The sequence below is a fragment of the Ranitomeya variabilis genome, chromosome 3 (assembly GCF_051348905.1).
Source record: "Ranitomeya variabilis isolate aRanVar5 chromosome 3, aRanVar5.hap1, whole genome shotgun sequence".
In the NCBI taxonomy this organism is placed as follows: domain Eukaryota; kingdom Metazoa; phylum Chordata; class Amphibia; order Anura; family Dendrobatidae; genus Ranitomeya; species Ranitomeya variabilis.
Window position 1 is genome coordinate 250,669,540 of NC_135234.1, and position 144,179 is coordinate 250,813,718.

The window sequence follows — 144,179 nt, forward strand, 5'->3', positions numbered from 1 at the left end:
GTTTAAAACCTTTTTCCTTTTCGGTAATCAGAGTTTAATGCAGTTTGCCTGGTGGCCTGCTGGTGTATTGCATTGCATTGCTGCTGGGTCAGCTGATGTGGGTGGTGACCACTCCCACCATTCTTTAAGAGGTCACCTGGTGCATCAGCTGACTGTTGGTGTTAGTTCATTCTGCAGCGACCAAGCTGGGAGAAGGAGCTTGCTGGGTGCATTAGTTCTTCAGCTGAGTCCGGTGTATAATAATAATAATCTTTATTTTTATATAGCGCTAACATATTCCGCAGCGCTTTACAGTTTGCACACATTATCATCACTGTCCCCGATGGGGCTCATGATCTAAATTCCCTATCAGTATGTCTTTAGTGTATCTGGTGTTTCTTTCCTGCTGTGCTTTGCAGCAATAAGCTAAGTGTTGTTTTCCTTTTTTTCCAAACTGTTTTTATTAAACATTTTCAATTAAACATTTTCAACATTAGCATATCAATATGCAAACATAGGTACACGGGATTATTTCCCTCCGGTATTACAGAAGCCCATTATTAAAGACGGTAACTATTTTAGCGTTCCAGTTTGCAAATTAAAGGCAAAATACCTCTCAATCAAGATAAAGCATAGAATTCAACATGGAAATACAATACGAGTGGACTACCATTCTGTAACTAGATAACCCCAAATGGTGAAAGAGGGGAAGTTATAGCCAAAGAGAAAATGAAGAACAAAAAAAAAAAAAAAAAAAAGGGGGGAGGGGTCAACAGACAGACTAGGGAAAGTCGAAGGGAGGGGGGGGGGGGGGGGGGGGGAACACACGGCTCCGCACTTCGCCCAATGTGTTATTTAAGAGACAACTCCACTCACAAGGGTGCTCGGCCCGCTACCGTCTGTTCCAGGAACCATGTAGTTGTGCAGAAGCATTGTTTGAGCCTCTGTTGTATATGCGTCGGAAGAATGGGTATAAGTGGCTGCCATAGTTCAAAAAATGTTTGGGTTTTTAGTTCTTTCTGAAGGGATGCTTCCACCCAATCCATCCTAAATAGGAAGGAGAGTTTGTCCAGGAAGATCCTCAGGGTGGGCACATTAGGTGCCAGCCAGGTTTGTAAAATCGTTTTCCGGGCCGAGGCCGAAATCATGTACAAGAATTTTCTACCATAAGTGGGGATCACAGCCCCTTCATTAGTAATGTACCCGAAAAGAGCCCAGGCTGGAGTGAGAGCCACCCTATATGGTGTATGCGTATGAGTAAATACAAGTATGCGTTGCCAAAATTGTTGGATTTGTGGGCAAGCCCACAAGCAGTGGAACATGTCTGCCTCGACCTCTCCACACCTGGAACAGATCGGACTCGGTATATTACCCATAAGAAAGTTGCGCCTTGGCGAGATATAGGATTTATGCATAATCTTCAACGTCATTTCCCAATAAGATGTAAACGGTGTAAATTTAAGCGTATTCCTCAACATTTGTAGAATCAGAGTAGGTGTTAATGACGGGTCACTGAGCTGCCACTTCATTATTCCTGTGGAATGTTCTTCCCTCTCGGTCTCAGATCTTAGAAATGTATAGTAGTCTGACACAAGCCTTTTCGTCAGCTTGCATGTGGTAAGTTTGGTTATCAGCCTATCCTGCCAGTCATTATCACTGAAACCACAAGTAACACTCGTCACATAACTCTGTAATTGCATGAAGTGGAAAGGGTGTATACTAATGAAATCAAATAAGAGTGTCGCCTGGTTGAAGGTAAGGACCTTTTTGGAATGTACATCTACTATGTCTCCCACCCTGCCCAGGCCTAATGTTTGCCAACCATGAAAAATGTGGTGTGCCTTCCCTGCCTGAAACCTAGAATTAGTACAAAACGTCTGTGCCAGTGACACCCGTGGTGATAGCTTTAATCTACGACGTATGACCGCCCAAGACCGCCAGATTGTTATAAACAGAGGATTGGATCTCAGCTCCTGGGGCACCAATGTGTAAGGCTCATGTAGTACGTTTACCAGTGACCTGCCTCCCACTAATGATGTTTCAACTGCTAGAGCTGAGTATGTAGAGGTACCCTTCAACCAGTCTCGGAGAATTCGCATGTTTGCTGCAAGGTTATACAGCTTAATGTCTGGGAAATTCACTCCGCCACTGGTTCGGGTTTGTGTGAGGGTGTGGAATCCTATTCTGGGCCTCTTCCCCTGCCAAACAAATCTGCGAAACAGACGGTTAATATTATGTTCATCCACTGGTCTCAGATAAAATGGCAGGACATTGAATAGGTATAATAATCGGGTAAATGAGATCATTTTTATCAAATTTGCCCGGCCTATGAAGGACAAGGTAAACTTTTCCCATGCTGTCAACTCGTCCTGCAATGAGGTGATGTACGTTTGCAGGTTAGTTTTGTAAAGTTTTGCCGGGTCTCTCGTGATCTGAACCCCCAGGTAAGTCAAGGAGTGAGTCTTCCAACGTAAAGAGTGTTCCTGTGTCCAGCGTGGTTCGGGAGGCCCAGAGAGCATCATTGCCTCAGATTTACCAACATTTATGGTGAAACCCACCAACGCCCCCTTCTGTTCTATTATTCTAAGGAGCGGGCCCAGAGACTCCCGTGGATTTGACAGGAAGATCAATAAGTCATCGGCAAAGGCCACAGTCTTAATTTCTGTCGCCCCACATCGTATGCCCTCAAGACCTGCCCAGCCATGGAGATACTGTAAAAGAGGGTCCAAAGCCAGGTTGAACAATAAGGGCGATATCGGGCATCCCTGTCTCGCCCCTCTTTCCAAATTAATCTGAGGGGACATCAAGTTGTTCACCCAGAGTCTAGTAGCCGCGCCACGCTGAATATTCTGCAAGAATCCCAGGAAAGTCTCCCCAAAACCCCTGTAGCGCAGTACTGTATTTAAAAATTTCCATGAGATAGAATCAAACGCTTTCTCCGCGTCAAGGCTGAGAAGCATTGTCCGGGGATAGTTTTGTTGTTTGGCCATAACCGTAGCCGCCACCGCCAATCGGACCCCTAAGGTCGAGTGTCGCCCCCTCGTAAACCCCAACTGTGAGGGTGTCAATACCTGTGGCAGAAATACCTGCATTCTATTCGCCAATATCTTAGTTAAAAGTTTGTAGTCTACATTCATTAGTGAAATAGGGCGAAAGGAACCCACATCAAGGGGATCTTTATTTGGCTTGGGTATAAGAATTTTGTGGGCCTCATGAAAGCCCTCCAGCACCTCCCCCTTAAGATAAATATCATTAAGTATATCCACTAGAATAGGGGTATTATACGGTTGCAAAAGCTTATAATATTCTATGGTCAGTCCATCAGGTCCCGGAGACTTATTATTGTGGAAAGATTTAATCGTCGATTGCACCTCCTCAATGGTTATCGGGGCAGACAAAAAATCTCTCTGCTCTGCTGTCAGCTTTGTGGGCTCCACCGAGGAAATTAAGTCCCGTGCACCCTGGGCGTCATACGGTCTCTCTTTATAAAGTGTGGTATAATATGTTATAAACGCTTGCTGTATCTCAAGTGGCGAGGTGACCAGTCGGTTACTTTTGGGTTGTTGAATCTGCAGGATTGTGCGCTTGGAGGTATGCGGCTTAGTCAGGAGGCTCCATCCCCAGTTGCAGTCTAATTGGTGCGTGGTCCGATATCATGATAGACTCTATTGTGGTTTCTGATATCCTTTCGAATAGAGTTTCTGTTACTAGGAAGTAGTCTATCCTAGAATGGGTATCATGGACCCTCGAGTAGAATGTGTAGTCCCTTTCCGTGGTATGGAGCACCCGCCACGGATCACACAACCCAGTGTGCTGCATAATCTTTAAAATGACTGAAGTAGCACGTTTGTCATGGGAAGCCGCGGAAGACCTATCCAGGTGTGGATCAAGGACAGCATTAAAGTCGCCGCCCACAATTAAATTATCTGTGCGCTTTGTCAGAATAAATTGATATAACTCTGAAAAGAAAGTAGTATTGGGATAATTTGAAGCATAGATATTCAATAGTGTGTATACTGTGTTTCCAATTTGGATCGCAAGATATAAAAACCGTCCCTCAGTGTCTGAGTATTCATCAAGCAAGGTGTAAGGCAGAGAATTCCCCAGCAAAATCGCCACTCCGCGCGACTTGGAAACAAACGGCGCTGAAAAGCAATGCTGAATCCAAGGTGCTCTCAAAGTGTTATCATCCCCTTGCCTCCAGTGAGTCTCCTGCAAGAAGACCACATCAGGCTTCAGCCTCTTTAGGTGCGTAAGGACCCGTTTACGTTTAATCGGGGAATTCAGGCCCGCCACATTCCAAGATACAAAAGTGTATGGCTGTGTGTTAAGTGGTGTGTTACTCATCCTACCCCAGTCCTGGGCGTCTCAAAATGCTGAAAATCCTGCATCTGGATCCTGTGGTCCCTGTCCCAGCGAGCAGGACCCTCCAGGAAGTCGGTAAGGCGTACAGAGTCGTGTGTTGGTGGAGAGGGGAAGGGGAGTCCACACAAGGGTAAAAACAACATAAGAACAAACCTATGATAGAAAAACATCAGTTATAACATATTAAAACATTAATCTGAAGCCGTGAGCATACAGGGTAGAACATTGCAATAATCTCAAGCTAGGTGTTTAACACCCTATAACTTCTCCTAGCCAGTGTCCTCTTGAGGAATGAGCCTAACCCTAGCCTCATCAGGATCTGTGTACACCGTAAAACGTCCATTTTCCCGCACTCTGAGTTTAGCAGGATATTGCAACTGGAATCTAATGCTGTGTTCCGCCAGATAGGAGCACACAGGCGTAAATAATTTTCTCTTGTCTGAGACCTGTTTTGAAAAGTCCTGAAAAATTAAGATCTTGAGGCCACGGACTGAGACATTACGCTTTTGTCGATATGCTCTAAGGATTGCTTCCTTGGACACGTAGTGCAGGAATTTGGCTATTGCAGGTCTCGGTTTCTTGTTGTCTGCTGGCATGGTGTCCCCTATACGGTGAGCCCTTTCAAGCAGTGGGGGGTATTGTGGGAAGGAAAGTTCCAGAGCCGCAGGCAAGTCTTTGGTCAGGAAAAGAGTAAGGTCCTCTCCTCTGATGGTTTCTGGGATACCCACAAATCGTAGATTATTTCTTCGGCTGCGGTTTTCCAGATCATCATTGTGCTCCCTCAATTGCTTAATTTCCTCCTGTTGCTGTGCAAGCATCTGATGAAGCTCTGCGGTTGATGTTTCACATGTCTGGGTGCGAGCCTCCAGGTTCCCCCCTGTGTGCGATAGAGTCGTGACCTGCGCCAGCACTGCTGTAATTGAGTCCCGTAATTCATCGAATTTCTTGTCAAACATGGGCATTAAAATACGTGAAACATCCAGAGCCAGAGTGTCGGCTCTGGTCTGCTCTAAGTTGTTCTGGGGGCGTACTTTGGCAGATTGTCCACTTGAGGGCGAGCCTGTACCTGCATGCTTAGGAGGTGATGGAGCAGGCTCAGCCATTGCTTTTGTCTTGTCCTTGCTGGTAAGGTCTGTGGTCTTTTTTAGTGGTTTGGGTGCCATGTTATACACAGGTACTGTAAGAAACCTTTCCATTAGATTAGCAATATCAAAAAGATGAGGCTTATGTGGCGGCTTCGGAGAATTGTACGACCTTCTACCCCATGTCCCTACTCACGGTACTTCAAATCATTTAACAAAGGGTTACAAAACCTTCCATTACGTGGATTATTACTGAGCTCGGGAGCACTTTCAGCTCCTTCTGGTGAGTCACATGCAGCCCTATGACAGTCTCTGATCAATGCAAAAAAGGCTGTGCAGCAACCAATACCACAGGGGTGAACAGTTCCTCTGTCAAACAATGATCAAATAGCAGTCATGTAAGCAGCACGCTCCCAGCAAAAACTCCCGCAGGAATGAAGCTTATAATCGCTCCTCCACACACACAGCCCCCACCCCAGAAAACCCGTTCCACAGTGAGTCCCGTGTGCGTGATAATCTTGTCTCACCCCAGTCACAGACTGATAGCTGATGCATTAGGCGACTTTCAGGCTGAAGGGGTTAACACAGTCTTCACTGCCCTGCACCTAGTAGCTCTCCTGTGAGAGGAGGGGGGAAGGGCCCCCTCTGTCCGTACACACTGCCCCTGCACAAACCTCCAAGTGACTCTCTCCTTTGTGCCTCCTTTAGGGTTAAGTCTTTGCTGGGGGGAGGAGGTGTTGCTGTCTCTCCGTGTGAATCTGGGATCCCCACAGAACAGTCTCTCCCCCACTGCAGTGATGGACGATGAAGGAAGGGGAGGGGGACAATGTGCTCACAGTTGCTGCAGTTCGTACAGTCCTCGACAGGCACACAGCTCCAGGGAGAGGGCACTATCAGGCTCCACTCCTACCTGCTTCCAGCTACCAGGTAGTGCAGCAGATCACTTCGATGGTCAGGTCCTCCAGGCCCCTAAGATGGCGGCCGTCTGCACCCACGATGTCTGCAAGCTGCTCTCAGGCTCTTCCAGCCCTGTCTTCCGGGACAAGCACACTGCTCCTGTTGCCTGATGGTGTCCACAGCTCCTCAGCGTCTTCTCTCCCCTTTCTGTGGAGATCTGAAGCCAGATGGACATGGATTCTGGCACTGCATACAGGAGCTCTGTTAAGATGCGGCCATTCAGATGCCCCGCCTCCCGGAAGTCTAAGTGTTGTTTTCCTATACCTTGCAGGAGAAAATAGTAATAACGGTCCTAGGAGCACTGGAAATGAGACCAAAACAAGGATTTTAGTGTTAAACCACAACGCGTTTCAACGGTTAAACCGTCTTCATCAGGTGGAACTTCTTATTGGTGGAACGGTCTCATTTCCAGCGCTCCTAGGACCGTTATTACTATTTTCTACTGCATTTTGTATCCTAGAAGGTTAACGGCCGGAGCTGCCATGGACCTTTTACCTTCAATTTTAACTGTGACCCTCACAGCGCTCCCTAGTGACCGCATTCTTTTCCCTTGAGTTTTCCTATACCTTGTCTATCATACCTTCCCGTGGTGTTTTATTAGTGCAGCGGTGGGACAAGTGTTCTCACTTGCCAATTTCCTACCCAGGAATACGTGCAGGGCAAGCAAGGGCTTAGGTATCCTGCTCGGCGACAGGTTGAAAAAACCTGTATAGGGACGTCAGGGAGATCAGGGCACATCCTTAGGAGAGTGCAGGAGGTGTCCATCTCACTGTTCCCTATCGCAGGGCCCACCAATGTAATTGTGTCCCCGGTGTTCCCTTGTTTGTTGTACTGTTGGTGACTGACCTACGGTTAGGTCGTGTCATACCACTTCGGTCACATCGTGACAGCAAGTCTGGAAATTAGTGAAAAGCATCTACAGATGAAAGTATTTTAAAGATACTTTCTGCATACGAATATTACTTGTTTGAAGTTTGAAGTTTTGCAGATTTATAGACATGTAAAGTTACTTGTATGCACTATTCTAGAATTAAATTATTTTTTTAAATTATTTTAAGGGGGTCAGTAACAGTCAGGAGTGGATAAAACAAAAGACAGAAACAGGTCAGGATACAAGCCAAGTCAAAACCAGGGAGTCTGCACAATAAAGAAACACTGAGTCAAGACGGGAATTGGGGAAAACAGAGACACAGATTCAGACAGCAAACACAGCAGGACCAATCAGAGCCTGCAGGAAGCAGTGGTGATAAATAGCCAACCTGAACCCAGACAGAGGCTGAGAAAGGTTAACTCTTGACATGACCAGACCTGGAAAAATGGAAAACAGGACTCAAAACTCAATCTGAATCATGACAGTACCCTCCTCTCAAGGGGGGCCACCAAACCCCCAGGTTTCCCAGGATACCGTGCATGAAATGCCCGAATCAATGGATTGCTATAAACCGATCACGCCGGGACCCAGGATAGATCCTCAGGACCGTAACCCCTCCAATGGACCAAATACTGTAGCGAACTATGGACCATGCGTGAATCCACAATCCATTCCACCTCATAATCCATCTGCCCATCCACAGAAACCCTGCCCATCAGGGGTTGCCATGACAACCAGAGTCTCCAGCAGACCTCTATGATTGTCACAGCCGGGTTGTTGTGGTGCCACTCGGTGGTCGGCGCTCATGGCAAGCAAGTGAGCAGTTCTGCTACACACAGACGATCTGACCATTGCTTGTGCGTAGCAGAGGCAATCAGACAACTGCAGCTTGTAGTCTCCCATAATCAGATCGCCTGTATGTAGCAGACTACTGAAGCATGCAAAAAGTAAAAGAAAAATGTTTTTAAAAATATTTAAAAAAATATATATAACAGTTCAAATCACCCTCCGTTCGCTCCAGTCAAAATCAAACAAAAAAACCTCAAATATACACATATTTGGTATCGCCATTCAGAATCGCCCGATCTATAAAAATAAAAAAATAATTAACCCGATCGCTAAAGGACATAACAAGAAAAAAAATAAAAAACGTCAGAATTACTTTTTTTTGTTCACCGCTACATTGCAATAAAATGCTAGACATACTGATCCGCTCAGCAATTATTAAACTGCACGCTGAATCAAGAAGTGTTGTACTTTTTTTTAAAAAGTTATAACTTTATTAACACAAACAATACAAAAGATAAAACAATGCCTCAAAACCATACAAATCAATTATGTGATAGCAGGTAAGCGTAGCAAGAATTCTAATGGTAGCAGGAAAGCACCAGGTAATATAGACAATCTTTCATTTATTGAGCCTGACAATTAAGCATGCTGAGAAAATATCTCAATAAAATTAACTTTGACACATGTTGTTGTTATCCTAGAATGTTATGCGTATGTTCAAGAATACTGATCAAATCATGCAAGGCAGGGGCTGTAAGTCGTGCAATATTATTATATTAATTCAATAATCCCACCTGGGTAAGTAGAAATGCTATACAAAGCCCATAATCAGAAATACTGACCAATATAATTAACGGACCGCAGTCACATACGCTGCAAGCAATGAGCCCAATAGAATAAACAGATAAAAACGATTATTACACCTTTTTAATAAATGCTGAACTCAGCCATAAAGACTACTTAGCTTAGATTCCCTAATCTATAACGGGCGATCAAAATATCATATCTACACCAAAATAGTATCAATAAAAATGTCAGCTCGGTGTGCAAAAGATAAGCCATTACACAGCACCAGATCATGAAAAATGGAGACGCTACGGGTATTGGAAAATGGCGCCTTTTTTTTTAACAAAGTATGGATTTTTTTCACCACTTAAATAAAAAAGAACCTAGGCATGTTTAGATCCTATGAACTCGTAACGACCTGTAGAATCATAATGGCAGGTCAGTTTTAGCATTTATGAACAAACTAAAAAAAAAAACAAACTGTGGAATTGAACTTTGTTTTGCAATTTCGCCACACTTGGAATTTTTTCCCGGTCTCGCATGGCCGTTTTGATGGAAACATAAAAAGGTAATGGCTATGGGAAGAAGGTGACCAAAAAACGAAAATACCTCTGGTCATGAAGGGCTTAAAATACACAATTCCACTTTTTATTGCAGTATTATTATTAAATCTTATGCGGTATTAAATGCAAATATAGGTCTTGATTTCCTACAGGCAGGGTAATATTAGTAATTGAGACCCCAACCTGCAGAAGAGTACGCAGCTGGCATGGGCCTGTTTGTTTTCAAATGCCAGGGTTGATTTTCAGTTTCAGTTTATCTTTGTCTGCATATCAGATACTGTTTTCAACCAGATTTTGTTTAACAAATGAGTATTAAATTTTCAAAATATCACCAATTAAAAAAAGAGGTCCTAAGTGACTCTAATGTCCTCCTGAAAAAAAACAAACAGACTTTCTACAAAAAGTCAGGACCAAAGTTCTGGATTATGGGTGTCATGATTCTTCTGCTGAGTGTGTCTTGGACACTGTGAATGACAGCTCAGCATTCCAATCTGAGGTACCCAGCTACCTAGCTGAACTGTCAGTCCCAGATCTCTGCCAGTTGTTGCATTTGCTTGCTGTGCATGTTTGCCTTGTATTCCTGTGCTTTGTTTGTTGATCTATTGCTGCCTGACCTTGGACCTCATTTTGACCATTCATTTGCCTAGCCCCTTTGCCCTGATCCACTATCGTTCTGCTATTCTGACCTCAGATCGTGTCTCTTACCCCATAAAGTTTAACTACCCTGTCTCATGGCATGTGCGTCAGTAGTGACTAGCATCTGTGAAAGAGTGAAATTTCTTCTGCGCACTTTACTAAGTTGTTACTGAATGGCAACATCATTATAGTGGTTACTGCCCATTGCCATAATAGTAAAGTACGCAGCAGCACTGGGTTAGAGTGAAGAGCGAGATCTCACCCTTCCACAATGAGAGGGGCCCGTTCGGGGAACATTAGGGGCAGCCACAGATAGGTGACCACTACTCTTTAAATATTTAGAATTGAGTGTCATCAGTGGTTGATACCTTTTAATAGCTAACTGAAAAGATGGTAACAAATTGCAAGCTTTCGAGACTACTCAGGTCTCTTCATCAGGCATAGACTAATAGAAACTCTGAAGAATCACATATTTATGCACAACACAGCACAGAAAAATGCCATAGATAAGACAGGTGACGTGAAGCAGAACTACCATTATGTGAGTGATAAACAGTTATGTCCATAAATATTGGAGCACTTCAAAGATGAGGAGTGTGAATGTTTTATTGTCCTCTGATTGGGGTCTGGTTTTATGTTAAGGTGACCCTACATGGTCTGAGGAGCAAATTCCTTAGTTGATGTAAAAAGACATAAATCCATGCGACGCATTCATTCCTGCAATGAGAGTGTCAAAGGTCATCATCAGCTTATACTCACAGACCCTTCTGTCTCTCTGAGATTTGAAGTTACCTTTTAATACAAGTCATTTCATGTCCATAATACTATGATCAGGGAGACAAAAATGTATTGCCACAGGTAGAGGCACCTGATTACTTTATTCTTTAGCTTTGTAATGTAGCAGGTGATTCCTTGATATTCTAGTTACTCTTGGAATTTGGTTTTTAATTGTTCTTGGATGGTAGCCCTGATTCAAAAAGGTCTTTGTGAGGCGACCAAGGTGTCCATCTCTATCCATGGGGTTGGAACATATACAATTGTATCTGATGGCTTGGCTGTAGACAATAGAGTTTTTTATGTGTTTTGGATGGAAACTGTCCCATTTAAGGTATGTTGGCCGGTCGACTGGCTTCTGATACAGGGAAGTTTCTATTTGGGTAGAGGGTTTGGGTAGAGGGATTCTTAAACCCCTGGTAAAGGATACACCCAGCTTCATTCAGGACACAACTGACCTATTGAATAAACTATCAGCAATAGGTTCTCTACCAGAAGGAACCATCCTGGCCATCATGGATGTGGAATCTTTGTACTCCAATATCCCACACCAGGATGGATTAAATGCCTGCAAATTCTTCCTGGAAAACACAGGGACTGATGCAAATTCTGTGGTGAAACTTATAAAATTCATCCTCACCCGCAATTACTTTGAATTTGACAACAAGATATATCTACAGGAGACTGGCACAGCAATGGGAAGTAAAATGGCCCCACAGTATGCAAATCTTTTCATGGCCAAGCTTGAAAGCAACTTTCCAGTTCATCCACCTGACAGCACCATGGAGGTTGTCTTCTTATCCACAGTGGGACAGGAAACCACGAGTATAAAAGGACCCTCCCCTTACCAAACTTCAGTGTTTTTCCTGTCCCACTTTGGATAGGAACTACGAGACTCCGGTAGCTCCGTTCCGGGGAGTGTGGATCGGGGGGCTTAGGCCCTTTTTACCCTTCCCACTGCAAGACCCCGTGCACTGAAACCCGACACAGGGTCCCTCAGCTTACCCAGTGCAGCGCTGCTCCTGGGATCGCCGGTCACTCCTCTTGAGGGGCTCTTGACCGTGCACGCTGCCCCTGTGAACAGGCGGGCGGCCCTGCCGTTCACCGCCGCCCAGACTTTCTCCGGCGGGCGGGCAGCCCTGCATCTCACCGCAGCGTCACTGAAGCGCTGCACGCTGTAACCCCGCATACTACTTCCGGGTCGCGGTCAGCGGTGGGCAGGGTCGGTGTCTCTGTCTCTCTCTCTATGGGAGAACAGAGCACTTCCGGGGCATACCGGCGAGCGCGAACGCTCCAACGCCAGGAGGACAAGCTTATAAGGTAAAAAGAGCATTAGACACTATCATGCGTATGGTCCGAAATGGAGGATACCGCCAGGATAGAGGGAGAGAGCCAGGCACACGTAAGTCCCCTAGAGAGGGCAACCACTAAGGCTTACCTCCCAATAACATGCACATCCTTCTAAAACGGGGCTGTTTCTATTGTTGTAGGTAGCCCCCGCCACTGCGGCCAAGAAAGGAAAATATAAGAAATGCCCCATATGCTCCATTAAATTGAAAGAGACATGGCAAAAACCCCTGTGTGAGCCCTGCACTAATCGCATCCTGGGGGAAGAACAGGCCGCTCTCATGTCTAACATGCGGGCTATTATCAGGGAGGAGGTGCAGGCGTCAGTCTCTGGTTTAATGACCCCTCAAATCTCACAGCCGGATAATAGGAAGAGAATGAGGGATTCGGACTCTACGTCTGAAGGAGCATTGTCCAATTCAGATCTGGAGGAAGACGAGTTTAGAGACCCTCCTGAGAAGGGAAAAAAGTACTTGTTTTCTTCAGTTGACACGGATGAGTTGCTAGGTGCTGTGAGGCACACCATGCAAATTGAAGAACCACCAACCTCTCGTTCAATACAAGATGAGATGTTCGGCGGATTACGAGCCCACACCTCAAAAGTCTTTCCCGTTAATGCTCATATTCGCGGGATGATCCTGGAGGAGTGGGAAGAGGCGGAAAAACGCCTAATTGTCCCTAAAGACTTTAAACTACGCCTCCCATTTGATCCAGCGGAAGTCAAAGACTGGGAGGACGTTCCCAAAATAGACGTTCCTCTAGCTAGGGTCTCCAAGCGAACGGCAATACCCTTCGAGGACTCATCTAACTTGAAGGAGGCTATGGATAGAAAAGCAGACAGTCTCTTGAAAAGAGCCTGGGAGAGCTCAGCAGCTGTAATGCGTGCTAACATAGCGGCGACATCAGTAGCACGGTCTATGCACTTATGGGTAGATGACCTAGCGGATCAACTTTCCTCTAAAACCCCTAGAGAAGCTATATTAAAATCCCTTCCCCTTCTTAAAATGGGAACAGATTTCCTAGCAGACGCATCGGCAGAATCAGTAAGATTTACGGCTAGAAATCAGTCCTTAACAAATGCGACCAGAAGAGCAATCTGGCTTAAAAATTGGTCAGGGGACGTACATTCCAAAAATAAACTCTGCGCCATCCCATTTTCAGGCGGGAGGGTATTCGGTCCGGTACTAGACGACATCTTAGAGAAAGCGTCAGATGATAAAAAGGGGTTCCCTGAGGACAAACGCAAAAAGTATCAGCCCTTTCGGAGGTCACGTTTTAATCAGAGAACTGACTATAGGGGGAAAGGGAAACAAGGAAGGTGGAGTTACCCAAAGGGTGGAGAAACTAAAAATAAAAGTAAAGAATCCACCTTCTCAGGCACAACGTCAGGTTACCACAGAAAGTGACGCCATCAGTGTGGGGGGGCGTTTAACCGATTTTTTGGAGGGCTGGCAAAAAATCACTACAAGCCCATGGGTGCTACAACTAGTGGCTCAGGGTTACAGAATAGAATTCTCCTCCCCTCCCCCATGGAAATTCCTGATCTCCAGCTCCCATCTCGCCTCATCATCTCCCATGTGGGTAGATATTCAGGATCTTCTGAAAACAGCCGCGATTGTCCCAGTACCTCCCCAAAAAATAGGGCAAGGGTTTTACTCAAGCCTATTTTCCATTATAAAACCCTCGGGGGAGTCAAGGACCATTATAAACCTCAAACATCTAAATACTTGGGTGGTGTACAAACGGTTCAAGATGGAGTCACTAAAATCTACGGTTCCCCTCTTGGACAGGGGGGTGGTGATGTGCACCCTAGACTTAAAGAGTGCGTATTACCACGTTCCTATCTGCCTAAACCACCAAAAATATCTGAGGTTCGCAGTAGAAAAAGAAGGAAAAGTCCTTCATTACCAGTTTCGCTGTCTTCCGTTTGGTCTAGCTTCGGCCCCAAGGGTTTTTACGAAGATTATGATAGAGGTAGTAGCCTACCTAAGAAATCGAGATGTCATAGTCGTTCCGTATCTGGACGATTTTTTAGTGGTTGCAGACACAGTGAGTCAACTCAGGACCGACTGTCAGTTTGTAATCTCCACTCTGCAGAATTTGGGGTGGATCATAAATTGGGCAAAATCCGATCTGGTTCCCAAACGGAGAATAAAATTCCTCGGAGTCATACTAGACTCGAATGTGAGAATGTCTTTTCTGCCAGAAGAAAAACTGCGAGGCATAATAGACAAAATTCATCTTTTTACAGAGAGCAGGGTTTCCATCAGAGATGCCATGAAGATCCTGGGACTGATGACGGCTTGCATGCCTTGTGTAAATTGGAGTCAATTTAATTCCAGACGGCTTCAACAGGCGATTCTCTCATCCTGGGACAGAAGACAGGGATCCTTGGACAAAATTATACAGCTGCCAAACCAAGTGAAGACCTCGTTACGTTGGTGGACAAATCCCAAGAATCTCAGGCAAGGAGTGGTTTGGAATCATGTTCCCGAGGTGATAATTACCACGGACGCAAGTCAACAAAGCTGGGGCGGTCACATCCAGGGAAGATATTACCAGGGCCAGTGGACTCGGGAAGACAGTTCGCGGTCCTCAAATTTCAGAGAACTACTCGCAGTCTGGAAGGTTCTATCTTCAGCACAAGCTTTGGTGAAGAACAAACACGTGAAAGTACTCTCGGACAACACAACAGCAGTTGCCTTCCTTCGACATCAGGGTGGTCCGAGGCACAGGGCTCTACAACAGTTGGCGGAACGAATCTTCAGGTGGGCAGAGATGACGGTACTCTCGGTCTCGGCTGTTCACTTGGAAGGCTCCAGCAACCAAGTGGCGGACTTCCTGAGCAGAAGAGCGGTTCTATCAACAGAATGGGAGTTAAACAACGAGGTTTTCAAAAACTTGTGTCATCATTGGGGAAACCCGAAGATAGACCTCTTTGCGACCAGACAAAATGCAAAGGTCAACATCTTCTACTCGCTGAACCCCCAGGAAAACCCGGCGGGAGTCGATGCCTTCTCCCAATCATGGGAAAGAGGTCTGTTGTATGCGTTCCCTCCGCTTGCACTAATACCGAAAACTCTCAGGAAAATTGCAGAAGACAGAGCCACAGTCCTGCTCGTGGTACCATACTGGCCGAAGAGGAGCTGGTTTGCCTTACTGAAAAAAATGTCAAAGGAGAAACCAATTATTCTTCCACAAAGAGCAGACATCCTCTTTCAAGGTCCTGTTCTCCACCGGAATCCAGAAACCCTTCGTCTATCGGCCTGGATCCTGAGCGGCAAGTCCTGAGAGCAAAGGGTTTATCAGATGAAGTGATTTCTACATTGAAAGCAAGTAGAAAGCCAGTAACCTCTTCAATCTATTCCAAAATTTGGAAAAAATTCTGCAGCTACTGTGGAGAAACTACAGTCGATACTGACCAGCCTAACGTACCTAAAATCCTTGACTTTTTACAGGCAGGGTTTAAAGCAGGTCTTAGACCTAGCACTTTAAGGGTACAAGTAGCGGCCCTTAGCGTTTTTTATGATTGTTCTTTATCAGCTCACCCATGGATAAGTCGATTCTCCAGGGCAGTTTCAAGACTAAAACCATTAATAAGGAAAACTATTCCGCCTTGGGATTTAAATTTGGTCCTTAACGAATTGTGTAAAATTCAGCTTGATTCGGGGGATAATCCAGACATAGGTAAATTGTCCCTAAAAACGGCCTTTCTTGTAGCCATTACTTCGGCAAAGAGACTAGGAGAGCTTCAGGCCCTCTCTATTCAGGATCCATATTTACAGGTCTTTCATGATAGACTAGTTCTGAGACTGGACCCAGCTTTCCTCCCGAAAGTGGTCTCTGAATCAAATATTAACCAGGAGGTCATACTTCCTTCCTTTTTTCAGTCTCCCAGAAATCAAAAAGAGTCTCTTTACCATAGCCTGGACGTTAGAGAATCGGTTCTTAAATACCTAGAGGTTACAGCGCCCTGGAGGGTGGATAATAATCTTTTTGTTCAGTTTAAAGGCCCAAATAAGGGTAGGAAAGTGTCTAAATCCACAATCGCAAGATGGATTAGATCTACGATAATTTCGGCTTATAAAGCCCGGGGAAGGGATCCACCGGGGTATATCAGAGCACATTCGTCTAGGTCAATGGCAGCCTCATGGGCAGAAAAAGGGGGGGCTTCAGCAGATCAAATTTGTAACGCCGCTTCCTGGTCGAATCTTAGTACATTCTCCAAACATTACAAACTAGACGTCACGTCAACGCAATTAAGTTTTGGCAGGAGGGTACTCCAGGCAGTATTCCCACCCTAGGAAGTAGTCTGCTTTGGTACTTCTCCATGGTGCTGTCAGGTGGATGAACTGGAAAACGGTAATTAGTCTTACCGGTAATAGTATTTCCAGGAATCCATCCTGACAGCACTGTTAGTTTCCCTTCCCATGCTAATTCACTAAGTACTGATGTGATGTAAACATTTGTATCTTGTTTATGTTTAAATAAAACTTTCTTTTTGGCATCCATCCAGATGTGGTTCTTTGAAAATCACTGAAGTTTGGTAAGGGGAGGGTCCTTTTATACTCGTGGTTTCCTGTCCCACTGTGGATAAGAAGACAACCTCCATGGTGCTGTCAGGATGGATTCCTGGAAATACTATTACCGGTAAGACTAATTACCGTTTTTTGTCCTCATGTCCCATCAGGCCTCTTACCTACTACATTGATAATATTTTAATGATCTGTAAGGAGTCTGAGTCACAGCTAACGATGTTCCATAATAATAATAATACATTTTATTTATATAGCACCAACATATTCCACAGCACTTTACAATTAAGCAGGGACATGTACAGACAATAAATTAAATACAAGTTAAGACAATTTAAACAGTGACATTAGGAGTGAGGTCCCTGCTCGCAAGCTTACAATCTACAAGGAAATGGGGGGGACACAATAGGTGAAAAGTGTTTGTTATTTCAGGTCTGGCAATTATAAGAAACTAGGTGATGTCCTGATTCTAACGCATCGGGTATTCTAGAATATGTATGTACCGTAAATACTCGAGTTTAAGCCGAGATTTTCAGCCCATTTTTTTGAGCTGAAAGTCCCCCACTCGGCTTATACTCGAGTCATACCCAGGGGTCGGTGGGGGAGTGGGGGCTGTCTAATTATACTCACCTGCTCCTGGCGCGGTCCCTGCAGGTCCCTGGCTCCCCAGCATCGGCAGCTTCTTCCTGTACTGAGCGGTCACATGGTACCGCTCATTACAGTAATGAATATGCGGCTCCACCTCCCATAGGGGTCAAGCTGCATATTCATTACTGTAATGAACGGTAACGGTGACCGCTCAATACAGGAAGAAGCTGCAGCGCCAGGGAAGCAGGGACTGCACCGCGCCAGGAGCAGGTGAGTATAACGGGGAGGGGAGGGGAGCGCAGCGCTGTGCGATATTCACCTGCTCCCCGTTCTGGCACCACTCCGTCTTCAGCGTCTTCTGCAGTGACACTCAGGTCAGAAGGCGCAATGACGTGGTTAGTGCACGGCCTCTGCCTGAACTTCAGTGCAGAAGACGCTGAAGATGGAGCGGCGCCGGAACGAGGAGTAGGTGAATATTGAAAGTGCCGGGGGCCTGAGCAACGGAGGGGTGAGTATGTGATTTTTTTTTTTTATCGCAGCAACAGCAAATGGGGCAAATGTCTGTATGGAGCATCGTATGGGGCCATAATGTTTGTGCAGCACTATATGGGGCAAGTGTCTGTATGGGACCATAATCAACGTTTGTGCAGCACTATATGGGGCAAGTGTCTGTATGGGGCCATAATCAACGTTTGTGCAGCACTATATGGGGCAAGTGTCTGTATGGAGCCATAATCAACGTTTGTGCAGCACTATATGGGGCAAGTGTCTATATGGGGCCATAATCAACGTTTGTGCAGCACTATATGGGGCAAGTGTCTGTATGGAGCCATAATCAACGTTTGTGCAGCACTATATGGGGCAAGTGTCTATATGGGGCCATAATCAACGTTTGTCCAGCACTATATGGGTCAAGTGTCTGTATGGGGCCATAACCAACATTTGTGCAGCACTATATGGGGCAAGTGTCTGTATGGGTCCATAATCAACGTTTGTGCAGCACTATATGGGGCAAGTGTCTGTATGGGGCCATAATCAACATTTGTGCAGTACTATATGTGGCAAGTGTCTGTATGCAGCATCTTATGGGGCCATAATCAACGTTTGTGCAGCATTGTATGGGGCAAATGTCTGTATGGAGTATCTTATGGGGCCATAATCAACGTTTGTGCAGCATTATATGGGGCAAGTGTCTATATGGGGCCATAATCAACGTTTGTGCAGCACTATATGGGGCAAATATCTTTATGGAGCATCTTATGGGGCCATAATTAACGTTTGTGGAGCATTATATGGGGCAAGTGTCTGTATGGAGCATCTTATGGGGCCATAATTAAGGTTTGTGCAGCACTATATGGGGCAAATATCTTTATGGAGCATCTTATGGGGCCATTATTAACCTTTATGCAGGATTATATGGGGCATATTTTAATATGGAGCATCTTATGGGGCCCATTATGAACTGTATGGAGCATTATATGGGGCTCCTGATTCAATAGGGATATTAAAAAACACTTAACCTACTGATGTCTCAATTAATTTTACTTTTATAGGTATCTATTTTTACTTTTGACATTTACCGGTAGCTGCTGCATTTCCCACCCTAGGCTTATACTCGAGTCATTAAGTTTTCCCAATTTTTTGTGGCAAAATTAGGGGGGTTGGCTTATACTCGAGTATATACGGTAGTTTATTTATGAAGATTTAAGAATAATGCAATGAATACACAGGATTTTCCGGGTAAAATATATACATTATCATTAAATTTTATTGCTCATAGAACTTAATACAACTGAACGAAATTATTAAACAGGTCATCAAAATATATAAACCATTACATGAATATCTAACTGTATTTAAATAAATCATCGGCGAAAGAAGTACATCGACCCTATAATATATTTGTGCATGGCACTGTGACTGACAGAACTTGTTCAGTAAACGTGAGTGAACTATGTGGCACTGTGACTGACAGAACTTATTCAGTAAATGTGACTGAACTATGTGGCACTGTGACTGACAGAACTTGTTCAGTAAACGTGACTGAACTACGTGGCACTGTGTCTGACAGAACTTGTTCAGTAAACGTGAGTGAACTATGTGGCAATGTGGCTGACAGAACTTGTTCAGTTAATGTGACTGAACTACGTGGCACTGTGACTGACAGAACTTGTTCAGTAAACGTGAGTGAACTATGTGGCACTGTGACTGACAGAACTTGTTCAGTAAACGTGACTGAACTATGTGGCACTGTGACTGACAGAACTTATTCAGTAAACGTGACTGAACTACGTGGCACTGTGACTGACAGAACTTCTTCAGTAAACGTGACTGAACGACATGGCACTGTGATTGACAGAACTTATTCAGTAAACGTGACTGAACTACGTGGCACTGTGACTGACAGAAATGCGCCTGTCGCTGATTAGTCGCTGGTGGCTGGCGAGACCAATCAGCGATGCAGGATTTCCGTTACAGACAAACAGACAGAATTAGACGATTATAAAGTAGACTAGATGGTGGCTCGATTCTAACGCATTGGGTATTCTAGAATATGTATGTAGTTTATTTATGAAGATTTTTGAATAATACAATGAATACACAGAATTCGGCTGGCCGGGCGCCACCAATTAGCGAAGCGTTCAAATCCCGCACCAATTCGCGGCCGTAGCGTGCCTGTTGCTGGTTGTTGGCGGCCGGCCACGTAGTATATAGCACAGCCACGTAGTATATAGCACAGCCATGTAGTAATAGCAGCCCACATAGCATATAACACAGCCACGTAGTATATAACACAGCTCACGTAGTATATAGCAGCCCACGCAGTATATAACACAGCCCACGTAGTGTATAACAGCCCACGTATTGTATAACACAGCCCACATAGTGCATAACACAGCTACGTAGTATATAACACAGCCCACGTAGTATATTGCACAGCCCATGTAGTATATTGCACAGCCCATGTAGTATATTGCATAGCCGTGAAGTATATTGCACAGCCCACGTAGTATATAGCACAGCCATGTAGTATATTACACAGCCCACGTATGTAGCACAGCGACGTAGTATGTAACAGTACACGCAGTATATAACACAGCCCACGTAGTGTATAACACAGCCACGTAGTATATAACACAGTCCACGTAGTATATTGCACAGCCACATAGTATGTAGCACAGCCCACGTAGTATATTGAACAGCCCACATAGTATATTGCACAGCCACGTAGTATATTGCACAGCCTACGTAGTATATTGCACAGCCACATAGTATATTACACAGCCACATTGCACAGCCCACGTAGTATATTGCAGCCACGTAGTATATTGCACAGCCACGTAGTATATTGCACAGCCCACATAGTATATTGCACAGCCACGTAGTATATATTGCACAGCCCACATAGTATATTGCACAGCCACGTAGTATATTGCACAGCCACGTAGTATATAGCACAGCCACGTAGTATATTGCACAGTCCATGCAGTATATTACACAGCCCACGTAGTATATAGCACAGCGATGTAGTATATACGGCCATGTAGTCCCACGTAGTATATAGCACAGCCACGTAGTATATTGCACAGTCCATGCAGTATATTACACAGCCCACGTAGTATATTTCACAGTCCACATAGTATACAGCACAGCCACGAAATATATTGCACAGTCACATAGTATATTGCACAGCCATGTAGTATATTGCACACCCGACGCAGTGTATAACACAGCCCATGCAGTATACAGCACAGCCCACGCAGTGTATAACACAGCCCAGGCAGTATATAGCACAGCCCACGCAGTATATTACAGCCACATAATATATTACACAGCCCACGTAGTATATTGCACAGCCAACGTAGTATATTTCACAGTCCACGTAGTATATAGCACAGCCCACATAGTATATTTCACAGTCCACATAGTATATAGCACAGCCCACGTAGTATATAACACAGCCACGTAGTATATTACACAGCCCACGTAGTATATAGCACAGCCACGTAGTATATTGCACAGCCGACGCAGTATATTGCAGAGCCTATGCAGTATATAACACAGCCCACGCAGTATATAGCACAGGCCACGCAGAATATAGCACAGTCACGTAGTATATTACACAACCCATGTATATAGCACAGCCACGTATTACATTGCACAGCCGACGTACTATATAACAGCCAATGCAGTATATAACACTGCCCACATAGTATATAACACAGCCCACGCAGTATATAACACTGCCCACATAGTATATAACACAGCCCACGCAGTATATAACACAGCCCACGCAGTATATAACACTGCCCACATAGTATATAACACAGCCCACGCAGTATATAACACTGCCCACATAGTATATAACACTGCCCACATAGTATATAACACAGCCCACACAGTATATAGCAATGTGGGCACCATATCCCTGTTAAAAAAAAGAAATAAAACAAAAAATAGTTATATATTCACCCTCCGACGGCCCCCGGATCGATTCCAGGCCTTTCCCGCACCTCGCGCGCTGCTCCGGTCCCAAACGGCAATAACACGTGATGATGTAGCGGTTTCGCGAGACTGCTACATCATCTCCAGTCAATGCATTATTGCGACCGGAGCGGCGCGCGAGGAGCTGGAAAGGCCTGGGCTGGATCCGGGAGCCGTCGGGGGGTGAGTAGATAATGATTTTTTAATTTTTTGCTAGTTTTAACATTTTATGATTTTACTATTGATGCTGCATAGGCAGCATCAATAGTAAAATGTTGGTCACACAGGAGGTTAATGGCGGCGTTAACGGACTGCCTTACACCGCGATATGTCCTTTTAACGCTATGTGGGCGCTGACTGGGGGGAGTATGGAGGGGGCACTGACTGCAGGGGAGTAGGGAGCGGAAATTTTGCGGCCGGACTGTGCCCGTCGTCAGCTGGCCGCAACCAATCAGCAACGCGGGATTTCCATGACAGACAGAAAGACAGACAGAAAGAAGGAAGTAGATAAGGATTTTCATATAAAGCTGCATGATCTGGTCATCAGCCCGTATGTTTAGGTGCAATAGTCAAGTATCAAGTACAGTTATCGTGTGCATGGAGGGTGTGGAGACAGATGAATAGTAGGGTGCAGATTCAGAATAATATTTGGAAGGAGGGAACAGGGCAAAGTTAGTTTACTGAGTAGTTGATGTGGTAGTCTTGTTTGAAGAGATGGGTTTTCAAAGCGCGCTTGAATAGGTCAGGGCTAGGTATCAGTCTGATCGTCTAGGGAAGTGCATTCCAGAGAGCTGGCGCAGCACAGGAGATGTCTTGGAGACGGAGGTGTGAGGTTCGGATTACGGGGGATGTTAGTCTTAGGTCATTTGTAGAACGGATGGCACGTGTAGGGCAATAGACAGAGATGAGAGAGGAGATATAAGGCGGTGCAGAACTGTGGAGAGCTTTGTGGATGAGAGAGATAACTGTAATGACTGGCACAAGATGGAGGCATCGGTGAAGTGGCTGGAAAGATATATGACCCTGGCTGCCACATTCAAGATGGATTGGAGATGAGAAAGTTTGGTAAGAGGGAGACCGATCAGAAGAGAGTTGCAGTAGTCCAGACGAGAATAAATAAGGGCGACAGAGTCTTAGCAGTTTCAAAGGTGAGAAAAGGTCGGATTCTGGAGATGTTTTTAAGATGCAGGTGACAAGAGCGAGTGAGTGATCGGATATAGGGAGTAAAGGAAAGTTCGGTGTCGAATATGACCCCAAGACAGCGGGCATGCTGCTTGGGAGTTATGGTTGAACCCTCCAAGGTAATTTCGATGTTAGGTAGAGTGAGGTTAGTAGAGGGGAGAAACACAAGAAGTTCCGTTTTGGAGAGATTTAGTTTCAGATAGAGGGAGGACATGAGGTTAGAAACAGCAGGCAGACAATCCTTGGTATTTTTAATTAGGGTAGGGGTGATGTCAGGGGAAGAAGTGTATAGTTGGGTGTCGTCTGCATAGAGATGATACTGGAACCCAAATCTGCTGATTGTATGTCCAGTAGGGGCAGTGTATAGAGAGAAGAGGAGGGGGCCTAGGACTGAGCCCTGCAGAACCCCGATAGTAAGGGGACGAGGAGAGGAAGAGGAGCCGGCAAAAGATACAGTGAAAGAGCGGTCAGAGAGGTAGGAGGAGAACCAGGAGAAGGCTGTGCCCTTGAGGCCTATAGAGCGGAGCGTAGTGAGGAGGAGCTGGTGATCCACAATGTCAAATGCGGCAGAGAGATCCAGGAGAATCAGCAGGGAGCAATGACCTTTGGATTTAGCGGTTATTAGATCATTAGAAACTTTAGTGAGGGCAGTTTCAGTGGAGTGTAAAGAGCGGAAACCAGATTGTAAGTGGTTGAGAAGAGAGTTATCCGAGAGATAGCAGACTAGACAGGAGTGGACCAAGCGTTCCAGGAGTTTAGAGATGAAGGAAAGGTTAGAGACAGGTCTGTAGTTAGCAGTGCAGTTGTGGTCCAGGGATGGCTTTTTAAGTAAAGGGGTTATGATGGCATGTTTAAATGAGGAGGGAAAGATACCTGAAGAAAGAGAGAGGTTAAATATTTTAGTCAGGTGAGTGGTGGCCACTGGTGAGAGACTGCAGGAGATGTGAAGGAATGGGGTCACTGTTGCAGGTTGTAGGTTCAGCAGAAGCGAGGAGCTTGGAAACTTCTTCTTCTGAAACAGGCTCAAAGATGTCTAGTGAGCTTGAGGTGCGGTAGGGAAGGGGATCCAGGCACTGAGGAGATTGGGCTGAAATATCCTGATGGATGTGGTTGATTTTTTCTAGGAAATAAGTGGCCAGATCCTCACCGCTGAGGTTGGTGATGGAGACCTGTACTTTAGGTTTCAGGAGGGAATTTAAGGTTTCAAAAAGTTGTTTTGGGTTGTTGGATAGTGAGGTGATGAGGGTGGTGAAGTAGGATTGTTTGGCCAGATGAAGGGCAGAGTTATAAGTTTTGAGCATGAACTTATAGTGGATGAATTCTTCTGCTAAGAGAGATTTTCTCCACTGCTGCTCTGCACACCTTGAGCAGCGCTGAAGAAAGCGTATTTGCATTGTGTGCCAGGGCTGCCGTTGTTTGTGTCAGGTCTTTCTGCATGTAGAAGCTGCTACTTCATCTAGGGCATTCTTCAGTGTATTAATGTAGTGTGACAATGCTAAGTCTGGACAGGCGAGGGAGGAGATGGGGGCTAAAGTTGTGTGGAGATTGCCCATAAGCTGCTGGGTATTAATGGTACGTGTATTCCGATAAGTGTGGTAAGTGGGGGTGTCCCGGGTGAGGAGACAATTCTTGGCAGAAAAGGAAAGAAGGTTGTGGTCCGAGAGCAGGAGAGGGGAGTTAGTAAAGTCATCCAGCGAGCCGGGACGGGAGAAATCCAGGTCCAGAGTATTCCCGTCATCATGCGTAGGAGAATTAGTAAACTGTGAGAGGCCGAATGAAGAAGTTAGAGAAAGAAGATGAGAGGCACATTGGGAGAGGGGATCTTTGATGGGTATGTTAAAGTCTCCCATGATGAGGGTGGGGATGTCACATGATAGAAAGTGAGTAAGCCAGGTGGCAAAGTGGCCCCTGGCGCTCAGTCAATGAGCGGCGCGGGATTCAAATCCACCAGCTGCCGGCTGAGCCAATGAGCGTTGCCATGCGGGATTTAATTCCCCTGCCAAGCCGTGGCTTAGCACCCCTGGCCTCAGCCAATGAGTGGCGCAGGATTCAAATCCCCCGCCAAAGCCGCCCGCCGGCTGAGGCTTGGTGGGGTATTCAAATCCTGAGCGGCACCGCTCATTGGCACGGGATTCAAATTCCCCACCAAAACCGCGTGACACCGCTCAATGGCCGCGCGGCTTTGGTGGGGGATTCAAATCCACGCAGCACCGCTCATTGGCTCAGCCGGTGGGGGATTTGAATCCTGCGCCAGGGGCGCTCAGCCAATGAGCGGTGCAGCGTGGCTTTGGCAGGGGATTTGAATCCCCCACCGCTCAAAGCCGCACGGCACCGCTCATTGGCTGAGCTGCCACCGGCTGAGCCAATGAGCGGCACGGGATTCATATCCCCTGCCTAAGCCGTGCGGCACCACTCATTGGCTGAGCCGCCCCTCGCTGCACGGCTTTGGCGGGGGAATCAAATCCATTGGCTCAGCCGGTGGGGTGGGGGATTTGAATCCCACACCGCCCATTTACTGAGCGCCAGGGGCGCTCAGCCAATGAGCGGTGCAGCATGGCTTTGGCGTGGGATTTGAATCCCGCGAGGCTCAAAGGCGCGCAGCACCTCTCATTGTCTGAGCTGCCACCGGCTGAGCCAATAAGCGGTGCGGGATTCAGATTCCCCCCAAAGCCGCTCGATGCCGCTCATTGGCTCAGCCGGCGGGGCGCGGTATTTGAATCCCACGCCGCTCATTGGCTGATCGGGGATGTTAATTTCATCGCACTCCCGATGCAATAGCATCGGGCCTATTTCTAGTTCTAAATACACGGTACCAAGATATATATCTTTCCGCTATTCTTTAAGTCACATATAATAGGAATCCTAGTATCAGGATCAGAATGGCAAGTGCCAAGTGATGTAACTATAATAGATGCAGGGGCTGCAATCAAACCCGGTCCCTTGAGCCCAAGGCTACTTTCACACTAGCGTCGCTTGCTGTCCATCGCAATGCGTCGTTTTGGAGAAAAAACACATCCTGCAAAGTTTCCCGCAGGATGCGTTTTTTCTCCATTGGCTTGTAATAGCGATGCATTGCTACGTATGGTCACATGTCGCATCCGTCGTGCGACGGATGTGTCATGTTTTGGCGGACCGTTGGAACAAAAAAATGTTCCATGTAACTTTTTTTGTGCGTCGTGTCTGCCATTTCTGACCGCGCATGCGCGGCCGAAACTCCGCCCGTTCCTCCCCGGACATTACAATGGGGCAGCGGATGCGTTGAAAAACTGCATCCGCTGCCCCCGTTGTGCTTTTATTTCACGGCCCCGTACCGACGCTAGTGTGAAAGTAGCCTAAGGGGTACAAATGGTCCATTTGGCCCACATCAGAAGATCTGTACTATTACAGTCCCAAGATAGGTAGATGCCATGATGGAGATTTTGCATTGGGGCCCACAAGTTTCAAGGTACGCCACTGCTTGTGCTCAGAAAAATGAAGGTGAAGCCAATTGAGTTGCCAACTGTCCAGAATTCCTGAACAGTTTGTAAAATTGGGGGTCATTTTTTCCTGTCCGAACTAAAAATGTGATTTTTTTTTAAGCTGGAGAAACTTGTAGAGCTTTTTCTGACTGTGATTATCGTACTTTTATCATAGACAGTGAATGCAGCCGATGTCTTTCACTATACCGTTTAGTCAGTGCCGGCATTAGGGGCAGGCCGTCCAGGCAGCTGCCTCGGGCCCCTGCTCCCCCAGGTGCCCCAGTTAGCAGCACATCACGCCGCCGCTATGGGGCCCCTGTGAGGCCGGGGACCCGCCTGCCACCCCTCGCTGCATTGAACTATACCGGCATCATTGAGCACTCACTGTGTGCCAGGCAGTGCATGCGCTGAGACAGGAGCAGGGAGCAGTGCGGGCACGAGGAGAGGTGAGGAGTGTGTTTTTTTTTACTATAACAGTGAGTACTGGACTGTGGGGCCATTCTCGGATGGAGGGAGATGTGAGCTTTGCTATATACTATGCAGGCTGTGTTATATACTATGCGGGCTATATTATATACTATGCGGGCTGTGTTATATACTATGCGGGTTGTGCTATATACTATGTTGGCTATGCTATATACTATGCGGGCTGTGCTATATACTGTGAGGCTGTGCTATATACTATGCGGGCTGTGTTATATACTATGAGGGCTGTGCTATATACTATGCGGGCTGTGCTATATACTATGAGGGCTGTGCTATATACTATGCGGGCTGTGTTATATACTATGTGGGCTGTGTTATATACAATGCAGGCTGTGCTATATACTATGCGGGCTGTATTATATACTACGCGGGCTGTGTTATATACTATGCGGGCTGTGCTATATACTATGCGGGCTGTGCTATATACTATGCCGGCTGTGCTACATACTATGCGGGCTGTGCTATATACTGTGCGGGCTGTGCTATATAATATGAGGGCTGTGCTATATACTATGCGGGCTGTGTTATATACTATGTGGGCTGTGCTGTATACTATGCGGACTGTGCTATATACTATGCGGGCTGTGCTATATACTATGAGGGCTGTGCTATATACAACCCCTGGCAAAAATTATGGAATCAACGGCCTTGGAGGATGTTCATTCAGTTGTTTGTTGTAATTTTGTAGAAAAAAAGCAGATCACAGACATGGCACAAAACTAAAGTCATTTCAAATGGCAACTTTCTGGCTTTAAGAAACACTAAAAGAAATCAAGAACAAAAAATGTGGTAGTCAGTATTGGTTACTTTTTTTAACCGAGCATAGGGGAAAAATTATGGAATCACTCAATTATGAGGAAAAAAATATGAAATCATGAAAAGCAAACAAAAAATAATCCAAAACATCACTAGTATTTTGTGCACCACCTCTGGCTTTTATAACAGCTTGCAGGCTCTGAGGCATGGACTTAATGAGTGTCAAACAGTGCTCTTCATCAATCTGGCTCCAACTTTCTCTACTATGCGGGCTGTGTTATATACTATGGCGGTATATTATTATTATTTATTTATATAGCACCAATAATTCCATGGTGCTGTACATGAGAAAGTGGTTACGTACAGCATTATAGATATCGTTTACAGTAAACAAATTTACCATGACAGACTGGTACAGAGGGGAGAGGACCCTGTCCTTGTGGACTTACATTCTGCGGGATAATGGGGAAGACACAGAAGTGGTGGTGAGGCGGCAGCTCGGATTGTGGTGAGGCGGCAGCTCAGGTGGTTGGTGAGGCATCAGAATGGTTATTGAGGCTGTAGGCTTTCCTGAAGAGATGGGTTTTCAGGTTCCGTCTGAAGGATACGAGGGTGGTGCATAATCCGACGTGTTGAGGCGTGGAATTCCAGAGGATGGGGGATATTCGAGAGAAATCTTGGAAGCGGTTGAGTGAGGAACGAATAAGTGTGGATGAGAGTAGGAGGTCTTGGGAGGATCGAAGATTACGTGAGGGAAGATATTGGGAGATTAGTTCAGAGATATAGGGAGGGGACAGGTTGTGGATGGCTTTGTAGGTCACTGTTAGTAGTTTGAACTGGATTCGTTGGGGAATTGGGAGCTAGTGGAGGGATTTGCAGAGGGGAGAAACAGGGGAGTAGGAAGGTATATTATATTCTATGGGGGAGGCTGTGTTTTATACTATGTGGCTGTGTTATATACTATGGGGGTACATTATACATTATATTCTATGGGAGGCTGTGTTATATACTATAGGGGGCATATTATATACTATGGGGGCTGCATTATATTCTATGGGGAGCTACATTATATTCTATGGGGAGGTGGGCTGTATTCTATTCTATTCGGGGCTACATTATATTCTATGGGCAGCTGTATTATATTTATATTCTATGAGGTGTGATAGCATCATACTCTGTGAGGGAGGCTATATTATACTGTACATGTATGAGGGGAGCTGCATTATAGTCTATGGTGGGTTACATTATACTCTGTGGGGTGGCAGCATTATGCATTATACTATATGAAGAACTATGGGGTGCGTTATACTATGGGAAGTGAATTGTACTACATGGATGACTATGGAGGTGCATTATACTATATGGAGCACTATGAGGAGTGTATTATATTATGTGGAGGACTGAGCAGTGTATTTTAATATATGGAGGACTATGAGGAGTGTATTATACTATATGGAGGACTATGGGGCATATTATATTATATGGAGGACTATGGGGTGTGCATTTTACAATATGGAGGACTTTGGTGCATATTATACTATGTGGATACTATACTATGGGGTGTATTATACTAAACAAGCAAAATGCTGCATATTTATAGAGTGATTGGATTTTTTATGCCGGAACAAAAATCATTGTTCTCAGCAGCACCTCGCCGATGTAATCTGTAGCTATGCTGCTGATAACATGATACTGTATGGTGATCTGTTATTGATCTATTAGTGATCATTCTGTCCCCATCATTCTTTCTCAGACATTGGAAAGAGGCAGGGAAACCAGCTTTGAACGATTTCAATATTGTCGATCACACTCATTTAGCGGCCTGAACTCAGCGCATGTAAATACAACCGAAATGCTTCTGTGTGATGTGCAATATGTTAGCATTTGGGGCCCCATTTTAAACTTTGCTTATGGCCCCACTTTGCCTAAAACCGGCCCTGCGTTTAGTATAGTTTTCTAACATATCTATAAAAAAGTTCGCTCTCTGTGAATTTATGAAAAAGCTTTAGGGAAAAAATAAAAAGCCACACAGTGCCCCATAACCGTTCCAGCCTCACAGTGCCCCATAACCGTTCCAGCCACACAGTACCCCATAACCATGTCAGCCACACAGTACCCCATAACCATGTCAGCCAGACAGTGCCCCATAACCATGTCAGCCACACAGTGCCCCATAACCGTTCCAGCCACACAGTACCCCATAACCGTTCCAGCCACACAGTACCCCATAACCATGTCAGCCACACAGTGCCCCATAACCGTTCCAGCCTCAGAGTGTCCCATAACCGTTCCAGCCTCACAGTGCCCCATAACCGTTCCAGCCACACAGTACCCCATAACCATGTCAGCCACACAGTACCCCATAACCATGTCAGCCACACAGTGCCCCATAACTGTTCCAGCCACACAGTGCCCCATAACCATGTCAGCCACACAGTACCCCATAACCGTTCCAACCACACAATTTCCCATAACCATGCCAGTCATAAAGTGCCCCCATATCTGTGCCAGCCACACAGTGCCCCATAACCATGCCAACCTCACAGTACCCCATAACTGTTCCAGCCACACAATGTCCCATAACCGTTCCAACCACAGTGTCTCATAACCATGCCAGTTATGCAGTGCCCCGATATCTCTGCCAGCCACAGTTCCCTCATATCAGTGTCCCATAACCATGCCAGCCATAGTGCCCAATAACTGTTCCAGCCACAAAGTACCCCAAAACCATGCCATCCTCACAGTGGCCCATAACCGTTTCAGCCACCCAGTGTCCCATAACCATGCCAGTCATGCAGTGTTGCCATAATCGTTCCAGCCACACATTGACCCCATATCTATGCCACCCACACAGTGCCCCATAACCGTTCCAGCCACACATTACCCCATATCTATGCCACCCACAGTGCCCCATAACCGTTCCAGCCACACATTACCCCATATCTATGCCACCCACACAGTGCCCCATAACCGTTCCAGCCACACATTACCCCATATCTATGCCAGCCACACAGTGCCCCATAGCCGTGCCAGTCATGCAGTGCTGCCATAACCGTTCCAGCCACACAGTTCCCCATAACCGTGCCAGCCACACATTGACCCCATATCTATGCCAGCCAGAGTGCCCCTATAACCACTCCAGCCACACAGTGCCGCCATAACCATGCCAGACACGCAGTGCCCCTATACCTGTGCCAGACATTAAGTGACCCGTAACTGTTTCAGTCACACAGTGCCCCCATAACCGTGTCAGTCACACAGTGCCCCCATAACCGTGTCAGTCACACAGTGCCCCCATGACTGTGCCTTGTAACTTTACTAATGTTCTATATAATTTTTTTTCTGCGTTACTTTATTGGTGAGGTTGGTGGGTAGAGAAATGAAAAGTAAAATGAGACATTTTAAATTAAACAGCAGTCTATTATTCCAATCTTCCCAGGACACAGAGGGAATGAATGAAAGATCGGAGCTAGACCGTCACTTCGGGCTCCCGCATGTGCTGCCGCTGCGCAGGAATGCAGCAGGACCGTACTAGTCCCACAACAGAAAATAGTCCCGGGCCGGCTCCAGTCACAGCCAAGGGGCGTGGTCACCGCCTCCACCTCACCTGCGTGACGTCACCAGGGTGGTCCGCCAGGAAGTTGGGGAGATAGCATGGAACTCATTTCTTCATGGTCTCCGGACACCGTCAGTGGCTATTTGGAGGGTGAGTGCGGCAGGTGGCGGCGCTCCACACACCGTCCTGCATGCGCGGTGCACGGCGTCCTGGGTGGGGAGGGTATGGCTTGTGTTGGAGGCTGGTGAAGCCCTGGTGGGCGGGAGGTGACTGATCACTGCAGTATGTGTGTGTTGTCCGCAGGTCTGGACCCCTCAGTGCAGCATTACTGCTTCCAGGGCTGGAGTATCTCTGGGCAGGACCTGCTGGACCTGTCCCCTCAGCACCTGGATGCCCTCGGAGTCCGGAGCATTGGACACCAGGAGATATTTCTGGAAGCTGTGGAGCAGCTGTGCGCCCTGGTAAGGCAGTAATAATGCTCGAGGGTCCGCGGACACATCCGCCAGCAGATCGGGGGTCCAGCTGTGGGGGTGACCGGTCTGCTCCAGGAGACGCAGTATTGTGGGGGGAGGGCGCGGTTCTGTATGGAGGGGTGTAGTGTCATTAGTCTCCACCTAAAACTCGAAGCCCACCGTTCCCAAAGTCGTCTAGCCCTCCTTACACGGGACCCCCAGGATCACAGCGCACGGAGCCTCTGACGGTCACAGGCGGCTCTTTTTCCTTGCTCTATGGAAATAATTAAAAGGGATTGTCACTCTCTGCCCTTAAATAAAAAGTGGGTGTTCCCCCCATCCCCAGGTCCAGCGAATGCAGCCGGGAGATACTGAGCTCCGTTATTGGCTGCAGCGGTGATGTGGGCTATCGATGTGATGTCACCACTGCAGCCAATCACAGCACAGCAGTGGGAAGTGGGGGTGGAAACATTGTTATAGACACTACCGTTCAAAAGTTTAGGGTCACTTAGAAATGTTCTTATTTTTGAAAGAAAAGCACTTTTTTTTTTCCAATGAAGCTAACATTAAATGATTCAGAAATACACTCTATACATTGTTAATGTGCTAAATGACTATTCTAGCTGCAAACGTCTGGTTTGTAATGCAATATCTTCATAGGTGTATAGAGGCCCAATTCCAACAACCATCACTCCAGTGTTCTTATGGTACTCTGTGTTTGCTAACTGTGTAAGAAGGCTAATGGATGGTTAGAATACCCTTGAAAACCCTTGTGCAAGTATGTTAACACAGCTGAAAACAGTTTGGCTGATCAGAGAACCTATAAACCTGACCTTGCTTTGAGCTAGTTGAGAATCTGGAGCATTAAATTTGTTGGTTCCATTAAACTCTCAAGATGGCCAGAAAAAAAAGAACTTTCAGGTGAAACTCGACAGCCTATTCTTGTTCTTAGAAATGAAGGCTATTCCATGAGAGAAATTGCCAAGAAACTGAAGATTTCCTACGACGGTGTGTACTACTCCCTTCAGAGGAGAGCACAAACAGGCTCTAACCAGAGTAGAAAGAGAAGTGGGAGGCCCCGCTGCACAACTGAGCAACAAGACAAGTACATTAGAGTCTGTAGTTTGAGAAATCGATGCCTCACAGGTCCTTAACTGGCAGCTTCATTAAATAGTACAAGCAAAACGCCAGTGTCAACGTCTACAGTGAAGAGACGACTCCAGGATGCTGGCCTTCAGGGCAGAGTGGTAAAGAATAAGCCATATCGGAGACTGGCTAATAAATGGAAAAGATTAATATGGGCAAAAGAACACAGACATTGGACAGAGGAAGATTGGAAAAAAGTGTTATGGACAGACGAATCCAAGTTTGACGTGTTTGGATCACACAGAAGAACAGTTGTGAGATGCAGAACAACGGAAAAGATGCTGGAAGATTGCCTGATGCCATCTGTCAAGCATGGTGGAGGTAATGTGATGGTCTGGGTTTGCTTTGGTGCTGGTAAAGTGGGAGATTTGTACAAGGTAAAAGGGATTTTGAATAAGGAAGGCTATCACTCCATTTTGCAACGCCATGCCATACCCTGTGGACAGCGCCTGATTGGAGCCAATTTCATCCTACAACAGGACAATGACCCAACGCATGCCTCCAAATTATGCAAAAACTGTTTAGGAAAGAAGCAGGCAGCTGGTATTCTATCTGTAATGGAGTGGCCAGCGCAGTCACCAGATCTCAACCCCATTGAGCTGTTGTGGGAGCAGCTTGACCGTATGGTACGCAATAGTGCCCATCAAGCCAAACCAACTTGTGGGAGGGGCTTCTGGAAGCATGAGGTGACATTTCTCCAGATTACCTCAGCAAATTAACTGCTAGAATGCCAAAGGTCTGCAATGCTATAATTGCTGCAAAGGGAGCATTCTTTGACAAAAGCAAAAGAGAAAATTACTATTTCAAATAAAAATCTTTTTTCAAACCTTGTCAATGTGTGGACTAGATTTTCAATTCATTCGGCAACTCATTTGATTAATAAAAGTATGAGCTTTCATGGAAAACACAACATTGTCTGGGTGACCCTAAACTTTTGAATGGTAGTATACGGTGTATTCCTGTAAGTGGAAAATCCCTTTAGTGAAACCACATTTTCATTATTCTTTATTCTGTATCATTTTCAAGATCTGATTGTAAAAAAACAAAGCCGTTCTTGAAACTTCCATTTGTGAGATTAAGGCTACTTTCACACTAGTCCGTCGGTACGGGCCGTCGCAAACCGTTGGGCCGACGTACCGACGGACAGTGTGTTAATGTAACACAACGGGGGCAGCGGATGCAGTTTTACAACGCATCCGCTGCCCCATTGTGATGTCCGGGGAGGAGGGGGCGGAGTTCCGGCCGCGCATGCGCGGTCGAAAATTGTGGACACGACACACAAAAAAGTTACATGGAACTTTTTTTGTGCCGACGGTCCGCCAAAACACGACGCATCCGTCGCACGACGGATGCGATGTGTGGCCATACGTCGCAATGCGTCGCTAATGCAAGTCTATGGAGAAAAAATACATCCTGCGGACAACTTTGCAGGAAGCGTTTTTTCCCCAAAACGACGCATTGCGACGTGCGTCGAACGACGCTAGTGTGAAAGTAGCCTTACCCTTCAGGAGCTCCAAACTCACTCGGGTCAATAAATGCAGGTATCAGCCTGGAGAACCCTGTAACAAACCCTCTGCTCTGGGACACATCTGCAGGTTTTCAGCCCCCTGATAAGAGAATATTCCTGTACATGCCCCTATATAAGCCATTGTGTCGGCCGCAGATTCCCAATATTATCTCATTATTAGGGTGATCATCGTCCTGACAATAAATGCAGACTGTTTTCTTATCATTTTCATAATGGCCAACACTAGTGCAGGCAGGGATTGGTTTTTTGGTTCTTGCAATGGTTAAACCTGTTTCTTATTGCACTCGCATACACTTGCATTGGTTGTACATGTGCACCGAAATGCTGTTTATCAGAACTCAGAAAACCGAGGACTGCGGTTTTGCACTTTTATAAAACCCTTTTCCAAAGTCACAGTTCTTTTTCTAAACAAAGAGTTTTACTCATTGTCCTCAGGTCCGACGCTGAGTCTCCACTACGCCCAGTGTCTGTTATTGTCTGCAGCGCTGACATGTCAGCAGCCCTGCAGCCAATCAGTGTGTGCAGCAGCTTTGGTGTCTCATGCCATTAACTTGTGCAGAGCTGCTGAGCTCATGGATTGTCTGCAGTGCTATTTGGTGGAAATAGAAAAAAATCCAGCTCAACGAGGTGGTGAAAAAGCAAAGTCTTGGTACTTTATTCACTTCATATCAAAAAATAGAGGATAAAACAACAGCACAATATAATTAAAAACACTATCTACGCGTTTCTGGTGACATAGCACCCTTAGTCATGAGCACTCACGCCTTGACACAGTGTTTCCGTGCTCCGAGCCTCCAGGGACTACAACTATGGTGAGCTGGATTTTTTCTTTTGTCTTCAGTGCTATTTGGTACCAGACCCCAGGAGCAGTGGAGGATACTCTGTGCCCAAACCCAGGGTAATGCTGTTTGTTTTAAACAAACTGTTGCTTTGGAAAGGTTTTTTTGTGTTTTTCTTTAAAAGGAAAAAGGCCATTTTAACATTCGTGTGTGTGTGTGTGTGTGTATGTGTATATGTTTAAATATATATTATTCTACACTAGTGTATTTTATTTATTCCTGTTGCCTGTGATTTTTATATTTTTTTATTTGTAATTCCTCCCTTTAGTGTTCTGATTTTTTTTTCTTTCTTTTGTAGCACTATGAGTTGCACAGTGAAACTCTGAGGTCTCTCACTGATAAACTGTATCGTGTCTCGCAGTCGCTATGCTCGCACATCCTCAGCCTCAGGAAGGCCTCCCCAGTCTCCCAGTCCCTGGTGCTGTCTCCCACCCAGAAGCAGCTGGCCTGCATCATAGACATTGTATCTGCAGCACGCGGCCTCTTCTCCTGGCTTAACAGGTATTTGGGATCTAAGGAATCCTAGGAATGATCGGCTGCAACACTGCTTAGCCGGGAATCCAGTCTACCTCCTACTAGAAAGTGATGAGAGAGTGTACTCGTTGCTCGGATGACCTCCGAGTATTTGTTATTGCTCGGAGATATAGTTTTCATCTTCTCAGTTGCGTGATTTACGCCTTCCAGATACGCTGAATACATGTGGGAATTCCCTAACAAACAGGCATTCCTCACATGTATTCAGTGTATCTGGAAGCCGAAAATCATGCAACTGAGGCGATAAAAACTATATCTCCGAGAAATAACAAATACTCAGAGGTCACCCGAGCAACGAGTACACTGGCTCATCACTAGTGCTGACATAGAAATATATCATGTTTTGAGATTTACTTGCCATGTATCATAAATTGGGGTCACAATGATTGGTTCGTGCACATTCAGTAATATTTTGTAAAATAATTGTAAAGTGATGCGAAATATGTTGGCGCTATAGAAATAAAATCATTCATTAATAACATTATTGACCTTTGAAAAAAAAAAAAATACTTGACACCTTCAACGGTAGAAATGCCCATAAAATCCTAACCTGCTGAGCACGTACACTTTCTCATACTGAAATGTTAGTTTCTTGTGAAACTGACCTTTTAGTTCTGGGGAGGATTTATTAGACTGGCTTAAAGGGATTGTCTACTAGTCCGACATCTCCTTCTATATTCTCCATTGTAAAATAAAACCCCCATATACTTGCCTCCATCATCAGTGCCTGGTTTCCCAGTGCTCGCCTGACAGTCTGAGCACTGCAGCCCATTGGTAGCGGCTGATAGGTTGCAGCGCTCATGTGGCATAGCAATGTCACCCGACCACTGGGAGACGAGGCACGGGTGTGGGAGGTGAGTGTAATGTGTTCACTATCTATGGGGCACTATTGCATTTAAGAGGTAATGGAATAAGACACCTGATATTATTAAAGGGAACCTGTGACCCCCCAGGACCTATTAAAGTAAAATAGCCACCTTCAGCAGCACTAAGGCTGCATTCTGTGAAGGTGGCTCTTATGTTTATTATGCCTAGGAACACTGAAATAATCACTTATAAATTTCCCGCCATACCTCTATTGTGTCAGGGAGGTATGTTTTCTCCCCCTGACTCAACCGCCTCGCAGCTGTCCATAGTCCCCCTCTGGCCTCCGGGCGCCGCCTCCTCTCTCTCGTGACGTCACCTGTGCTCTGCAATCCGTTCTCGGGCATGCGCCGTTCGCTGCCTGGGAACTTACATCAGGTGATATAAGGATATCGCGCCTGTGTGTAGAGGAGGCCCCAGATCTCGCCCTGCAGTGTTATGATGTATTCATACTGCAGGGCTGGGAATCTGGCACCTGTGCCGTGGAGCGGGTCACTGTGCTCCATTGAAGATAGTGTTGATGTCTCGCTAGATTTGTGAAGTTTCGCAAGACATCAGCACTTCTATCGAGGAACACGGTGATCCGCTCCACTGCGCAGGCATCAGATTCCTAGCCCCGCGGTATGCATACATCATAACACACTGCAGGGCGAGATCTGGGGCCTTCGCGATATCCTTATATCACCTGATGTAATTTCCCAGGCAACGCGCACGGCGCATGCCCGAGAACTGATTGCAGAGCGCAGGTGACATCACGAGAAAGTGAGGAGGCGATGCCCGGAGGCCAGAAGGGAACTATGGACGGCTGCGAGGTGGTTGAGTCAAGGGGAGAAAACATACCTCCCTGACTCAATGGAGGTATGGCGGGAAATTTATGAAACTCATTATTTCAGCGTTCCTAGGGATAATAAACATAAGAGCCACCTTCACAGAATGCAGCCTTAGTGCCGCTGAAGGTGGCTCTTTTACCTTAATAGGCCCTGGGGGGTGACAGGTTCCCTTTAAGTGCACACTAATAGATTTGTCACGAGGCATTGGTTGACGTCGCTCCACCTTCTAGGAATCATTTATTTTTGGATTAACGGTGAGAGTGGCATAAAATGGGGGAAAAACAAGTTCAGAAATGGCATATATCAAAATCTGAAACTTTTTCTCACCACTGATAACCCCCCTTTATTGTGTAGTGTTCTGTCATACTGAAAGGTAGGTTACTTTTTTAGAGTAGCAAGAAATGTTACTTTTATTGTGGAAATTCTACAAATTGAAAATATTTTATTCTAACTCCAGCTACCGTACTTTACCAGACCGATGGAGCCCGGCAGGCTTGTGCCCTAGAGGTCACTGAAATGACCTGCCAGATTGTAATGCTCCGCTGCATTCTTTCCGGGATTTACTAGGCCTCTCCTCTAGAAATTTATAGCACAGCTTGATATTGACAACCTACTGGATCCTGAGCGAGTCTACTAACTCCTTATCGCTTTATTTACATTGGTTTCAGTTTCCATTGGTTGCACATATGGACCAAAACTCCATTCCTCTGAACATAGCCCTATATTGATACAAACTTTTTACATTTAATCTAAAAACCTAGTGCCTTGGTCAGTTAGTTTTTTTTTTTCGTGCACATCCAGGACAAGTATACAGTCTAGTGCTTTTTATTCTTTATTGTTCCTTATAAAGCTTCTTTTTTTTTTTTCCTTAATAATTTTTCCTTTTGCGGTGGTAGTGTTCGAGTAAACTGCTCCATTCTTACTACACACTAATTAGGCCGGTTTCACACGTCAGTGGCTCCGGTACGTGTGGTGACAGTTTTCTCACGTACCGGAGACACTGACTCACGTAGACACATTAAAATAAATGTGTCTTTGCACATGTCAGCGTGTTTTCACGGACTGTGTGTCCGTTTGCAAAACACGGAGACATGTCAGTGTTCGTGGGAGCGCACGGATCACACGGACCCATTAAAGTCAATGGGTCCGTGTAAACACGTACCGCACACGGATGCCGTCCATGTGCCATCCGTGTGCTGTCCGTGTGCGTTTTTTCCTGTCATAGGGTTAAAATAGAAAAAATTGTTTGCAATACACAGACACACGGACAGCACACGGACCCTAAAAACGTACTCGCGGACATCACACGAATCCCACACGGATGGCCTACGTGAACACACGGACACGGATAACTCCGGTACCGGAATTATCTGGACTTGTGAGACTGGCCTAATGCTGTGGGCACAGGAGCTACGCCCTTACCATTAATTGTTATGGCTGTATTATACAGCCAACAGCTAGGTCAGGGCCTAGTTAACTGCCGGAGTTGGCTTGGGCAGGAGTGGGTTAAAAATATTGCCCTTAAACAGATTTGGGAACATTTTTAACCCATTCTTGCCCAGGCCAATTTTTAGTTTTACAGTTTCATTTCCTCTGTTCCTTCTTCCAAGATCTGTAACTTTTGTTTTGTATCTGTTGACATAGACATTTTTGTACGCAAAAGAATCACTTTGATGTTGACCCTGAAAAGTAGGGCGAGTGTCTGCCTAGTTTTCTCAGCTCGCTTACGTATGTTACGTACAGGAATCTCTATGTAATTTAAAGCTAGTTTTCTAAGTAATAAAGCAATCTTGTTTACAAGTACAGATAGCTCAATAGATAACGTCAGATATTGTACTTCTGAACGCTCCAGGGAGGTTGCAGTTCTGGAATATGACAATACGGGAGGTTACTGGGTTCCTTGTTGCTTCAGATTTGAAGCTTCTCAAATCTTTGGCAGTTCATGTGCGTCTTTTTTTTTTTTTTTCTCATCACGTTTTTTCTGACACTGTTGACTATTTGCAACAAAACTTTTGATTGTACTGTAATCACACTCCAATATCTTTGCAATTTCAGGAGTGTTGCATCCCTCTATAAGACTTGTCATGATTTTTTTAAAAAAATTTTTCAATTACATTTCTTATTTGAGCCATTTTGCCTGAGGAAAAGAAGCTGCCCAATAATTCTGCACACCTTGATAAAGGGTGGTGATATCATTAGGTCTCATCCTCCCTTATTACACAACATATCAGCTGATCTGCTTCATCCAATAAGCATTCAGGTTTATACTACGTGGCTTTGGAAAATATGTATAAAAATGACATGGTCAATTGCCCAATAATTGTGCACACAGTGTATTGTATATTTTGTGTATAATTGTATTGTATAAATTCCATCTCCAGGTATCTGTTCACACGCCTGAATGATTACTCCGCTAGTCGGGATGTTATTGCTCTGTGTGTAGAGCTGGCAGAGCTGCTACATAAGGTACGTACAGCGCAGACTTTCTGTATATTTCACCTTTCAGTCAATGTTTGATCACCTATTAAGGAGACACAAATAAATAATTTCTATAGTCCCGTTATCAGCCTGAAGATGTGACCTTTGCAGGAGCCGATTCTTTCACCAGGGTCTTTCCAGAGTAAGAACAGATGTATCTGTAAATATAACACTGTTTAACAAGCAAAACCTAATATTTTGCTTTGTATAATGGGAAAGAATATTAAACTAGGTTTCATGTTCTAGTAATTGTTTAGTAGGAATTTTTTTTACACCTTTGTTGGTCAGCGTGCACCTGAGGCAGACATTGATTTATGCGGAGTCTGTTAGGCTGTGTTCACACGTAGCCAAATTCTGTTCTCTTGGCAGCAAAAATGCTGCATTCAAAATTCCCATTTTGTCCCTACTATTTGGGTGCCCGTTACATGCGTGCTTTGTTTACAGTAGATGTTTAAAAACAAAAAAAGTTGGATTTTATTTACCAAATTCTCTTGAAAAATGTTGTGAAATTGCCACAAAAATCTTGTTTTCTATGGGTGAAAATCCCTGCTATGTGTATAAGGGTATGTCACTTATGCCTCTGTGATATACCGTATATACTCGAGTATAAGCCGAGATTTTCAGCCCAAATTTTTGGGCTGAAAGTGCCCCTCTCGGCTTATACTCGAGTCACGGTCGGCGGCAGGGTCGGCGGGTGAGGGGGAGAGGGCGCTGAGGCATACTTACCTGCTTCCGGCGCTCCTGACGCTGTCCCTGCAGTCCCACGGTCTCTGGGTGCCGCAGCTCTTCCCCTGTTCAGCGGTCACGTGGGACCGCTCATTAGAGAAATGAATATGGACTCCACTCCCATAGGGGTGGAGCCGCATATTCATTCCTCTATTCAGCGGTAACGGTGACCGCTGACAGAGGAAGAGGCTGCGGCACCGAAGACCAGCTGTCCGGGGGAAGGAGCGGGACGCCGGGAGCAGGTAAGTATTACATATTCACCTGTCCGCGTTCCAAACGCCGGGCGCCGCTCCATCTTCCCGGCGTCTCTCCGCCCTGACTGTGCAGGTCAGAGGGAGCGATGACGCATATAGTGTGCGCGCCGCCCTCTGCCTGATCAGTCAGTGCAGAGAGACGCCGGGACGGGACGCTGAGGAGCTGCAAGCAAGAGAGGTGAGTATATCATTTTTTTTTTATTGCAGCAGCAGCAGCAATGGCACAGCTTTCTATGGTACATCTATGGGGCAATAATGAACGGTGCAGAGCACTATATGGCACAGCTATGGGGCAATAATGAACGGTGCAGAGCACTATATGGCACAGCTATGGGGCAATAATGAACGGTGCAGAGCACTATATGGCACAGCTTTCTATGGTACAGCTATGGGGCAGTAATGAACAGTGCAGAGCACTATATGGCACAGCTATGGGGCCATAATGAACGGTATGGAGCATCTATTTTTATTTTTGAAATTCACCGGTAGCTGCTGCATTTTCCACCCTAGGCTTATACTCGAGTCAATAATTTTTTGTGGCAAAATTAGGGGGGTCGGCTTATACTCGGGTCGGCTTATACTCGAGTCGGCTTATACTCGAGTATATACAGTAGTTTTTGTGAAAGTTAAACTTGAATAGCAATTTAAAGGCTTAATCCCTATTGGGGTAAATTCACCTTTTGTGTTTTTGGTAAAGAAAATTGGCGGATTTCAATGGAAAGAGTGAAATACGCATTGGCTGCAAAATTTGCACGTGTCCAACACAGATTTTGCTGCAGGTGCGGAAGAGTTCCATGCCAGCTAAATAAATGAGATTTCCATATACTTCTGCTTAGAAATGTAAAATTTACAACATCTCAATTATTTGTGCAGAATTCAGTGTGGACTAAGGGTATGCGCACACGTTGCGGATTCTCTGCGTATCCGCAGCGTTTTTTGAGGTGCAGAAACGCTGCAGATCCGCAATTGATTTACAGTACAATGTAAATCAATGAGAAAAAAAAAACCCTGTGCACACTTTGCGGAAAATTCCGCTGCGGAAACGCTGCGGTTTAAAAGAAGTAGCATGTCAGTTCTTTTTTGTGAATCTGCAGCGTTTTTGTACCTATTCCATTATAGAAAACCGCAGGGGTAAAAAACGCAGCAAATCCGCAAGAAAACCGCAGCAAAAATGCACAAAATACGCTGCGGAACTGCACAAAAAACGCAACAAATCCGCAGGTGCATTTTCTGCCAGGAGAGGCAGAATCCGCACCAGAAATTCCTAAGCCTAATCCGCAACGTGTGCACATAGCCTTACCCTTTGCAATTGAAAGGGTGAAATCAGAGACTATTCTTCAGCAAAATCTGCATGTAACAAGTTTTGATCATGCTGTGGAAAAATCTGCACTAAATATAGGTGTTCACTTACCCTCAGTCTTCATATTTGCAAATTCCTAGTACACATCTTTTCTTCAAATATTGTACCCAGAGGCGTAGCTAGGGTTTTGGTTCAGTGGGGCGAAACTTCTGTGTGGGCCCCTAAAAAGGTAACCTTGATTACAACTGGGTGACGCACCCTAAGGCTATGTGCACACGTTGCAGATTAGGCTTAGGAATTTCTGGTGCGGATTGTGTCTCTCCTGGCAGAAAACGCACCTGCGGTTTTTTGTGCGGTTCCACAGCGTTTTTTTGTGCGTTTTTGCTGCGGTTTTCTTGCGGATTTGCTGCGGTTTTTACCCCTGCGGTTTTCTAAAATGGAGTAGGTACAAAAACGCTGCAGATTCACAAAAAAGAAGTGGCATGCTACTTCTTTTAAACCGCAGCGTTTCCGCAGCGGATTTTCCGCAAAGTGTGCACAACATTTTTTTTTTCTCATTGATTTACATTGTACTGTAAATCAATTGCGGATCTGTAGCGTTTCTGCACCTCCGCGGATCCGCAGCAAATCCGCAACGTGTGCACATACCCTAATAGTGGAGGTGAACCTCAGCAGATGACCGCGCTGTTGTTGAAAATAATCTCTATATAAAGACCAACATTGATATTATCTCCATATGGTCAGTGGTAGATACCAGTCCTGCATAGCATATAAGAGATCACAGTATAGTTACAGATAATGACTCACCGCTGACGTTCTTTCTGATGGAATCGTTCACTTTTCTCGTCTTTTCCATCTGGCCCAGACCGACACGACAACTTCTTCCAGTCAGGACTCGTCTGCAGAGAATACAACAAAGACACATTTCACTTCTCATATTCCAGCCCCATCACCATCACACAAACTCCTCATCCTGCTAATATCCCAATACTGAGCCGCTGCTGCCATATGTGACCCTATTTACTGCACTATTTACTGCACCTGATACCCCAATACTGAGCCGCTGCTGCCGTCTGTGTCCCCATTACTGCACCTGATACCCAATACTGAGCCGCTGCTGCCGTATGTGTCCCTATTACTGCCCCTGATACCCCAATACTGAGCCGCTGCTGCCGTATGTGTCCCTATTACTGCACCTGATACCCCAATACTGAGCCGCTGCTGCCGTATGTGTCCCTATTACTGCCCCTGATACCCCAATACTGAGCCGCTGCTGCCGTATGTGTCCCTATTACTGCACCTGATACCCCAATACTGAGCCGCTGCTGCCGTATGTGTCCCTATTACTGCACCTGATACCCAATACTGAGCCGCTGCTGCCGTCTGTGTCCCTATTACTGCACCTGATACCCCAATACTGAGCCGCTGCTGCCGTCTGTGTCCCCATTACTGCACCTGATACCCAATACTGAGCCGCTGCTGCCGTCTGTGTCCCTATTACTGCACCTGTTGTGTTGTTCTCTGTGCTGTGCCCTCTAGATGGCGAAACAAACCTCTAGAAGATACAGGTGCTTCTCACAAAATTAGAATATCATCAAAAAGTTAATTTATTTCAGTTCTTTAATACAAAAAGTGAAACTCCTATATTATATAGAGTTGTAATGTCCCCATGATTGTGGAGCCTACTGAAATACTAAGGGACCTTTTTAAACACTTAGGAAGCCTTTGCAGGTGTTTTTTGTTAATTATTCTAATTTACTGAGATAATGACTTTTGAGTTTTCAATGGCTGTAAGCCATAACATCAAAATTAACAGAGATAAACAAGTGAAATAGATCACTGTTTGTAATGACTCTATATAATGAGTTTCACTTTTTGTATTGAAGAGCTGAAATAAAATAACTTTTTGATGATATTATAATTTTGTGAGATGCAACTGTAATAATGTTGTATGTAAGTGCCTTAGAAAACGGTGCCCACATTTTGCCCCCTAGAAACCTAGAAAGTAATAATGCCCTCTGGGTGCCCCTTTGACAGTCACAGTATCCTGAGTTCCCCTACAACAATAAGTGCCCACTTTACATTTAATAATGTCCCGAGTCTCCCCCCCGCACAGCTCGTTCTACACAGTATGACTCCTCACTGTATAGTACCACCACCCACACAGTATACTGACCACTTAGTAGCCTCCAAACTGTTTAATGTCTCCAACACTGTATGATGGCCTCCTAGATAGCCTCCATATAGTATAATACACCAGATAGTTCTCAATATAGTATAATGCACTCCCCATATGCATACATATAGTTTACTGAACTCCTCATAGGCCTCTATAGTATAATGCATTCTTCATGGACGCACTCTATATAGTAAAATGCACCCCCCCATAGGCAGACTCTATATTGTATAATCCACCCCCATAGGCAGACTTTATACTGTATAATGCACTCCCTATAGGCAGACTCTCTATTGTATTATGCACCCCCCATAGGCAGAATCTATATTGTATAATGCACCCCCCATAGCAGAGTCAGGCAGAGTCTATATTGTATAATGCACTCCCCATAGGCAGACTCTATTTAGTATAATGTACCCCCCATAGGCAGACTCTATATTGTATAATGCAGCCCCACACACGCACATGCACACACGCAGACTCTGTAGTATAATGTAGCCCCCCCACGTAGGCAGTCTATATTATAATGCACCCCCCCACGTAGGCAGAGTCTATATTATAACGCACCCCCTCCCATATGCAGACTCTAGAGTATAATGCACCCCATAAGAACAATAAATAAGTGCTCCCCTTTCCTCCTGGTTCCTCTGCTGTTCTGAGTGCCTGCACATCTCTGGACCGCGGGTGCCGGGTAGTGACTTCATCGTGCCCGCTGTCAGTGTCTGCGTCAGTGACGTCAGACGCTGACAGGGGGAATGATGGGAGAAGGAGCGTAACGCTCCCTCTCTCATCAATGCGGTCAGCTGTATCGGCATCTAGCCGACACACTTACACTTGCGATGACTGGGGAGGTGGGGGCCACTGCTGGCACCGATGGCATTGCAGGGAGGTCGTGTGTCCTTGCTCTGTCACAGAGCGTAACTGTATGGGCACGCTGTGCATGCCGATAGTTACAGTAGTGTAGCGCCGGGTGGGCCCCCCAGAGCGCAGGGCCCTGGGCAACCGCCCCCTCTGCCCCTCCCCATCCCCCCGGGAAGCTACGCTACTGATTATACCCCAGAAGTTTCCCCAGTGTGGCATTTTTTTCATGATTATGTGGGCATGTATCTGCCCGATGTGACATTTTTGTGTATACGGAGGTCATATCTCACAGCAGCTATTGCCTCCATAGTCATTTCACTTGATGTGAGTAAAAATGGCAAAAGAGCAAAGCAAAGTTTTCCCATAAGTGTTATCGAAAGGTGTTTATATCCAGAGACCTTTTATTTTCCAGTTTACAATTATCATTTTGCCTTCTGACACCAGATTTCCATACAAGACTACCAAATTATGAAGATGCATTTACACTGCAAGATTATTGGAAACAAATCTTCCTAGAAACGCTCATTTCACTATAATCTTTGTGTCATCAGGCTGCCGCTCACTGGATGAATGCTCATTCATCGGGTGAAATGATTTTTATATAGTCTTAAAAATCATTCTTCTTGGCAGCACATATTCTTGTGTAAACACGAAAACAATCTATTGGAAATTGTTCAGTGCACATTGTTTAGCGCGGTCTGCCTGTGTAAACCGACAAACGACTGCTGATCTTTACATATTTACCCATCGGTGGACATTTTCTGCCACTGTCCATTTAAATGGACCCTTAGGCCATGTTCACACTTTGCGGGTTTTACCGCGGATCCGCAGCGATTTTGATGCCGCGGGTCCGCAGCAGTTTCCATAGCGTTTACATTTACATGTAAACCCCATGGAAACAGCAATCCGCTGTGCACATGCTGCGGGAAAAACCGCGCAGAAACGCAGCGGTTTACATTCCGCAGCATGTCACTTCTTTGTGCAGAATCGCGGCGATTCTGCACCCATAGGAATGCATTGATCCGCTAACTTCCCGCATGGGGCTGTGCCCACGATGCGGGAAGTAAGCGGATAATGTGCAGATGGTACCCGGGGTGGAGGAGAGGAGACTCTCCTCCAGGCCCTGGGAACCATATTTGTGTAAAAAAAAAAAGAATTAAAATAAAAAATAATGATATACTCACCTCTCAGCGCTGCACGCGGCCGTCCGGTATCAGGGTTGGTGTGCGAGCAGGACCTGTGATGACGTCACGAAGGTCCTTCTCGCACAGCATCTTTGGAACCGGACCGCCGCGTGCAGCGCCGAGGAGATCGGGACGTCAGAGGGTGAGTATATAATCATGTTTTATTATTTTTAACATTACTATTGATGCTGCATATTGCTGCATATGCAGCATCAATAGTATAGGAGTAAACCCGCAGCGGAAACCGCAAAACAAACCGCGATAAATCTGCAGGGATAACCGCAGCGGTTTTGCCCTGCAGATTTATCAAATCCGCTGCGGGAGAACTCGCAGAGGACGCCGCAAAGTGTGCACATAGCCTTAGTGTAAGGTTGTATTATTTGAATGGGGAATAGCAATACTGAGCTGTCGCATTCGTGGAAATCTGATGACCTCTGCAGTGTGGAGGATTATTGGAGCAAGCTCACAGTGACCAATCAGATCCCAGCTCTCATCTTTTTGCAAGCGGCCTAATTGGCGGTTATAGTTCCTGCACTGGTCATCTATGACAAGACAAAAGGTCAGCGTAATGGTTAACCAGTTATCAATTACTGAACCTGGAACACTTTGGTTTTAACTATTGAATGTAGCCATGTTTGCACAATGAAAAGACAAACCTACCGTATTTTACAGTCACCGTAATTTATGAACCTATAACAATGACTACATACGCCATATATCAAGTCAAAAAAGTATAGCTTTATTAACTACAATATGCACAATATGACATAATTAAAAAGCGGAGCTGATCATATAAATACTAGTAAATATGGAAAGGCACCAGTCTAGACGTGACTTCCGAAATCATATGTGTACATATAAAATGTTCTAAAAATGCTTACGTGTACTTGGGTTTACAAAATTGCTAGCAACATCAAAAAAGGTGCAGGAGAAATCAATACCTAAAATGTGGGTGTAAAGTGCATAGATTACCTCTCAAAATGGATTAAATTTTAATATAAATATTAGAGAGACTTGCACCTCTACATAAATATGATGCAGATAAATGCTATAAGGTGTGCATCTCTCAAAAGTATAGAATGAAAGCTTATATAATCGAGGCAAAAAGGTGCTTAGTGTATGAATGGTGCTTAGTGCATGAATAAGTAGTTGAAAACCTTTATAATGCATATCTACAAGCATAGAAGGTGAAGAATAAATGAGACCCCTTCACACTAGTCAGGTGGTTGATTGTCTCAAGTATATGCAATAGGATTATATGTAAATAAACATACGGTACATAGGCAAGAGCAGGTTGTTTACCAAATGTTTCGCCGTCGCTTTGTCAAGTGCCTTGTACATTTTATATACATATACACTTTGAATTTCACATCCACACTATAATTCCACCCCTCTTTAATGGTATTTATATGATTTTGCTCCGCTTTTTAATAAAGCATACTTCCTGTACTTGATGTATGGAGATGTGATGTACGTAGTAATTATTGTGGGGTTAGTAGTTTTGATTTAGGACCACCTCCCTACACTCATTCCTCACAGGTCTCTTGGGCTTTGGCCAATATTGTAGGTATTTAGTCACCATAATTGACCAAGTACAACAATATCCATAGGCGAGTATGGTGGGTAGAGCACCTAATCTCATGGTTCATATATACTGTACATAGTGGATGGGATCTATAATATAACGCTGGGAGCGTCACTGTCCGAAGCCTTTATAGACTGCGCAGGCGCGACGCTCCTAGCATTACATTATAGTGTCCGGAAAAAAAAAATGGCGCCTGAAGGCGCGGACTGCCGGGAGCAGGGGGTCGGGAGCAGGGGTACATCGTCCACATATTTCCGCCCTGATTATGCTGTGGCACTTCATGCCACAGCAGTTTATTACGTACGCCATTCCTTTCCGGCGCCATTGTCTTGCTCCTCCTGGTGCCGGAATCGGCGCCTGCACAGTCCGCGCTTTCCGGCGCCATTTTATTGAAGACACATTGCAGTGTGTCTTCAAGAAAATGGCGCCGGAAAGCGCGGACTGCGCAGGCGCCGATTCCGGCACCAGGAGGACACAGAAAATGGCGGCGGAAATGAATCAGGTAGCGCAAGTAACAAATTGCTGTGCCATGACGCTGTGGCATGACACAGCCGCCCGCACTCAGCACAGCCACGCACAGCCGCCCGCACTCAGCACAGCCACGCACAGCCGCCCGCACTCAGCACAGCCACGCACAGCCGCCCGCACTCACCACAGCCACGCACAGCCGCCCGCACTCACCACAGCCACGCACAGCCGCCCGCACTCACCACAGCCACGCACAGCCGCCCGCACTCAGCACCGCCACGCACAGCCGCCCGCACTCAGCACCGCCACGCACAGCCGCCCGCACTCAGCACCGCCACGCACAGCCGCCCGCACTCAGCACCGCCACGCACAGCCGCCCGCACTCAGCACCGCCACGCACAGCCGCCCGCACTCAGCACCGCCACGCACAGCCGCCCGCACTCAGCACCGCCACGCACAGCCGCCCGCACTCAGCACAGCCACGCACAGCCGCCCGCACTCAGCACAGCCGCCCGCACTCAGCACAGCCAGCCGCCCGCACTCAGCACAGCCGCACTCGGGCAGTAGAGCCGGAGAGAGAAAGATGGGAGCAACATATGGCATAATGGAAACAGGAACAGGCAGAATGGGGGCGCGGGATGGGAGCAGCACATGACAGGATGGGGGTGCAGGATGGGAGCACATGACAGGATGGGAAGCAGGATGGGAGCAGCACATGACAGAATGGGGGCACACACATGACAGGATGGGGGTGTAGGATGGAGCAGCATATGACAGGATGGGGGCGCAGGATGGGAGCACATGACAGGATGGGGACGCATCATGGAGCAGCACATGACAGGATGGGAGAGCAAGATGGGAGCAGCACATACCAGGATGGTGACCATATACCAATATAAATGCTCGCCACCCGGGCGTAGAATGGGTTCAATAGCTAGTTACATATAGTCCTAAATGCCTCATTGAACATTGTAACCTGTCATTTGGGCTCTCTGTAAGAATTTCCTCCCACTCAATGCGTGCATGCTCTCTCCTGAGTGCCATGAGAGGGCAGTTTATTTTTATAACTGTGTCCAATTTCACAAAACAACATCAGCAAAAATAATCTTCGAGCTGAAGCAGCCCGCTGGAACCAGAGGCCATACTCCCCTTGCTTTACATTCAGGTGAGACAGGACACCTCTAGGTAAAGTGTGTTCTCCACTGGGTATTGAGGGTCTTAGAATGATTTAGTGGTCACATGAAGAGCTTACTGTGATGGTAATGTTTTGCTCATCATTGATTTAATGTAACATACAAATATTCACGGTTCATTTATACAATTGAAGCTAAACGCTTGGGTAGGGTTGGCCCCCTTTTATGGCTCGTGTTAAGAAATAGGGTTTTAAGATGCAGTACAGTTTGACGGTTTGTCCCATTTTATTTGTGAGGCTGCTTTTTTTCTTCTTTTAGCCTTTGGACCTGCCCTTATAGCGCTCCTGTCCATGAGAAGGCTGTAGATGGGGGAACATGGGACTATACAAGCCTGGTACCACTGCAGGTTAAAGGGCTGAATGAGGAGTCTGGTCACATACCCTTCCATCTGTGACCACCTTATAGACAGGAGTGCCAGTAGGAAAGGATGGCTGATTGACACCTTATGTGTGATAATAGGGGGAAGACGGGGGGAGAGCTGCTTTATAACCCAGTTTACTACTTTTATTTCAGGACTGGTCAGATTTGCCGGTGGAGAACAGAGTTCTAGCTATTGTAAGTGACTACCATGATCTCCTTGCTGTTGACTATTCAAGCGGACACATCTTGATGTCTGCTGATATCGGACATTGGGTATAGCTTACTTTCCTGTATGCCTAGATGAAAGATTTTCTGCATGAGGTGACTCTATTTTAGTATGTGAGATCTCTTACCATTGCATAATGTGCTGTCATCACAAGCTGTGCCTGTCCGTTTCAGAGTAATGTTTACCAGTGATCTCACTCTCCATTAATAGTCTGTTTTTTAAACTTTTCCTCTATGGTACTTATAATATACCCTTTGCCTACTGACCTTCTGCGTGTTATTCCTTATGGCCTCTTTCTGTCTGTAAACCTTTCACACTGTTTCTGCAAGACTCCTCATCCCATCTTCAAAGAGGAGAACACACCATTGGGCAACTGCATCTGAGCCCAAGAGGTAAGGGGCCTATTTTTACCTCCAAAGCAGCACTAAAAAGGGGGGCAATAAGATGAATTATTTGCCCACATAGTGTTCTTGCACAGCATGGGCCCTCTTCTGTCTGTCCTCCCCTGCATCTCCTGTCCTGATCCCTCTCCCACCACCTTTGTGTTTGGTTAGTTCTAATAGCGCTATTCTTTTTCAGTGTGGCAATATCTGTGGAATATGTAGGAGTATTCTGCACTGCAGCCCAGAGAGCCTCCTTGGTCAGACCGCAACACTAGAGCTGGTGCAGGTTTATCCCGAGTCTTCTAGCAGTCTGGTGAGAAGAGTGATTTATTACATGTGCTGAATCCAGATTTGTATTACTCTACTTTTTTCTCCACTCTATAGCTAAAGGTTACATGTATCTGTCCCTATCTTAGCTCACTCTGCGCTCATGATAGAGGCTTTGGTCGCTGGAGATCTCGGGCTGAGTTCACATGCCCAGTAATCATCCATTTGAAATGGATCCAGCAGCAATCCATTATCTTAGCAGGACCAACAAGTTGTGCCATACGTACTGGCATGCATACATATCACTGATAAAACAATGGTGGTGAAAACTGACACTGACCAAACAAACACTGATGAAAATTTTATCCAGGGACTTTTTTTTCTACTACTTTTTCTCTTGCGTGAACAAGCACCGATGCATGAGGCCGTAATAGTGTTTGAATGGCTAAAATTTTAGGCACAGCTAAAGGTACTTTGTTAAAGGGAACTTGTCAGCAGGATTGTGCACAGTAACCTACACACAGTGTCAGGTCGGCGCTGTTATACTGAACAAAATGATACCTTGGGTGATGAAATCCGTCTTGTAGTTGTTGTGTAATCTTTAGTTTCAGTTTTGTGTTAATGATATGCTCGTGCCCCGGGGTGGGGCTGGGGTATGTGGTGCTCTGATTATATATTCATAATGCAGCCTGCTGACAGGTCACTGATCCCTCACTGACCTGCCCCCTAGATTGCACAATGCATATCTGTACATAAGTAAGAAAGAAAAAAAACGCTTCTGCAGGCAGGTGTCAGCCGTGGCCCCTGCTCTGCAGCATAATCGCATATGTACTATGCACTTATTCCCTTTTGCTTATTTAATGGAGCAAGGTAAAGAGGAGAAAAAAAAAAATGGCGTTCTCCGCGCCTGCGCAGTAGAAGCCACCGGTGTGTATAGATCCAACAGCTGCTATTGTGCAGGTGCCGGTGTTGCCATCTTGCTAGAGAAGAAAAAAAGATTTCTTCCTCCAAGATGGCACTGCCTACGCAGTAGCAGCGCTTGGAGATCGCCGATGTCTGCTATTGCGCAGGCGACACCATCTTGCTGGAGAAGAAAAAAAAGATTTCTTCCTTCAAGATGATGGCGTCTGCGCAATAGTAGCTATCAGTGATCTCCAAGAGCTGCTACTGCGCAGGCGCTGGCGGTGCCATCTTGGAGGAGGACTTTTTTTTTTTCTTCTCTAGCAAGATGGCACCACCGGGGCCTGTTTAATAGCAGCTGTTGGATCTATACACACCGATAGCTGCTACTGCGCAGGCACGGAGGACGCCATTTTCAAATTGCCTTTTTTTGTTTTTCTCTTAGGCTAGTTTCACACTAGCATTAACTGCATTACGTCGCAAATCCGTTTTTTACCGAAAAAAACGGATGCGTCAAAAAAAGTGAAAAACGTATGCAACGCATACAGCATTTCGACGGATCCGTCGCAAATCCGCTAAACGTTTCCGTCGAAATACTGGATGCGTTGCATACGTTGCATCCGTTTTTGCCATCCGTTGCATCCGTTTTTACGACGGATCCGTTTTTAAAATGGGAGGCTCCCAAATTTGATTGGCTACTGGAAAATATGGAAAACTATATAGTTACTGTTTTTACAGCCCATCTTTGAGGGTTTTAGTTTTGTGGCAGCGATGGAAGGTGTTCTTGTGAGGATTGCTAGCTTGGTTACCGACGTTATCTTTGAGACGAATCGCCTGGATATCATAGTGCGGGAGAAGGAGGCGGCAGCGGAAAGACGTAGGATGCTTCTGCAGCAACGGAGACGGAGGCGACTCTGGATACATCAGATTAATGAACTACGGATGATGATAAAGGGATCCAAACCCTAACCCTACCCCTAACCTCACCCCTAACCGTTTAATGAACATTTTCTGACAGTCATAGTGCCACGTATTTCAGTGCCACGTATTTAAGTGCCACGTACTATAAATACTATAACTACGTGGTTATACGTGGCACTGAAATATCGTGGCACGTAAATACGTGGCACTTAAATGCGTGGCACTGAAATACATGGCACTGAAATATTGTGGCATTTACGTGAAATACGTGGCACTTATGTACGTGGCACTTATGTACGTGGCACCTATATACGTGGCACTTATATACGTGGCACTTATATACGTGGCACCTATATAGGTGGCACCTATATAGGTGGCACGTATATAGGTGCCACGTATATAGGTGCCACGTACAGAAGTGCCACGTACAGAAGTGCCACGTACAGAAGTGCCACGTACTTCATGTAAATGCCACGATATTTCAGTGCCACGCATTTAAGTGCCACGTATTTACGTGCCACGATATTTCAGTGCCACGTATAACCACGTGGTTATAGTATTTATAGTATGTGGCACTGAAATACGTGGCACCTATATACGTGGCACTTAAGTACGTGGCCATATATGTGGGGTTGAAGGCCCAGGCCAGGTTTATATAGATTTGGGGGTGTCTGGCCAATTGGCAACAAAATCCAGCTTCTGAGCATGCTCAGTGTAAAAAAACGTATTGCAGCGCTGCATTGCGTCGTACGACGTGTCCCGACGCATCCGTCGCTCATAGGCTTCCATTGTAGCCAACGACGCATGCCGCAGGATGCGTCGCGACACGTTTTTTAGGCGGAGACAAAAAACGCTACAAGCAACGTTTTTTGCCGACGACGTGTCGCCAAATTTCGACGCATCCGTCGTACGACGCACACGACGTATGCCAATCCGTCGCAATACGTCGCCAATACAAGTCTATGGGGAAAAAACGCATCCAGCAAAAACTTTTGCTGGATGCGTTTTTTCTGAAAAAAGACGTTTTGAGACGTAATGCAGTTAACGCTAGTGTGAAAGTAGCCTTAACCTCGCTCAATTAAATAAGCCAAAGGGAATAAGTGCACAATACACATGCAATTATGCTGCAGCGCAAGTGTCATGGCCAGCACCTGCCTGCAGAATCAGTTTTTTTTTTTTACTTCACTATGTACATATTTTCATTATGCAATCTAGGGGGCAGGTTAGTGAGGGATCAGTGACCTGTCAGCAGGCTGCATTATAAATACCTACTGTAAGCAGAGCACCACATGAAGACCCCCCACAGGCCACCTCTAGGCACGAGCATATCATTAACTCAAAACTGAAAATAAGGATTAGTAAACAGCCACAAGACGGAGGTCATCACCCAGGTATCATTGTAATCAGTATAACGGCGCCAGCCTGACACTGTGTGTAGGTTACTGAGCACTATCATGCTGACAGGTTCCCTTTAAAGTGATTCTCTTGTAATAGGTAAAAAAAATATGTAAAATAAATATTATTATAAATTCAAAAAATACTTTTAGTTTGAAAATGACAATAGTTTTGTCTTGGGAGGCAATAACTATAGAATTACAATGGTTGCCATCTTGTTAGTGTTGTGTTAGTACAGGTGCCTGTGAGCATGTGCAGTGGTAGGCATGTCCACTGCTATGACCTGGAGATAACTATACCTTGTATTGTGATTCAGGAGAGCAGGGTGTACAATTGTATAAGTGCCACTTCTTACCGAAGCACCGCTCCTATCTTTAGTATTACATCAGGGGAACAGCAGTGTGAGCGGCCTCTTTTATGTTTGTTTTGTTATGGGATGTTACATATTTTGCAACTTTCTCCTTTTTCAGTTGAATTATTAAATTACTGGCATGTAATGTTTATTTTTTAGGGTATTGAATTTAAGTCTACTTCTTCTGGACAGCATTTTGTCTGCCGGATTGCACCTGAGGTCAGTATGTGCCTCAATTATGCTTATTTTTTATACTGTGATTTAAGAGGTTCTCAAATTTTTAAAATGTCGTCTGCTGCCAACTTGTTTCAGTCTTTGCTTTTTCTGTATATTTTCCCGCCATATATTTTTTAGTAATTAGCATACAGTAATATGTAATGGTTTATAGCAAAATATCTTTAACGGCAAAAACTTCACTTGCTGAATACTATCTTTTATTCTTTTGCTTCTATAAAGGTACATGTAATACCCCATACAAGATACGTTTTTAATTGCAACAGGATGTGTAAAAAAAAAATAAAAAAATTAGAAGGATCAAAAGTATTTCTGCAGCAGTTAGATTGCATTGCACTCCGACTGCAATACACTGTGTGTGTGTGTGTGTGTGTATATACCGTATATACTCGAGTATAAGCCGAGATTTTCAGCCTATTTTTTTAGGCTGAAATTGCCCCTCTAAGCTTATACTCGAGTCATTGTCCCAGGGAGTCAGCGGGGGAGGGGGAGCTGCGGCTGTGACATACTCACCTGCTCCCTGCAAGTCCCTGATTCTCCGGGCGCTGACAGTTTCTTTCAGGCGTTGAGCGGTCACGTGGTACCGCTCATTACAGTAATGAATATGGACCCGACTCCACTCCCATAGGGGTGGAGCTGCATATTCATTACTGTAATGAGCGGTAACGGTGACCGCTCAATGCTGGAAGAAGCTGTCAGCGCCCGGAGAACCAGGGATGTGCAGGGACCGCGCCAAGAGCAGGTGAGTACAATGGGGAGGGGGAGCACTGCGCAATATTCACCTGTCCTCGTTCCGGGCGCCGCTCCGTCTTCTGCGTCCTCTGCAGTGACGCTCAGGTCAGAGGGCGCAATAATGTGGTTAGTGCGCGCCGCCCTCTGCCTGAACAGTCACTGCAGAAAACACGGAAGACACAGCGGCGTCGGAACAAGGAGAGGTGAATATTGCAAGTGCCGGGGGCCTGAGCGACGAGAAGTGAGTGTGTCATTTATTTATTTTATTTTTTTTTAATCGCAGCAACAGCATATGGTGCAAATGTGTCTATGGTGCATCTTATGGGGCCATAATCACCATTTGTGGAGCACTATATGGGGCAAATATCTTTATGGAGCATCTTATGGGGCCATAATCGCCATTTGTGGAGCACTATATGGGGCAAATATCTCTATGGAGCATCTTATGGGGCCATAATCAACGTTTGTGCAGCACTATATGGGGCAAATATCTCTGGAGCATCTTATGGGACCCTTATTACCCATTATGCAGTACTGTATGGGGCAAAATGTGTCTATGGAGCATCTTATGGGGCCATTATTAACCTTTGTGCAGCATTATATGGGGCATATTTTTTGTATGGAGCATCTTATGGGGCTCCTGATTCAATATGGATATTCAAAAACATTTAACCTACTGATGTCTCAATTTATTTTACTTTTATTGGTATATCCAGCGTTATGTATGGTATGTTATACCGTTTACCGATCATATTATATTTACGCGAAAGACTGAACTGATTGCTATCCTGCTTCTAAGTACTGATACATGTACAATGTATATAATTGTGTAATGCATATTTTACTGTAATAGAATGCTTATTGCCATTCTATGTTTTTTGAATTATAAATAGTATATCCAGTTAAAGATATGATGACAAACTGAGTGGTTATTGTATGTACAATATTGTGCAAAATGAGAAACATGGAGTAATTCACATGCCTTGAGCAAGTGGTAAATCTAAATTTAATGTCAACATATTTTACATGGTGAATCCTTATGCCAAAAGGAACAAATCTGAGGGGTAAGACTTACCAATTTGCAAAGTTCACTTTTCCTTGGCTCCCTAATATATACTGTAAGTACTGTATAATATAAATGTGTGTGTAAAATATATATTATAATATATTATATATACACTACTCACAAAAAGATAGGAATATTTTGATTTATGGAAAAGATAAAAAGTTCATGCTACAGTGATATTTTAACATGAAAGTAGTATCCAAGAAATATAATTTCTCCTTGTGGAGATTGACATGCTAAGCATGCCACGATGAGGAGACTTAAAGCCGCAATGCTCCTCTGGGAAATATGCAAATTGTCTCTTCAGAGAGGAAGAGGACTAGAACTCTAGAGCCACCTATTGGAGTTAGCAATTCTAAAAGTCAATGTCGACCCTTTAACGAGCCTTTTCACATGACTTAGGATAAAAGCCAAACCAGAATCTCGATTTGCAGAGACCATTTGAACCTGAAAGTAAGGCAATTAAGTAGAAGTGTGCAATGGTTATTTCCTCATCTCAAACTAATTTATTGAAACAAAAGCAAACAGTGGTGCGAATACCCCAAGAAAAAATGTCAGTGTCAATAGCTTATGTGACCTTGAACATCATTTACAGCTTGACAATGATGTTGTAACGAATGAAAGCGGAGGCACAGGTGTTGCAGTGCACATTCGTTTATTTCAATTTTGTGGAACCACAGGATCACGAACCGAGAACTGCAGGGGGCGCAACTATGCCAGACCCAGACACCCGTAGTAAAACCTCTCGAACAGGGTCAGAATGGAATGCCCAGGGGACGCAGGTGATGCCTATAGATAGAGCCCGGTTATGTGGAAGCTGGCCCAGCGGTGCAGATATTCAGGCAGGGATAACATACAGAGTAGTAGTAGTTGGATTACTGGTAGCGTAAGCAAGGGACGGAGCTGGCTCGGGCAATACTGTCCTAGGTCTGGGTTAGTAGAACGGCTGGACCGGGTAGCAGTAGTAGAGGCAGTGCAGGTGTTGTTCCAAGTTCCGAATAAGGAGTCACCAGTAGTCTGAGGAGACAAACAGTATTAGGCGTATACAAGGAGGACTCGGGCAAGGCACAGCAGAGCTCAGAGCACACGGAACACTAAACTGGAAATTACCAACAGGAATCACTTGTTGCTCCGGCTCCCTCCCAATGGCAGAAGGGCCAGAAATAACACAGCATAACATGATTGGTTAATAACATATTTTTTAAAATGCGCGCTGTCTCTTTAAGAGACTGGAAGCGTGCGCACCCTCAGCACCATACCCGTGGAAGTCCTGGCTGTGCGGAAAATGTGTCTGTATGAAGTGTTCAGCAAGCTCAGGTGCTGACGGAAGCCCAGGCAGAGGAACGAAGTGAGCCATCTTTGAAAAATGATCCACCCCAACCCAGATAGTAGTACAGCTAGAAGAGATAGGGAGATCCGTAATAAAGTCCATCACGAGATATCTTTGCCCATGGTTGACCACCAGTAATGACGGGAGATTAGTTGTAAGGTCTTTTTCTGACCAGCATGACAGCCCAATTTGGAAGAATGACCCCACCGAAGGACACGATTTCAGTTCAAGGTGGACACCAAATTTTTTACCTGGAGGAGGCTGGGTGAGATTAACAGAGGCTACTGGCACTAACTTGGACGGTTCAATGGTATGTTGAGGTTCTTCCTCGAAGTCGGGTGGCAGGAAGGCTCTGGAAAGGGCATCGACCTGGACATTCTTGTCTGCTGGACAGAAATGAAGAACAAAATTAAATTGAGCAAAAAACCAAGGACCACCTGGCCTGTTGGGGATTTAACCTCTGTGCAGGCTGGAGATAAGCAAGGTTTTTATGATCAATAAAAATGACAATCTGGTGAACTGCTCCCTCGAAGATGTCTCCATTCTTGCAAGGCCATCTTGATCGCCAACAACTCCCGATCTCCAACTGAATAATTTCGAAAGTGGAAAAAACCTTAGAGAAAAAATTCACATGAAACCATACGACCGGTAGATGATTTCTGAGAGAGTACCGCTCCAGCGCCTATGGAGGAGGCATCTACCTTGAGAAAAAAATGTTTATCAGAGTCTGGTCGATGGAGAACGGGAGTGAAAGAGAAGGCTTCTTTCAAAGAAGTAAAGGCATCCTCCGCCTCCGGGGTCCATCTTCTGGGATTCACGCCTTTCCGGGTTAAGGTTGAGGTGGGAGCCACCCGGGTGGAAAAATGTGGAATAAATTGACTATAATAATTAGCAAATCCCAGGAACTGTTGTATTGCTTTAAGACCAGACGGACAAGGCTATTTGAGGACGGCAGATAGTTTCTCAGGATCCATCTTTAGACCAGTGGACGAAACAATGTAACCGAGAAAAGGTAGGGAGGACTGCTCAAACACACATTTTTTCAAATTTAGCATACAGTCTGTTCTCCCTGAGCCTTTGTAGGACCTGGCAGACATGCTTCCGATGGGTAGTTATGTCTTCAGAGTAAATCAAGATGTCATCCAGGTAGACAACAACACATGAATAGAGGCGATCTCTAAAAATGTCGTTCACAAACTACTGAAAGACCACGGGTGCATTACTGAGACCAAATGGCATTACCGAGTATTCATAATGTCCATCTAGGGTATTGAAAGTTGTTTTTCAACTCGTCTCCTTCACGTATATGAATCATGTTGTAGGCCCCTTTGAGATCAAGTTTTGAGAAGCTCTTGGCCCCTTGGAGACGATCAAACAGCTCTGAAATAAGCGGTAACGGGTATCTATTCTTTACCGTGATCTGGTTCAATTCCCTGTAAACGATGCAGGGCCATAAGGATCAGTCTATTTCTTAACAAAGAAAAATCCTACCCCTGCTGAAGAAGATGATTTTCGGATAAAACCTCTAGTCAGATTCTCCTGGATATATTCTGACATGGCCTGGGTCTCTGCATGGGAAAGAGGACAGATTCGCCCACGAGGGGCAGATGTTCCGGGAAGCAGATGTATGTAACAATCATACGACCTGTGCGGAGGTAGGCTCTCAGCCTCCTTTTTCCCAAAGACATCAGCAAAGGCCCAATAAGCGGATGGTAACCCCAGTAGGGCGGCTGGTTGAACAGAAGGAGCAACTGGACAAATGGAGGTGATGCAATGATCAGAACAGTAGCGCAGGACCTCTCCAGTTCTCCAATTCAAAATGGGTTCATGGACTCAGAGCCAGGGTAAACCTAGAAGCAAAGGATGGGACAAAACATAACAGCAGATTCTTTCAGAATGCGTTAGACCTACCCGGAGTTCCACTGGCACAGTCTGGAACTGAACGGGCTTGGTCAATGGTTTAACATCCACGGAAGTCACTCGTAGCGGATTAGTGAGAAGCTGAACTGGAATCTGATAGCGATTCACAACCTCTTGTTGGATAAAATTCCCGGCGGATCCGGAATCCAAGTGACAAAGTTCTGAAAATTTTACAGTTCCGAAGGACACCGAAACAGTCATTTGCAGAGATGGTAAGAGATGAACCTTACCTAGCGTGGCCTCTCCTACCAATCCTAGGCTCTGCAGTTTTCCGGCCTCAGTGGGCAGGAGCGGATCTGATGCTCAGAACTGCCGCAGTAGAAACATTTTCCTTCCATGCAACGCGCCTCCTGGCGCTGCCTGGTCAAGCTCACTTGATCCACTTGCATAGGCTCGGGAAAAGAAGCTGGGGTTGGGAACACCGACAGGCTCGGAGACTTGGGATCCATCCAAAAAGGTTTCTTCTACCGCTTAGACTCCTTAGTCCGCTCTTGAAAACGCAGATCAATCTGGGTTGCCAAGGATATCAGGTCATACAGAGTAGCAGGAGTATCCCAACCCACCAGCTCGTTTTTTATCCTCGGATAAACCCTCCCAGAAGGTAGCCACCAAGGCCTCCTCATTCCAGGATAACTCTGAGGAGAGAGTGCGGAAACGTACTGCATACTGAGCCACTGTGAGGCTCTCCTGGCGCAGCTAGAGAAGCGCAGAAGCGGTCGAGGAGGTTTGGCCGGGTTCATCGAATGTCCTGCGGAAGGATTCTAGAAAGGACTGAAGGTTATAAACCAGAGAATCCCCTCTCTCCGACAAGTAGTTTAGCCAGGCGAGAACTTCTTCAGCGAGGTGAGACATAATGAAGCCCACCTTGGCCTTTTCAGAAGCAAATATATGCCCCAGGAGTTCAAAGTGCAGTGTGCATTGATTTATGAACCCCCGACACTGAGCAGGTTCGTCATCAAACATAGAGGGAGCCACCAAGCGAAGACCTTTACCTGCCGTACAACAGGGAACCTGGAAGCCGGTGTTCGAGACAGGAGTAGATGAAGATAATGCCGAGTTCACTCAAGTAGACAAGTTGCGTAGATAAGTGGTGGTTTTGTCCTGCTGATCCTTCAGGCGAGTAACCTCTTGACACAACTCTGCAGCCAGAGGTGCATGGGACCCAGCGGGTTCCATGGCTGGAGCAAACTGTAACGAATGAAAGCGGAGGCACAGGTGTTGCAGTGCACATTCGTTTATTTCAATTTTGTGGAACCACGAACTGAGATAACTGCAGGGGGCGTAACTATGCGAGCCCCAGACACCCGTAGTAAAACCCCTCGAATATGGTCAGAATAGAATGCCCAGGGGACGCAGGTGCTACCTACAGACAGAGCCCGGAAATGTGGAAGCTGGTCCAGCGGGTCAGATATTCAGGCAGGGATAACAGACAGAGTAGTAGTAGTCGGATTAATGGTAGCGTAAGCAAGGGATGGAGCTGGCTCAGGCAATACTGTCGTGATACTGGATAATAAACAGATAAACGCACACAATGGGAGGAATGCCACATGGTATCATAAGATAGCTACCAGTGTAGTAAATGAAAGGCGTTCACACCCAAATCATGGGACAAATCCGGACCCACCAAAAAACTCTAATAGAACCACAAACAAATTGGTGGAAAAAAAGTCCATGAATAACACAAACTAATGAAAATGTCTTTATTAATTAAAACTACATATACCAAGGTACAAAACAGGGGCATGACAGGAGTAGGTGGTGAAAAAACACATAGCAAATGAGGAACCACATATGCTGCGAACACATCACAAGCGCAAGTGCGCCATATAGCTAAAATATGGTAACCATATACGCTACAACCATATCACAAGCGCAAATGCGCAATATAGCTAGAATGTAGTGACCGCATGTCAGCGTTACCTACCCAGAGGTATGTGGACCAAGCACGTATGGACCTCAGCCCTCCCCGACGCGCGTTTCGGAAGCACTAGGCTTCCTTCCTCAGGGGGCGTGCCCTACAGTGTGCCAATGCTGTATAAGAAGAGGCAAGACCGGATGTCGTCATAGATTCTCGGACGTTAGGAACACACCTCTATCCGGCGCTGACAACACAGCTGACGTGGATACACATGGGGCCCCATGTGATCACACCAACAGACGGCAAGTGACAGCGCACCAGAGGCGGAACAATACGTCGTCATCAAACCGGCCGCCATGATTAATGTGGGAAAAATTACCAAGACGTTGCCGTAACCAGCAGCACTATATAATATACAGAGGATGCCAAACAAATACATATATTAATAAAACAATAAAGGGCAAAACTAACATGTAATTATCTAAATATACACAGAAGTGTACCAAATAAACCCATACAAATATTAAAATACATATAACAATTAGACATAATTAGAGAAATGGAAGATGAAATACAATATACACATACATGGATAAATATCAGCTTTAGAAACCAATATTGCGTATATACATGTAAGTAATACACAGCACAATATACAATAAGACCAGATGTAACTGGGCAGATATGATAACAGGCAAAATACAAAGAAGTAGAAGTATCCATGATTCATTTTCATCTTCCTAGCTTGGCAGGACTCCAACGACACCCAAGGGCAACAAACTAAACAAAAATCACTAGAATAAAGAAAAAACAACGTAAATATGATACTGGGTCCGGGTTAGTAGAGCGGCTGGACCGCGTAGCAGTAGTAGAGGCAGTGAAGGTATCGTTCCAGGCTCCGAATAAGGAGTCACCAGTAGTCTGAGGAGACAAACAGTATTAGCCGTATACAACTAGGACTCAGGCAAGGCACAGCAGAGCTCAGAGCAAACGGAACCTTGATTGGTTAATAGCATATTTTAAAAAATGCTCGCTGTCTCTTTAAGAGACGGGGGGGGGCGTTCAGCTCCATACCCGGGAAAGTGCTGGCTGCGCGCAGGAAGCAGGAGGAAGGCTAGAGACCGCGGCAGGGCTTCGGGGAGCAGAGAGAGTGTGGGAGGTACGGGCGCAGGCACGGGCGTAACAGACGTCTCATGCTGTTCACTAATTAAGTTATTGTCTGCTGCGGCATGGCATCCCACTCTTCTTGAAGGGCGGTCCTCAGGTCATTGAGGTTCTGGGGTACAGAGTTATGAACCTCTACACAGTGACTCAGCTGATCTCATAGGTTTTCTATGGTATTCAGGTTTGGAGAAAGTGCAAGCTGCTCCATTTGAGGTACCCCAGTCTCCAGCAGACATTCCCTAATGATGTGACCTCAATGAGCTTGAGCATTGTCGACTATGAAGTTGAAATTAGGCCAGTGTTGTTCATGCAGAGGCACAATAACTGAATTAACGATGTTTGTAAGTTGTAGAGGCTTGTCTTTAGCGGCCATCATTTCTGCTCAGCTTGAATCGATTTTCATCAGTGATGATGGTGTGGTCAGGCACCCTTGCAGGTCATCTAGCACGCAGACCATGCTGATGTAAACTGCTTTGAATGGTCTGACGTGACACTTGGCTGTTTCTCCCCTCCCTTAAATGTGCCTGGAGTTGTGTAGCATTCATCATCCGGTTCCGAAGGGCATTGTTCACAATGAAGCTGTCATCGGTGTGGGATGTGGCGCAAGGACATTCACTTCTCTTCCTTTCTGGAACTCTTCCAGTCTGTGTCTCTGTTGCAACTTGTTGATGACAGAATCTGACATTTTAAGCTCAGTGGTCACTTCCATCTGAGAACATCCTGCTTGAAGCCTCGCAACGGCGAGGTACTGATGATCATCTGTCTCATGTTGTCCAAATGTGAACAGCATGATGAGGACTGTTTTTTAATACCCATTCTAATTAAACCCTCAAAATTTATTTTCCGATTCATGGATCAAATACCTGTGAATTTTGCCATTAAGCTTCTTGCTAGAAAAGCACAAGTTGTGCAAAAAGTACTGAAACATTGAACACGGGGTCATGTATAGTTTAGAGATTTCACATTGTGGTCTCCTGACAAGGTTAGAGTGCATTTTAGGATCATGATGAAATTTCACCAGAAAGCCAAACATCCCTAACTTTTTGTGAGGTGTGCGTAATAAATATACATAATATTACACATATATATTGTATAATCTGTGATGGTGTACCTTCATTCTAGGAAAGCTTATCTATTTATTTTTTTAAAGGAAGGTTCCGCGTTTGTAGATCATTAATCAATGTAATGTAGCATAACATGCTGTTATAACCAAGTTTTGAATGCATTTGAAACATTTCGTGTGTTATGAGTTTAAAGAGGGTATTGGGGGCTGACATCTTGTTTTCACAGTAGCAGCACGACACTTTCAGTGTCATAATAGGGCACCCCATGGTCATAGCAGATAAAAGACTGATGTTGACTCTCTCTATTATAATACAACTATCACTAATGTGAACTGGGCATGCCTCTGTGGGCTGCAGAATTCACAATAGTGGGAGTGTTCTGCTGCCATATTCATGAAGCCCTCGGATCTGCTAACAAGCAGTACTGCTTCCAGCAGAACAGATCCTAGATTGAAGACTGAGGGGAGTAAAATGCAGGAGAAAAGTACAGGTAGAATAGCGGACACATCAAGGAGGAACAGTGTACCATTAGCATTATTGGAACAGGAGCTGTCAGCTGCTGGCAGGAGTTGTGATTCATCCCTCAGTAAGATAGGATAAGGAGCTGTGGGTCTGAAGTGAATGGCCAGACATTGTGGAGGGGGGTGAGAGAATCATGTAATCTGGGTGAGAGAGAATGATGGGGGAGAGAGAGAGACAGTAACTGCTGGTAATAGCAGATCACAGGGCAGTCACCCACAAAGTAGCACTGCCTTGTGATTCTACTCTTCATTCTGCCCCAGGGATACTAGAACACCCAAAAGAAGAGGGAAATGGTGATGACAGCAGTTACCTACCCAATTTTCCAGCTAACAGTAAAGCTGGTAAGTCTTACTATAGCTGCTTGAGGTCTAAAATGGAAAATAATCCCCCTATTGGTAAATATATATATTTGTAAGAAAATATTATATATTTTTTCATATAGGAATGTTTGCAAACATTGCATTAATACATTTTAATTACTATTTTAAGCTTAATTTCACAAAAAAAAAACTACAAGAAAACTGGTGGCACCTTCCCTTAGTCACATACTTGCAGGAGCACAGACGATTAAAATATTTGTAACGATGGGAGTATAGACTAAACCAAAATGCTTGCTTCATCCCTTAATAAATACCTTTTCGCGGAATAGTTTTCCAAATGTGGTCACTTGTCCAAAGCAACATGGCTTGCACTCATTGTTGTAGATATTTATCAATGAGTGAAGTGAGCATTTTGGTCCCACCATTGTATTCCAGAAATTAGCATGGATTAGAATTTAAAGAGTGAAAATTGCATTTTTTTTATTTTTCTTCATACGCATGCCATTCAGTCTGTAGAATGATAAAATGTCACCTCATTAATGGTGTTTCCTGGTTTTATAAATGCCATCCATGTGACCTTAATCTGTTGGCTGGACATGTGATGGGGCTCAGCATTTATAGCCCGATTCACATTTGAGGCAAAAAAAATTCCAAAATTTACATCTCTCAGAATATGATGATGCAAAAATAAATTCATTGTTGTAACATTTTAGTTTTAGTTTGTAAAAGTAGCAAAGCATAAGAGATACCAGATCTATATATTTTTTGTCAGAGTGAACGTGCAAAAAATAAAAACAATGAATCGCTGTTTTATTCGGACTCCCATGACAGCACTACGAGAGGGGATCCGCCCTTCAGGAACAGGAAACCTACAGAGATACAAAAGGGCGGCACCTCTCCCTATGCATCAGTTGGTTTCCTGTTCCTGGAGGGACAGGATCCTACAGATGAAATTCTCCGTAGTGGATCCCAGGCCGGCCGGCCGAATCTGGTAGCGGGGGGGTCTCCTACCTCGGCCGGTGCGGATGTCCCTGGAGGCGCCACGGTGGTCCTGGCTGGACTGCACGTCGGTGGCGTATGGCAGCAGGGAGCAGGGTCCGGAGGATTGCCTGATCTCCATTCTATGCCGGCGTTGGTAAGTATATCTCCCCCCTTGGTTCTTGCAGCGATGCGGTGCGGCGGTGGAGTGGGGTAGCGGTGACGGGAGAGCGGCGCCGACCGGAGCGCTGTCGCACATCTCCGGCGTCCTGCACCGCTCTCAGGAGCGTTTCCGGAGTGCTGTGACGCCGGGGGCGGAGTCGGCAGGCGCTTCCGGGTTACTGGATGGCTGCGCATGCGCAGTCTATCCAAGATGGCGGCGCCCATCGATCCTGGACACCGGATTCCCCACTAACTACCGCTGACCTCCCAGCTGCAGTCTGGTAAGCAGAAACCAATGGGATGACGCCAGGCAGCCTGCTGACCGGAACCCAGGGGGATTTAAGCAGGTATCGGACTTAGAGCCCTGCTTTTGGTCACACTTCCATCATGGAGAGTGGTGGTGAGCAGCCTCAGCTACTGGAGGTGCGACAGAAGCCCTTGGAGAAGGAGCATGTCAGGAGTGACCAGTCCAGCCGCAAAAGCTCGTCCAAGCAGGGATCGAGAGCGTCGACTGGGAAAGAACCCCCTCGTGTTCCGGTACCTTTCTTGGCGTACACTGGTAAGTGATCTACGTGAATGTTCACTCAGTGACGCGGGCCCCCTTATACTTTGTCATTCTAGGGGAAGAAAAGTGCAAAGACGAAACATAAGGAGTGCGCCCTATGTGGAATCCCCTTACCAGATTCTTATCCCAAAAAGTTATGTGCCCCCTGTATACAGCAGACGGTGAGGTCTACAGGTGTGGTAGGGGTTAAGGGACATCAGGTCGGATAGATGGTATCACCTTATTGTCCTACCCTAGGTAGCGGAAGAATCTGCAACTACGGCTAACTTAAAAGAGATGATCCGTCTGGAAGTAAGGGAATCCCTGCGGTCTCTATCCCAGGCGGGAAGTTCAAAACCTAGAACTCCCTTAATCTCTGAGTCTTCGGAGGAAGAAAGAGAGGAAGGTTCCTATGGCTCTATTCCCTCTTCCTCGTCATCGGAAGAGGACTCTGGCCGTTTTTGTCTACCGCTGGACCGAGTTGATAAACTAGTTAAATCGGTCAGGGGTACGATGGGCCTGGAAGAGCCAAAAACTCAACCTTCCAGGCAGGAATTAATGTTCAGCGGATTAGACCATAAGAAACGCAGATCTTTTCCGGTGATAGATAAAGTTCAAGAGTTAATTCTCCGAGAGTGGAAGAAACCGGAGAAAAAAGGCTCGTTACCACCAGCTTTAAAACGCAGGTATCCCTTTGAGGATGCAGCGGTTGATACCTGGGACAAGGCCCCTAAGCTAGATGCTGCGGTGGCAAAAGCGTCCAAAAAAGCCGCATTACCCTTTGAGGATATGGGGTCCCTTAAAGATCCGCTTGATAGGAAGGCAGACACCTTTCTTAAAGGTACCTGGGAGATGGCGGCTGGATCTCTGAGACCAGCGGTGGCCGCAACGTGTACAGGAAGATCCTTAATGGTCTGGCTGAATCAACTGGAGTCACAACTTAAGGAAGGTGCGTCCAGGAATACAATCCTGAATGCGCTCCCAGTAATTCAAGATGCTGCGGCCTTCCTGTCGGACGCTTCATTGGATTCTGTCAAGATGGCGGCCAGAGCAGCAGGTCTTTCCAACGCGGCTCGTAGAGCCTTATGGTTAAAATGTTGGTCCGGTGACATCCAATCAAGATCCAAGCTCTGCGCTATTCCTTGTAAAGGGGAATATCTCTTCGGACCAACTCTGGATGACTTGCTTGAAAAAGCAAGTGATGACAAGAAGAAGTTCCCTAATCTGGCATCAGCATCTTACCGTCGCCCCTTCAACAGAAGGAGGTTTGGTCGCGGAAGGAAACGCGCGTCCTCACCCTCGAGAGATAATTTCAGATGGGAGGATAGACGCAAGAGAGGTACGGGCTATATGTTCCGCCGTTCCTCAAAAGAACGTAAAAAGTCAGACCAATGACTAGCAATCCCTGTGGGAGGGAGATTGGCAGCCTTCTCTTCCGCATGGTCTGACATCACTAATAGTGACTGGGTCCGAGGCATTGTATCAGACGGCCTGAGACTGGAGTTTGACCATTGGCCTCAGGATAAGTTCAAATTAACCCCCTTGCGTTCCTCCTCTATTGAACAAACGGCTTTGGAAGCTGAAGTCACCAATTTATGTCTTAAAAGGTGCTGATTGAGATCCCAGATTCAGAAAGAGGAAGAGGGTTCTACTCTCCTCTATTTCTGATTCAAAAACCAGATAAGTCATTTAGGACCATCATTAATCTTAAATCTCTTAATGAATTCCTGGTTAATAAAACCTTCAAAATGGAGTCTATCAATACTACAATAAAGATATTGTTCAAACACTGCTTTATGGTAGTTGTAGATCTTAAGGACGCATACTATCATGTTCCTATCCATGAGAACTTCCAGAGGTTCCTGAGGGTGGCGGTGTCTATAGAGGGAATGGTTCGTCATTTTCAATATCGAGCCCTTCCCTTCGGCATTTCTGCAGCTCCTAGGGTATTTACCAAGGTAGTCGCTGAGGTTATGGCATATTTGCGAGAATCCGATATCCTCATAATACCTTATCTGGATGATTTCCTTATTGTGGGGAATTCAGCAGATCATTGCCTTTCGCAAGCAATGACAGCCATAGCCAAACTAGAACATCTGGGCTGGATTATAAATTATGACAAATCCCGTTTACAGCCCCTAAAAATTCAGAGATTCCTCGGACTGTTATTAAATTCAGAGACCCAACAATGCTGTTTGCCGCCTGATAAATTACTCCACATTCAACAACAGGTGTTGAAAGCGATTAATAAACCATCCATGACCCTTAGACAGGCTATGTCACTGTTAGGATCCCTAACTTCGTGCATTCCTGCCGTCCGTTGGGCCCAATTCCATACCAGACCTTTACAGTTTGAGGTTCTGGACAATGATAGAGCCTTACAGGGGTCCTTGCAGGGTCAGGTGACGTTAAGTCCAGTAGTACTTACATCTCTCAGATGGTGGCTAGTAGAAGGCAATCTGTCGGCAGGAGTTCCCTGGGTGACACATGTGACTCGTGTAATAACAACTGACGCCAGCCCTACGGGATGGGGGGCGCACATGGGTGACATCGTAGTTCAAGGGCTATGGGACCCTCAAACATCAGCTTCCTCCAATCAGAGAGAGTTAATGGCTATTGAGCTAGCAGTTAAAAAACTCCTCGTGTATCTACAGGGTCACCATGTCAAGATCCTCTCCGACAACCAGGTGGCAGTAGCCTACGTAAACCACCAGGGTGGAACACACTCCGAAGCTCTGATGGAAGTAGCAGACCGCCTTCTCCAGACAGCAGAGAGCAATTTACTATCTTTAACTGCTCTACATTTAAAAGGGAAAGAAAACATAAAAGCGGACTTTCTAAGCCGCAACACGTTAAAACAAGGGGAATGGTCCCTGAACAGAGACATCTTCGGTCAGATTGTCCACATGTGGGGTCATCCAGACGTGGACCTGTTTGCCACCAGGGACAACAGAAAAACAAAAAAATTCTGTTCTCTGAATCCCAGGGAGAATCCGTTGGCAGTGGACGCCTTCCTGATCAAATGGGACTTCCGTTTGGCTTATGCGTTTCCCCCGCTGGGCCTATTACCTCTTGTGGTCAGGAAAATAAGGGAGGACCGAGCAAGGGTCATACTGGTCGCCCCTTTCTGGCCCAAGAGAGCTTGGTTCGCGTGGCTCAGGACCATGTCGGTGGAAGACCCCTGGGTACTTCCGGACATTCCCAATTTACTCCATCAAGGTCCGATCACCCATCCGCAAGTGAAGGGGCTCCATTTGACGGCATGGTGTTTGAGAGGTCATTATTAAAAAACAGAGGTTTTTCCCCAAACTTAATTGATACCCTTATGAAGAGTAGAAAAAATATCACAACAAAGATCTACTCTAGAACCTGGAGGAAGTTCTTGGCCTCTTCAGATTTCAGAATTGAAGAAGGGTTACCAATTAACCAAATTTTAGAATTCCTGCAGAAAGGGTTAGAGTTAAACCTATCCACGAGTACACTAAAAGTACAAGTCTCAGCCCTGGGGGCCCTGTTTTCTTGTAACGTTGCTAATAACTATTGGGTATCAAGGTTTATAAAAGCTTCTAGTAGAGCTAGACCTATACACAAGAACAGGTCGGTACCTTGGGATCTCAACCTAGTCCTGTCAGCCTTGACTAGAGAACCGTTTGAGCCCTTACATTCTGCTTCAATTAAATTATTGTCCCTCAAGACAGCGTTCTTGGTAGCGATAACATCTGCTCGTAGAGTAGGGGACATTCAAGCGCTCTCTAGACTCTCCCCATATACAGAGTTTTTACAGGACAGAGTGGTCCTAAAACCGGACCCCGCCTATTTGCCAAAAGTCGCCTCACATTTTCACAGATCACAGGAGATAGTGTTACCATCATTTCTCCCTAACCCCTCTAACGCCAAAGAAGAACTACTCCATACATTAGATGTTAGGAGATGCCTGTTAGAATACATCACAGTCACTAACGCTTGGAAGAGAGAGGATGCGTTATTTTTATCCTTCCAAGGTCCTAGGAAAGGGCTTAGAGTTTCAAAGTTCACACTAGCGAAGTGGATTAGGGAGGCTATCTCTCTGGCTTATACTGCAGGTGGAGGTCCGGCTCCGCAGAATCTGAGGGCGCATTCCACCAAGGCCATGGCTACATCCTGGGCGGAAAGATCTGGAGTATCAATCGACCAGATATGTAAGGCAGCTACGTGGTCGTCCCCTTCCACCTTTTTCAAACACTATCGGTTGGACTTGGGGTGCTCCTCTGATCTCACCTTCGGGTTAAGGGTGCTGCAGGCTATAGTCCCTCCCTAAGGTAGTTTTGCATCTCTGTAATTCTCTCGTAGTGCTGTCATGGGAGTCCGAATAAAGCATTAAGCTACTTACGGGTAGCTGCGTTTTTCGGAGGCCCATGACAGCACCCTTAGTTCCCTCCCTATTCACGGGGGGTTGCACTTCCTATAATGTATATAATGAGATATATATAGATCTCACGTGTGGTATTTGTATTGGATTAAGTTTTGTATATAAACTGTATATAATATTTGTGTGCTACTAACCGCGGTAGTCCTCTCAGGCTCTAATATACAACTGATGCATAGGGAGAGGTGCCGCCCTTTTGTATCTCTGTAGGTTTCCTGTTCCTGAAGGGCGGATCCCCTCTCGTAGTGCTGTCATGGGCCTCCGAAAAACGCAGCTACCCGTAAGTAGCTTAATGCTTTTTGTTCACTCTGCGTCTGAAAAATCTGATTAAAAAGCAATCAATAAATGTTATTTACCTCAAAATGGTACCAAAACAACCTCCAGTTCTTCATGCGAAAAATAAGCCCTATTCAGCTTTGTTCGCCAAAAAGTAAGAAAGCTTTTTTTTATGATGTGTTAGCAGCAAAAGATGAAAAAACGAAAACCCCGATATAAATCTGGTATTACTGAACTGACACCAAACCGAAGAATAAACCAACCAAAGAATAAAGCTGTCTTATCATTAACCCCTTAATCCCATATGACGTACTATCCCGTCGAGGTGACCTGAGACTTAATTCCCAGTGACTGGATAGTACGTCATATGCGATCGGCCGCGCTGACTATCGCAGCTGACATCCAGCACGGACCGGCCCTGGCACATTAACCCCCAGCACACTGCGATCTACCTTCTTCTCCCTGCAGGCCCGGATCCAAAATGGCCGCGGGGCTGCATCCAGGTCCTGCAGGGAGGTGGCTTACCAGCGCCTGCTCACAGCAAGCGCTGGTAAGCCTGCAGCCCTGCATGTCAGATCACTGATCTGACACAGTGCTCTGCAAAGTGTCAGATCAGCGATCTGACCCTATAACATGATGCCCCCCTGGGGCAATGTTGTAAAGTAGAAAAAAAAATATTCACATGTGTAAAGAAAAAAAAAAATATTGTTCCCATAAATACATTTCTTTATCTAAATAATAAAAAAAAAACAATAATAGTACACATATTTAGTATCGCCGCGTCCGTAACGACCCCACCTATAAAACTGTCCCGCTAGTTAACCCCTTCAGTGAACGCTGTAAAAAAAAAGAGGCAAAAAACAACACTTTATTATCATACCGCCAAAAAGGGGAATAACACGCGATCAAAAAGACGGATGTAAATAACCATGGTACCGCTGAAAACGTCATCTTGTCCCGCAAAAAACTAGCCACCATACAGCATCAGTGAAAAAATGAAAGTTATAGTCACCAGAATAAAGCGATGCAAAAATAATTATTTTTTTTCTATAAAATAGTTTTTTATCGTATAAAAGCGCCAAAACATAAAAAAATGATATAAATGAGGTATGACTGTAATCGTACTGACCCGAACAATAAAACTGCTTTATCAATTTTACCAAACGTGGAATGGTATAAACGCCCCCCAAAAAGAAATTCATGAATAGCTGGTTTTTGGTCATTCTGCCTCACAAAAATCGGAATAAAAAGCGATCAAAAAGTGTCACATGTCCGGAAATGTTACCAATAAAAACGTCAACTCGTCCCGCAAAAAACAAGACCTCACATGACTCTGTGAACCAAAATGTGGAAAAATTATAGCTCTCAAAATGTGGAGACGCAAAAACTATTTTTTGCAATAAAAAGCATCTTTTAGTCTGTGACGGCTGTCAATCATAAAAATCCGCTAAAAAAACTGCTATAAAAGTAAATCAAACGCCCTTTCATGACCCCCTTAGTTAGGGAAAAATAATAAAATTTAAAAAATGTATTTATTTCCATTTTCCCATTAGGGTTAGGGGTAGGGTTAGGGCTGGGGTTAGGGCTATGGTTAGGGTTGGGGCGAGGGTTAGGGTTGGGGCTAGGGTTAGGGTTTCAGTTAGAATTGGGGGTTTCCACTGTTTAGGCACATCAGGGGCTCTCCAATCGCGACATGGCGTCCGATCTCAATTCCAGCCAATTCGAAAAAGCAAAACAGTGCTCCTTCCCTTCCGAGCTCTCCCGTGCGCCCAAACAGGTTTACCCCAGCATATGGGGTATCTGCGTACACAGGACAAATTGGACAACAACTTTTGGAGTCCAATTTCTCCTGTTACACTTGGGAAAATACAAAACTGGGGCTAAAAAATAATTTTTGTGGGAAAAAAAAAAATTTGTATTTTCACGGCTCTGCGTTATAAACTGTAGTGAAACACTTGGGGGTTTAACGCTCTCACAACAAATCTAGATAAGTTCCTTAGGGGGTCTACTTTCCAAAATGGTATCACCTTTGGGGGGTTTCAATGTTTAGGCACATCAGTGGCTCTCCAAACGCAACATGGCGTCCCATCTCAATTCCAGTCAATTTTGCATTGAAAAGTCAAATGACGCTCCTTCCCTTCCGATCTCTGCCATGCGCCCAAACAGTGGTTTATCCCCAAATATGGGGTATCGGCGTACTCAGGACAAGTTGTACAACAACTTTTGGGGTCCATTTTCACCTGTTACCCTTGGGGAAAACAAATCAAATTGGAGCTGAAGTAAATTTTGTGTGAAAAAAAGTTAAATGTTCATTTTTATTTAAACATTTCAAAAATTCCTGTGAAACACCTGAAGGGTTAATAAACTTCTTGAATGTGGTTTTGAGCACCTTGAAGGGTGCAGTTTTTAGAGTGGTGTCACACTTGGTTATTTTCTATCATATAGACCCCTCAAAATAACTTCAAATGAGATGTGGTTCCTAAATAAAAATGGTGCTGTAAAAATGAGAAATTGCTGGTCAACTTTTAACCCTTATAACAAAAAAAAATGTTGGTTCCAAAATTGTGCTGATGTAAAGTAGACATGTGGGAAATGTTACTTATTAAGTATTTTGTGTGACATATCTCTGTGATTTAAGGGCATAAAAATTCAAAGTTGGAAAATTTTCAAAATTTTTGCCAAATTTCCATTTTTTGTTTTACAAATAAACGCAAGTCTTATCGAAGAAATTTTACCACTATCATGAAGTACAATATGTCACGAGAAAACAATGTCAGAATCATCAGGATCCGTTGAAGCGTTTCAGAGTTATAACCTCATAAAGGGACAGTGGTCAGAATTGTAAAAATTGGCCCGGTAATACTGCACTTGTGAACCGTGCAAAAATAAGAACTATTGTTGTTCTGCTGTCTAATTGTTCATTGTGCCTCCCAAAAATCAGAACAAGGCTCGGTTCACATGTATCTTGTGCTCTCTGCGCTTAATCGGGGTTTCCGTGTAAATCCACAATAATGCGTTTCAGACAAAATCACAGAAGAAACCACTCGCTTATAAAGTAGATGGCGTCACTTTGTACTCTCTGTTCTCTTTTCTAGTGGACATAGTTGACCACACTTCTGTGAACGCCTAAAAAGATGGATACCACTGGAACAGATGACAAAGGAAGCCCAAACTATCTCCATTTGCCTCATTAGTGAGTGGTTTCTTAGAGGGTATTGCCTGAATCTAATTTTTCTTTGATTTATACACAAACCTCAAGGTAATTCTTCGCTTAGAACACAGGAATGTAATTCCAGCCTTATACTCAAAGCAATCAAAAAATGTTGTGAGCCCCTAAAATGTTACCAATAAAACCCCTAACTTAACCTCCACAAAACCAGTCCCCTCTCAGGTCCGTCAGCTGTCACTGGAACTATACGAGGTTCCCACGTTACTGGTAGAACAAAGACTCTGGAAAAGGGACATGGCTCCCACCCCCTTAAAATCTAGTGACATCTGAGCTTCCAAATCCAAATGCCCCACTGTGCCTAAACCACAGTAATTGGCCACATGTTTGGCATTATTGTGGCGGGGAGAGCGCACTTAACAATTTATGGGGTGTGTCTAGAAGCACAAGCTGGACTCAATGTATGGTGGTGCTAAAATATATGAGGGCACTAAACTGTATAAGGGGTACAATGTATGGGAACTAAACTGGCATATTTGCAGTTCTCCAGAATAAAGCATGATGTGTATGTTACAAAATAGTCAGTGCAGCCTTAGATGAATTCATTGAGGGTTGCAATTTCTACTATGATGTCACTTTTGAGGTTTTTCTGCTGTTCTCTAATCCTAGGATTTCCCCAAGTGTTGCTCATAAACTATACTAGCACAGTCTGTGTTCCAAAAGCTAAACGGTAGTTTCCAACGACTTATGTGGCATCACTACGTTCTGGAGACATTGCCCAGTATATTGTGGGGTCAAGTTTTGCCTATTAACCCTTGTGAAATTAACAAATTTGCAGCAAATAGAAAAAAATACATTTTTACCACCAAAGTGATCTATTCCCATGTCACAATGTTATAAAATTCTGTGAGGCACTTGTGGATTCAAAATACTCATTCCACACATAGATGAATTCATTAAGCAGTAAAGTTTCCAGTATGGAGTCACCTGGATAGATTTTGTAACAAATTACGGGGTTGTTTTCTCCTATTATCCATTGTGAAAATTACAAGTTTTAGGCTAAAACATTATTTTAGTGGAAAATGATTGTAATTTTCGTTTTCATATCCACATTTTAGAAAGTTCTGTAAAGCACCTACGGGTTCAACAAGCTTGACGCACCCCTAGATGAATTCCTTGATGGGTCTAGTTTCCAAAATGGGGACACTTGTGTAGGGTTTCTGCTGTTTTGATAAGAGGTGGATGGACACCTGGATGTTCGGGTTCGTCGGGTTTGGCCAAACAGTTACAAGTAGTTTGGGTACCAGAACAGTACCCGGACCCCATTCCCTTGAATGGGGGGCCCGAACATCCAGAGTTTGCCATGCTGTCATGTGTATGACAGTGCGGCAAACATCACTTCTGATTGACGATAAAATCATCACTGCTGGTCAGACAGCCACAGTCCCCAAAGGAGAGCGTGAGTGCACAGCTGTGATCGGAGGTATAAAGTTTACCTCTGGTCACTGGTGTCAGCTGATGGGATTACTGCTTCCATCATCCGATACCTGCTGCCGCTAATAACAGTGAGAGCAGGAGCATTCATGAGTATTCATCAGTCAGCTCCTGCGCTGTAAATCAATTATTTATTTGTTTTTTTAAAAGGCGTGGGTTCTCCTGTAGTTTTGGTAACCATTCAGGCAAAACTCACAGCTGGGAGCTGAAACCCTCAGCTGTAAGCTTCAGCATGGCTGGTTATGAAGAATAGATGGGCCCCGACGCCGTATTTTTTAATTATTTATATAAATGTAAAAAAAAAAAAAAAAAAAAAACCTTGTGATGCGCCTATTTTGGCACTTTGCTTGGCTCTTCCCACTTGTCCTGTAGCGGTGGCAAGTGGGGTTCATATTTGTGGGGTTGATGTCACCTTTGTATTGTCTGGTAACATCAAGCCCACGGATTAATAATGGAGAGACATCTATAAGACTCCTGTCCTTTACTAATCCTATAGTTATATTGTAAATAAACACACAGCCAGAATAAAGTGTTTTATTTGAAATAAAATGAAACACTGTTTTACTTTTTTATTTAAAAATAGCAAACACAGTTGTACTCACCTAACGCCCATTCCACCAAAGCCCTCATTTTCTGTAATAAAACAAAAAACAATATCCCTCACCTGTCAGTCGTTCTGTCCCATGCCATAATCCATGACTCTGGGATAAATAGTCTTCAACCTAGACGGTGCCAAGATGATTGTCCAGGCTTAGAACCACTGGTGAATGACCTGCGCAGCATCAGTGACTAGTGGCAGGGTCATATTTAGAGTTTCTGCTGCCCTAGGCACTTTTGCTGCTGCCTCCCCCATTGGTGAGTATGACACTATCGGCAGTGACTTTGGCAAAAATCGCTGATGTGAAAGTAGCCTTTTGCAGCAGATCCGGCAGTTTTTCCGCATCTGCCGCGTAACGGATCACTTACAACACTGTGTTCGGCCTCATTCATTGCCTATGGGACTTGCGGACATGTGTGGCACTTGTGGTTTTGCGGTGATCCGGCAAATGCGATACTTGCAGCAATGGAAAAAAACCGCTGCTAGCAGTGTTTTTTTTTGTCTCACCGCAAGTGCAAAACCGCAAGTGCCGCACATGTCCGCAAGTAGCCATCACTACCTGTCCCTGCACCTTGCTAGCTCATCCCTAACCATCCCTCTCTGACCTAAAACTACACTGTAAAGCTTTAGAAAAACAATTAACTCACATTTTCCTATGATAATGAGGGCTCCAGGCTACGGCGTAGACTGGGACGGGCAGTCTCCGTGTCTCCATTCTCTCTGTGCACATCCTCAGTCCCTGCCTCACTCCCTGTGCTGCACTGTGCACAGACAACCCTCCACCGGATCCGGTAATCACTGCTCGCAGTAGCATACCGGCAAAGGTGTATCTAGGGTTTCTGGCACCCGGGGCAAGAATTAATTTTGGCACACCCCCTTCCCGAGGACATATGCGATTTGCACACTTAGTCATGTACCCACGAGCTCCTCTCCCTAATGCTCTCAATGTTCAGTGAAAAACTGAGAGAAGCAGAAGAGAAGCTCGTTGTCACAAGACCATAAGTATGAAAGTTGCATATGAGTGAAGTGTCCATGTGATGACTGCTGGAACCTGCAGAGCTGAATCCTGACATCGCAGGCTTCTAATTTATCACAACTAATGCACTGCACACTTTTAGGATTCTCCCTTGCCGGTGGACAGTCATGTCAGCACAAGCATGTGATTTGTATACTTCTGACCACATTCCGACTAGACGTGCCTGGTCTCGCTCAGTTCATTTTCATTGAGGCCACACATGTCTACTCAGCATGTGACAACATGTATGTATTTCGCCAGCACGAGAGACTCCTGACACAGCGTGCAGTGCCCTCTCTGAGAACTCAGAAGTCTGCAGTCACAAAGAATGACTGCACACTCATCACAAACCTGGACATTCCCTTTAGGGTATGTTCACACGTTCCTGATTTCAATCCTTTTTTTTGAGGACTAAAACCGCAGCTCTTGGCAGAAAACGCAGGTGCGTTTTTGGTGCGGTTTTTGATGCGGTTTTTGATGCGGTTTTTGATGCAGTTTTCTCTGCAGATTGTCTGTGTTTGACACAAATAAAGCTTTAACTGCAGTGGGGGGAAAAAAAAAAGAAATGATGTCATTTCCTTGTCCAACCCTTTTCTTCTTCCATCCTCCATTTTGGGACTAAACACCAAAATGAGTTGGACGTGTTTTGAATGACAGCGCTCCGCAGAGTGCTGAGCGTAGGCCAGATCACAGCCCGCGGATCCAGCTCTATCCAGCTATTTAAGTCTACGTTCACATTTGCGGTCTGCGCCGCAGCGTCGGGCGCCACAGCATCGCCGCATGCGTCATGCGCCCCTATATTTAACATGGGGGCGCATGGACATGCGTCGCACTTGCGTTTTGCGCCGCATGCGTCACTGCAGCGCACGCATCCGGGCGCAGAGGACGCAGCAAGTTGCATTTTTGCTGCGTCCAAAATCAATCAAAAAAAGGACGCATGCGGCGCAAAACGCAGCATTGTGCATGCGTTTTGCTGCGTTTTTGTTTGCGTTGTGTGTTGCGGCGCCGACGCTGCGGCGCACAATGCAAATGTGAACATAGCCTAAGTGCCACGTATTTCAGTGCCACGTATTTCAGTGCCACGTATTTCAGTGCCACGTATTTCAGTGCCACGTATTTCAGTGCCACGTATTTCAGTGCCACGTATTTCAGTGCCACGTATTTCAGTGCCACGTATTTCAGTGCCACGTATTTCAGTGCCACGTATTTCAGTGCCACGTATCACGTATTTCAGTGCCACGTATTTCAGTGCCACGTATCACGTATTTCAGTGCCACGTATTTCAGTGCCACGTATTTCAGTGCCACGTATCACGTATTTCAGTGCCACGTATCACGTATTTCAGTGCCACGTATCACGTATTTCAGTGCCACGTATCACGTATTTCAGTGCCACGTATCACGTATTTAAGTGCCACGTATTTAAGTACCACGTATTTAAGTGCCACGTATTTAAGTGCCACGTATCACGTATTTAAGTGCCACGTATCACGTGCCACGTATCACACATATATATAACGTATAACACACTGACAGGAGCCATAGTTCCTGTCGGTGTGTCACTGCACATGCGCGAGCGAGTTTACCGGCGGTCATTGACCCCGGCACTCTCGCTTAACGGCAGTGCTGCGTGGGAAAGTTCAACGCAGCTGTACTGCCGTTAACCGAGACGCCGGAGCCATTGAACTCCGGAACAGTACGCGATACACTGCTAGGAGCTTCGCTCCTGGCAGTGTATCGCCGGAGAGCAGCCGATCGGCGTGGGACACTCGTTTTATGGATTCTGCGGACAGGGAGTATGGATTTGATTTTTTTATTTTGGGATTTTATCTAGGGGATCGAGGGCTTCGCCTACAAGTGTGCTGTTGGTGAGTATATACTCTGTGTTATATGTTGTATGTACTGTGTGTCATGTATGTGTATTGTGTGTGTTTTGTGTAACTTTACAACTGTGCTAAGTCGCCGGACACAGGGACAACTCTCCCATCCTAATACCGGATGGGAGTAGTAGTCCCATACGGCGACTTAGCACAATGGTGGCACTAGCGTCGCATGGGGACACACACACACACACACACATACACACACACACACATACACACACACACATATACACACACACACACACACACACACACACACACACACACACACACACACACACACACACATACATATATATATATATATATATATATATATATATATATATATATATATATATACACACACACATACACACACACATACATACACACACACACATATATATACACACACACACATACACACACACATACCAAATCAATCAAACGGCCGACACGACCCCCATGCGACGGTATGCCTCCATGTCTCTCCGCCCAAGCACTTCCGCCCACGCACTTCCGGCCGCTTCCCCGCACTTCCTGCTGCAGCGGTTCTGCACCACAAACCGCAATAAAACCCGCAGATATATTTTTGATCTGCGGGTTTTACTGCGGGTTTGACCTCACAATGGAGGTCTATGGGTGCAGAACCGCTGCTGTTCTGCACAAAGAAGTGACATGCTCCTTCTTTTTTCCCGCAGCTATTCAGCGCGGCTTTTTTTTGGAAATTCAGGATCGTGTGCACAGTGGTTCCCGTTTTCCATAGGGTACATTGTACTGTACCAAAGCTGCGGAAAAAAACGCACTGTGTGAACATGGCCTTAATGCTCTTAACATAAATAAAAACAAGAGAATTACCATATATACTAGAGTATAAGCCTAAACTGGGAAAACGTATTGACTCTAGTATACATGATTCATCAGGTGTATGTAATTTTTATTTTTCTATGAAGGCGATTACACATGGAAGACCTCTCATGTGAGATTAATCTGTTATGTAAATGAACACATAAAAGTATATAGATTCAATTAAAAATAAATGTCTTTGATCCGGAGAGATAAGTTAATAAAATTATTTTGTTTATGTAGAGACGAAGATTATGTAATATGCATAATTATGTTTAGAATGGATTATATATGGCTGTTATGATATTAAGCTCTTTTCTTTGTTTGTACCCTAGTCTGATGAAGGTCGTAAAGACCGAAACGTTACATTGAAATATACTGGGAATACATGATTAAATAAAATAATGGATAAAGAAATTCTTTCTTGAGTGCCGGATTTTTTGTAATTATTTGACTCTAGTATAAGCCTAGAGTGGGAAATGCAGCAGCTACTGGTAAATTTCAAAAATAAAAATAGATACCAATAAAAGTAAAATTAATTGAGACATCAGTAGGTTAAATGTTTTTGAATATCCATATTGAATCACGAGCCCCATAAGATGCTCCATACAAGAAATATGCCCCATATAATGCTGCACAAAGGTTAATAATGGCCCCATAAGATGCACCGTATTAAAATATGCCCCATATATTGCTGCATAAAAGGTTAATGATGGCCCCATAAGATGCTCCATAGAATAATATGGCCCATATAATGCTCCATAAAAGTTGATGGCCCCATAAGATGCTCCATAGATTAATATGCCCCATATGCTGCTCCATAATGGTTGATTGCCCCATAAGATGCTCCATAGAATAATATGCCCCATATAATGCACAAAGGTTAATTGCCCCATAAGATTCTCCATAGAACAATATGCCCCATATAATAGTTACATAGTTACATAGTTATTAAGGTTGAAGGAAGACTGTAAGTCCATCTAGTTCAACCCATAGCCTAATGCTGCACAAAGGTTAATAATTGCCCCATAAGATGCTCCATAGAATAATATGCCCATATGCTGCTCCATAAAGGTTGATGGGGCCCCAATAATATGCTCCATAGAATGACCCCGGAAAAAAAAAAAAATCTTGCTCAGGTGCCGCCCCCCTCAACCTGGCGTCCTAGGCACATGCCCTCAAGTGCCTAGTGGCAAATACGGTCCTGACTAGCGGTGACGTCATTAAGGTTACCGCTGGTCACTGAGGCTGGGTTCCCAGCCGGGCTGAACTGCGGTGACTTGGGTGAAATCCCCGCTAGCAATGTGAGAGAGCCTCACGGTGCAGAGGCGAGTTCACCATAGTTCAAATTTACCGCAGTGAAATTTTCCCTGTGAAGTTGCCTCTGCACCATGAGACTGTATCACGGTGCTAGCGGGGGATCTCACTGAGGCATCACTCGATGATGACACCGCTAGTCACTGAGGCTATGCTCACAGCAGATCATTCACCAGGGGTTCTCTGCTTGGGCTGTCGCATCTTGGCACCGTCCAGGTTGAAAACTATTTATCCCACTGTCATGGAATACGACGTGGGACAGAACAACTGATAGGTGAGGGATATTGTTGTTTTTTTTTTTATTACAGAAGATGACGGCTTTGGTGGAATGGGCTATAGGTGAGTATAACGGTGTTTGTTATTTTTACATAAAAATTGATTGTGTTTGTGTTTTATTTCAAATTAAGGACTTTATACTTGCTGTGTGAATATTTACCATATAACTATAGGATTAGTAATGGATAGTCGTCCTATAAACGCCTATCCATTAGTAAACCGTGGGCTTGATGTCACCAGGCAATACAAAGGTGACATCAACCCCACAAATATAAGCTCCCCACTGCTACAGGGAAAGTGGGAAGAACCATGCAAAGGGCCAAAATTGGTGAATCTAATAGATGAGTGCGACAAACACCCAGTGTTTGGGTGGCCGAACCCAAACAGTGACATAGACTTCCTTGTGAAGTCCGTGTCTGAACAGTAGGTGTTCTGTACAGATGACGAACTTTGCTGTTCTGGTTCACCCATCTCTAGTTTTGATACCTCAGTGGTTCTGCTAATGAGTCATGGTGTCTGAAACCTATTCCAGACAAATTTTACATTTAGAATGCCAAATATCACTTCTTCCATTCCTAGCCCTGCTGTGTATCCAAACAGAACTTTTTGACTACATGTGGGATATTGCTACGCTCAGAAGAAAGTGGGTAACAAACTGTGATCCACTCTTTCTTGTTAACTCTTGAGAAAGTGAAACATTTGGGGCTTAAGCAACATTTAAGTGAATTTTTTTTTTCCAATATGACAACCTAATGTTATGAAATTCTGTGTAATACCTGCAAGTTCACAATCATTGCTATATTCCTGGATAAAATCCTTGAGATGTGTAGTTTCCAATATGGGGTCACATGGGTGGGTGAGTGTTCTGCGGTTTAGGCACTTTTGGGGCCCTGCAAATACGACATGGTGCCCACAATCTACCTCAGCCAAATTTGTGTTATAAAATTGAAATGGTGCTCCTTTCCGAACCCTGCCGTTTATCCAAACAGAGGTTTCTGACCACATGAGGGGGGAAGGGGGGTATCGGCGTGCTCCGGAGAAACTGGGTAAATTGTGGGGTCCATTTTCTTGCGCTATTCCTTGTGAAAGGGAAAAATTATTATTTTTTTTTTACATTTTACTTAGCATTATTTCCTGTGTAGCACCTGTAGGGTTAAAAAAGTGTTCCTGACAGCAGTTTTGAAGTATTTGAGGGGTGCGGTTTTTAAAATGGTATCACTTCTGGGGAGTTTCCAATATATAAGCACCACAAAGTCAGTTTCAATCTCTTTAGTTCCCTAAAGAAAAAGGTTCTGTTTATGTCTTGAACAAATGAGAAATTGCTGCTCAACTTTTTAACTCTTCTAACATCCTAACAAAATTAAATGAAGTTTGAAAAATGATGCAAATGTAAAGTGGACATATGGGAATGTTATTTATTAATTCTTTTGTACAACATGACTGGTTTAAGGGTATAAAAACTTTAAAATTGTAATTTTTTTCAAACTTTTACCCAAATGTTGATATTGCGAAAATATATTGCTCTAAATTTACCACTAACATCTAAAGTAGTTTACCAACATAAATTAGACCAATAAATATATAAGGTGTGCCACCATAATCATATATATCCAAAAGAAAAGGGAGGTACCACGCAAAGGAAGTATAAAATTCAAATTGTTTTATTAAAGATAATTAAAAACAAAAAGAAATATTTAAACAAACACATATTAAAACAAGGGTATAGGAACAAGGCAGAGTGGCCCCACAGCAGTCCACATAAAGGTCAAATAACCAAGCATATACATATAGACATAATGAACTTGTACTAAATATACGATAAAATTCTATGCAACAGCAGGCTCAGGATTTGTACTAGCAAATATCACTGAAATTAATTCTATATAGATAGATATCATGGCTCATAGAAATATATAGGTATGTCCCATAGATGTTATGCTGCACGTATATGTGTATTGAAAGAATATATGACCAAAATCGTAAGGTAAGTAGTGAATTAATAAAGTGTCAGTGCACTTTAGTAGTGGACCACTACCCCCAGGAAGAAGCTACGTTGCGAAACGCGCGTCGGGGTTCATTCCCACACCGCAGCCCTCTTGCCAGCAGGTAGTTATATGATATTGAGTGCTCGTATTATTTTTCATTGCTCTTGCGTTGTCCCTTTATTATTGTCCACAGGCCTGATGGTCAATCCTGTGCATGCACTGACACTTTATTAATTCACTACTTACCTTACGATTTTGGTCATATATTCTTTCAATACACATATACGTGCAGCATAACATCTATGGGACATACCTATATATTTCTATGAGCCATGATATCTATCTATATAGAATTAATTTCAGTGATATTTGCTAGTACAAATCCTGAGCCTGCTGTTGCATAGAATTTTATCGTATATTTAGTACAAGTTCATTATGTCTATATGTATATGCTTGGTTATTTGACCTTTATGTGGACTGCTGTGGGGCCACTCTGCCTTGTTCCTATACCCTTGTTTTAATATGTGTTTGTTTAAATATTTCTTTTTGTTTTTAATTATCTTTAATAAAACAATTTGAATTTTATACTTCCTTTGCGTGGTACCTCCCTTTTCTTTTGGATATAACATCTAAAGTACAATGTGTCAAGAAAAAAAAACAGTCTCGGAATCGCAGAGATACGTTGAAGCGTTCCAGAGTTAACACACAAAGTGAAACTGGTCAGATTTAAAAAGAAAAAAAAAATTTGGCCTGGTCTTTAAGGTCAATTGGCTTGGTCACTAAGGGATTAAATATTTCCTGGTCAGTAGAAAATGGGTAATATAATGTATTTACCAATCTGGGGGGATCCTTTTCTGCACTGCTTTGCTTTTTCTTTCCCTCTGTTCACTATAGTTAATATTTTATTCCTATTTTGCAAGTTGACCAGTTGGAAATGAAATCTTTAAATATATTTTGATATAACATTATAAGCAACTTGTTATTATACGTTTTTAGAAAGGCTCCCCCGATTTTCCTTTCCTGACACCTTAACTTCTTATTTGAGATTGATATGTAGCGCTTTTTGTTGACGTATGTATTAACCCCTTAGTGACAGAGCCAAATTTTAAAAATCTGACCAATGCCACTTTATGTGGTAATAACTCTGAAACGCTTCAACAAATTCCAGTGATTTTGAAATAGTTTTTTCGTGACACATTATACTTTACGATAATGGTAAATTTAGGTTGATATGTTTTGTATTTATTTATAAAAAATATCAGAAATTTGAAAAAAAAAGTAGAAAAATTAGCAATCTTCAAACTTTGAATGATTATCCCTTTAATTCAGATAGTGATACCACAGCAAAACATTAATAAATAACTTTTCCCACATGTCTGCTTTACATTAGCACCATTTGTAAAATATTATTTTATTTTGTTAGCATTTAAGGAAGTTTAAAAATGTAGCAGTAAATTTTACTTTTTTTTCATGGAAATTTACAAAATTATTTTTTTAGGGACCTATCCAGGTTTGAAGTGAGTTTAGGGGCCCTATATATTGGAAAACCCCCAAAAGTGATACTATTTTAAAAACAGCACCCCTGGACATATTAAAATTTGTCATCACATAGTTAATTAACCCTTCAGGTGATTTTAAGGAATTAATGCAAAGTGACATGACAGGAATAAAAAAGTACATTTTTACCACCTAAATGTCGGTGACTTTTGAACAGTTTATTACAGCCGTCAGACTCTAAGGCCGCTATTTGCTCGTGAATTGCCATGGCAAACATCAGGACCACACAATCATGATTTCAGGGTGCCGATGGGGATAAAGAGGGAGAATCCACACTCTTTGAAACATTTCTATGATATAGTCATTGTTGACAGCAGCATCTAAGGGGTTAAACAGATATGGACGGTGCTAATGCTGATCGTGGCTGATACAGCAAGTTGTCAGCTATAGTGTACAGCCCACAGCTGCTGGATTGTCACCTGTATGGGACTGCTAGTCTCTATCTCAGTTCAGTTAAAAGACGTATAGACTGTCATTAAGGGGTTAAGAGGGCTGGCTGAGTCATTTCGAAAGGGAAGCTAGCGCTCCAGTCAGTCAATCATAAATTGGGCTAAGTTACCTATTGAAATGAGACATTTGGCCAACCCCCTTCATATTCTTAACTGGTAACTTGCTAACACAGTAAATAATAAAGCACTTGGCACTCAGAGATTCATTTGCAAAAAAAACGTGAAAGTTTTTGTTTATTTGTGCGACCAGTTCAGAAGTGTTTAAACGTTTTCGGTCATAAGACCTTCATCAGAAACATTTCTCATGAAACTGGAGGCAAGGACAGCGCAATATACAGGCCTCAAAGACCCATATACATGTATGAAAGACCTGGCAAAGACCACCTCGGGGGTCCTGGAGGATATGTGAGAAGGAGAGCGCACTGGGAGAGCAAAAAACCGCTGCAGGAAATGGCGCCTATAGATCCAGGTCCGGGGTGCCGAGGTGCTGAGGGGCCGGTGTAGCCAGAAGCGGCTCCTCCAGGACCCCCGAGGTGGTCTTTGCCAGGTCTTTCATACATGTATATGGGTCTTTGAGGCCTGTATATTGCGCTGTCCTTGCCTCCAGTTTCATGAGAAATGTTTCTGATGAAGGTCTTATGACCGAAAACGTTTAAACACTTCTGAACTGGTCGCACAAATAAACAAAAACTTTCACGTTTTTTTTGCAAATGAATCTCTGAGTGCCAAGTGCTTTATTATTTATATACGGGTTGGATACCCTACTTGTGCACCACCAAGGAACCTTGAGTGCCGTGGATCATTTATATACTTGCTAACACAGTAAGTTATTTAAAATTTCGAACCCAAACTATGATTGTAGCTGTCAGGGAGCTGGAGATCTCCTGCTCCCATTTTTCATTCACATATCTTGTATACATGTATTTTTTTTTTATTTTTAAGCAATTTGTAGATGTTTTTACAGTTGGATAACCCCTTTTAATATTAATTTGATCTTTTGAAATAATGAAGTCTGTTTGATATTCAGACTCCAGCACAGCGTTGTGGCCAGATCTTTCCAGGAGATGAAATTATTAAAGTGAATGATCAGGTGGTGGTAAGTAGGAATCTTTCCAAATTGTTTTGAAAATGCAGACTGGACTACTGATCAAATTTTAACTTGTAGTTCTTGCCTAGGTTGGATGGACGCAGAAGAATCTCGTGCTGAAATTACAGGAAAGACCGAACTATGTGGCGATTGTTTTAAAGAAAGTCACTATCTTCCAGTCTGAATCTCCCATATCTCCAAGCAAAAAGAAAGTACATAAAACACTCACTTCATCAACACGTTCTTCTTCACTTTTGACTGACATACCTACCTCTCCAACTAAACGACACGCAGCCTCATTGTTGGCACACAAAAGCCTTCTGCCAGCATACAGTGTGCCCACTATACATTTGAGGAATCCATTACCTTCTTTACAATCTGAGGCTAAACTTTCTTCATCTCTGGAACAATTGGAAACGACCTCACCCTCCAATATACACTTTTCTGAAGAAAATCAACAACTGTCTAGTGAGTCTTTCTCACCGACCCATAATACCTGGCCAAGTGCTGGGACTTCATCACATGGCAAACTTCCAGTAAACATTATTTTCCATTCAGCGCCTTCTCAACCTCCTTCTGAAGAACTAAGCCTCCAGAATACAATGTCTTCAACTATATATGCCAAAACTCTGACTCCAATTTCACAAATTTATCCAGAGCTGAATCCTCAAGATTTAAGGGTTGGTATATTTAGGACTTTATTTGTAGGCTATATCTTGTCCTAACCCGACTTTCTCAAAACCCCTCACTATTGCGTTTGACTTAATTGTTCGCAGGGGCTAGAGGTTCTCCGTTTCTATGATTTTCATCATGTTACATGTCAATAACTTGTATCTGAGAAAATGGTTATTGGAATAAACCATTTTAACTTCTCAAGCTCTCCGTATGATGCAGTTTTCAGAATTTGATAAATCTGTTTTTTACTACCACTACAGAGATGGTCATAGATATGATGACTTGTTTTAGCAGCCATGTTCTCTGGCTCTCTCATTATTATTCCTGTTTGTGTCAACTAAGCAGAAAAATATTCAAACACACTTATTACCTGGTTCTAGGCACATAAATTGTATTTGTTTAAACATTTTTAAGGTTGGGTCACATGTTTCGCCATCAGCACACTTATTTTGGACTGAAGCTGTGCAGGAGGAGGATCGTAAAGGTTTCGGTATATATTACTAACCGCCTAACATGATAAAATAATCATAAATGTCCTTGTTTCAATAAGACTGGTATTTTGTATGCCCGTCTTGATAAAGGCACTGCTGTAGTAAATTCTTTAAAGTGCTGTCATAAATTTCTGCTGTAATTTATGACACTTTTTACTTGTGTTTAATTGCCCTCAACATTTTGGCATGGTTCGCTAAAGGGTTCGTATTGACTTTAACCCTTTCGCGACATGCGCCGTACATGTACTGCGCATGTCGGGTCCCCTGCTTTGATGTGCGCTCCGGCGGTGAGCGCACATCAAAGTCGCGACATGTCAGCTGTTTTGTACAGCTGACATGTGCGCGCAATAGCGGCGGGTGAAATCGCTGTTCACCCGCCGCTATTAACCTGTTAAATGCCGCTGTCAAACGCAGACAGCGGCATTTAACTACCGCATCCGGCCGTGTGGCCGGAAATTACGTCATCGCCGACCCCCGTCACATGATCGGGGGTCGGCGATGCATCAGGAAGGTAACCATAGAGGTCCTTGAGACCTCTATGGTTACTGATCGCTGGTAGCTGTGAGCGCCCCCCTGTGGTCGGCGCTCACAGCACACCTGCATTTGAGCTACATAACAGCGATCTGATGATCGCTGCTATGTAGCAGAGGCGATCGTGTTGTGCCTGCTTCTAGCCTCCCATGGAGGCTATTGAAGCATGGCAAAAGTGAAAAAAAAAAGTTTTTAAAAATGTGAAAAAAATATTAAAAATATAAAAGTTTAAATCACCCCCCTTTCGCCCCATCCTAAATAAAACAATTAAAAAAAAAACAAACCTACACATATTTGGTATCGCCGCGTTCAGAATCGCCCGATCTATCAACTAAAGAAAAGCATTAACCTGATCGCTAAACAGCGTAGCGAGAAAAAAATCCGAAACGCCAGAATTACGTTTTTTTGGTCGCCGCGACATTGCGTTAAAATGCAATAACGGGCGATCAAAAGAACGCATCTGCGCCGAAATGGGATCATTAAAAACATCAGCTCGGCACGCAAAAAATAAGCCCTCACCCGACCCCAGATCACGAAAAATGGAGACGCTACGAGTATCGGAAAACGGCACTTTTTTTTTTTTTTTTTTTTTTTTTTTAAGCAAAGTTTGGAATTTTTTTTTCACCACTTGGATAAAAAATAACCTAGACATGTTAGGTGTCTATGAACTCGTAATGACCTAGAGAATCATAATGGCAGGTTAGTTTTAGCATTTAGTGAACCTAACAAAAAAGCCAAACAAAAAACAAGTGTGGGATTGCACTTTTTTTGCAATTTCACCGCACTTGGAATTTTTTTCCCGTTTTCTAGTACACGACATGGTAAAACCAATGATGTCGTTCAAAAGTACAACTCGTCCAGCAAAAAATAAGCCCTCACATGGCCATATTGACGGAAAAATAAAAAAGTTATGGCTCTGGGAAGGAGGGGAGCGCAAAACGAAAACACAAAAACGAAAAAGGGCCGCGGCATGAAGGGGTTAAGGATTCTTAGTGCCAATAGGTGGCCCAAGAGTTCTAGTCCTCTTCTCTCTAAAGAGACAATTCACATTCTCTTCAACATTGATATTGCAATACTGAGAAGCAAATATGGAATTATGGAACTAGATTTAGTAGAATTGAGTATGAACACCATGGGCAGAAATATATGCATTTACACGCCACAGCATGAAATTACGGTAGGTTGTTAATGGTTGGCTAATCTTCTGCCACGCTGAATGCACTTCGGCAACCAAATCCTCAAGATCCACTGTGGCATCTCCCTTTGCAATTGCTGACCAATGACATCCCAGATGTGCTCTGTGATAGACCAGTCCAGATGCACTGCAGGCTATTGTAGCACATCTAGGCCAGAAAGCTGCTCACACTAGCACATGCAATATGCAGCCTGAAACTTCATTAAAATGGTCTTACCACTGATTCCCCACTAAATCCATGCAACGCTGAGCTGTATTTGGAATGAAGACTAAAAGGGGCCCTTCTACCACACATCCTGCACCATAATATTAAGAAGCTGCCCAATGTGACATTCGCTCGTGAATGCCTTTTTCTGGTGTTGCCAACATGATCTCAGGACAAAGCTATGGTTATCATTGCATCCAAGTCAAAAACGGGACTCCTCACTGAAGAGGATATACCTCCATTGCAGTCTTTCTTCTTTTCAGAGTGGTGTAGAGAGGTCAATGAGGCACCTGTTCTTGAATGTATGGCTTGTAGCCCATTGTCATGTCAATGCCTTCTCATGGTTTGTGTAGACAAAGACCCCTTAGGTTTCATACGTGATGTTCGGTATGTTTGCGGACTTGTCTCCCATCAATCACATCTGTAAGGGCATTAGTCAGTAATAACCTCATTGTTATCATGGCAAGCGTGAGTGTGAGTATTTCTGCGCTTCAATACTGAATAAGTTGAGGTGTTTGAAAATTTAGTTCCCAATTTTCCATCATTTGCGTATTAACATGCCAGGATTCCACCGAAAACTCCCTTGAGGAATCCATGCCGTAAGTGGACACCGGCATTTAACACTGGTTGTTTTGGTGGGATGAGAACATACAGCAGAATGGCAAAATAAATCCCCATAACATGGTGTTCCCTGAGGTCACCAATACCAGCTGCGTGTTTTTGGCATGGGGGTGATTTATTAGTATTTCTATGGCTGTTGAACACATGCAGGTTTTGTTGAGACTGAGGAAGCTAAAAATCGACAGAATAGAGAGAACATAGAACAGATTTTCAGATTTTACTTTGACTCCATTTTTAATCTATGCAAGGTTATTCTGTAATTACAGCACAAGCGATCCTTACATGATAAGCTCTGATGACAAAATTAAAACAGAAAAAAACTTTGCTTTCATTGGTTGTTTTTTTTCCTGTAGGTTTGAGAATAAAACATACATATTTATAAAATAATGTTTAATAATATTTACAAAATTATATAATAAGAGTCATAAATACGTTTCCAATGAGGACTGTTTACTGTGTGATTAGGGTCTGTCAGACAGAATGACTCTCATGGGGATCTCCTTGGAAAGTGGTCGCCTGGTCTGGGGCACAATGTCTGGTTATGGGTCGGATTCATAGCTGTCCGATTAGCATGATGATCACAGTACACTCATCATGTGCAGCAAGCATAATTAGAACTTTCTTTTATTACAATTTGTGCTTTTACATTTTTTTTTACAATGTTTTTCTTCTTCCAGGATGTCTCTCGTCCAAGGAGTGGGTCTTACTCTAGCTCAGAATCTGCAGTCAGGTAACATAAATGAACATAGATGTTAATTTCCTTCTGATTCCCTTTACTGTGTGCAGCACCCAAGAGGCACTCTCACTAAATAGTGTTCTCTAAACCTGTGTTATTGTGCATGGAATGTAGTGTAAGTGTGCTTGTATGTTCGTCAATCACAGTCTTCCCTGGTTTCCAGCGCCGCTCAGTTCATCTTCTCACTCCGTGATTATATTACCGCACATATACTAATCACATTTACCTAGGTTTAGGGAATACAGCTTTTTGTGAGCGTGCTTCTTTAACCCCTTCATGAACCATAACTTTATTTTCCCGTTAACATAGCCATGTGAGGGCTTCTTTTTAGTGGAATGAGTTGTACATTTGAGTAACGCCATACATTCTTCCTCATAGTGTACTGGCAAATGGGTAAAAAAAAATTGCAAGTGCACTGAAATTGCAATAAAAGTGCAATTTCACATTTTTTTTTATTTACTATGTTTACTATAAGGTAAAACTGGCATGGCAATATAATTCTCCAGGTGGTGAAAAAGAATTATTTTCGTCACCATTTTCCGAAATTCGTGACGTTGGGCTAGCTGAGATGCTTGGATTGCCTCCCATTGCATTTTATAGCAATGCTGTGGTTGCCCCCAAAAAATTAATACTGGTGTGTTTTTTTTTTTTGTTCCTTATGCAGTTTATTAATCTGATTAATTTCTTTTATATTTTGATTGGACTTTTATGAATGCAGCGAAGCCAAATGTGTATTATTTTTTTTCAATGGGGCTAAAGCACTGCTATGTATAGAGAAAATCACACTCTCCTATGAATGCCAGGCTTTCACAGGAGGATCTTGATGACCAGAACGGGGGTCATCAGCTCATAGGAGCTCTGATGGGAGAGTGGAATGATGCAACCTTCTGTCAGCGCTTTTTAAATGCTATTCGCAGCAGGATTTAGCAGGTTAACAGCCGTAAGCGGAGCATTGCTCCGTTTGTGGCTGTTAAAGGCACATGTTGGCTGATAAAATCAGCCATCATTTGCTGGTAAAGATTCGGGCTCAGTGTGTGAGTCTGCATCAATAGGCAGGGACCTGACATGAGGTAACGTTACATTGTATGTAGTTAAGGGAATCTTTCAGCATAAAATGACCAGGTACAGGTGCTCGGTGCACCCTTGGCGTGGCCAAATATTTTAGTGCACCTTCCAACTTGTGCAGAAATTTTACCTGCCTATATTCCCAGTTGACAATCAAACCACATGGGTCAGCTTCAGTCAGAGCAGAATAAATGTGGAGTAAGCGCTCCTTAATGGAGCCTTCAGGTATCTAGAATTTTACTGCATTAATCGAAGTAGAGGATATGGAGCTGTAAGAGAAATTATAACCCTGGACTAAATTTTACAAGTTTTGGCCACCATAATTATCACATAGACACAAGGTCCACTTTCCTCCAGAGCATTGTTCTGGGCATAGGTGTGGGTCCCAGCAGCCAGACCATATGAATCAGACACTTATCCTATATGCTTTAGTGGTTATGGTGTGCCATCCACATTCATATATTTAATACATTATTTTATCATATATTATATCCATCTTATTAGGACAGAAATCTCCTGATTACCCATCATGTTGAGCATTGTGTGATGAAATGGAAGACAACAAGTACATTTCTGCGTCCCTCAATTGCATTGTTAAGACAAGTGAGAGTTTGGGGCATCTCTGTTTGTGGTTATTTTGGGGGTATAGGACCGCGTACATGTTAAATGAATGTTAGCTAAACCCTACAATATTGACTGGCTCAGTTGACAGTCTATTTTGTACAGGGGAACAGACAGGTGATGTTAGGGAAGATAAGGCCCTGCTTGTCCATTTCAGACTACTGATCCTTTTTTTTTTCCTCAGGAGATAAGCCGCCACCAGAGGAGTCTGGTAGTGACTCTCTGATATAGAGAACACCAGTTCGGGTTGCAGAGCAAGCGCATCTGTGTATGACACAGTCAGGCGAGATAGCTGTCAGCCCATTGATTGGCCAAATCATCATTTGGCTGCCAACTATCTAAATGGGAGGCTTAACGTGTGCTTAAATTGTGCTATACTAGAGCCGGATAAAATATTCCACCTAGACCTCCTATGCTTTTATGTTGACAGGTTCCCATATTTTATTCAAGTAAATGTCTGTTATTTGTTTGTTATTTGTTTGCTTCTTTCAGATCATGTTTCTATAGAACATATTTGTTGTGGGTGTTAATTGTATCCTTTGTGTAGAAATGATCTGTTTTACCTTTTGTCTTATTTTAGCCTTTTGTCTGTTCCTTTTTCTACTGGAGTCCTGAGGTCTTCTGTGTCTGAAAGTAATCTCTCCAATACAGCAAATGTAGCTGTTTCTAATAAAGACGAAATCCAAGGACAAGAAGGTGAGATCTGACATTTGTACTGGAGCATTGTCCTTCATAAAATCATGGTTTCTTCAAAGATGTAGACTTTTCCTATACCGCTGCTTGATGAGTGTTTTCTAAAAATGGTCAGTAAGAAAAGTACAAAACTACGATTTCTCTCTTAAGTAAAGATTGTTATAAGAAAAAATGGCCAAAATGAAAGAGGCTGTCAACTACTAGGAGAACTCTTTTTCGATCTGAAAGTTTAAAAACACTTGTACTCGCCTCCCTTGCCGGCGCTGTTCCTGCGGTGTCGGCACTCGCAGTTCTGGGGCACTCGTGTGGTTAAGACATGTGAGCCCTGCACCCAATCAGCACTGGCGTCGCTGTCCCCTCCTTACGACATATACATAAACAAGAGGAAGTGAGCGCCAGCACTGATTGGGTGCAGGGGACAGTGACATCAACACTGATTGGGCGCAAGACTCATGTGTCATAAAAACCATACATGAGCCAATGGAAGGTCAGTGCCAGCGCTGGAGAGGTTTTTATTTTCATGAAGGCAAACATTCAAATCAAGAAGGGGTCGTTCAAGTAGTGGACAACCCCTTGGGAAAAAAAAGTTAACATTTTTAAAAATGTAACAGGCATGGTAACAAACTTTAATAATTTTTTTTTTTTTCCTTTTTTTAAGATTCAATCAAGAATTTGCAGACCACATTAATAAGTCCTAAAAGTCAAGAAGCAGATAAGAAGCAGCAGAAATCACCAAACATTGATAAAAGGGTAAGAAGCCATGCAAAACCTTTGGATGATGTATTAGGGTTTCCTCACACAGCCGTATATTCTCTCATGCAAGAGAATCAGACCTATTATGCTAGTGAAGTAAACCGAAGCAAAAAAGAAAAGGATCTCTATGTATGAAAAGGAATCCAAATACATCTCCAGACCATGCGGTAGATAAATAATGACCTAAGATCCAAATATGGAAAGGGGATTTGATATTAATCAATATAAATTTTATTGCACATAAATAATTAACAGGCAAAAAAGCAGAATCAGGCAAGATTAATGATGGCTAAATGAAACCGGTGCTAACAAAGTAACATAAATGAGAAAAATAAAATAAGATAGAAATGCTGCAGCGGAAAAGAGACGCATGTGTCTCAGTGAACCCCCCGCACCGGGAAGAAAAGTATCTGCAAAAAGAAATTCACAAACTAGACCAATAGGTCTGGTAGAAATGCAAGGCTACCATGTGTGGACAATTTAGCCTATAGGTATCAAAGGCTGAGCATGTAGGAGTCAAATATCATCTCGGCCTAAAGGTATCAACTTATAATTGAAGCGGTTACAGACACCAGTGACATCTGGTATTGAATCACAAGACAATGCAAGAAATTACATTACCTTGGGCCATGGTGTACAGGGATACAGGCGGAGGGGTGCATTTCTGTAGCGATGACAGCCCTCCTACTGGCGTCTACCACGTACTGGGCACTACAATGGCAGTTCTCAATTTTCACTCAGCAACATCAACCGCTGCTTGTGTAACGCCCGGGAGACCGAGGTACCCAGCACCAGATCAATGAGGTCCGTCTCTTGAGGGGGATGTCACTAGTGGCTTGACCAGGTGCTGTGGCCTCAGGCGATGCACAGTATAAGGGATATCATGAAGGAACAGACACTTACTTGATCAGCAGCAGGTCCTCTCAGCTGTGATGACCCCGATCCTGGATCGATGGCTATTGTCCAAATGAAAGACTGAAGCGCTGAAACGTTTAACCAGTTTACTTCAACAAAAAGGGATTTGTGACCAACACTGTCACCGGAGTCTGTATAAGAATTCTGAATTACTCTGACCCTGTCAGGATTTCCACCTCTTCTTATGCGCAGTTTTTGTATGGCCCTGCTGCTGTATGTGAACTGGCTGCCGGCCCAATCTGTCTCTTCTATGCTCTAGTTCGACGAACAACCCGAGTCCTTTTTGTCGGCTTACCCCCTCTGGGAGTACCGCTGAACTCTGTGTCTGTTGCTGCGTCTTACCCTGGTGAAGCTGATATCACCTCACTTCCTTCCGGTTGCTGTATTATATGTAATGAATATAGCCACGGATCCGGTATCTGTCTCTGCGCCTATTCTGGGTAGAGGTTATTGCTACCCGGTTCTCACAATGTCCTTTTTTCTCTATTCCTCTTTTCCTACTATGGGTATTACGGGCCTATAATCCGTCATAGGGCTGTTAGGAGTTCAGTTATACGACCTCTCACTTTCAGCTCCTCAACCCAACTGCCAGTCTTTTTCTCAGACCAGAATAGATCAAGGGGAGTCTCTGGAGCTCCCCCTTCTGGCCGGAGATGGTAGTGCAGTCTTGCTATTCTAGTATTTGTATTTGGTGTCAATAACTATTTTTGTGGCAAATACCCCTAGGGGCGCCACATCTGCTTCTGGAAAATACCCATGGAGACAAAATTGTCACTACATCTGTAGATAAATTCCCAAAGGTGTATAATTTCCAAAATGTGGTCACTTTAGGGGGAATTCTGCTCTTCTAGCACTTAGGGGCTCTGTATATGGAGTCTGCAAACTATTTTATCAAAACCTGCATTCCAGGAGGAAAATAGCGCTCCATCCCTCCCGAATCTCACCGCATGGCTGAGCAATTCTGTGCAGCCAAATATGGGGTAGTTCCTCATTCAGCAGAAATTGTGGGACAAATTTTGGTGTCATTTTCACCCATTTCCCAGTGTGAAAATTTAAAATCTGGGGCTAAAAATTTTTTTTTGCTGGTAAAAGTGTAATTATTTTTTCTTAACTGTGCAATGGTATAAAATTCTGTGATACACCTGTGGTAATATGCTTGATTTAAAAATTCCCCTACAGTTCCCCAACTTAATTTTCTCACAGCTATTGAGGCCTTATAAATTAGTAGATATTTGATAATGACAAAATGAGGGCTGCTCTGCTAGGATATGAGACATGGCTTAGTGTTGGGTAAGTGTGGGGTCCTAGTAGCTGGTGTCTGCCACTCCTGGGGCTGAGATCCTGAAAAAAATTATGATAAAACTGGGGGAAAGGTGTTGATTAGGGATGAGGGAATAGCTTTGGATAAGTCCTTATCCGAATAGCTATAGCACTTACTGAATAGCTGCCGCAGGAACCCGGATACCTGGAGCGCTCCGATAACCAGCTGCATGTGTCAAGGTTGTGTGACAGTAACAACACAAGCATGGAGAACCCAACACCCTATCACACAGCCGTCACACATGCAGCTGCGGCGCCGAACAGCTGATTATCGGGAGTGATCCAGGTATCCGGGTTCCTGGTGCAGCTATTCGGATAAGGAGTTATCTGAAGCTATTCGCTCATCCCTAGTGTTAATGAAAAGACCTTACAGGCATACCTTGATCAGTATACATAGCTGCTTATTTTATGAATTCATCTGGAATGAAGGGTACGCCTTTAATTTCCATTGCAATTAATTTGTTGTATTCATTCATAGGTTCCAGGAGGACTACCACAAAGTCAGAAAGGTGATTATATTACTATCACTGGCACTCCTACATATTGGAAATTCATAATTTAATATGTATTAATAGCTGTGAATATCATTCAGAACACAATTTATAAAAATATTTAAGATGTCCTAAAATGTGTGGATAAATGTAAAAACCAATTGTTTAACAGAAGAATACTTGTCTTGTAAAGTACTAAGTTTTAGAATTAGTAATACTGCTTTGTCGGACACTTACTATGTCTATAATTACTATTTGAATGTGTGCCTCTTAAAACCTAGGTATTATAACCAAGCTTAGTCGTAGGCGGGTGTCCTGCAAGGACTTGGGTAGCCCTGATTGTGATGGATGGCTGTGGCAGAGAAAAGAAAATGTTGGCTTCATGTCCCAAAAGTGGAAACGTTGCTGGTGTGTTCTTAAGAAAGATCGATTGTACTGGTACAGCTCACCACAGGTATACACGGCACTAAGTAGATGAATACTTTGTAATTATGTAGCTTTAGTCACTATTAAAACTCATTGACCTTTAGAAGAACTGATATTGTGATGTTTTGAAAGCCCTTTATGTGCATGTGTGTTTTCTGTCTTTGTCCCTTTGTGCTGATTACATACAATAACATCCAGCCAACTATATGTTATAATTCTGCTAAGAACAGTAAAGTGTTAATATAATAAAATAACCATTCCCGTAGAGGTTTGTTCCCAAAAATTGATGTAATAGTGAGTCATGGAGATTGTGGATTCACAGAAGCAGTGACTGTTTGGTAATTAGTAGTGATGAACATGATTGGATAAGGTGTTATCGAGCATGCTCGGTTGGTAATGAAGTGTCTTCGGCGTGCTTGAATAGTACCTTCGGGTCCCATCAGCTGCATGTCTCATGGCTGTTCGTCAGCTACAACACATGCAGGGATTGCCTAACAGCAATAATCAAATAAATGCAGTCTTCCATATGGGTAAAGTCCCCCCAGAAAATGCACCCAAGCCCTGCAACAGACGCCATCTCAATCTGTTTCTGATTTCTTTGCGCCATTGCCTGATAACACACTGGCTGCTGAGAGTGAAGCACAACCTGCACAAGAGGAGATATCAAACTTGGCACGATCCTCCATCCAGATCAAAACTCCACACAAACAAGCACGGAGCCTGAAATTCAGAAGACACTGCTGAAGGCTGTGCAACCTGATTGTCCTCGAAATTCATGACTGACTGACACTGAACCTTGTAAGAACTTAAAGTCATAATTTTTGCTCATCTGAGTTGCACAAAAATGTTGCGACATTTCAAGTTTTATACCAGAATTCTTCCAAAAACAGCTTGATGAATCTGGCAATTTATTCCCACATTAGTTGATCTCGTATTAAATCTATCTTCTGACTCCCAGCCATCTTAGACCAGTCCAATAACTGAGGCGAGTCAGTGCCCTAGTCCCTATTCTAAGAAATCCTATATCACCTCCAAGGCAAGGACTGCTTTGCTTTAATGGGGTTGTCTGGTCACACCATATTGATGACCTATCCATGTAATAGGTCATCAGTATAAGATCAGTGGGGGTCTGTCACCTGATTAACTATTATTTGCAATGACAAGTTTATAAATGTTAAAAAAATAAATTAAAATGTATGCAAATTGTAGTGATACAGTTTTACCACAGACATAAAGTACAAAGTGTCATGAAAAAGACTCGTTCACAGAAATATGTAGCGGCATTCCAGACGTATTACCATATATAAAGTGATACCGAAGTATCGAAAAATCTAACCTTGTCAGGAAGGTGGAAGGGGTTAAAGAAATCTTGTATAAACATAAACCGTTTTTATTTGGTGTCTTTGTCTTCTAGGAGGAAAAGGCTGTGGGACTGCTAAATATTTCTGTATATAGTTTGGAAAAACCTCCGGAGGCAAAATCCAAAAAAAAGTAGTAAGTATTAAAGTAATTTTAGAAAGCCATCTTTAAAATATAACTAAAAGCCAATTTAGGGGGTTTATATTCTTGTTTCTTCCAGTGAATTTCAGCTCTCCCACCCAACTTCCAAGCAATTTGTATTTGCCGCAGACAAGCTGACTGACATGGAAATGTGAGTGCATCAACCAATATCTTGTTAATTCCTGGTTTTTAAAGCTATTTTCTGTGAGCTTGGTGTTGACTATGAAAACCATACCTTTAAGGGGGTTCTCTGTAAATGTAAAAAAGAAAGGCATTATAAATAAATTCCTAAGTACTTTAATTTAGCAAATAATTGTTTTGTCAGGCTGGTGTGGGCAAGTGCGGGCAGGTGACGCTGGTGCTGCCAAGCTCTAAGTCTGAGCATTCGCTGGCCCCGGCGGCCATATACCCGGAGGCCACCGCATTGCAGAAATGGATGTGCAGGGCCTCTGGGCTTTCACAAAATGCCGGCGGAACCCCCTGCACCACCGCCGAGCCTGCCGCACCTGCTGCTCCAGCCTGGGAAGGGAGTGTGATCATTGTGTGGCAGCGTCTGACCGGGACCGCCACAGAATCGCCCGACTCTTGCTGCCGCCACAGTATTTGTAAGTATATTCAAACTATAAGACGCACCCCCATTTTCCCAAGGAAAGTGCACCTTTATAGTCCGAAAAATACCATTTTAAATATGGAGGAAAAATGTGATCTGGCTGAATACTGCTCTGCGGATAATAATCTTGCCACCATGTACACAACTGCAGCATAAATGCTTCCCACAGAGCCACTATGGAAAACTGAAAACGTTCAATTTTTTTGAATTCAATTTGTAAACTGTGCAAGGGCTTTTAAAAGTGCGTTAATCACAAAATAATCTCCCTTGCCAGTATCTTTCTCTATGGTTTCCTTTTTCTCTCATTTGCAGGTGGTTAACTTCTCTCTTAAAAACACTGCAGAAATACAAAGCTCCACAAAGTTCAAGCCATTCGCGAGAGGAAGGTATTTATTTTTGATATACATAGTGGTGTATAATTGATGGGGGAAGTGCAATATTACAAAAACTTAGTTTAACCCCTTAACGACACTGCTGTGCATTAAAACGGTGTCCGCTAAGGGGCCTTATTCCTTTATCGCCGTTTTAAAACGGTGATCAGGATTAAGGTTATGGCCACCCCAGAGTCCGCAAATCTCCGGGGTTTCAGCTACCAGGGGCGTCTGAGACCCGGAAGAACACGATCAGGGCCAGATTTTCCAGTCCCTGATCACGTAAGAAAAAAGCGTGTCTGCTATTAATCATTTCACTCTCTTCTGACATGATATACATGTCCACAAGGCCTACCTTAGTCCGATTAATTTTTTTTGTTATTTTTTTGTTTTTCATTCTTTGTGGTTGGTGTTAGGGCTGAGGCCTGTAGGGTTAGTGCTTTATTGTTGGGGTTCGGGCATGGGCTTGGCCTTATTGTTGAGGTTGGACTTATTGCTGGGGTTGGGATTAGGTCGATATGACAACTAGTGTTGATTACAAGTGCATGCTAGTGGAGCTTGCATCGGGATGCTCGGGTATGCACAGAGTATCATGGGTAATTTAGTCTCCACTTTGAATGTTTCGCCGCTGTTAGACAACCAAAAATAAAACTTTTTTTTTTTTTGGGTGTCTAACAGCCATGAAACATGTGAAGTGGTTACTCAAACATGTTGCTTTAGCACCCGCGATACTTGGTGCATACCAGATGCAAGCGAGACATATTCAATATGACTACCTAAAGTTCTTAATGGGGGGGGTCTGCTGTTTGGGTGCCTTGGGGGACCTGCAAATGTGACATGTCGCCTGCAATCCGTTCCGAGCCTTTCCTTTTGCCAAATAGAACTTTTTGACTGTGAATGCGGCAATACCCCACATGTAAAGTGGGTAACAAACTGTGGGGGTCCACTTTTTAGTAGTTCCTCTTGCAAAAGTAAGAAATTTGGGGCTAAAGCAAGATTTTAGAGGTAAAATTATTATTTTTTCATTCCACTTTGCATTCATTCCTTTTGTAGCAACTGAAGGATTATTTTTTTCCCAACAACAGTTTTAGGCAATGTGCACACGTTGCGGATTTGCCTGTGGAATTTTCTGTGCGGATTCTGCAACTCTTGGCAGAAAATGCAGGTCAATATCTGTTTGTTTTTTAAGCGGATTTTGTGCGTTTTTGTTGCGGATTCTGTGCGGATCTCATGCATTTTTACCCCTGCGGATTTCTATTATGGAATGGGTGCAGAACCGCTGCAGATCCGCACAAAAGAAGTGACATGCTCTTTCTTTTAATCCACAGCTTCTCCGTGCGGAGTTTTCCGCACCATTAGCACAGCATTTTTTTTTGCCATTGATTTACATTGTACTGTAAATCACTTGAGGATCTGCATCGTTTCTGCGTGGAAAAAAACGCTGCAGCATGTGCACATAGCCTTAAAGTATGTGAGGGGTATGGTTTTTAAAATGGTATCACTTTTGGGGAGTTTCCCATATATAAACCCCCCTCTAAGTCCTGTCTCCCTGTGGGTCATGGCACCCACAGCCCATAAACGTAAAATCTGCACTATAATATGATACTCCTTCACTTCTGAGTTTTGCACTGTGCCTTCAAAAGTAGTTCTCGGTTTACATGTAGGGTATTGGCATACTTAGGAGAAATTGCACAACAAACCGAGAGGTCCATTTTTTCCTATTGGCCCTTATAAAAATAAAAAAATTGGGGGTAAAAATTTAATTATACTTTCTTCACCTCCCAATGGTATAAATTTGTGAGGCACATGTTAGTGCCAACATGCTTACTGCACCCCAAGATGAATTCATTGAGAGGTGTAGTTTGTAAAATTATGTTACTTATGAGGGGGTTCTGCTGTTCTGATGCCTTCCAGAGGCTCCACCAATTTGACATGGCACCCTCAAACAATTCCAGCAAAATCTAAACTCCAATTCATTCGCTTCTTCCCTTCTGAGTTTTGCACTGTGCCTCAAAAGTATTTTTTCACCATATATGTGGTATCTTTGTACTCTGGAGAAATTGCACAATATATTGTATTGTCCATTTTCTCCTGTTACCCTTCTAAAAATGAAAAATTTGGGGCAAATCCAACATTTTTGCGTGAAAAATATATTTTTTTCATTTTCAAAGTTCAACGTTATTATAAACTTCTACCTGTGGGTTTAATGTGCTCCCACACATCTAAATACATTCCTTGAGGGGTCTAGTTTCCAAAATGGGGTCACTTGTAAAGGGTTTCCACTGTTCAGGCACATCAGGGGCTCTCCAAACGTGCCATGGCGTCCGCACTCTTTTTTTTTTTTTTCTTTTAAATTAGTTTATTAAACCACAAAAAAGCAAGTCTACATACACAGTTTACAAATATCCAGGTCAGTACAAATACACTCATCGTGATAGTTTCCATTAATATAAATCTCAATACATAGACCGGATCATATGAACTCAAGATATTGCAGTATGTCTCGAATACTGAAAACCCTAAAACTATTTTACTGCCAAAACAATCCCCATCATATTAATAAAGTAATACTGAAGCGCAGCGTGAGCAACGTACATTTCACCTTGAGCTCTATCATATTGGATCTAGGCCGTTAACCGCGTGATGACATAGTGAGGTACGACGAGTTCCATAAATCCCAAATCTTATAACATTTCTCTAAACAGCCTCTATTCTGATATATAAGGTTCGTTCGTATGGTATGATTGAATTTACCAGCTCTATCCAGGCCCTGAGAGATGGATGTGTAGTGCCCATCCAGCGTAAGGCTATTAATTTCCTTGCCAGGAAAAGTGTCTCTCTTAGGCTACGTTCACATTTGCGTTGTGCGCCGCAGCGTCGGCGACGCAACGCACAACGCAAACAAAAACGCAGCAAAACGCATGCACAATGCTGCGTTTTGCGACGCATGCGTCCTTTTTTGGTTGATTTTGGACGCAGCAAAAATGCAACTTGCTGCGTCCTCTGCGCCCGGACGCGTGCGCCGCAGTGACGCATGCGTCGCAAAACGCAAGTGCAACGCATGTCCATGCGCCCCCATGTTAAATATAGGGGCGCATGATGCATGCGGCGACGCTGCGGCGCAGACCGCAAATGTGAACGTAGACTTAAGAAGATTTGAACGTGGTGCCCCCACATCTCTTCCTCTAATACCCCAAATAAACATACTAACGGAGTCAGAGGGATGGGAATATGTACAAGGGAGGTCAACAACGAAGTTACCTCCTCCCAAAAAGATAGAACAACTGGACATTCCCATATCATGTGTATAAAATCTGCCTCCCCTGCACGGCATCTGAGGCATTCTGAGGATTGAGACCATCCGATTTTGAATAGTCGTAACGGGGTTAGATATGATTCATGTAATATATACATTTGCATCATTTTATTGTTAGCTGAGGGGGGATACCTTAGTTGGGGACTCAAGAACCACCTCCCAGTCCTCACCTTGAAGATCAGGCACCAGGACCTTCCACTTTTCTCTGACTGGCAATAGAACAGAATCAGCACCTACGGATAACATATAAGTATATAATGCGGAGATGAGACCATGGGTCCCTGTGATTTAAGGATCCCAATCAGTGGGAAGGAAGATATTGCTTGCGTCATGTTTATGCTACGAGCATGTGACTGAATCGCCGATCTAAGTTGGAGATGGCGAAAAAATTGAGGCCTTGGTATATCATACCTAAGTTGCAGTTGGTGAAAGGACATTAAGGCACCCCGTTCATAAAGATCATTAAGCGACAAAACTCCATGTGATAGCCACAATTGAGCAGATGGGTGATTCAGTAGCCCCGGGAAGTATTCATTATTCCATAAGGGCATTTCAGCTATAATGCCATTAAAGTGGGTTACCTTTTTTACATGCCTCCAAATTAACCTCGCCAACTAAAATAGTGGTAATAGTCTAGGGGTATAAGGTCTGTTTACTTCCAAGAAACCCAACGGGCAATCAATCTTTGCTGCATGAGCCAGATGGCTCTCTGAATTTGGTAGAAAGCCCCAGGCATCCATTTTCCCAGAGCTCTAAGTTGTCCAGCTAAATAATATAAAAAAAAAATCTGGTAACGTCGCCCCTCCTAATTGCTTAGACCTATTTAAAGTAGACATTTTAAGTTTAGGTCTAGCCTTTCCCCATATAAAGGACGTAGCTAGCGAATGTAAACTTGGAAAAAAGGATCTAGGGACTGGTACTGCACTACGTTGGAGAGAGTAATTAAGCTTCGGGAGCAATATCATTTTAATCAGGTTTATGCGGCCAGAAACAGACAATGGTAATTTACTCCATATAACAAATTTGTGTTTCACGAAATCCAATAGAGGGAGAATATTAAACTTTAGATCAAGTCTACTGCATGTTGGTATAATTATTCCTAGGTATTTAAATTTAGAGACGACCGGTAATGGGGATAACACGTCAAGATGATCTGATGAGACATGGGCAAGAGGCATTAAGGCGGACTTATCCCAGTTGATATATAGTCCAGAATGCCTACCAAATCCCTCTATAATGGTGATCACATGTGGTAGGGTCTCCTCCACTTCATCCATAAATATTACCATATTTTTCGAACAGTGCCAATACTTTTGTCCACCCCCTTTTTTTATGTTTGGTGTGGAATTATATCCAATTTGGCTTTAGGACAATTCTTTTTGTGTTTTTTCATTTAACACAAATTAAATGAAGATAATAATACCAAAGAATTTGTGTTTGCAATCATTTTCAGGAAGAAACTGAGTATTATCTGACAGAATTGCAGGGGTGTCAATACTTTTGGCCATGACTGTAAGTGGGGCTGTATGAATGTTTTTGATGTTGAGGAGCTACATTTCATTGATGGTATTATGAATTCAAAGATATGCTGCTCTATATTGAAAGAGAAGATGCTACCATCAATCCTGGCCCTTGGTAGATGTGTACTTTTTCTAAATGCATGGTTCCTACAGTGAAACATGGTGGTGGCAGTGTCTTTGAGGGGCTGTATGAGTTCTGCTGGTGTCAAGGAGCTACATTTCATTGATCTCATGAATTCACAGATGTACTGCTCTGTAATGAAAAAGACAATGCTAAGTACATCTAAGGCCACTGTTGCATTTCTGAAGAAGGTGATTTCAGTGAAGGTGATTTTTTTTTTTCTGCTTGCATACAGTATATATTCCAGGTACAACAAATAGAAAATGGTTAAGAAAGTGATCTCTACAATATATATAATAATGAATGTACTAAAAGTATAGTGCCTGGTTTTCAATTCTGTAATTGTATGTAGTGACCTATTATCCTTCTCTTTAGACTGTTACAGTGAGACAGAAGCTGAAGATGATGAGCATCAAGTCCGATCACATGATATAGTGAGACTTTATCCAGTTTTCAATTTTATACAACTATTTTTGCAGACAAATTCCTGCAATCTATCTCTGACAGCATTCTGAGTAAATTCTCCTTTTCGCTTCATATGCAGGTAAAGAAGCCCTTAATACAGTCGCCATCAAAGAATATTCCACCACCAAAGCTAATATCTGCTCGTGAAGATGGAGGTGCTGAAGGGGGACAGTCTCCAAAATCCAGTAATACCCAACCATTGAAACAGTCACCTGTCAAAAATATACCTGAACCAATGCCAGTAATTCCTTGTGAAGGAGGGGCAGAAGGCGGACAAGCAGCAAAATCTAGTAAAGTCCAGTGTTATTTTGTGCTTTTACTTAAATCTTTTGCAGAATTATTTGCAATGGGTGTTGGGTACTGGATCGGTCCACATGGGCATGTGACCACCACAGCCAATCATTAAATGGGTTGTCCACTACTATATCGATGACCTATCTTTAGGACACTATCGTAGCGGACAATACCTTTTAAACTAAACACCCTTAGAATATAAAAAAAAAATGTCAGGTCTAACTTTTACAACCATTATAGAACATTAGATCATAAGGACCCCTGTTTTTCTATATTTATATCATTTTGTAAATCCGCATTGTGCAAAAAAGGGTAAAAATGTTTAAAAAAAAAAAAAGAAATGTGACCAGACCTTTCTCTATTCCTGTAGCTGAAGATGATCTTCATGTGATGATGACGTGCCTAAAACAAGGAGGTGTATCTCTTATTGGTAAGAAGACTGCAATGACACGGGATGAGTACAGGAAATCCTTCATACGCCGCAACAAAAATCCAGATATAAACCATAAAGCACACGCTCTACGTGTTCTCCAAAGCACACTGAAGGTGAGTTAGGAATACTATGATCCGCTATATTCACTAGAAGAGGTTCATGTACTCATATCTGAGAACAGGTTTGTTACTAGTATGCCCCAATATACAAAGTATATCACATTAAAATGTTAATAATAATAATAAAGTAAAATTTTGGCCTGAAAGGGAGTAGAGAACGATTGTACTACCAACATTTTGTGCCTGAAAGTTTCAAGTAGTCTTGGATAAAAATGATTACAGCAACTGATCCACATAAGTGGAGAGATAACCTGAACGTTCTGTCCCTGGCTAACCAGCCACCAGCATCATCAACTGGTAATCTAATCCTTGTGTGTTGTACCAGTTGGAGGGGCTGTAATAAAAAATAACTGTAAAATCTCCTATGCCAACTTTTCTTCATGTTATTCTGGTTAGATCAATTGTTTGCTGTGCGTGGCATGTGCTGCTTCATAACAATCTTCTGATGGATCCACTTTAAAAAAAAAGCTGTCTCTGGTTAGCCAGCCTCCTAAAACTATACATTTGTTAATGAACTCTACATTTTAATTATTTTCTGTCTTGCAGGCAAAGCTTTTGGAGTTGCAATCACTTAACCAAGTCCTGGAGAATTCAGACCTAAACTCTGCTGCATTTCAGAAATGGAAGTTTGAGCATGAACATCTGTATGGCAGACTTGGACAGAGTCCGCAGGCACAGAGAGCGGTTACTGGTAATAAGAGTGATACAAGTAATCAGGACAGCAGAGAAAGTGAAGAAAGTGACTGAGCGTTATGTACGACAGCGACCAATACTAAACATTCTCTATGTCTCACTGTTCATTTTTTTGTGATATTAAAATTCATTCTCTGTTAATCAAGATTATCCATAATAATTTTTAGTTGGACTATTGCATTTATGCAGCTCTGGCCACCAGGATCTTGCTTTGCAGACACTGCCCACCAGGATCTTGCTTTGCAGACATCGCCCACCAGGATCTTGCTTTGCAGACATCGCCCACCGGGATCTTGCTTTGCAGACATCGCCCACCAGGATCTTGCTTTGCAGACACCACCCACCAGGATCTTGCTTTGCAGACACCGCCCACCAGGATCTTGCTTTGCAGACACCGCCCACCAGGATCTTGCTTTGCAGACACCGCCCACCAGAATCTTGCTTTGCAGACACCGCCCACCGGGATCTTGCTTTGCAGACACCGCCCACCAGAATCTTGCTTTGCAGACACCGCCCACCGGGATCTTGCTTTGCAGACACCGCCCACCAGGATCTTGCTTTGCAGACACCGCCCACCAGTCCGGACTTTATTTGCTCTCCATGAATCAGTGCATCAGACCATATTGTCACTGCGTCTCTTCTTTCAGATGTAAAGATCTTATGATTGACTTTTACTAGAGTAGGCACTTTACCAAAGAAGATGGATGGATATAACTGGAATACACCGGACTACAGGAGTTTTATCTCTAATGATGTGCCATAGGCATAACGCATATACCATAAACTAATTTATTTATAACAGTATGAAATTATATCAAGCTGCTGTATCTACTGTAAAGTAAATGTAAAGCCAAGTGTTTTTCATTTTGAACCTATTTTAACATTTTTAGTTAGTATAGCTAATCTGTCATTGGACTGGGCTGCACCTATGTAAGGGCAGTATAGAATGGGGACATTTTCAGTTTCCCATTTCCAAAGCACAGTTTTTGTGTGTTATCATTTGGCTAATGGGAGTGATCAAAGAATACACTTGCATGTAGGTTTGTGAGTCCGGTGTATTGATGACGGGAGCACAGCCTCCATCTCTCTTTGCCAGTCCCGGCGGTGATTACTGTGTAACTGCACACACAATGAACACTCCCTTAATGACATTGGACTCATAACTGTGTCCGCTGTATTCTTTGACCAGCGCAATAATTTGTTATTTTAGGTTTTAGAGAGTCCAGAGCTGTCCAGTATTGTGCTTCCCTCTACATAAAGCAGCGTTGTCTGGTGATGTACAGGGAAATGGAAAGTTTCAAAGAAAGTTTGAATATGTAATTATAGATATTTTAGGTATATTCATGTTTTATATGCATTTTTGTTCTTTCAATAGACATTTGTATATGTGTAATGTCCATAAATACTTGGGCATATTATGCCACATTATATCTGTATGTTACATTTGTTCCAAAATACTTACAAGGAGGGTAGACTAATGGCTTTTTTACAACAAGTAGTGTACTGCAAATATTATAGCACGCACAATACAACTGTAATCTACGGGAGTATTCAGAGTGTCCGGTTTTGACTCTCAAACTAAAGGAACATTATATATTTTTTTTCTAAGTATATTTTTTGTTCAAGCTTAGCAGTTCCATGAAAAAACTAAAAATTATTTTTTATTTAATACAGCCTTTTTTATGTTCTATATCAGGAAGGGGTTAAAGAAACAATATCCAAACTTTATTAGATTTACGATTGCTACTTAATTCGTATTGTTTCTACAAAAGAAATTGGGTATAAAGCATTAACCCCTTCCGACATGGCTATATATATATACTGCTTTGCGGGAGCTGCATTCCTGCAAACCGCAGTATAGGTACGGCGCACTGATCGCGCAACCTCACGCTGAGAACCGCGGCAATCGGGTGCGGGTGTCTGCTCTGTGTGAGATCTGACACCCCACAGCAACTCCCACAATTGGTGCCCCTCTGATGCCTCTGTCAGTGACAGCGACATCGAGGAGATTGCACACAGGGAGGGGGCTCCTATCAGAACAAAGCGATGCAATCATGTTATGATGGTCTCCATGGAGACCCCCCAGCCCCAAAATGGCCACGGGGTCCTTCAAGGTCCTACAGGGAGATGGCTTGTGAACACCTGTACATGCCTCCTTCCCTGCCTGTCAGATTCTGCTCCAATATTCTGCAATGCTTCTGCACCGCAGAGCATCAGAGCAGCGATCTGATGCTATACAGTGATGTCCCAGGATGGGACAATGTTAATTTTTTTTTTTTTTTTTTTTTTTTTTTTAAGTGTAAAAATATTTTATTTTTTTTTCTAATAAATACATTTATGTAAAACAATAAAAGTACACGTCTGGTATCGCAGGGTCTGTAACAACGTGATCTATAAAACTGTCCCACTAGTTAACCCCTTCAGTGAACACCGTGAAAAAGAGGCAAAAGCAATGCTTTATCATACCACTGAGCAATAGGTGTAATAAAACACGATCAAAAAGACAAATGTAAATAAAAATAGAAGCGCTGAAAAAGCCATCTTGTCCCGCGAAAAACAGAGCTGTATGGTGACTTATCAGCAGAAAAATAATATATAGCTCTCAGAATAAAACGATGCAAAAATAATTATTTTTTTCTGTACAAGTTTGTGTAAAAGTGCGAAAACATAAAAAAATAAAATGGAGTGTGTGGAGACACGGGGGTCAGTGGGTGCTCTCGTCCGCTGGCCCTGCTGCCTTTAGAAAGACTGCATGGACCCGAGCTCTTACCACTAAACGCCCGCTCTCTCTCCCCGTGGGCAGAACACTACACAAACAGCACAGGGTGAGCTGTGGCAATAATTTATTGAACCACAAACACACAATAGCAAACAGAACAGTGCTATCAAATACCCAAGATGGTGCAAATTACAGGGTCTCACACTTCTGCTGACTTGCCGTGATTAGAACTGCTTTCAGTGTCGCATACCACCACCAGTGGCTTCCCGCTTTTGGCAGACCCCCCACAGTGAGGAGGTAATGAGCAGCTTAGGCTGGTTTCACACTTGCGTTTTTTGCCGCTGCATTTTAGCGCTAAAAAACGCATGCGTTTTTTTTTCTATACTTAACATTAAAAACGCATGCGGTTTTTTTGCATGCGTTTTGACGCGTTTTTTGTAACGCATGCGGTTTTTATGCGTGCGTTTTGTTGCAGAAATGCAACCTGTAGTAATTTCTAGCGGCGTTTTTTTGCCGCAAAAAAATGCTTGCGTTTATTCGCAGCAAAAACATGTATTGCTGTCTATGTAAACGCATGCGTTTCTATAGAAAAACACAAGAAAAAAACAAGATAACCCTAACCCTTGGGTTACTAGGGATCCTAACCCTAAGGTTAGGATCCCTAGTAACCCTAGGGATCCTAACCCTAACCCTAGGGATCCTAACCCTTAGGGTAAGGATCCTAACCCTTAGGGTTAGGGTTAGGATCCCTAGGGTAACGGTTAGGGATCCTAACCCTAACCCTAGGGATCCTAACCCTTAGGGTTAGGATCCTAACCCTTAGGGTTAGGATCCCTAGGGTTAGGGTTAGGATCCCTAGGGTTACTAGGGATCCTAACCCTAACCCTAGCTATTTCTGTTTATAGTGGGTTTTCTAGTTGATTTTGATGATTGGCAGCTGTCACACACTTCTCATCATGCGTTTCAAAAACGCAAACGCAGGAAAAAACGCTTGTAAACGCGTCAAAACGCTGCGTTTCTTTTACCACATGCAAAAACGCATGCGTCTAAAAAACGCAGCGTTTAAACGCGTTTACATGCGTTTTTGCACCAAATGCTTTTGCGGTAAAAACGCTGCATTTTTAAACGCAAGTGTGAAACCAGCCTTAAAAAGCTAAACGAGAGCAGTGAGGTATGTAGCTGGGTGACCCGATTGTCCCAACCTGGATTCTTTAAGAAGTGTCAGGGTTTTCATTGATGTTAGGTGAAGCAGTCCTGTGTTTTTTCCAGCCTGGTCCATAGTACTCTAAGCTGAGATCCTGAAGAGTTACCACGACCAGAAGAAAGTCTCCTTATATAGTTCTCAACTGGCCTTTAGCCAGCATCCAGAGGTCAGAGAAAGATGTGAATGAGGCCAACCTGCATTGTTCAGTTATGTAAGCTGTTTGCATAGTTTTTCCTCCTCTGTTTGGGAATGCCAAGAAACTGGCTGGCATAAACAATGTAAGTACCGTATATACTTGAGTATAAGCCGACCCGAGTATAAGCCGACCCCCCTAATTTTGCCACAAAAAAATTGGGAAAACTTATTGACTCGAGTATAAGCCTAGGGTGGAAAATGCAGCAGCTACCGGTGAATTTCAAAAATAAAAATAGATGCTCCATGCCGTTCATTATGGCCCCATAGCTGTGCCATATAGTGCTCTGCACCGTTCATTATTGCCCCATAGCTGTACCATAGAAAGCTGTGCCATATAGTGCTCTGCACCGTTCATTATTGCCCCATAGCTGTACCATAGAAAGCTGTGCCATATAGTGCTCTGCACTGTTCATTATTGCCCCATAGCTGTGCCATATAGTGCTCTGCACCGTTCATTATTGCCCCATAGCTGTGCCATATAGTGCTCTGCACCGTTCATTATTGCCCCATAGCTGTGCCATATAGTGCTCTGCACCGTTCATTATTGCCCCATAGCTGTGCCATATAGTGCTCTGCACTGTTCATTATTGCCCCATAGCTGTGCCATATAGTGCTCTGCACCGTTCATTATTGCCCCATAGCTGTGCCATATAGTGCTCTGCACCGTTCATTATTGCCCCATAGCTGTGCCATATAGTTCTCTGCACCGTTTATTATTGCCCCATAGATGTGCCATAGAAAGCTGTACCATTGCTGCTGCAATAAAAAAAAAATGACATACCTCTCTTGCTTGCAGCTACTCAGGGTCCCGTCCCGGCGTCTCTCTGCACTGACTGATCAGGCAGAGGGCGGCGCGCACACTATATGCGTCATCGCGCCCTCTGACCTGCACAGTCAGTGCGGAGAGACGCCGGGAAGATGGAGCGGCGCCCGGCGTGTGGAACGTGGACAGGTGAATATGTAATACTTACCTGCTCCCGGCGTCCCTCTCCTTCCCCCGGACAGATGGTCTTCGGTGCCGCAGCCTCTTCCTCTATCAGCGGTCACCGTTACCGCTGATTAGAGAAATGAATATGCGGCTCCGCCCCTATGGGAGTGGAGTCCATATTAATTTCTCTAATGAGCGGTCCCATGTGACCGCTGAACAGGGGAAGAGCTGCGGCACCCGGAGACCGTGGGACTGCAGGGACAGCGCCAAGAGCGCCGGAAGCAGGTAAGTATGCCTCAGCGCCCTCACCCGCCGAACCTGCCGCCGACCGTGACTCGAGTATAAGCCGAGGGGGGCACTTTCAGCCCAAAAATTTGGGCTGAAAATCTCGGCTTATACTCGAGTATATACGGTAATCAATGTATCAGCACACATCATTGTTCAGTGGCCATACCTTACTGTTCTGCAGAGATAACAAGGTAAACTGTAGGAGATAATATATTAGAGGTGAATATTCAGTCAATACTTCAGACAACAGTTTATGATCCTGGGACTACTCAATTTACATCTGGCATAATTAAGGAGAAATGCTGTGTCGTCACAGGGTATTGCTGTAATCGTACTGACCCAAAGAATAAAGCTGCCTAATAAATTTTACGCGAAACGACATTAAAAAAACAAAAAGAAAAAACAATTTCTAGATTTCTGGTTTTTGTTCATTCTGCCTCCCAAAAATCAGAATAGAGAGTGGTCAAAAAATGTTATGTTCCCGAAAATGGTACCAATAAAAACTCATCCCGGAAAAAATGCCAGGGGAAAACCTTGTATAGGATTTTGTGCATATCAGGTGTATTTTATGTAATCTGCACTTATGGCTTGTACGGTATACATGAAAGTGTCTGCTCTTCTACTGTCACTTTGACACATAAACCCCTACCCTTCTATTTATCTATGAGATTTATTTCCTTATAACATCTGATACCCTCATCTGTGGCTAAATTAGCAGATGCAGGCCAACTGGCCCTCTGTTTCTTACTACAGTATATGTGTGTCGTAGGGTTTTATGCAGGAGCATAGGGGCAGCCGACGCATGAGTGGGAGCGCCATTTCTTACCATCTTAGGGTGCCAACCTCTGCAAATAGGCAGGGGTGGTATGTAGGGTCATTGCACCCTTCCTTCACATTGGCCTAGTATGAATTGTTAGTACCTGAAGCACAGTTACCGCAGACACGGAAATGTTATGACTAATTACCTATCCATATAGGCATTGTAGACTTCAACCTTTAGGCTCCCTAGGCAATCAGTTATACTGCCTGCATTGATGAGGTGTTATTTTTAGGGCACAGTCATCTCTTGCTCCTTCTCGCTTCTGTGACTAAATTTTTCGGTCAGATTAAGGCGACATCCGAATATAGACAGTAGTTGTAATTAACTATACTACTGTATTAGACAGACTCTGTATATCGTACCAGCCTACCTTCTGTTCTCATTAGCCCATTATAATTACATGTATATGTTAAATGCATGGTTTTTCATGTTGCACTTTTCACCTTTGTTTTGGGTATAACATTTTTTTTTTTTTTAAACAAAATTAATTAAAATGTATATTTTAGAAGGGTTATTTGCCAGTTAGTCTTGAAGGGGTTAATACGCATACTCTACAGATATGTAAACAGACCCCCAGTTTTAGCTGTCAGCCACTCATTTATCAAAGGAATAAATATAGTAGCTGCCCCTTATGGCACATCATAGAATTTACTTCATCTCTTGAGCTGCTTTTATTAACACTCTATTTGTGGCCTATATTTATCCATGTAAAAATGCAGTAACAAAGTGGTCACATTTTTATCCTGAGGCCATAAATCTTATTGTTGCTTAGTACTGACCAATATAATTCAGCAAAATGCTACGGACTGTGTCAATACAATTGGCCACTATACTCAGTAGATCATTTCCATGTTTCCCTTGGTTGCAGCTGACCTATCAGTCTTAGATAAGCATGTAGGAATAATAAATATACTTCAGTCATGATGGACGCAGTGTCCGGGGAGCAGAAAACATTAGATTCAAAACATGCTGCTCACTTTCAGTTGAAACTGGGGTTATGCTTTACATATCTTTAGTGTTTAAATTAAGTCTGTATTGTTATTGCAATGTAGGATATCACAGTTCAGCCCCTGTACTTTACACTTATTGTATGTTATTTTATAGGGGAGTATGCAGTGGGAAGAATAATCACAGTGTCATTACAGCAGGCAAAGATGGTAATAGCTCTAGCAGACCATGTGATGCGGTAATAAAGTATCATGCAACTTATAGTAAAGCATAGAGGAATTAAATGCAGGAAGAAATGTAGGAATCAAGGAGGATGCTGAACTCTAGCTGCTCATATATAAGACAAGTGGAAAGACAATTGGTTGGAGGAGTGCAGCACTGGAAAAAAGCCGATTATAGTAATGGGGGACTTAACGTCAAATAATATTAAACAGGGTCTAACATGCGTTCTGCCAGTGCAAATAGACTAAGTAAAATACAATATGCAAAAAGCAAAAAAGAGCACTCACCGTCCAAATGAATTCTTAGTCTCTATTGTGGCATTAAAATAACAGCAGGATCCCACAGGGAGAACAGTAGTGTCAGGAGACGACGGCCGTTTCGCGCTGCCGCACTTCTTCGGGTCTGATGAAAGACTGAGGGAAGGGGGCCTTCTATAGCTGAACCACCCTGAAGTTACCACCCCTCCCTCAGCATCAGCTGTAACACCAGGAAACCTACTATTCAGGTAAAATCAACATTAAAAACAAAACAGAAACAACGATAAACATGAACACCAATAGAACCAATATTATTTCCCAAAAGAAAACATACCCACTGAGTTACAAAAAAACTGACATGTCCGTTCTCTCATTGAGACCCATAGGTCCTGTAGCATTAACAAAATCCATCTCCCCTCTCTTTGAAGCAGCAACCTATTGTGAATACCCACCTTGAAGCGGTAAATTAACTCTTTCTAAACCGGCAAACCGCAACACTGCCGCGTTACCATCATGGTGTGCTCGCAAATGGTTAATTAAGCGGGGAACCCCTTTGCCTGCGCTGATAGAATTAAAATGTTCTCTGAAAAAAGAGGGCGAATGGTTTTACCCCCGTAATAAAAGCCGCATGGACAAAACAGTACATACACTACATGTGTTGTTCTACAGGATTTAAAGTCACAAACCTTGTGGCAAATGTACCACCTAATTGATAAAATAATCCAAATAGGTTCCATGCAAAAATTGCAATGACCACACTTAAAATTTCCCTGTGGAATTCCTGTTTGTAACCAATTATTGCTTTCAGTGACTACCCTATTGTGGACCAGAACATCTTTTAAATTCTTCCCTCTGCGACAAGCAAAGGTCCCCTGCTAGTGAGTTCTGAGAGAGCAGGGTCTTTTTCTAAAATATGCCAACTTTTTCTGATGGCCGATCTTATACAACTATCCATAGGGCCAAATTTAAAGCTGAAAATAAATCTTTTTTCCAAAGTTCTTTTCTTTTCCTTCTCAATCTCTTCCAGACACAAAACTGCATGTTCCTCAACTTTACCTTTGGCATGATCCAAAACTGAACAAGGGTAACCTCTTGCTCTAAATCTATTGTACAATTCCTGAGACTGTCTTTGATAGCCTTCCTGACTGCTGTTAACCCTTTTTACCCTCAGGAATTGGCTATAAGGGAGGGAATTTTTTGTGTACTGGGGATGTGCACTGCTGTAATGTAAAAGGGAATTAGTAGAGGATTTGCGAAGAACAGAAATACACAGAATTATCGAAGATTTTCTAGACCAAGGGTGAACAGATTTAAGAATCCTAGGAGGCAAGCGAAAAGAGATTATTTGACTACAGACTCGGATTCCAGCAATAATGATGAGTGTATCACACTCTCCAACACGTCTACAGGTGACTTACTTCCACAGCCGGTAGCCCCTTTAGGCGTAGGACGCGCCGAGGTGGCAGGAGGCATAGAGCCCGACAATCAGCGAAAGAGAAAGCAAGTATCTTGGAAGCGGACTCCTCAGCCGGTGTATCATCAACAACGATAATTGATTTGTCTTCTCATGAACTGAGTGCAGCACACCAAGCGGTTTTGTCTAAGGGTCTGAATTATAGTCTACCAGAACTTAGAAGAGTTTGATATTGTTGACTTCAAAATAGATTTATTTAAAGCAGTAAGGAGAATTCATTTATTCAAATCTTTTGCTTCCTCTACAGGTAATGAATCGGCTAAATGCCCGGGTGAGATCCCTTGCACTATAGGTCCTCTGGGCTTTATGGTAGTTCAGCACACTGATACTGGTATCCTCAATGATGTTCAATTGTTACTTAGTCTCACTAACCCAGATAGAGGAGAGTAGTGTACGGGTTTCAGCTACAACTCCTTTTATAGGAGGAGTGCCTTCTACATTTATGCCATTGATTACACCAGGTAACTTAATAGATGCCTTGGAAATTCAGGTCATCAAAGATGTAGAGGCTTTGCTTTATTGTAAATTACCGTCAAATTTAACTTTAGCCGAAAAAGGGGCTTTGCGGGATATAAAAAGTTGGTCCGACACAGTAATACGTACAGCAGAATAAAGGTGGTAACACCGTTTTGTTATCCAAGGAGTTTTACTTGTCAGAAGCCCATAGCCAATTAGCCAGAGCTGACACTTATTTGAAATTAAAAGCAGACCCAATGGTTAAATATAAAAACGAACTGCGCACATTTTTGAGATCTTAAGGTGGGATTATTTCAACAAAACAGGCAGAAAAATCATTTCCAAATTTTCCAAAAAAAACACATTGGTATTGTGACGTCAGAGACGCACGAAAAGAGAGTGGACCCTCTGGTTCACGGTACTGACGCACCCACGAACGAGCGTACCCGGGATTGACAACCCCTATACAGGGATAGTTGGGAGCAGGCCCGAGGGGGTCAAATACCGCAACAGCCAGCACCAAGAGGGACGGCTCAGGAAGAGACAGGAGAGGGAGGACGGGAGTGAGGAGAGGACTGTATGGAAAAGAAAACGGGAAACACAGAACGGACTACAGGAGACTGGGCTAGGAAATGGAAGGCGACAGGAGGATAATACGGGAAAATAGCCTGAGAGAGCAAACTAGCCTAGAGCGGACAAGGAGACTAAACAGACAAGGCCTAAACTGAGTACGAACTGCACACAATAATCAGGTGCCTCCATTATGGAGGAGACGCCTGATATAGCCCAAGCGGTTACCTGATTGGAGAACCCAGGAGCAGAGAGGACGCGGAAAGGGTTAAGAAGAGGGAGGAGCGCGCGCCCACGACCTAAGGCGCATGTGCGGAGCAGACACAGGACGGAGGAAGGCGGAAGCACGGACACCACGCCGAAATCCCCGAGCAGCAGGAAGAGGGACCGAGGAACCAGCGTGATACCCAGAGCGGTGGGCGGAGACACAGCGGGAGGAGCTGACTTAAGAAGCGGCCGCAGCGTCAGGGAAGGCCGGTATGACAGGTATCATATACCAAAGATTCACAAACCCCTAATAACACCACCGGGTCGCCCCATTGTGTCTGGGGTAGGTTCTTTGACAGAACCTCTATCACGTTACCTTGACTGGCTTTTGCATCCTCTTCTGCCCGATATACCCTCTTATATACGGGATACAAAAATTTTTTTTTTAAGTTTTGAAAAAATTCACATGGCAGGAAGGTTTTTTTATGGCTTCAGTAGACATAGAGAGTTTATATACTCGTATACCACAGGATCTAGGGGTGGAAGCAGTAAGGGAATTTCTCTCCTTCACTACAACAGATATGAACACCATCAGGTTCATTTGTGATGGTTTAAAATTTGTGTTGACAAACAATGCCTTCCAGTTTGATTCTACATGGTTTCTGCAAATAGAAGGGACTACAATGGGTACGCCCGTCCCATGTGCCCTGGCTAACTTATTTTTAGCAGTCTTCGAAAATCGCTATCTTTATGCAGATACTAATCCCTTTTTGAAACATAGAAAACTGTACGTTAGATTTGTGGACGACATATTCATAATTTGGGATGGCAGTGAGGAGATGTTCCATCAGTTCGTTAGCTATTTGGGACAAGTTAATACCATGAATATGAGGCTTACGTCCGTTTTTGGTGGGTTAAGTTTGGAATTTTTAGATGTGAGATTGTGGATCAGTGATGGATCGATACAAACAGAGGTATTTCGCAAATCCTCAGCTACTAATTCCCTTTTACATTACAGCAGTGCACATCCCCAGTACACAAAAAATTCCCTCCCTTATAGCCAATTCCTGAGGGTAAAAATGGTTAACAGCAGTCAGGAAGGCTATCAAAGACAGTCTCAGGAATTGTACAATAGATTTAGAGCAAGAGGTTACCCTTGTTCAGTTTTGGATCATGCCAAAGGTAAAGTTGAGGAACATGCAGTTTTGTGTCTGGAAGAGATTGAGAAGGAAAAGAAAAAAACTTTGGAAAAAAGATTTATTTTCAGCTTTAAATTTGGCCCTATGGATAGTTGTATAAGATCGGCCATCAGAAAAAGTTGGCATATTTTAGAAAAAGACCCTGCTCTCTCAGAACTCACTAGCAGGGGACCTTTGCTTGTCGCAGAGGGAAGAATTTAAAAGATGTTCTGGTCCACAATAGGGTAGTCACTGAAAGCAATAATTGGTTACAAACAGGAATTCCACAGGGAAATTTTAAGTGTGGTCATTGAAATTTTTGCATGTACCACCCAATTGATAAAATAATCCAAATAGGTTCCATTTGCCACAAGGTTCGTGACTTTATATCCTGTGGAACAACACATGTAGTGTATGTACTGTTTTGTCCATGTGGCTTTTATTACGTGGGTAAAACCATTCGCCCTTTTTTTGTGAGATTCAGAGAACATTTTAATTCTATCAGCACAGGCAAAGGGGTTCCCCGCTTAATTAACCATTTGCGAGCACACCATGATGGTAACGCGGCAGTGTTGCGGTTTGCCAGTTTAGAAAGAGTTAATTTAAGGCTACGTTCACATTTGCGTTGTGCGCCGCAGCGTCGGCGCCGCAACACACAACGCAAACAAAAACGCAGCAAAACACATGCACAACGCTGCGTTTTGCGCCGCATGCGTACTTTTTTTCATTGATTTTGGACGCAGCAAAAATGCAACTTGCTGCGTCCTCTGCGCCCGGATGCGGGCGCCGCAGGGACGCATGCGGCGCAAAACGCAAGTGCGACGCATGTCCATGCGCCCCCATGTTAAATATAGGGGCGCATGACGCATGCGGCGACGCTGCGGCGCCCGACGCTGCGGCGCCGACCGCAAATGTGAACGTAGCTTTACCGCTTCAAGGTGGGTATCACAATAGGTTGCTGCTTCAAAGAGAGGGGAGATGGATTTTGCGCGTTAATGCTACAGGACCTATGGGTCTCATTGAGAGAACGGACATGTCAGTTTTTTTGTAACTCAGTGGGTATGTTTTCTTTTGGGAAATAATATTGGTTCTATTGGTGTTCATGTTTATCGTTGTTTCTGTTTTGTTTTTAATGTTGATTTTACCTGAATAGTAGGTTTCCTGGTGTTACAGCTGATGCTGAGGGAGGGGTGTTAACTTCAGGGCGGTTCAGCTATAGGAGGCCCCCTTCCCTCAGTCTTTCATCAGACCCGTAGAAGCGCGGCAGCGCGAAACGGCCGTCGTCTCCTGACACTACTGTTCTCCCTGTGGGATCCTGCTGTTATTTTAATGCCACGATAAAGACTAAGAATTCATTTGGACTGTGAGTGCTCTTTTTTGCTTTTTGCATATTGTATTGGACTTTGGCTTTTTTCAATGAGCACCCGAATCCAATGAACTGGCTTCATTAACGCACAGCAAGCTTTGTATACCCTATATCAGTGATTCAGCAGCTGTTCAGTGCGGACTTGTTTACTTTTTTTCTTTCAGTTTGGTTTCAGACTAAGTAAAAAAAAAAGTGTAAAAATCTAAAAAAAAAAGTTAAAAAGCCACAAACAAATATAAACCCCCCAAAACCCCACAAATATTTATTATTTATATATTTATATTATAATATAATATTTATAATATTTTTATTACACCAATAAATATGCATATTTAATATTTCTGTGACTGGAACCACTTGATCTATGAAACTGTCCCGATATCTAACCCCTAGAGAGAACACTATAAGAAATGAATAAGTACAAATAAGGCAAAAATGATGGGTTTTCATTAGGCCTGTTTCACACGTCAGTGGCTCCGGTACGTGTGGTGACAGTTTCCTCACGTACCGGAGACACTTACTCACGTAGACACATTAAAATAAATGTGTCTCTGCACATGTCAGCGTGTTTTCACGGACCGTGTGTCCGTTTGCAAAACACGGAGACATGTCAGTGTTCGTGGGAGCGCACGGATCACACAGACCCATTAAAGTCAATGGGTCCATGTAAACGCGTACCGCACACGGATGCTGTCCGTGTGCCGCCTATGTGTCGACTGAGGACCACACGGACCATGCAGGAGACAGCGCTAGAGTTAAGCCCTGTCCCCCCTGCATGTGGTGCTGAAGCCGGCATTCATTCCTTCTCCCCAGCAGCGTTCGCTGGAGAGAAGGTATAACAAATCAAGGTTTTTTGTTTTTTTTGTGTGTTTAAAATAAAGTTCGTGGTCGCCTCCCACCCCCTGTGCGCCCGCCCGCTTGCATTAAAATACTCACCCAGCTCCCGCGATGCTTCCTCTCAGCGCCGGCAGCTTGTCCTGTGTGAGCGGTCACGTGGTGCCGCTCATTACAGGGATAAATATGCAGCTCCACCTCCCATAGGCATCGCGGGAGCTGGGTGAGTATTTTAATGCAAGCGGGTGGGCGCACAGGGGGTGGGAGGCGGGAGGTAACCAAGAACTTTATTTTAAACACACAAAAAAAAAACAAACCTTGATTTTTCATTCCTTCTCTCCAGCGAACGCTGCTGGGGAGAAGGAATGAATGCCGGCTTCAGCACCACACGCAGGGGGGACAGCACTTAACTCTAGCGCTGTCTCCTGCACGGTCCGTGTGGTCCTCAGTCGGCACACGGGTGGCACACGGCTACCGCACGTGTGCCACACTGATGTGCCACGTGAGCACACGGGCACACAGACACGGATAACTCCGGTACCGATTTTTCCGGTACCGGAATTATCCGGACGTGTGAGACTGGCCTTATACAGCCTAATAGAACACGAACAAAAAGTCATATGGAAACCTAGTAATCGTATCCCTGAAAATGACATATTTTCACCTTCAAAACAAGCCTCCACTTGGCTGTTAGCCGGAATGTAAAAAGCTGTAGCTTTCAGCTAGTGGAGATGTCAACACAATTCTTTAATTTTTTTTCTAGAATCTTTTTATTGTGTAAAAGCAGCAAACATTAAAAGTCTACTTAAATATGGTATCACTGGAATTGTACTGACCTGAAGAATAAAACTGTCTATTCACTTTTACCACAGTGTGAACTGAATAAAAAACAATTCCTGAATTGCTGTATTTTGTTTATTTTGCCTTCCAAAGATCAGAATAGGAAGAGATAACATTTTTATGTACTCCAAAAGGGTATCAATAAAACTTCAACTAGTCCCGCAAAGAACAAGCCCTTACATGACTGCAGAAAATTGGAAAAACTCTCGCTCTCAAAGTGTGATGCAAAAAACAATTTTTATTGTGATTATTATCAAAACCTAAATAATTTATATAAATCTGACATCGCTATAAAACTAATCCCCCAAAGAATAAGCTCTCACATTACTGTCTGCAGAAAATTAGAAAAACTCTAGCTTGCAGAATGTGATGCAAAAAAAATTTTTTTTAGTATGATTAGCAAAACCTAAATAATTTATATAAACCCAACATCGCTATAATCCTAGTGACCCTAAGAATAAAGCAGTCTTATTTACCGTATACCGCATGTTGACCGATGTGAAAATAAATGCAACCAATTCTTGAACTGGTGCGGAGTTGTTCATTCTCCCTCCCAAAGAGCGCAATACGACTTACTTCACATTTATCCTGCGCTCTACGCTGAGCACTTGCATCAGGGTTTACATGTAAGTCTCTAAAATACGTGATTCAGACAGAACCCATGATGGAACATTCACTATAATGAGACACATGGAGACCCTTTGGATTCAGTCTGCTCTATGATCCATTGGTGACTGTCTTTATAGGAGCAATCGATAACCGTTGTAATATGACCATTGCAGTACAGAAGACTGATAAAATCCAGAGTAACTCTGCCTCATAGTGAAGTTTGGGGGTTTAATCTGAGTCTCATGTTTCAAAGATTGTTCTACACTGAGGAATTAAAAAAGGGAATTCCATCAAAGGATAAATGTGAACCAAATTTTAAAAGTAATCCAAAATATTGCTTAACCTAAATAAAACCATTGGGTACCAATAAAAGCTTCAGCTCAACCCCCTAAAAACAAACTCCCACTCAGCCTTTTATTTTATAATGGAAATACAGAGGAGATTGTGATACTAGTAACAAAGGCTGTGGAAAAGCCAAACCGTATCCCCTAAAAAGAAATCCAGTGACATCTACACTCCCAAATCTAAATAACTCCCTCCTTTCTGAGCCGCACAGTGTGCCTAAACCGCAGTTATCATCCACATGTTTCAGTACTGTAGCAGGGAGAGCCCACTTAATTTACGGGGGGCGTTTATCCACAGCTGGGTGCAATATATTGCATATTTGCGATTTTCACTCTGCAACATCCATTGCTGCTTGTTTCTGGAATACGCCCAATGGAGTCAAAATCATCACTACACCTGCAGTTGAATTCTCAGAATAGTGTGCTTTTGTGCTTTCACTCAGAAATTTCTGTTGTTCTGTCACTTGGGGGCTCCAGAGAAAAACTACAAGATATAGAGAGCCTAGATTGGGGATATACAGTGGGTAAAAAAAGTATTTAGCCAGCCACCAATTGTGCAAGTTCTCCCACTTAGGCCTGTAATTGACATCATAGGTAGACCACAACTGTTCGTGTGTCACTGATGGTAGCCCTTGTTATGGTGGTCCCAGCTCTATGCAGGTCATTCACTAGGTCCCCCCGTGTGGTTCTGGGTTTTTGCTCATTGTTCTTGTGATCATTTTGACCTGACGGGGTGAGATCTTACGTGCAGCCCCAGATCGAGGGAGATTATCAGTGGTCTTGTCTGTTTTCCATTTTCTTATTATGGCTCCCACAGTTGATTTCATGACACCAAACTGCTTGGCTATTGCAGATTATGTCTTCCCAGCCTGGTGCAGGGCTACAGTTTTGTTTCTGGTGTCCTTCGACAGCTCTTTGGTCTTCACCATAGTGGAGTTTGGAGTGTGACTGTTTGAGGTTGTGGACAGGTGTCTTTTATACTGATAAGTTCAAACAGGTGCCATTACTACAGGTAATGAGTGGAGGACAGAGGAGCCTCTTAAAGAAGAAGTTACAGGTCTGTGAGAGCCAGAAATCTTGCATGTTTTTAAGTGATCAAATACTTATTTTCCACCATAATTTGCAAAATAAATCTTGCCAAATAAGACAAGGTGCTTTTTTGGATTTGTTTTCTCATTTTGACTCTCATAGTTGTGGTCTACCTATGATGTCAATTACAGGCATCTATCATCTTTTTAAGTGGGAGACCTTGCACAATTGGTGGCTGACTAAATACTTTTTTACCCCCTGTACCAACAGTAAGAGTCAGGAGGAAAGGAGTAATATTTGACTTTTGGAGCACAGATTTTCCTAGATTAGTTTGCAGAGCCCCCAAATGAAAACAAAAACCCTAAAATATAACTTTAAATTGTTGGCATAAAAGCAACATCAAATAACATACTGTATATCCCAAAAGGTGAGCTAGGTAGTCCAAGTCAAATATTCAAATATTAATACTAGAGTACTATTTAAATACTCTGAAAAAAATCTAAGGGAGACAGAAACTTTGCCTCAGTATCCCTTCCTACCAGCAGAGGTTGGCACAATAGGGGATTTGTTATGGCGCCCCTGCTCCACGTAGGCTGTCCCTACCTGACCCTAAAAGGGCTTGCCTCACCAAAACACCACCTCCCAAATAAAGTGCTTAAGTGCCTTACAATGTCCATATCTGGAGAAGCCACTATTGGCATTTAATGACAATTGTATGGGTGTAAAGATAAGAGGTTTGGAGAGAAAACGTGCTCATTACACACAATGGAGAGAATCCTATCAAAAAAATGTAAGCAATCGTATCCATATTTGATGAACACTCCACTAAGCCAATATATAGAATGAGCTATATACACTCACTGGCCACTTTATTAGGTACACCTGTCCAACTTCTTGTTAACACTTAATTTCTAATCAGCCAATCACATGGCGGCAACTCAGTGCATTTAGGCATGTAGACATGGTCAAGACAATCTCCTGCAGTTCAAACCGAGCATCAGTATGGGGAAGAAAGGTGATTTGAGTGCCTTTGAACGTGGCATGGTTGTTGGTGCCAGAAGGGCTGGTCTGAGTATTTCAGAAACTGCTGATCTACTGGGATTTTCACGCACAACCATCTCTAGGGTTTACAGAGAATGGTCCGAAAAAGAAAAAAAATCCAGTGAGCGGCAGTTCTGTGGGCGGAAATGCCTTGTTGATGCCAGAGGTCAGAGGAGAATGGGCAGACTGGTTCGAGCTGATAGAAAGGCAACAGTGACTCAAATCGCCACCCGATACAACCAAGGTAGGCCTAAGAGCATCTCTGAACGCACAGTGCGTTGAACTTTGAGGCAGATGGGCTACAGCAGCAGAAGACCACACCGGGTACCACTCCTTTCAGCTAAGAACAGGAAACTGAGGCTACAATTTGTACAAGCTCATCGAAATTGGACAGTAGAAGATTGGAAAAACGTTGCTTGGTCTGATGAGTCTCGATTTCTGCTGCGACATTCGGATGGTAGGGTCAGAATTTGGCGTAAACAACATGAAAGCATGGATCCATCCTGCCTTGTATGGAGCATCTTTGGGATGTGCAGCCGACAAATCTGCGGCAACTGTGTGATGCCATCATGTCAATATGGACCAAAATCTCTGAGGAATGCTTCCAGCACCTTGTTGAATCTATGCCACGAAGAATTGAGGCAGTTCTGAAGGCAAAAGGGGGTCCAACCCGTTACTAGCATGGTGTACCTAATAAAGTGGCCGGTGAGTGTATATTATGTGGAGTTTTAAGCTTTACACCTCCAGAGCTTAAGCCCAATGAGTGGAACATGAATAGGTTAGATACTTAATATGACACTCCCATCCATATATGGGGACTCGGGAGTATTCCACTGAGCCATAAAAATAAAATTGTCAAGATTATCAATCCAAAAATAGCTGCACTTAATAGGTGCACAATCATATCATATAGGGAATTGCCAATCAATAAGCAATCTGCTCAGCCATATCACCATCAGACATTGATGTAAACCATATTAAATGGAGAGATACTGTCCACATGGCAGGAGCTGCTTGAAGTTCTGCCCTTTATCTATTAATCCCCTGATGAACTCCTTAGCAGAACAGGAAGGACGGAAACGTCTCGGGTGCGGTACTCCGCTTGAGATAAGTGACAACCTGTCATCTTTACTAAATGCTCTTATTGTATTGTTCTCTATTTATAGTGACAGCCTAGGTGGAGGGGGCGCCATAATGAATCCCCTAGGGTGCCAACCTCTACTGGTAGGAAGGGATACTGAGGCAAAGTTTCTGTCTCCCTTAGAATATTTTCTGAGTATTGAAATAGTACTCTGGTATTAATACTTGAATATTTGACTTGGACTACCTAACTCGCCTTTTAGGATATATGCTATTGGATGTTGCTTTTATGCCAACAATTAAGTTATATTTAATTGGTTTTTGTTTCCACTTGGGGGCTCTGCAAACTAACTTGAGAAAATCTGTCTACAAAAGAAAAATATTACACCTTTCCTCCTGACCCTTACTGGGTGGCCAAACCGTACTATACAGCAACATGTGGGGTATTGCCACATTCAAGAAAAGTTGTATAACATATTTTGGGGCCATTGTTACATATTTACACTTGTGAAAATGTAAAATCTGGGGCTGACACAACATTTTAGTGGTAAAAATGTTTTTTTTTTCTTTACCATCTAATGGTATCTAAACTTACCAATAACATAAAGTACAGCATGTCCTGAAAAAAGTTTGAGTTGCTGGGATATATGAAACTATTCCAACGTTATAGCCACATAAAGTGACACTGGTCAGAACTGAAAAATGTGAACCAACTCATTGTTTTATAGGATTTTATATTTTGCTTTTTTACTAGTTTTTATTAAGGTTTAAAATATTATTTGAACTACACTGGTTTCCAAATTATTATGCAAATTGGATTTAAGTGTCATATAGATTTAAGTTTTTTTTTGTTATTCAAATAAACTCATGGATGGTATTGTCTCAGAGCTCTTAAGCGTCTCTTAAATATTTTCCTAATGTTCAAAAGCCATTTTGCTATTCATATTTCATGTATTTCATATTAGACATGCTTTGGCACGATAGAGTGCAACCTTTTTTGTATATTTATGTATGGAGGTAGCTGCTCCTGGTATGCACCTATTCACACTAGTTTGGATGTGCCAGTCTTTTTTCTGTCATTTCTATGTTAGCTGACTGACTGAGCACTCCTCCCATCACCATGTGGTTTTTAATTGCATTGCATCTCATCACACTTGGTCCCGGCCAACCCATATGTAGGCTTTGCTGAACAGAGGTGTCCACATTCACCCAGGCATACAGACATTGGCCTTCGGTAAGTGTTCACATTTGGACAGGGAGGTCAGGGACCCATCAGTTGTATGAGACCACCTTGACGATGGTTGATGGGCTCACAATATTTGATTATATCAAATTCTGTGCAATGCGTCTCTTAAATATTTTCCTAATGTTCAAAAGCCATTTTGCTATTCATATTTCATGTATTTCATATTAGACATGCTTTGGCACGATAGAGTGCAACCTTTTTTGTATATTTACTGTATGTATGGAGGTAGCTGCTCCTGGTATGCACCTATTCACACTAGTTTGGATGTGCCAGTCTTTTTTCTGTCATTAATTTCAATTCCAGATACAGATCTTTTAAAAGTAAGATTTGAATCACTAGCTCTCTGAACACAGTAATAATATCTAAAATTTTGACAAGACTGAGTTTCATAGAATATTTTTTAACCCATAATAAGAAATGGGAAATCTTTAGTTATACTCAGATTAGTTGATATAAAAATGAATACACCCCACATCATAGCATAGCTACTGGAGGGGAGCAAAAGGGGCTGTTGCACCAGGCTCCCCTCTCAGAAGGGTCTGTCTGGATCTAGCACTACTCTTAACTGTATCGATGTGCACAAAACAAATGTGCTTTCTCTGTACTACCGCTCTCCGTTCTGTAGAACACAGGTCGCTTTAAGTCTGCAGTCTACAGGACATCAGGGTGGTGTAGTGGCCAAGGTGCCGGGTTAGTGAAGTTATCGCTATGTGTTTGAACTCTAGCCATGCACGTGCGCCGGTGCTTTGCTAGTGGACTTGGCAGGATCCTGGATTAGGATAGTATATGATGGTTTTTTACTTTAATTAAAACTTGTGGTGTGACTGTTGGGGCTTCAAGGTATGGGTGCCCCTCATACACTGTAGGGACTACTGTGGGGGGTCCTAATAAAGTGTGGGTACTATTATACAACGTGGGAGTTAATGTGGGGACCATTATGCAGTTTGAGGACTACTGTGAGGGCTATTATCTAGTGTGGGAACTAATGTGGGGGCCATCATACAGTGTGGGGACTATAATACAGTATGGGAGCTAATCTGAGGGCCATTATAGTTTATGGTCTAGTGTGGGGACTACTGTGGGGATCATTTTACCATGTTTTGGGAGAGCAGTAAATACATTATGTATAGGGGGAGCTGTGGGCCCATCATACTGTATATAGGGGAGCAGTTCAGGGTTGAACTCTGGGCAATATTAAATGTTAAGCTGGCAATTAAGAAGCAATATTTTTTTATAAGTGCATTCAGAGTGTTTTTTACCATCAAAGGGGAATTATTACTTTCTAGAGGCAAACTGGACACTCTTTTCTAGGGTACTAATATATTCTAGTGGGCACAAAGGAGGGTTTTTAATTTAAAGGTGCACAGTGTTGGGCATTATTATGTTGGGCACTAAGGAGTTTGCTGTTTTCTCGAGCCATGGCTAGAGAAGTTACAGTATGTCAGTCTGGGGCAGAAGCAAAAGAATGGAAAAGTGATTGACTCCATCAGATAGAATGTTTGCAGTAATTACAGATATTGACTTACAGCCATTTCTCATGTTCTGCAGATCTGGTATCTACCTTTTATATGGTCACCATATGGCGGAAATAGCAGTGTTGGTCTTTGAGATTTATTTTCAGTAACACCATGGTCTTTGGCTGATGTATCCCTATACCCAAAATTAGAGTGCACCACTGTAGTTGTAATCAGGGTTACCTGGTTTGGGCCCTACTCAAATGTTTTGCCATACCTTGAGCTGAACCCTTAGTTATTCCTCTGACTACATCCAGTATTGTGTATGACCTCCATGATATTTAAGGAAGGCACCGAGTTGTCTAGGCATGGAATGAACAATGTGGCAACACATTGCAACTTCTTTTTTTTTATTCATTCTTCAGGATCAACTTATTACAGCCTGAATGCTGACTGTAGAGTGATGCTCAACTTGTCTCTTCAGAATATAGTGGTTCTCAGCCTGGACGGTCGCATCTTGGCACCGTCCAGATTGAAAACTATTTAGCCCCCAGACAAAGAAACTATAGGAGAGAAGAAGCGCACATAGGGTCTTATCCTACAATTTCAGAATCTGTTATTCAGAAAACTGCTCACCTGGTGCCTCTTTGATAGGGCATATAAATGTCAGCTGCCGTAGATCCACGGGTCAATGATTGACCATATCAGTAACAATACAAAGGATTTTTGTGGATATTGTCTGCACTGCTGAACAAATGGAAATCCGGACGTATTGATGAAAAGGAATGGTGATTTTATTCAACTTGTTTCGAAGTCTATGTATGACTTATTCCTCAGGAAATACCACACACATATGTGGAAGAAGTCATGTATAGACTTTGAAATGCGTTGAATAAAACCACCATTCCTTTTCATCAATATGTCCGGATTTCTATTTGTTCAGCAGAGCGAACAATATCCACAAAAATCCTTTGTATAGCCCCCAGGCATGGATTACAGCATGGGACAGAATGACCGACAGATATGGTATATTGTTGTTTTTTTATTTTACTTTTATTACAGGAGATCGAGGGCTACGGTGGAATTAGGTGAGGTCGTAAATATGGTTTAATTGAGATTAATAAAGGAGTCGTGTCATTTTTTTCAATTAAAGGACTTTATTCTGGCTGTGTCTTTATTTACATATAACTATAGGATTAGTAATGGAGAGGTGTCTTATACAAAGGTGACATCAACCCCACAAATATGAACCCCACTTGCCACCGCTACAGGGCAAGTGGAAGAGCTAGATAAAGTGCCAGAATTGGCACATCTAATAGATGTGACTTTTCTGGGCAGCTGCGGGCTGCTGTTTTTAGGCTTGGGGAGTATATCAACGGCCCCTTACCAGCCTGAGAATACCATCCCCCAGCTGTGAGCTTTATGAGGATGGTTGTCAAAAATGGGGGGACCCCACGCCATTTTTAAATTAGTTATTTAAATATTTTTTTTTAAAACCACGTGGGGATGCCTCTATTCTTGATAACCAACCTTGCTGAAGCTGGCAGCTTAGGGTTGCAGCCCCCAGCTGTGAGTTTTGCCTGGTTGGTTCAAGAAAATAGGGGGGAACCCACGCCAGCTTTTTCATTCATTTATTTTGTTATAGCGCAGGTGGCCATTGGGGAATACCCCGATCATCTGCTCCTGCTGTCATGTTATTAGTGGCAGCAGGTGTCAGATGATGGGAGTAAGAATCCCAAAAGCCCCCACCTGCTGTCATTGTTCTGACTTTAATATAACTCTCATCATTCTCCTCTGCTCGTGCCGATAGCCGGCAGAGCAGGGGAGAATGATGAGAGCCGTCATCAGCAACCGCCGGGGAACAACGTTTACTGTAGCACTTCTTCCTCGGCGGCTATCCATGTGGTACTGATGCAGCACACGGGTGGCACACGGTTGCCACACGTGTGCCGCAAGTATTACACAGACATGGATATCTCTGGTACCGTTTTTTCTGATACTGGAAATAAACGGACGTGTGAAACTGGCCTTATTGATTATCTTCGGGATACTGGTGCTGTTTAAAAACTGTTGTGGCCACGGAGCCACTGATGACATGCTCCATCACTTAATCCAGCAGCATGCAAGCTACATTCGACCTGCGTCCTGCTGGAAAATAGCACCACCCAGGGCACATCTGGTGGTGCAATGACGTTACTCCATTGCATAGCCCGCATCCATTCTATTATAGGATAGATGAGAAAATGAAGGTTACTGGGACATGGAGCCTGGATATAGTGAGTATAAAGGGTTTTTTTTGGGGGGGAGGGACTGTGGTGGATCATTATACTGCATGAAAGGCTGTGGGGAGACCACCATTATAGTATATGAGTGGCTGTGGGGGGGACTGTCATGAATCCCAATGGCTAGGGATAGCAAGGGACAAGCAAAGTAATACAAAATATCGGACGAGCTCTAGGGTGATGGAACCTGGGCTGACCGCTGCCCTACGCCTGACAAACGCAACTAGAGATAGCCAGGGAGCGTGCCTACGTTGGTTCTAGACGCCACGCACCAGCCTAAGAGCTAACTAGTACTGCAGAGAAAATAAGACCTCACTTGCCTCCAGAGGAATGAACCCCAAAAGGTATAGTTGCCCCCCACATGTATTGACGGTGAAATGAGAGGAAGGCACACACATAGAGATGATATATATAGGTTCAGCAAATTGAGGCCCGCTGTAAACTAGAAAGCAGAACGATACAAAAGGGGTCTGAGCGGTCAGCAAAAAACCCTAATCAAAAAACCATCCTGAGATTACAAGAACCCATGTGCCAACTCATGGCACATGGGGAGAACCTCAGTCCACTAGAGCTACCAGCTAGCATAGAGACATAATAAGCAAGCTGGACAAAAAAACCAACAACTGAAAATCAGCACTTAGCTTATCCTGAAAGATCTGGGAGCAGGTAGGCAGGAACCAAACAGAGCACATCTGAATACATTGATAGCCGGCAAGGGAATGACAGAAAGGCCAGGTAAAAAAGGAAACACCCAGCCTCTGATGGACAGGTGGAAACCAAAGGCCGCAACCCACCAAAGTCACCCAGTACCAGCAGTAACCACCAGAGGGAGCCCACAAACAGAATCCACAACAGTACCCCCCCCCTTGAGGAGGGGTCACCGAACCCTCACGAGAACCCCCAGGGCGATCAGGGTGAGCTCTATGGAAGGCGCGGACCAAATCAGTCGCATGAACATCGGAGGCGACCACCCAGGAATTATCCTCCTGACCATAACCCTTCCACTTAACCAAATACTGGAGTTTGCGTCTGGAAACACGAGAATCCAAGATCTTCTCAACAACATACTCCAATTCTCCCTCCACCAGCACCGGAGCAGGAGGCTCAACCGAAGGAACAACGGGCACCTCATACCTCCGCAACAACGACCGATGGAACACATTATGAATAGCAAACGATGCTGGGAGATCCAAACGAAAAGATACAGGGTTAAGAATCTCCGAGATCCTATAAGGACCGATGAACCGAGGCTTGAACTTAGGAGAAGAGACCTTCATAGGGACAAAACGAGAAGACAACCACACCAAATCCCCAACAAGAAGTCGGGGACCCACGCGGCGACGGCGATTAGCAAACTGCTGAGTCTTCTCCTGAGATAACTTCAAATTGTCCACCACCTGGTTCCAAATCTGATGCAGCCTGTCCACCACCACGTCCACTCCAGGACAATCCGAAGACTCCACCTGACCTGAGGAAAAACGAGGATGAAACCCCGAATTACAAAAAAAAGGAGAGACCAACGTGGCAGAACTAGCCCGATTATTAAGAGCAAATTCGGCCAGTGGCAAAAAAGCAACCCAGTCATCTTGATCAGCAGAAACAAAACACCTCAAATAAGTTTCCAAGGTCTGATTAGTTCGCTCCGTCTGGCCATTCGTCTGAGGATGGAATGCAGACGAGAAAGACAAATCAATGCCCATCTTGGCACAAAACGTCCGCCAAAATCTAGACACAAACTGGGATCCCCTGTCAGAAACGATATTCTCCGGAATCCCATGCAAACGAACCACGTTCTGAAAAAATAAAGGGACCAACTCAGAGGAGGAAGGCAACTTAGGCAAGGGCACCAAATGAACCATCTTAGAAAAGCGGTCACACACAACCCAGATAACGGACATTTTCTGTGAAACCGGGAGATCAGAAATAAAATCCATGGAAATGTGCGTCCAAGGCCTCTTCGGGATGGGCAAGGATAACAACAACCCACTGGCCCGAGAACAGCAAGGCTTAGCTCGAGCACACACTTCACAAGACTGCACAAAGGTACGCACATCCCTAGACAAGGAAGGCCACCAAAAAGACCTGGCCACCAAGTCTCTAGTACCAAATATTCCAGGATGACCAGCCAACACAGAAGAATGGACCTCGGAGATGACTCTACTGGTCCAATCATCCGGAACAAACAGTCTTTCTGGTGGACAACGATCCGGTTTATCCACCTGAAACTCCTGCAATGCACGTCGCAAGTCTGGGGATACGGCGGACAATATTACCCCATCCCTAAGGATACCAGTAGGCCCAGAGTCTCCAGGAGAGTCAGGCACAAAACTCCTGGAAAGAGCATCTGCCTTCACATTCTTTGAACCTGGCAGGTATGAAACCACGAAATTGAAACGAGAAAAAAAACAACGACCAACGAGCCTGTCTAGGATTCAAACGCCTGGCAGACTCAAGGTAAATGAGATTCTTGTGATCAGTCAAGACCACCACACGATGTTTAGCACCCTCAAGCCAATGACGCCACTCCTCAAATGCCCACTTCATGGCCAAAAGCTCCCGATTACCCACATCATAATTGCACTCGGCGGGCGAGAATTTTCTAGAGAAGAATGCACATGGCTTCATCACCGAGCCATTAGAACTTCTCTGTGACAAAACCGCCCCCGCTCCAATCTCGGAAGCATCAACCTCAACCTGAAAAGGAAGTGAAACATCTGGTTGACACAACACAGGAGCAGAAGAAAACCGGCGCTTAAGTTCCTGAAAGGCCTCCACGGCCGCAGGAGACCAATCAGCAACATCAGCACCCTTTTTAGTCAAATCAGTCAAAGGTTTAACAATACTGGAAAAATTAGCAATGAACCGACGATAAAAATTAGCAAACCCCAAGAACTTCTGAAGGCTCTTAACAGATGTAGGTTGTGTCCAGTCACAAATCGCCTGAACCTTGACGGGATCCATCTCAATAGTAGAAGGAGAAAAAATGTACCCCAAAAAAGAAATCTTCTGGACTCCGAAGAGACACTTTGAGCCCTTCACAAACAGAGAATTGGCCCGCAGAACCTGAAACACCTTCCTGACCTGTAGAACATGAGACTCCCAGTCATCAGAAAACACCAAAATATCATCCAAATACACAATCATAAACTTATCCAGATATTCACGGAAAATATTGTGCATAAAGGACTGAAAGACTGACGGAGCATTGGAGAGTCCAAAAGGCATTACCAAATACTCAAAATGGCCCTCAGGCGTATTAAATGCGGTTTTCCACTCATCACCCTGTTTTATCCGCACCAGATTATACGCACCGCGAAGATCTATCTTAGTGAACCACCTAGCCCCCTTAATGCGAGCAAACAAATCAGTCAATAATGGCAATGGATACTGATACTTGACTGTAATCTTATTCAGAAGGCGATAATCTATACAAGGCCTCAGGGAACCATCTTTTTTTGCCACGAAAAAAAAACCTGCTCCCAGAGGGGACGAAGATGGACGAATATGTCCCTTTTCCAAGGACTCCTTAATATAATTCCGCATAGCAGTATGCTCTGGCAGTGACAGATTAAATAAACGACCCTTAGGGAACTTACTGCCAGGAATCAATTCTATAGCACAGTCACAATCTCTATGCGGAGGGAGCGAATTGAGCTTAGGCTCCTCAAAAACATCCCTATAGTCAGACAAAAACGCAGGGATCTCAGAAGGAGTAGATGAAGCGATTGAAATCGGAGGTGCATAATCATGAACCCCCTGACATCCCCAGCTTAACACAGACATTGTTTTCCAGTCCAGGACAGGATTATGAGTTTGTAACCATGGCAGACCAAGCACTAGTACATCATGTAAATTATACAGTACAAGGAAGCGAATCACCTCCTGATGAACGGGAGTCATGCGCATGGTCACTTGTGTCCAATACTGCGGTTTATTCATAGCCAATGGTGTAGAGTCAATTCCCTTCAGAGGAATAGGAACTTCCAGAGGTTCCAGACTAAAACCGCAGCGTTTAGCAAATGACCAATCCATAAGACTCAGGGCAGCGCCCGAATTCACATAGGCATCGACGGAAATGGAAGACAGTGAAAAAATCAGAGTCACAGACAAAATGAACTTAGGCTGCAGAGTACCAATGGCAAAAGATTTATCAACCCTTTTTGTGCGTTTAGAGCATGCTGATATAACATGAGCTGAATCACCACAATAAAAACACAATCCATTTTTCCGCCTATAATTTTGCCGTTCACTTCTGGACTGAATTCTATCACATTGCATAGTCTCAGGTGCCTGTTCAAAAGACACCGCCAACTGGTGCACGGGTTTGCGCTCCCGTAAACGCCGATCAATCTGAATGGCCATAGCCATCGACTCATTCAGACCTGTAGGCGTAGGGAACCCCACCATAATATCCTTAATGGCCTCGGAAAGACCATTTCTGAAGTTTGCAGCCAGGGCGCACTCATTCCACTGAGTAAGCACCGACCATTTCCGAAATTTTTGACAATATATTTCCGCTTCATCATACCCCTGAGAGAGGGCTAATAAAGCCTTTTCAGACTGAATCTCCAGGTTGGGTTCCTCATAGAGCAATCCCAATGCCAGAAAAAACGCATCCACATTGAGCAATGCAGGATCCCCTGGTGCCAATGCAAATGCCCAATTCTGAGGGTCGCCTCGCAGGAAAGATATTACAATCTTGACCTGTTGAGCAGGGTCTCCAGAGGAGCGAGATTTTAAAGAAAGAAACAATTTACAATTGTTCCTGAAATTCAGGAAGGTAGATCTATCTCCAGAAAAGAACTCTGGAATAGGAATTCTAGGTTCAGACATGGGAGTGTGAACAACAAAATCCTGTATGTTTTGAACTTTTGCCGCGAGATTACTCAGGCTGGAAGCCAAACTCTGGACATCCATGTTAAACAGCTAATATCAGAGCCATTCAAGGGTTAAGAGGAGGTAAGAAGCAGCTAGACAGCAATTAAGGGCTAGGCAGCAAAACTCTGAAGGAAAAAAAATAAATAAATAAATAAATAAATTTCCCTTAAACACTTATTTTTCTCCTGCTTCAGCCCAAACAATTAACACTTTGTGGGCCGGCTATACTGTCATGAATCCCAATGGCTAGGGATAGCAAGGGACAAGCAAAGTAATACAAAATATCGGACGAGCTCTAGGGTGATGGAACCTGGGCTGACCGCTGCCCTACGCCTGACAAACGCAACTAGAGATAGCCAGGGAGCGTGCCTACGTTGGTTCTAGACGCCACGCACCAGCCTAAGAGCTAACTAGTACTGCAGAGAAAATAAGACCTCACTTGCCTCCAGAGGAATGAACCCCAAAAGGTATAGTTGCCCCCCACATGTATTGACGGTGAAATGAGAGGAAGGCACACACATAGAGATGATATATATAGGTTCAGCAAATTGAGGCCCGCTGTAAACTAGAAAGCAGAACGATACAAAAGGGGTCTGAGCGGTCATCAAAAAACCCTAATCAAAAAACCATCCTGAGATTACAAGAACCCATGTGCCAACTCATGGCACATGGGGAGAACCTCAGTCCACTAGAGCTACCAGCTAGCATAGAGACATAATAAGCAAGCTGGACAAAAAAACCAACAACTGAAAATCAGCACTTAGCTTATCCTGAAAGATCTGGGAGCAGGTAGGCAGGAACCAAACAGAGCACATCTGAATACATTGATAGCCGGCAAGGGAATGACAGAAAGGCCAGGTAAAAAAGGAAACACCCAGCCTCTGATGGACAGGTGGAAACCAAAGGCCGCAACCCACCAAAGTCACCCAGTACCAGCAGTAACCACCAGAGGGAGCCCACAAACAGAATCCACAACAGGGGACTGTCTCACTGTGTGGGATGACTGTGGTGGTCATACTGTAGGTGGGGGGGGGGCTGTGGTGACCATCTAATTGTGTTGGGCTATGATGACCATCATATTTTATGAGGGACTGTGGTGGACATCATACTGTATTTGGAAAGCTGTGGTGACCATGTAATTGAGTTGAGTTCTTTTAGGTGTCTTAATGCTTTTTATGGGGGTTTATAGGGTCATCATACTGTGTAGGTGAGGAATGAGGGAGATCAGTTTGTGTGGGCACATCATACTGTGTAGGAGTCATGAGAAGGGTATACTAGTGTTTAAGAGCACCAAGCTGCTTCAGTAGGGTCAAAATAACAGTGTAAGTGCCACAATTCATATCCCTCTCTGTTTCTTAAAAGTTTGTGAGGCATGCCCTTCTGTCACTTTGCCTATGTGCCATGATAGGACTTTTGCTATGGGGACCCTTGATATCTATGTGTTTTCCTGCTCAATGCATTATTAAAATAAAGAGCCACTGAGGGTCATTATTAAAAAGGAGGCAAAATGGATGGTGGCATTATTATAAGAAGGCAGGTTGGGGGTTCATTATATAATAATGTAAGCACAGTAGGAATTATTATAAGTTAGCACAGGGAGGGTTTAATTATAATAATGACCAATGACCCTGTACCTCCTTATAATAAGGGATCAAGGTGTATTATTATTAAGAGATTCACATATTATTACCATATGTTGCTGTATAACTAAGGAGGCACAGGGGAGCATTATTCCTACAAAAAGGTACAGAGGGGACACTGGTATTGTTGGGCACTAAAAAAAAGGTACTATTACTGTTCAGGACACAGAGGGACATTATTACTGTCCATCTAGGGCACTAGATTTAGAACTGCTCATTTGTGTAGTAGCGGGGTAATGTGAGAAATGGGTCTGAAAAGCAGTAAACCAAAGGTATTTGTATGTTACATTTTGCAGGGACAAATTAAAGATGGAACAAAAGTCTATGGATATTGTGGCTGACTAATAAAGGCAAAAATGAATGACTGCAATCAGGTGAGAACCTGTACAGTATATACACACATGGTCAGCAGAGCACTGATGTAAAACTGATATTGCCATTGTATAATCTTTGTACGGTGGTAAAATAAGTCCAAATACAGTGGTTTTGGTTAATAATCAGTATAGCGGTATTATCTCCACTGTATATACTGGTAATATCTTGACGTGGAGACATGGGGGGTCAGTGGGTGTTTTAGTCCGCTGGCCTGAGACCGCATGGACTTGGGCTCATCCCACTGAACGTCCGTGTTCTTTTTCCTGTGGGCATAATACTACTTAGACAACACAGGGTAAGAGTAAAACAGTGTGGCAATACTTTATTGAACCACCAAACAGACAATAGACATATAGAACAGTCCCAGCTAAATCCCCATGATGGTGCAAAATTACAGAGTCTTACCTTTCCGCTGACTCACTGGGAATAGAGCAACTGCGACTTCAGGGCTGACTACCCCCACCAGTGGCAGCCCTCTTTTGGCGGGCACCCACAGAGAGGAGGTAACAGTCCATTGAGGTACGTGGCCAGGTGACTGGAGGATTGCAACCTTGCTTCTCTGAACGTCTCTATGGAGCCAGGTGACTGGAGGGTCACAATCCTGGCTTTCCCAAATGTATCCGTGGGACCAGTTGACCGGTGGGTCACAACCTGGCTTTTACGAATGTTTCCATGAGGGCAGGTGACTGGAGGGTCCTAATCTTGGTTTCCCCAAACGTATCCATTGGTTCAGTGATGGTCAGTGGAGCAGATCTGTATACTTCCAGCTAGGGCTATGGTCCTTAGACTGGCATCCCGTAGATTGTCAAATCTGTTTCCCTTCTGATGGAATCATGGTGTCCTGGCAGCTGTCCTGTAGAATGTTCCTTTATTCAGTCATGGTATCCTGGCTGTGCTCTGTCAGGACACCTTTGATACAGAGGCATATGCCCTTTTTTATAGTTCAGAGCTTTTATTCAGGCCTTTTTCCACAGGATTGGAGGAAGGCAGCAGTGGCTTATTATGTATTTAATCAATCCGCATAGTTCGTCCTTTTCTATATTGCAGGTCAATAAACTAGCTTGACTTATACAATAGGTAATCAACATATTGGCAAGCATCTATTGCTCAATTACCCTATGTCCCTGTCCCCCTAAGATAACAGACAACAAGCTACACCAAACAACTCAAGAGTCAACATAGAAACAATACTCTGTGTCCAGGCCTACTGAAATAATACATCTGGATAATTAAGACTAAATGCTGTGTTGTCACCATTGCTATGGCCTGATGGTATTTGTTATACTGCAATATTATTGCAGTATTATTATTGTTATTAAATCTTATATACAGATATTATTGGAAATATAGGTCTTGTAGTAATTTTGATTTCCTGCTCGCAAAGTCATTTTAATAATAGAGACACTAGTCTGTGAAGGGGCGCGTACAGCATGGGCCTGTGTGCGTTAAAATGTCAGGACTTGATTTTAGTTTTAGTCCATCCCTGAGCCGTTGGTCATCTTAAATGTCTGTAAATTCTCAGTGGTTTAGAATTAAAAGCATAGTATGTTTTGGACCAGCATGCATATAGATGCGTTCTTCAAATGTGCAGTGTGTGGCATACCCAAAACATGGAAGATGGCTCTCAACCAGAACGAAGAATTCTGTCTTGCAGATTGTTTACCTATGGATTCCGTGAGACCGTGAAGAGTTATATGGTGCCACGGACAACAGTATGAGGTTGAAAGGGAACCTGTCACCAAAAAAAATGCTATTAACTTGCAGACATGGGGTTAATGTGCCAGTTAATAGTATTACTAAGCTGCCCGGAAGCCACAATTAGCCAAATGCTGAGGGGAAAAAATGAACTTTTTTCCCCCCCCACAGCATTTCAGTCACAGGGCCGGCGCCGGCGCGGGTTAATTTACCGCTCTAAGAATACAAAGCGGCTGTTGTAACTGTGCCCCCCTCACTGACATTGGCTCTGCATTAGGGGCTGGTTGTCAGTCAGGGTTGGGGGCGTTGTTACAGCCGCTGCTGTGTATACTTAGATTGGTGACTGAACCTACGCCGCTCCCCTGAATGACACCGGAATGCTGCCAGGGAGAATAAAGTGTATTTTCTCGCCACAACGTTCAGCCAAATGCGCGCAGGGGGCAGGTTAGGAACGCTATTAACCTGCAGATTAACCCCATATCTGCACTTTAATAGCATTTTTTTCTGGTGACCGATTCCCTTTTACCACACCTGAGCCACTTTCAGAAAGATAGGACTGTATTGCCATCTACTGGACACACTTTGTATAGCAGCTTTATTGTGTAACAATGGGCAAGCAACATTACTTTCCGCATTTTGCGTTTATCTTTCCAAATCATTACTATCATATTAGGTTGTTTATAAAGCTATTTCTTAATACATATGCAGTAAAACTAACCTGCATACTTAGAAATCAGATTATTAAAGTAAAGGGGCAGGGACACTGCAGATGATTAAAATATGAGATTTGTGCAAGATCACACTGACTGATACTGTGGGGAAAATAAGTATTTGATTCATTGCCAATTTACGCACCTATAAAGAATGGAGAGGTCTATAATTTTTATTGTAGGTACATTTCAACTGTGGGAGACAGAATCTTAAAAAAAATAAAAAAAATCGCATTGTACGTTTTTATTTTATACAATAGAAAAACAGAACTTAATATTTGGTTTAGAAACCTTTGTTTGCAATTACAGAGGTCAGACGTTTCCTGTAGTCCTTGGCCAAGTTTGTACACGCTGCAGGAGGGATTTTGACCCACTGCTCCATACAGATCTTCTCCAGATCTTTCAAATTTTGGGGCTGTCGCTGGGCAACATTGAGTTTCAACTCCCTCCAAAGATTTTCAATTGGGTTCATGTTTGGAGATTGGCTAGATCACTCCAGGACCTTGAAATGCTTGTTATGGGGCTACTCCATACTTGCCCTGGTTGTGTGTTCCGGGTCATTGTCATGGTGAAAGACCCAACCATATTCCATTTTCAATGCTCACACAGAGAAGGCGTTTGTTGGCCAAAATTTTGCAATACATGACCCTATCCATCCTTCCTTCAATATGGTCCAGCCATCCTGTCCTCTTTGCAGAAAAGCATCCCCAAAGTATGATATTTCCCACACCATGCTTCACAGTTGGGACAGTGTTCCCAGGGTTGTATTCATCCTTCTTATTCTTCCAAACATGGTGAGTGGAGTTGATACTAAAAAGTTCTATTTTGGCCTCACCTGACCACATGATCTTCTCCCATGTTTCCTCTGGATCATCCAAATGGTCATTGGTAGTGTTGAGCGATACCTTCCGATACTTGAAAGTATTGGTATCGGATAGTATCGGCCGATACCTGAAAAATATCGGATATCGCCGATACCGATATCCGATACCAATACAAGTCAATGGGACACAAATATCGGAAGTGATCCTGGATGGTTCCCAGGGTCTGAAGGAGAGGAAACTCTCCTTCAGGCCCTGGGATCCATATTCATGTAAAAAATAAAGAATTAAAATAAAAAATATGGATATACTCACCCGTCCGGTGGCCCCTGGACCTTACCGATTGTAACCGGCAGCCTCCGTTCCTAAGAATGAGGAGTTTAGGACCCTCGATGACGTCGCGTGAGCGGTCACATGAGCGGTCACATGAGCGGCACGCGACCAATCACAAGCCGCGACGTCATCGAGGGTCCTAAACTCCTCATTCTTAGGAACGGAGGCTGCCGGTTACAATCGGTAAGGTCCAGGGGCCACCGGACGGGTGAGTATATCCATATTTTTTATTTTAATTCTTTATTTTTTACATGAATATGGATCCCAGGGCCTGAAGGAGAGTCTCCTCTCCTCCAGACCCTGGGAACCATACACTGGGAACTTCCGATTCCAATTTCCGATACCACAAAAGTATCGGAACTCGGTATCGGAATTCCGATACCGCAAGTATCGGCCGATACCCGATACTTGCGGTATCGGAATGCTCAACACTAGTCATTGGCAAACTTTATACGTAGACATGTGCTGACATTAGCACGGGGACCTTGCGTGGCCTGCAGGATTTTAATCCATGACGATGTAGTGTGTTACTAACGGTAATGTTTTTGACTGTGGTCCCAGCTCTCTTCAGGTCATTGACCAGGTCCTCCCGTGTAGTTCTGGGCTGATGCATGACCTTTCTCTAAATCATCCTTGTCCCACAAGGCGAGATCTTGAGTCCCAGACCATGGAAGATTAACAGTCCTCTTGTGTTTCTTCCATTTTCTAACAATTGTGCCAACAGTTGTTGACTCCTCACCAAGCTGCTTACCTATTGTCCTGTAGCCCATCCAAGCCTTGTGCAAGTCTACAATTGTGTGCCTGGTGTCCTAAGACAGCTCTTTGTTCTTGGCCGTGGTGGAGAGGTTAGTGTGATTGCCTGAGTGTGTGGACAAGTGTGTTTTATACAGGTAACAAGTTTAAACAGGTGCAATTAATACAGGTAATATGTGCAGAGTAGGAGGGCTTCTTAAAGGGAACCTGTCACCCCCAAAATCGATGGTGAGGTAAGCTCACCATCATCAGGGGCTTATCTACAGCATTCTGTACTGCTGTAGATAAGCCACCGATGTTACCTGAAAGAGGAGAAAAAGAGGTTAGATTACACTCACCCAGGGGTGGTCCTACTGCGGTCCGCTCCGATGGGTTTCTCAGGTCCGCTCCGGCGCCTCCTATCTTCATTCCATGACGTCCTCTCCTGGTCTTCATGCCGTGGCTCCGGCGCAGGCGTACTTTGCACTGTTGAGGGCAGAGCAAAGTACTGCAGTGCGCAGGTGCCGGGCCTCTCTGACCTTTCTCGCGCCTGTGCACTGCAGTACTTTGCTCTGCCCTCACATGTCTACTTTAGGGGTCTATATGATAGAAAATACCCAGTTTTGACACCATTCTAAAAACTGCACCCCTCAAGGTGCTCAAAACCACATTCAAGAAGTTTATTAACCCTTCAGGTGTTTCACATGAATTTTTGGAATGTTTAAATAAAAATGAACATTTAACTTTTTTTCACACAAAATTTATTTCAGCTCCAATTTGTTTTATTTTACCAAGGGTAACAGGAGAAAATGGACTCCAAAAGTTGTTTTACAATTTGTCCTGAGTACGCTGATACCCCATATGTGGGGGTAAACCACTGTTTGGGCGCATGGCAGAGCTCGGAAGGGAAGGAGCGCCATTTGACTTTTCAATGCAAAATTGACAGGAATTGAGATGGGGCGACATGTTGCGTTTGGAGAGCCCCTGATGTGCCTAAACATTGAAACCCCCACAAGTGACACTATTTTGGAAAGTAGACCCCTTAAGGAAGTTATCTAGATGTGTGGTGAGCACTTTGACCCAACAAGTGCTTCACAAAAGTTTATAATGCAGAGCCGTAAAAATAAAAAATCATATTTTTTCACAAAAATGATTTTTCGCCTCCAATTTTTTATTTTCCCAAGGGTAAGAGAAGAAATTGGACCCCAAAAGTTGTTGTGCAATTTGTCCTGAGTACGCTGATACCCCATATGTGGGTATAAACCACTGTTTGGGCGCATGGCAGAGCTCGGAAAGGAAGGAGCGCCATTTGACTTTTCAATGCAAAATTGACTGGAATTGAGATGGGACACCATGTTGCGTTTGGAGAGCCCCTTATGTGCCCAAACATTGAAACCCCCACAAGTGACACCATTTTGGAAAGTAGACCCCTTAAGGAACTTATCTAGATGTGTGGTGAGCACTTTGACCCAACAAATGCTTCACAGAAGTTTATAATGCAGAGCCGTAAAAATAAAAAATCATATTTTTTCACAAAGATGATCTCCGATATGTGGGTGTAAAAGACTGTTTGGGCGCATGGCAGAACTCGGAAGGGAAGGAGCGCCGTTTGACTTTTCAATGCAAAATTGACTGGAATTGAGATGGGACACCATGTCGCGTTTGGAGAGCCCCTCGTGTGCCTAAACATTAAAACCCCCCACAAGTGACATCATTTTGGAAAGTAGACCCCCTAAGGAACTTATCTAGATGTGTTTTGAGAGCTTTGAACCCCCAAGTGTTTCACTACAGTTTATAACGCAGAGCCGTGAAAATAAAAATTCTTTTTTTTTCACAAAATAGATTTTTTAGCCCCCAGTTTTGTATTTTCACAAGGGCAACAGGATAAATTGGACCCCAAAAGTTGTTGTCCAATTTGTCCTGAGTACGCTGATACCCCATATGTGGGGGGAACCACCGTTTGGGCGCATGGCAGAGCTCGGAAGGGAAGGAGCGCCATTTGAAATGCAGACTTAGATGGATTGGTCTGCAGGCGTCACGTTGCATTTGCAGAGCCCCTGATGCACCTTAACAGTAGAAACCCCCCACAAGTGACACCATTTTGGAAACTAGACCCCCCAAGGAACTTATCTAGATGTGTTGTGAGAACTCTGAACCCCCAAGTGTTTCACTACAGTTTATAACGCAGAGCCGTGAAAATAAAAAATCTTTTTCTTTTCCCACACAAGTTATTTATTAGCCCCCAGTTTTGTATTTTCCCAAGGGTAACAGGAGAAATTGGACCCCAAAAGTTGTTGTCCAATTTGTCCTGAGTATGCTGATACCCCATATGTGGGGGGAAGCACTGTTTGGGTGCATGGCAGAGCTCGGAAGGGAAGGAGCGCCATTTGGAATGCAGACTTAGATGGATTGGTCTGCAGGCGTCACATCGCATTTGCAGAGCCCCTGATGTACTCAAACAGTAGAAACCCCCATAAGTGACCCCATATTAGAAAATAGACCCCCAAGGAACTTATCTAGATGTGTTGTGAGAACTTTGAAACCCCAAGTGTTTCACTACAGTTTATAACGCAGAGCC

General features: G+C 43.8%; 1 protein-coding gene across 1 annotated transcript; it reads left to right on the top strand.

The window, feature by feature from the left end:
* Positions 1 to 31,124: 31,124 nt before the first annotated feature.
* CNKSR1 (connector enhancer of kinase suppressor of Ras 1) lies at positions 31,125 to 106,967 on the top strand. Its single transcript, XM_077295371.1, has 21 exons — positions 31,125 to 31,345; positions 31,499 to 31,656; positions 35,459 to 35,661; positions 39,770 to 39,854; positions 50,127 to 50,168; positions 50,779 to 50,895; positions 54,577 to 54,636; positions 86,587 to 86,655; positions 86,736 to 87,326; positions 91,042 to 91,094; positions 93,367 to 93,482; positions 94,138 to 94,229; positions 96,946 to 96,976; positions 97,240 to 97,412; positions 98,799 to 98,878; positions 98,964 to 99,035; positions 99,807 to 99,880; positions 105,198 to 105,256; positions 105,367 to 105,577; positions 105,952 to 106,127; positions 106,680 to 106,967. Exons 1-21 carry the CDS (start codon positions 31,294 to 31,296, stop codon positions 106,878 to 106,880), a joined length of 2,715 nt encoding a protein of 904 aa, XP_077151486.1. The 5' UTR covers positions 31,125 to 31,293; the 3' UTR covers positions 106,881 to 106,967.
* Positions 106,968 to 144,179: the final 37,212 nt, after the last annotated feature.

What these genes read in the sequence shown, in the direction of transcription:
- CNKSR1 (XM_077295371.1), top strand. Translation starts at nt 31,294, where the DNA reads ATGGAACTCATTTCTTCATGGTCTCCGGACACCGTCAGTGGCTATTTG. An exon ending in TGGAGCAGCTGTGCGCCCTG is followed by an intron (nt 31,657 to 35,458) that starts GTAAGGCAGTAA and finishes TTTCTTTTGTAG; the next exon opens with CACTATGAGTTGCACAGTGA. An exon ending in AAGTCCGATCACATGATATA is followed by an intron (nt 105,257 to 105,366) that starts GTGAGACTTTAT and finishes CTTCATATGCAG; the next exon opens with GTAAAGAAGCCCTTAATACA.